Consider the following 126,363-nt stretch of genomic DNA (forward strand, 5'->3'; position numbering starts at 1 on the left):
ACTGAACCAGCTGGGTTTTAAAGGATGGAATGTGGGTCTCCCCCTTTTAACACCAAGAAATAAATAATAAATCTACACAGAAAATAGTCCAGTCAGTCAAAACACTGTTAACCGTGATTAGTGTTGCTGAATGGGATCGGTTACACGGGGATCTATTGGTCTTTTCCATGTTCTGATGAGCTACTGCTCAAGAACTACATCAAGAAAATAAAGAGAACTGGAAATGAGAAGATGAGCGTTTCATTAGTAGAAGGTCCCAGGGCACACTCAGAACAGCACGGAATCATGCCAGCATTGGGAATGCCAAGACTTGACAAGTACCTAGCATAGAACAGCAAATATTAGCAAATTGGGTAAAGACAAAGAAGCCTGATTTCATAGCTTGGCTCCCTTAATGCCTCAGGAGCAGTAGATAGAACCTCAGACACCAAACCACAGACACCAACAGTGCACTGTACAGCAGAGATCATTCACTTCATCACTGCAAGAACTGGGACATCACATAGAGGGCCACATTTGGGGAGGAAAGACGGGTGATGCAAACAGAAGGGGGATTTTATGCTGCTAGTCCCCTTGGTGCTGTGCAATGCCCAGTCAAGACAATGGAAGGACTCTCATGGACTTCAGTGGGCTTTGGAAGGATCACGTGTTCAGCTTTCCCTTCCAAGGGGCAGGGGGTGGGGGGAGAAATATCATAGAACAAAAAGAGAAGACAACACACACACACACACACACACAGAGTAAATACAGTGCAGAGCTGTGCAAACCCTGACACATGCACAAAACTTGCATGCAGGTTGTACCCGCACACAGCCGGCCAATTCTGCCCTTGCACATACCCTTGCACCTCCCGTTCATTGGATGCATCTAATGTGCATGAAGTGGATGTGTGCCCTGTGCTTGGATCACTGCAAGGGATAGGAGAACCTTCCAGGCACAAGCAGGGCCAAAGGAAAAGTTTCTAACCAAAGGCATGCTTGTCTGGCACATCCTCTCCTTGGATTTGCTCATGTCATTACTTTATTTCAGCAAGGAAAATATCCCTTCCTTTCTCCCACATGGGTTTGATCCAAAGCCCATTGTCGTCGGTGGGAGTCTCTCCAGGGACTGCAGCAGGCTTTGAATGAGGCCTCCCAATTTGTGCCCTGCACCCAAGTGACCATCCGGCCTATTCCTGATTTGCTGAGTGTCTAGTTTTTGTCAAGAACAATCATGTTTTTCCAGCTTTTTACAGATTCCTCCACTATAGTAAATCCCAAGCCTGCCTCTTCTCAGTCTAGTCTAGGAACAGCAACACTTAGCACTTGTAGGCAGTACTTTCTAAACAGAAGCTAATTCAGTCTCAACATCCTGTGAGGTAGGAGAAATGATCTATTTTACCAATGGAAAAGGGGAGGCAGCAAGTTTAAGTGACCTGACCAAGATCACCAAGGGAGGGAAGTGTCAGAGCTGAGATTACAGTTGTTAAATTCCTGGTTCTTGGGCCAATGCTCAGACCACCCCTTGCCTCCCAAACTGTCCGAAGCAACGGTGGGATGTCTAGCACTTTTCAGGGAAGGTGACCACACACAAACAGGGACACACAAAACACTGGCTTTGTGTGACAGTGGTTTTCTTTAATTGTACCTTCATCAATGGGCATTTTCCAGTGTTTGTAGGATCCAGGAATGAAGAGTGTGACAGGGCCAAATTTGTGTGGGAACAAATTTCTTCTCTGAAGAAATTAAAGACCCACTGATATTAGTCTCCAGAAAAGGCTGTGATACAGTTGTGCCTTTAAATGATAGTCTCAGGACTCCCTGCTTCCCTTCCAGAATTGTAACTCTAGAGCAGCCACAGGCTGACTCCAAACAAACTGAACTGTCTAGAGGAAGCAGTGTCTCTCCAGAGGCTTGTGCTCCAGATCAGAAGCATACAGACTCTTGGACAGCTTGTCAGAGAATGGAGCACATGGGTGTGGGGGGAGAGGACTCCAAGTATCCCCAGCCTGCTTCGCACACCCTCGTTCAAAATATTTGCTCCAGATACCAAGGGCAGCAGCACTTCTGCCGTCCCTCAGGCACAACTGCACACACAAGGTACAGGACATTTTGTTGCAGTCCCTGATTCTTAGGAAACAAATGGGCTTGCCTCAACGAGCTTAGTGCATGGCACATACAGTAGGGTAGGAGGGAGTGAAGTCCTGTTTCCATGGAAACGGGAGTCTGCTCCCGTTCCTGAGAGAAATCAATTCTACTCTGAACCAGAACGCATTTTGTGCCTGGCTTAGTAAATTCTTCTGTGGCCAGGTGCCGGTTTGACAGCTCTGGAGGATGGAGTCCCTTGTTTACCCACAGCATTCCTCAAAGGCAGCTTTGGAGCTCATTTTTTACTGTCACCTTAGTGGAGGCCAAGCCTGCAGGGTGGAAAGCTCACGGAGCCCAGGGTATCATTCCAGGTGTCACGTTAGTCACCTTCTCCTGAGGCTCAACATGGTCCCCAAAAGCCATGAAAATGGGAGACGGGCGGGCCCCCTTCCACACCAAAGTATGAGTCAGGGAGAATCAAGCTGTAGGAGGGAGAAAAGTGAATCCAAACACACACACAGCTCCTTTCTGTGATGAGGTGGATTCCGACAGTGGACTCCAGGCTCAGTCAGGGATGAGCGTAGGTAACAGTCAATCATAGCACAGATTACACAATCCACGTAAGGTAGCAATACACTGAATAGAAATCCAGACCCTCTTGCTCGTGGGCAAGACCACCTATCAGTGACCCCCAAAATATTCATAGTAGATTATGGCGTAAGAGTAACTCGAGGAAAAAGGTCTTTCGCTGCACACAAACCTACATTGATAGCATAGTTCACCCCATGCTAAAGTTGTACAGGAAAACATTCCCTTCTCTTGTGCCAGCCTGCTTCCCGCACACACGTGCAAGGGGAAGACAGATTATCCTTTGAGGGGTCCATTTGGTGAAAGCCTTTGTACCTGCCCTTGTTGCTTCCTGTCATGCTCCGGTCCCTAGGATCAATCAGCACCAAAGCAGAGCTTCCTAGAGGTGTCCCCCTCATGTGGAAGTTGTGCTCCCTGAAACAGCATTGGGCCTCCACTCCGTTCCTGTTTGTCTGCAGAGCTCGTGTCAGTAGGGTAACTGGGTACTGTACTGTCTGATGGAAGATAAAGGGCCTGCCCTGCACCTACAGAAACCAAAGGCAAAACATCCAGGAGCAGGAAAGAACACAGGGCATCTGACCCTCAAGCCTGGACCAGTCAACACAAGCTTTGCCTCTCCCCAGTGTTGGCAGGATCAAACCCTGGGGTGCTATAGCAAAGGCTTCTTCACAGTCAGGTCTTTTTAGTCCTTTCTATACACCTCCGCCCCCATGTCTGGTACCTGAAGTATAGCCAGTCCTCCTCCTCCCTGTGCTGAGTCTCTTCTGCAGATCCCCTCTTGTTTCCGCTCCCCTGTGCCACGTTACATACTTCCTCCTCATTCTCTCTGCCAACCCCCATCAGGTCCCTTCCACACAATCCCCCCACTTTACTTCTCTCTCCCAGCGCCCTTGTATTCACTACTCCCCTCTTTTCATCAGAAGCTTTCATGGACTCCCTCAACTTCTATGGGCCTCACTTTCAGAGAGGCTGAATAGGGCTGGTCAAAAGTTGTTTGTTTTTTTTTGATGGAAAAAACACACACAACACAACCCACCCAAACCACAAAAACAAAGTTTTTCACTAAGTGTCCATAGAAAATTTAATCATTTTGTAAAAAATAAAATAAATGCCCTCCAATCTAACTATTTCATCCAAAGAAGAAAACATTTCAGTTCGGGTATGCTGCCATGGTGCCTCATGGAGCTGTAGTTTGATTTCCTCATGTCCCCCTTCTCCCCGGCGAGTCTGGCTCTTCAGCCATACTACATCTCCCATGATATACCCTGGTCCAGGGCTCCTATGATGCACCCAAATCTCCTCACCTTGAGGAGAGATGCAGTGTGACCAAGACGCCTAGTCTCTACAGGACAATGGGAGCACCAGGCACTCAAACTAGGACTCCCATGAGGCACCATGGCAACATTTACAAACCAAAATATTTTGGTTTTTCCCCTAAAAAGGTCTAAATTTTCCATGGGCAAAAAGCCCATTCTAACCAGCTCTAGTGCTGAACCTTCAACCTTGGGCGAAGTTAATGGGAATGGCAGGTACCAAGTGCCACTGATCATCAGAACCCTTCTGTAGCCACTCCCCATCCCCTACTCTCCAAAAAAACCCTTTTCTACCACCACCAGACTCAAGCCCCATGACTGCCCCCCTCTCCAATTTTCTCTGTGCCTCTTCCAGTTCCTGCTCACATGCCATGTACGATGGCCTCAGTTTGTTATTAACCAGCACTCATGGGGCTGCTGTAAAAACCAATCAAGCCAACGGCTCCCTGTTTGGTGAGTGCACAACAACAAAACACAAGTTTAACGTGTCACACGCCTCACAAAGTCCATTGGGGACAACAGCACGCACATCCTACAGAAGCCCATAGACAGCCTTAGGTTCCCAAAAGCATCAGCACTATTTGCAGGCTGGGCAACAGTTTGCTCTGCTCTCCCTGAATGTTGCAGGAATGCAAGAGATTTCACACGCTGTACATCTGATTGGTTAGGAATGGACGAGACTAAGGACAAGTAAACATCAGGCTAGAGTGGAACATCCCAGCTGGTTTCATTACGGTGACTTAGAGAACCTATTGCAAACAACCCGTACATCCAGAAGGAGCAGTGGTTACATATTGCAGATTTCTTTTTAAAATATTATTTCTGCCTTGTGCATGTTAATTGCAAAGTAAAGGCCAGATCCTCAGCTGATGTAAATTAGCATGGCTCCATTCTGGCTATCACATTACCATTCTTGCATCCGGCCAGGTTTCCCCAAGACACATTAATCCATATTATTTAATTGGGCCCGAAGGTGCTGTCCATTCCATATCTGAAGAACAGTCAACCCTTCTTATAATACCCATAAGCTGCATTCTGTAGTACCTTCCAGCTGATGATCTCAAGAGACAAATGCAAATGGATTAAGCCTTGCCATTTCTGCGAGGTAGGCAAGCAGGATTTTCCCCATCTCACTGAGGCACTGAGTTAGCAGCAGAGCCAGGTGGATTCCAGAATTCCCATCTCGCATTCGTGTGATCTAACCACTACACCACACTCACTCCCTTCCCTTAGGGTCAGTTACAAACAACCTCACCTGATTCTATCGTCTAGTCTAAAAAGTCGATTGACAAAGGAGGCTGTAATCTGTGGTCAAGATGCCTTTGCTCAGGGCACATCATGCAGATGAACTGTATACAAGGAAGCTACAATGACTGTTGCAGTGGCCACAGTTGATGGAAACTGAAGCATTCAGCCACTGTAATGCTGTGACCTCTGCTTTGTTTTTCCACTTGACGTGGGATTCTGGCCTTCAATGATTCACTGAACTGCAAGGATCTTACACAGCCTGGCATTAAGGGCCTGTCTACATTGAGCAGATTTGGTAAGTGGTTTCAAGTTGGCACAGCTAAATTGGTTTTAAAACCCAATCAGAGCAACAGCCTTGACCACTTGGCCTTCCAACTGGGTCAGGCTGCCTTAACTGCTTCAATCTAGAGCTATGCAATAGTTCTCAGCTATTTCAGAAAAAAAAAAAAAGTCTAGCCGAACTGGTTAGACAATTTCTCCAGTGTAGACAGGCCTTGTGGGGTGAGCCACAGGCACAGCTGGATGGCAAAGGCAGCCTGACAGACTCCTAGTGCTGCATGCTCCACAAAAGGTCACTGTGGTGGAACGAAGGAGCAGTAGACCCAGACTACAGATCTTGGCTCATAGAGGTTTTTGGAGCCAATGGCCTCACGTTTGTCTTTGGATTTTGTAATTGTGTCCTGATGGGCCAAACCCCGTGGCCTCTACTGCGAGGCTTCGGGCAGACACTGGGACATCCATGGGTCCCTGTTCCAACAAAGCACCCGAAGCAGAGTATCGTGTGGCGAGAGATTCCGCATGCATACACAGCTAGGTAATCAGCAACTAGCGCTCCCAAAAGCTATTTGGAAAAGCCACAGGCACCCTCGATCATGGGCCACAACAAAGCAGTTAAAGGGAGCAGAAATCCATGTCAAAGCACCACCTCAAAACTTAAGTTCTTGCTGATCACTAGAACTGGTCCACACATCATGCTTTTCATCTTCCCCTACCATGGAGACTCTTTTCCTGCTGACTACAGGAACACCAAATGGTTCTGGTCAGTGTCAGATCTCCTAGGAGCATCGCAATTACCAGTCAGCTTAGCCTGCAGGATGCTCCTCACAGCTCTGTCCAGGTAAGTCTGCATTTTGAGAGACTAAATTATTTCTGTGTCTGTGTTTTTTCCACCATCTCTTAGCTACTCAGACCTCTGCAAGGGAAATACTCAAAATTTCTAGGTCTAAACACTGGCTTTTGTTGATGGGGTCCCAAGCCAAAGTCTTGGCTGTCAGGATCCCAGCCAGGTCTATGAGTTATAAACTTAGGACCAACATTTCCAAAAGTAGCCTGATTTTAGGTGCCTACTTTGAGATGTCATTAGCCAGATTTTCAGAGGCACCAAACACTACTCACTTCAATTAGAATTTGGGGTGCTCAGCTCTTCCAAAAGCCTCAGGCCCAAAGCACCTGAGATTGGGCACAGCCAAAATCAGAGGCCACTTCTGAAAATTTTAGCCTTCCTGTTTCTGAGATGGAAAGAAACAAAACTAAAGAGGACTCATGGTGCACCCCAAACAAACCTGCAGGTGCAGATCATATCAGAAAGGGACAACAGCAGGCATATCCTACAAAAGCAACAGGCTGGGCATTCTATGCACACACACAGGCATATTCTACAGAAACACCAGTATCCGAGGTTTAAAACACCCTTGGAATCTTCAAGAGGTTGTTCCAGGGAATCCATTTGTAGGTCTAATTATCACAGACACTGACCTCCCTCTTGCAACAGGTAATCCTTTTCGGAGCATTCAGCTTCAACACAGTAGTGTGCTTCTGTTTGAGTCCCTGAGCCAGCCAGTGTTGCAATCTCAAATCAAGTTCCCAAACAGAACAGCAGTCGCTGGCAGAATCATCAGGAAATAAAATCAAGGGATTGTGGGAAATAGATCTCTTTCCCATACAGAAAAAAAACACATCAGCATTTCTGCATTCCAGGCCTCCACTGCTGGAGTGACCGGAGATAATCTCCAGGGAAACAGGAAAGTGACACACTTTTAACATACAGCATTAAATACATTTTAAAGAGTCTTCCCCCCCCTGTACCAGTCTCAGGCCCTGCCCCAAGCCACTCCATCCCCAACAGGCAGAACACACTGCTGAAAGCTGGAGCGCTCGCACACTGGTACAATGATGGTGCCAGACACATGCTTTGCTGGGTTCATGAAGCTGTGAAAAGGGGATTTGGGTATCAACCCAATGTTCCCAGCTTCCAGAGGGTTTGGGCATGTTCTGAAAACCCCGTGAGATATGGGCCTGCAAGCTCGCTGCCCCACCGCTGGGTCACAGGGTGGTACTCAATCTGCCACTGGAATCAAGACACAGGACTCACCTCAAACTCTCTTTACCCTGATCCTGCTCTCCTCCTTTAGGAAAAGCTCTGCAGAGATGTGAGCTGCACTCATGCCTGCTAATAATCCAGGCTCAGGCCCTTAACTGGGGTGGGTTCTGCACTTGGACTTGGCAAGGTGACCACAGGGTGTTAGCTAGTCATTGAGTACTGCAGTTCCCCAATGGCCCTAGCAACACCACCTGCAGGGAAGTGCTGGCCCTGTTGGTAATGCCCAGCATGAAGGGGGTGGGACAGGGTGTACAGAACTAACAGGGAGTCACACTTCTGTTAAATGGAAACATCTACAGTTTGGTCTTTAGAGCTGCACTAAGGCCTTGTCCACACGGGGATATTAACCTCTGGTGCCAAACCCTAGCATACACACAATCTACACCAGTGCAGCTGATTCCACTTTAATCAATGGGCTACAGCTGCCGATACGAATGCTGATGGCTCCCCTCCATGGCTGGAATGATCAGAACAAAAGGAGGCACCTGCTAGCTTTCGTGGGTGGCGCCAGGCAGCCCTGCCAGGAAGGGACAGGGCTTAGCCCTGGAGGGAGGGAGGGGGAGAGGGGTTATTAAATGCTAATGTAAGAGTTTCTGACTTGATGGGTTGCAGGGCCACCAGCTCGAGTCGGTTACTGCAGCAACGCCAGGGCCCCCCTCTTTGAAATTCCAGATCTCAGGCAGATGCAATTGCTCCTGACTTCAGAATTTTACAGGTCAGTCCTTAAGTCTCTTGGCACTAAAGAGGACTCTTCACTGGGCTGGAGCAGCGCGAGTTCGTCAGCACCAAGAACTTCAGCTCACAAAGGCCCCGCGCTAACACACCACATAGGGCTCACTGTGTGCAATCTTTCTGCTGAAATTTAAAAATAAAAGCTGGGGGGGAGATGGGAGAAAGGGAGAGATATTTTCTATGGATCTTTGTCTGAGGCCATAAAGCAGCATTTTCCAGGCCCTTTTCTGTGCCCAATAACCATGGCAACAACATTGCTTGTCCACATCACAGTGTGAAACCAAATAGGACCAAAGCGGACAGCTGGGAGCACAGATATCCATAGTAAGAGCAGCATATTATAGGGGGAGAGGCTGCTTCAAACCTGTATTTGCCACTGAACTCTTCATTTCATTCTGACACACTTACTGGCAATGTATTTTTACCCCCAAATTGTAAGTCTCATACACAATAATATATTGGCTGGGAGGGGGGAGGGGCGTTTACCATTTGAACATTAAAATTTTGCCAAGAAATGCAAAGACCAAAGTAAGCTGCAAAGGACTGTTCAAAAATCAGGCTAGTGTTCCTTCTGGATTCTTTATGAGGTATAGAGAAGGCCTGTTTCTAAAGAGGAGGAGGTGGTCACTTGCTCTTTCCCTTTTAAATATCAGGCATGTCAGCTCTTGGGTTTCCCGGGTCTTGCTGGATAACGCCTGGGAGGCTCGTGGGATGTTTAGTCTAGTCATACCATAACGGATGGGGTTAAACAAAACCTTCCTTCCTCCAAAATGTAAGTTAGTCCTTAACATTAAATAGGTGTTAACACAAAGAAAAACGTTTGAAGTAGTGACTAGAAATCCTTTCCCTATCAACTGTTCAACTTTCAATCTCGTGGGGCATCACCATTTCATTAGCTCTCCGACCATCACTCTTCCAGCCTAGGTGAGGATCTGAACCATACATGCAAAATCCAAGCAGAAAACAAAAAAAAAAATCCTTAAAAAAGCTGTACACCTTTCAGGCCTTCATAATACATCATAAAGCAGGAGAAGAGTCACCCTACGGAAAAAAAAAAAACCCAAACTTTTCTTTAAGGGCAACTCAGAAAAAATCCAGAGTGACACAAGCATCATAGTACTGATCACAAAAGATTGTTATGAGTGTCTCTGGATTAAGTTTAGAAGTGTGAGCAACAACAGTGATGTAGTGGTGGGAGTCTGCTATAGACCACCGGACCAGGGGGATGAGGTGGATGGGGCTTTCTTCCGGCAACTCGCAGAAGCTACTAGATCGCATGCCCTGGTTCTCATGGGTGACTTTAATTTTCCTGATATCTGCTGGGAGAGCAATACAGTGGTGCATAGACAATCCAGGAAGTTTTTGGAAAGCGTAGGGGACAATTTCCTGGTGCAAGTGCTAGAGGAGCCAACTGGGGGGGGGGGGGGGGGGGCTTTTCTTGACCTGCTGCTCACAAACCGGGAAGAATTAGTGGGGGAAGCAAAAGTGGATGGGAATCTGGGAGGCAGTGACCATGAGTTGGTTGAGTTCAGGATCCTGACACAGGGAAGAAAGGTAAGCAGCAGGATACGGACCCTGGACTTCAGGAAAGCAGACTTCGACTCCCTCAGGGAACGGATGGGTAGGATCCCCTGGGGGACTAACATGAAGGGGAAAGAAATCCAGGAGAGCTGGCTGTATTTCAAGGAATCCCTGTTGAGGTTACAGGGACAAACCATCCCGATGAGTCGAAAGAATAGTAAATATGGCAGGCGACCAGCTTGGCTTAACGGCGAAATCCTAGCGGATCTTAAACATAAAAAAGAAGCTTACAAGAAGTGGAAGGTTGGACATATGACCAGGGAAGAGTATAAAAATATTGCTCGGGCATGTAGGAATGAAATCGGGAGGGCCAAATCGCACCTGGAGCTGCAGCTAGCAAGAGATGTCAAGAGTAACAAGAAGGGTTTCTTCAGGTATGTTGGCAACAAGAAGAAAGCCAGGGAAAGTGTGGGCCCCTTACTGAATGAGAGAGGCAACCTAGTGACAGAGGATGTGGAAAAAGCTAATGTACTCAATGCTTTTTTTGCCTCTGTCTTCACTAACAAGGTCAGCTCCCAGACTGCTGCGCTGGGCATCACAACATGGGGAGTAGATGGCCAGCCCTCTGTGGAGAAAGAGGTGGTTAGGGACTATTTAGAAAAGCTGGACGTGCACAAGTCCATGGGGCCGGACGAGTTGCATCCGAGAGTGCTAAAGGAATTGGCGGCCGTGATTGCAGAGCCATTGGCCATTATCTTTGAAAACTTGTGGCGAACAGGGGAAGTCCCAGATGACTGCAAAAAGGCTAATGTAGTGCCAATCTTTAAAAAAGGGAAGGAGGAGGATCCTGGGAACTACAGGCCAGTCAGCCTCACCTCAGTCCCCGGAAAAATCATGGAGCAGGTCCTAAAGGAATCAATCCTGAAGCACTTACATGAGAGGAAAGTGATCAGGAACAGTCAGCATGGATTCACCAAGGGAAGGTCATGCCTGACTAATCTAATCGCCTTCTATGATGAGATTACTGGTTCTGTGGATGAAGGGAAAGCAGTGGATGTATCGTTTCTTGACTTTAGCAAAGCTTTTGACACGGTCTCCCACAGTATTCTTGTCAGCAAGTTAAAGAAGTATGGGCTGGATGAATGCACTATAAGGTGGGTAGAAAGTTGGCTAGATTGTCGGGCTCAACAGGTAGTGATCAATGGCTCCATGTCTAGTTGGCAGCCGGTGTCAAGTGGAGTGCCCCAGGGGTCAGTCCTGGGGCCGGTTTTGTTCAATATCTTCATAAATGATCTGGAGGATGGTGTGGATTGCACTCTCAGCAAATTTGCGGATGATACTAAACTGGGAGGAGTGGTAGATACGCTGGAGGGCAGGGATAGGATACAGAGGGACCTAGACAAATTGGAGGATTGGGCCAAAAGAAATCTGATGAGGTTCAACAAGGATAAGTGCAGGGTCCTGCACTTAGGACGGAAGAACCCAATGCACAGCTACAGACTAGGGACCGAATGGCTAGGCAGCAGTTCTGCGGAAAAGGACCTAGGGGTGACAGTGGACAAGAAGCGGGATATGAGTCAGCAGTGTGCCCTTGTTGCCAAGGCCAATGGCATTTTGGGATGTATAAGTAGGGGCATAGCGAGCAGATCGAGGGACGTGATCGTTCCCCTCTATTCGACATTGGTGAGGCCTCATCTGGAGTACTGTGTCAAGTTTTGGGCCCCGCACTACAAGAAGGATGTGGATAAACTGGAGAGAGTCCAGCGAAGGGCAACAAAAATGATTAGGGGTCTGGAACACATGACTTATGAGGAGAGGCTGGGGAACTGGGATTGTTTAGTCTGCAGAAGAGAAGAATGAAGGGGGATTTGATAGCTGCTTTCAACTACCTGAGAGGTGGTTCCAGAGAGGATGGTTCTAGACTATTCTCAGTGGTAGAAGAGGACAGGACAAGGAGTAAATGGTCTCAAGTTGCAGTGGGGGAGGTTTAGGTTGGATATTAGGAAAAACTTTTTCACTAAGAGGGTGGTGAAACACTGGAATGTGTTACCTAGGGAGGTGGTAGAATCTCCTTCCTTAGAAGTTTTTAAGGTCAGGCTTGACAAAGCCCTGGCTGGGATGATTTAATTGGGGATTGGTCCTGCTTTGAGCAGGGGGTTGGACTAGATGACCTCCTGAGGTCCCTTCCAACCCTGATATTCTATGATTCTATGATCGAGAGATCGTCTATGCAGAGTCCCATCTGTGTAGGATAAAGTCATTTTTTATGTTTCACATAGGCAAAAGTGAGAACTTAGCTGTGTAACAACCTCCTCTACATTAAAAGTGCATGATCAGGACAACTGGCCTCCAATTTAGGTTTTACAAAGAAAAAGTTTTACAAAACCTAAATAAAAAGGGTTGAAATACACAGATTTCAAGTGGAAACTGTTTTTTTAAAGTTATTCTTCAACTGTTGTGTTGGAAACAAACATCACCATGATGTTAGTGATGGGGAAGCAGAAAGTGAAGCTGACTATAAACAAAAAGTGAAACCAGTTTAGTGTACATGTTGAAATGGAATGATGTGCAATAATAAAGCACACCAGATTTTCAGTTCTTTCTCTTGTGACAATTCAAAGTGAGATTGTGAAGACAGATAAAGAAAAGGTTTGGGTTTTTTAAAAACATTAGTGTCCCTTTAACTGAATTCATACGTGTCTAGGGTTGCCATCCTGTTATCCAGTCAATGACTACCTCCCCAAAGTGAGCAGGAAGACTGGCTATCGTCCTCAATCCCACAACTGGACGCCCATAGGCAGGCTTTTCTGCTGGCGCGGATCCGATTGGAGTCATACTGCCTCTCTGTATGTACTTCAGAGAAAACATCATAACAAAACCACACCTGGCCTTTGAGAGGTAAGTCGTATGGAATTAGGTCCCTGTGGAAATAAAACAGATGCCCTGGCCTCATTTCTTTTCCACATCCCAGTTTTGGTCTGGATAAAGAAGTTGGCAACCCAATCCCCAAGTAAAATGAGCCAGATACTCAGTTGGTGCAAACTATCATAGACCCACTGATTTCAATAGAGCTCACGGACTTCAAAGGATCTACAACCATTTACACCAGCTGAGGATGTGGCCTATCCTGATCTTTAACCAAAAAGCCTGACTCTGAGACCTCTTTTTAAGTGACCCTTTGCGAGTGCAAACACCCACAGGAAAGGAGAGAAACACATCTTAGAGACGGGTCCAAAGACACACACAACCAGTACTCTGGGTAGAGCAACTGTTTGACACGTCAGAGCTGGGCTGATTTAAGGAATGTAATTGGATTTGTTTTTCCTGCATAAATAAAAAGTTGATCCCATGTCGTTAAATTCTCCCCTCTCCCGCCTGTAGCTCATAGCTAAACACAGATGCACCTGAAGACATTCACACGTGATCACACGGACATACTCTTACAGAGCAGACACGTTGCAAGGACGTGCAGTGTACATCTCCCCCCACACAGGCCCCACAGCCCCTATTTAGCAAGGAAGTCCCTTTGATTAAAAAAAAATAAACCCTTTCTCCTCCTCTGATCTCCAAGAAGTTCATCCAAGTCCAGCTGATTTTAGGGGGGTTTCAGGACAAGTCCTTACAAAGAAACTTTTTGATTCTGGCATCTACCTGCCTCCTCTATTGACAATATGGTCCCCCTTTAGAAGTTGTGCTGGGGCCTTGTCTTCCCAGAAGCTTGGCACACCAGAAGAGGGACTGGGGAAACAGAGTTTGGTTCTTTTGCGCCTTTCTTGACTACCTGGTAATTCAGAGGCTGTGGGCGGTTTCTTCCCCTCCCATTGCTGGGAGAAGGTCCGAGGTCTGCGAGCCCAGTCTGTGCTAACCAGTGTCTTTAAGAATGACAATTAAAAATAATAGATATGCATAATTAAGTATTGTCCTGGAGGGCCGGATAAGATGGGGACATATCAAGAGGTGGAAGGGACTTATTGTTTGGAGACGACCTTCACCCTCAAGGTTGCTGCTTTAACCCTTTGTGCTGTTGCTCTGACACCATTGACGACGACAACCAACGCTGGATGAATTCTGACCAGCAGCGAGTGCGTGCAAAGGTTAATCCCGGCGCTTCGGAAGCATGTCGAGGAAGAACTCCGCGATGCCTATGAAATAGACGACTTGCGCGATGCCGAAGAGCGGGGCGATGACCAAGGCTCTGCAGTACGCCCCCTTCAGGAAGGCCAGGGGCCCTTCCTTCTGCCAGATTTTCCTACAGAGGCACAGAGACACCGGTGAGATTCCGCATACGTTGACCCCACCCACTGCCCATCATAGTGTCACTTGTGCTAACGCAAATATTTCCCAAAGTAATTTATTGTCCGTCACCAGAATCAGGATGCTCAGAGTCTAACTGATCGCCATATGTGGGGTTGGGAAGGAATTTCCCCCGGGTCAGATTGGCACAGACCTTGGGGGTTTTTTTGCCTTCCTCTGCAGCATGGGTCACTTGCAGGTTTAAACTAGTGTAAGTGGTGAATTCTCTGTAACTTGAAGTCTTTAAATCAGGATTTGATGGCTGCAGTAACTCAGCCAGAGGTTTTAAGTCTATTACAGGAGTGGGTGGGTAAGGTTCTGTAGCCTGCAATGTGCAGGAGGTCCTATAAGGCAGGATCACAGAGGAAGTGGGAGCTGCTGCAGATCTCAGCCTTAGCTATCTTAGGGTTTTATAGTGCTGCCCACCCTAGGATTTGGGCACTTTGTCATGTTAAAACCAACAGCAATAGCAATACCCCTAGTCAACTCCACAGAGTCTCTGGTTCTGCTCTCTTTTCGGCTTGGGGCTGGGTATTTGTTTTCAAGGTTATTGCTTTTTGGGGAAAGGGGTAGTTGGGGTTTTCTGGTAGAAGGGGACACCTGCCCTATTAACCTCCCCCAAGGACAGGATAAAACCCTTTTAGCCATTCAGATAAAACAATTTAAAAAGAAGCCCTTGGTGCTGCAACTCCCTCCCATTGCCAAGAAGCAGGCAACGGAAGATGCCTAGAACAGAGGCATTGCAACCTGATCGTCTGGTAACCACTGAGGGCACCTTTTACCTGGTGCAGTCTAGGATTCCTGAGTATGTGTCCTCATTCACTCCCCTTTTCAAGGACTGCAGCCTTGTCTTGATTACTGAGGACAGAGAGAAGGAGAAAAGAAGCTTTAAGAACCCTATTCATATTGGCCATGGGCTGCCTCTGGTTCTTTCCCCCCGAAACTTCTGCCGGGTGCTTTACACACTGCTGCATAGCTCTTTAGTAGGCAAGAGTGATCATTTAGGGCCTAGCAAAGCCAAGATGAGATTACTGGGATTATGATCACAGATGAGATTAATCAGAGTATCAGAAAACAAGGGAAAACCTTAACTGTTCCTTTACAAATGGATTTAAAAATCCCCACACAAAACACAAAGAGAACACGATTTTCCAAACTGACTCTGATTTAGGGGGGTCCAGACCTCTTAAGGAGCCTGATTTTCCAAGGCCCAGCACTTTCTGAAAGTCAGCCCTGCCTGCAGTTGGGCCCCCAAAAAAACGGAGACACCAAAAAATCACTAGTCACTCTTAAAAATCTTGGTAATATACGATTACGGGAGGGAAAACAACTTCCTATTGTTTCTCACAGGTTAGCCCTGCAGACAGAGGCGAGACCAAACGGTGTTATTGGAAGGCATACACAGTCTAAGACAATAAGGTAATGGCTTCCCAGGAGCTCACACTGGATGTACAAAAGCCTGAATACACATAAGGCACGTGCTGAGCACACACACACACACCCACACACACACACACAATGGTTTCTACACAGAAACATGTCCATCACAAAGACGTGATAATGGCCACTTCTGGTCCTCCACACCGAGAGTGCCCCCTCCATCTGGTTTAACTAACACACACCACTGACAGTGGGGACTCCCATGAGCAGGGGTTGAAGTAAAGGGAAAGCTCAGCTCCTCCTCAGCTGGAAGCAGTGGGCAAGCTCTCTCTCCTGAGCTAGGGGGGAGCTCTGACCTCAGAGATCTCCCTCTTATACACTTGAGGGCATCCTGTGCCAAAAAATTTAAAATTCTGCACACAGTATTTTAAAATTCTGCAAACTTTGTCAATACATAAATGCAGAGGCTCCGGCTTGGCAGTGGGGAGCACAGGTCACTGGATACACGAAAGTGAGAGATCACCCTGCAGCCTCCCAACCCTCCACCCCTGGGACATGGACTCAGTGGTGAGGCTGCACCCAACCCTGACACAGCAGAAGGCCTGGGCCTGCCCCAGAAACACCCTAGGGCCCTGCCCCTCTGCACCAAGTGTGGGGTAGGCAGGCTCAACCAGGAAGGATCCAAATGTGGAGGGGCTCAGTGTGGGGGGGGATGCAGGTAGGGGGTGAGAGGATTCTGTGTGGGACAATCTGGGTGCAGGCAGCTCAGTGGGGGCGGGTCTAGGTGTGTGTGGGAGATCTAGATGCACGGAGGCTCGTTGCGGGGGTTCCAGGGGCAATGGGACTATGCAGGGGCTTCCAGGTGAAAGCGGTTGGGGCTCAGCAGAGAGGTCTGGGTGCTGGGGGAGTGGGCTTGGTGGGGGTCTGGACATGGGGACTCAGGGTGGTGCAGGGGGTGGGGCTCATTAGGGTGGGGGTTTGAGTGCAGGGAGCTCAGTGGGGGGAGGTCTGGGTGCAGGGGGTCTTGGTGCAGGGGGGCTCCAGATGCAGGGGTTGAGGTTCAGTGGGGTGGTGTTCGGGTATGGAGGGCGAGGGGGGGTCTGGGTGTACAGGGTGAGGCTTGGCAGGGGTGTCTGGGTATGGGAGGTCCCGATGCATGGGGATTGGGCAGATGGTAGAGCAGCTCCCCGTACAGTGACCTCTCCCCCTGCAGCTGAGCAGCGATGGGGACAGGAAGCAGGGGAGGATGCAGAGCTTCCTGCAGCTGGGGAAAGTTTCTGGGGGTGGGTCTGACACAGCCCCAGCCACTCCTTGCAGGGGAAGAGGAAGTCCCATCTTCTCCCGCCTCCAACCCAGCCCGGACTAGCAGTTGATCCTGGCTCAGGGTAGGAGCCACTGGTTAGGGTGTTCCCAGCCGTGCAGTGATTTACCTCTCCGCCAGCTGCTCCAGGTGCCTGAAACAATGTACGGGTGCAGCTAGGGAGTGGTGCATGACTGCTCTTGCAGCTTCCCTGTCCGAAAATCATTTTTCTGCGGGGAAGCAAAGAAATCTGCAGGGGGCATGAATTCTGCACACACGCAGTGGCACAGAATTCCCCCAGGAGTACTCTTATGCCTCTTTCCAGGCTGGTGATGTAAGGATTCTTCCAAATCTGGCTGGGGAGTTCATGGGGCTGTGAGCCTTTCTTCTACAGGACTCTCTCTCTCTCCTTGATAGTTCCTTCAGATCACCAGAGGGACATGGAGCCTCCAGTTCTCCCACCTCTCTGTGGGGAGCAAAGGGAGATCCTGCCACTTCCCCTCTCCTAGACAGAATGGCCCTGTCAGTGCTCTCTCTTCTCCTGGTACTACACAGAGGGGTGCATGGGTGAGGTTGGGGCATAAGGGATGTCCCCCTAACACACAAGCCATCTCCTTCCCCCACTCCCACCAGTGCTTGTCTGATTCCAGGGCCGCTTGGGGACATGAACTCTTTGAGTCCTTTGCCCTGTTCCCCATGCCACATCTCATCATACAAGGGGGCACAGGGCCACTTCAACGTTTGACACCAATGTCATTGCAACACAGCCACCATAAGTGGTAAGTTCCTCCTCCTCCTCACTCGATCCATTGCAACCACTGTCCACGAGGGGCCGGGAGCTCCACGATTGGGTGTCCGTGAAACTCCTTGTTGCCACCCTCAGGCTGACAGTGCCTGATCCCACTCAGGACTCACCATCACACGGATTGACAGCCACTGCTGCCGTGCTCCCCGCCAGGCACCCGGATAGGAAGGACACGTAGAATGGGGCCTTGACATCAGGGCTCTTCTGGCCCAGCTTGTTCAGGTTCGCAAACAACGGGAAGTAAACAATGGAAAACGGGACGTCTCTGTAATGGGGGGGGGGTAGGGAGAAGAGAGATCAGCACAGCTGCACCCCCCAGACCAAGCAGCCAGTCACAGCAGGAAGGGCTGGGAGATTCACAGGTCAAGAACGGTGTCAGGCCAGGCCTCTTTCCCAGCTACTGGAATGACGTGCAAGGAGGTTTGAGAAAGACATTCCCTCTGCAGCTTCTATATCCCACAGACAAGAGTCAGGAGGCAGATCCTCAGCAGATATAATTCGGCACAGCTCTGCCGGAGCCAAGGGAGCTTCACCTATTTACTCCAGCTGAGGATCTGGCCCAGGATGTCCAGAGTTCTAATTTTTTTAAAAGAGTTAAAGTCCCTCCTCCTGCCCGGTCAGTCCCATTGGGTGTTACTACCAATAATTAATTAGTGAGTCAGTCACTTGAGAAGATAAGAGCTTATGTCAAAGCCACTCTCTTCACTGGCTTCCTATGGATCAAATCAAGCTCAAGGTCTTGGTCCTTATCTTCAAGGCACTCCATGGACTAGACCCAGGATAGCCAAAGATCACCTAAGGCTCCAGAGGGAAGACTTGGCACAATGGAACTCTCTATAATAAGGGTAAAGCTCGTCTGCATGGGAGACGGAACTTTCCCAGGGGCTGATCCGAGACTGTGGCACAAACTCCCCTAGGCACTAAGGGCCATCACAAGGCTCACAACCTTCCACTCCAAGGGCAAGGTGCATTTCTTATGACCTGCCTTCTCTAACATGACTACAGAGAAAAATGTGTATTAACAAAGCAAAACGAAAAGTCACCCTACCGAAATGAGACACTCCACTGCTCACATTTTCCCAAGGGCAGAGCATGAGAGAACCACCAACATGTGACAGATATCAGTCACATCTCTTCATGCACGACTACAGTGATCAGTGTGGTATAAGAACCTATGTAGACTAGAAGGAACGCAGACTACCAAGAATTCTCATTCTCTCTCTCTGCCCAACACAAGAGCACTAGGGGCCTTATTCTCCACTCATGTACTCCATTTCTTCCCCAGGGGAACTCCAGTATCACACTGATCTATGGGAGAGGAGAATTGGGTGCTTGATACACATGTTTTTTGTTAGTGACCCAGACGATAATAGAATTGTCCAGTTAATAGCCCCAAATGCAATAGTAGCACCATTGCAAGGAGCAGGGTTTGGGAGGATTACTTCAGTCTTTTATAGATGAAGGTGCTCAGAGTTTCCGCGAGCACAGCCCTACCTTAGCAGCGTGGCCCCAAGGCCCTTGTAAAGCCCCATGATGCCTTTGCTCCGAAGCAGTTCCCTGGTGATTTGCGTCGCCGTGGTCCGTGTCTCCACTACCGACTCTGCTGCCCCAGCGCTGGTGGTGGTGGAGAGCTGGGCTTGTGCTGCCATTAACTTCTTCTGGGCCGCTGCATGGGAGTGACAGAGTGTTATTTATAAACCTGTGCTATGAAGGGGGAGGGATAGCTCAGTGGTTTGAACATTGGCCTGCTAAACCCAGGGTTGTGAGTTCAATCCTTGAGGGGGCCACTTAGGGATCTCGGGCAAAAATAAGGGACGGTACTTGGTCCTGCTGTGAAGGCAGGGGACTGGACTCGATGACCTTTCAAGGTCCCTTCCAGCTCTATGAGATAGGTATATCTCCATATTAAAAAACACAACTTTCAATTATCACATGGCTCCAGTGCCAAGGCTACACAGGAACTTGGACGTTTCAGAAAGGAAGAGGTCTGTGGTGTAAACTGGATACTGGTGAGAGGGAAGGACTAACAGCACTGGCTAAAGCCAGCCATGCATCCTGCAAGCTCCCTCCCCTCCAGAACTGCAGCACCCCTTCCTCAGTCCTGGGCTCAAGCCCAGCTCTGCCACCACACCTCAGTCCTCATCTGTAACACTGCCCCTGCAGTTCCACTCCTGGGTCTCTCCTGAGCAGACACGGTCAGTCATGCAAGGCTTGTGTGGTGTGGAGAACTGACAATTATAGACTAGGCTGAGTACAAGAGATCAATGCAACAGGGACTTTAAACCCTATTGGGATACAGGTCTTCAGAGGGGAAAGGCCACCAAAGCACCCAAAAAATAAGAAGGGCTCATTCCTAATATCTTCCCTTAAACAACCACTTTAAAATAAAACTGAAGAGAACCCCGAAATAAAGTACCCTAGATCTACGCACTATGCTACCTATCTCCCATTACCTTTCAAACCCAAGTGTACTTCTGCCGTTTGGTCAGTAGATGGAGCACATATCAATCCCTCAGCCCACACACATACAGAACAAGGTTTGCATTAAAATTGGCAAGGGAAGGTTCTTGGGGAGAAAAAAGGAAAAGAGAAACTCTCTGGGCTCATGGGGTGTTTGGGTTATGAGGTTCCAAAATTAGGATGTGACATTACTATGTGTAATCATAATGGTACCTCCACAGAGGAAAGTCCCTGGATGTGCAGTTGTTATGTACACATCACACTGGGCATACGGTCTCCGAGGGACGCTGGGTATGACAATTTAGCCAGTTTGCAGAATGGAACCCTACAGAGAACATGGATGCCAAGCTGGAAGAATCCTGATCTAAGCTGGCTGCAGCCTGGAGCCAGAAATACTTCCTGATGGGCAAATGCGTGGGGGCCACTGTGGGTTAGCTGAGTAGCACCATTACCTGATGGGCATTGTTTAGGCGATTTTAGGACCTAAGCACCATCCGTGGCAGGACTCCAGAAGAGATTTAGGTTTTAGCAACACTTCTCTCCTTTCTGTTGTTTTAAGTAATTATCTTATAATTCTATTTAAATTATTTCTATGAAGACACTAGTGCCAGCACATGGTGGACAGCTGGTGCATAACTGACAGCTCTGTCCACGCGTCTCACGTGGGCTCCAACAGGACTTCTCCGTAGTCTTAACTCCCTTCCCCGTCCCCAGCGCTGCCCATGAATCTCGGAACTGACACACCACACTGTTTTGTGCTCATGATCCCCTTTCCCTTCCTGCAGCTCTGCCAATTCGCCCCAGTCCTGACCTGCAACACCACCTGCTACCCCAGTCCTGGGTTCCTACACAGTTCTGCCTATGAACCTTGACCTTTACCTGCAGCACCCTTTGCTATTCTAGCCCTAGGCCTCTCCTGAGCAAAGAACACCAATGGTGGCAAATGGTACAATGCTTCTCTACTAGAGAGCAAGCGGAGATCAAATTCCATGCCCTGGCCACACGTGCCTTTGTTTGTCCCTTTCTGTGAGTGGATTACGCGTGCTCCAACCCTGAACCAGAGCTCTCCTTTCACTCTCACAAGGGAGAGTCTTCAGTTTCCTCTCAACCTCGTGAGTCAGAGACTCCACTCTGAGATCAGAGAGGAAACCAGTACCCAGAGAGGCAAGGAGGATACGGGACAATGGTACAAAGAGTCCCACAGAAAGAGCAGGACTGAAACGGTCCCTCCCTCCCCCTGAGAGCAGCAATGCCCCACACGGGGAGCTTCCTTCTCTATTCAGAAGAAGCTGATTGAAGCTTGTTCTCATTCCCTCACAAGAAAAACAGATGAGCTGCAGGACGGGGCTTCTGCAGGCAACAAGCCACTTGTGACGGGCTAGGGGAGGAGGGGATAATGGGGTGAGACGCAGAGGGGAAAGTGTCAGAGGACAAGCACAAGGGGACGTTAAACCCTTCTCCTGTGGCATTAACGGAGGAGTTTTAATAATTCATAAGCTGAATGTGATCATCTCTTCAGCATGCACAGCAGCCCGCCTAGCCCCTCCCATGACTTAAGCACAGGTAGTGAAAATTGCTTCCTCGTGCCACTAGAGGAGGCTCTAAGAGGCCTGAAGGGAAGAGCATGAGGAAAGCTCTGTTACAGCTTAAGACCCCTCTGCAGAAGGGAGCAGTGACCTCTACGCTCATTCCCTCCCCTTCTCTCACAATCTCTCTCCCCACCCCTGCTGAATCCCCTCAAGAGGTATCCTCCACTGCCCGCCTGTTGTACAAGGAAAGAAGAGATGTGCAAGGTACCAATTCGGCCTGCATCCTGCAGCTGGATTTTGAGCATCTCCATGGGAGTGGTGACAATCACCTGGCAGGTGCCTGCCCCGCAGCCGGCCAGCATCTCCCTCAGCAGTGTCAGCTTCTTCCTGCCCAGCAAAAGAGAGATTCAGTCAGAAGATCTGGCTCAGAGTAACGTGCCCCTGGAACAACACAGACAGCTTGGTTCCCTCTAAGAGACGCCAGCTCTCAGTGCAAGGCTCCATCCCCATGGTGATGGAATTACAGGACGGGGCCACAGCACTGATGCACAGGTACCACCGGCTGGGACTCAAAGTGGAGGTTGTCTTAACTGGGCACAATGAGCCAGCTGGTGTCATAAAGGCTGGGTGTTTTGGTCCAACATAATCTGCTCTGGAGCAGGGGAGCTGACAGCTCCCCCACACACTGAGCTCCCAAGTCAGTCACAGGTATCAGAAATTGCCACAGGGCCATTAGCCTTTAACGGCCTGCAGCTGCAGATGTCAGCAACCAGCAACATGTTCTCCTTCACCTCTTCCAAAAAGCCAGAACCCCACAAAATAACAGAGTCAAGACTTCAAAAAGGAACTGCTGAGTTGGGGTGTTCAATTTAAGACATCTTACTGAGGCCTAATTTGCAGAAAGTGATGAGCACCTGCCCTTTGAGAATCAGGTCCCCTTAAAGCACCAAAGATGGGTACCCAAGATCATGGTCAAAAAAGTTGTATCAGAAAATCAGCCAGAGGTTTTTTGTTGACTGCCATAGCCAGGCACCCTCTCTTAGGGCTCGTCTACTCTAAAAGATTAGGTTGGTTTAACTACTTCGCTCAGGGGTGAGAGCAGCATTGTCAAGCTGACCTGCATTGTCAAGCTGACCTAAGTCCCCATGTAGACAGCACTAGGTCAATGGAAGAATTCTTCCGTCGACCTGGCTACCCACTTTTCAGGCAGCTGGATCACCTACTCCGACGGGAGACTCCATCCCGTCAGCACAGGTAGCATCTACACTGAAGTGCTATAGTCGCACAGCTGTGCTGTTATAGTGTTGTAAGGTGTTGTCTACACTTAAAAAAGACTCAGTGTCAAGGTGTTATCCCAAATTTGTCCTACCTTAAAAAAAGAAAGTTATATAATAATCTGATAACAAGAGACTTCTGTATCCTAAATATTTACTACAAAAATCTACCATGATGAAAAATAAACAGCCAAAACACTATTTTTTTTAATAGGAGCTACTCTAAAGCAATGTTTTTGCTCTTCCTGATGGCTCTGTAGCAATATTCCAAGGTGGTACCGATACCACTGATGATACAGACACAAAGTCAATTTGGGTTAGCAAGACGTACTGCTGCATTTATATAAATACAATCCCATTCGCTTGTTCACAAAATCATAACAATATCCCACTGCATTGACCCAAACACTTGAACAGCCATTGTGTTTTGGGCCAATACTGTGTTTTGAGGGTTAACTCCAGCTCTCTACAAAAGAGGGAAGAGGGCCCTGAATGGTTTCCAAGTAGAATAAGAACAAACACATCAGTAAGTGATGGGAGGGGGGTAGAATCAGGTTTATTTTAAAGCCTCTAAGAGAGTCTTACAAGCAATAAGATGTATGAATGTTGTGTGACATTCTCAGGGCACCCAGAGTTGAGAGTCACCTTGTTACCCCTCCCATCAGCAAGAGGGAGCCCTTTTTTGGGGCAGTAACCTGGCCTGCCAGCCCCTCAGTCACTCAAGCTCTCTCCTCTGGGCTATGCCAGCCCTTATTTCACCTTGCAAATTAACAAGAGGTGCACCCCAACCCCCAAGTCCCTTTGAATTGTTCCCTTGTGATATCCCCACCCCTGACACTGGCTACATGCATAAATACCAGACCCTGTGCACCCAAAGGTGCAGTGTACCCCAGTTTAACCTTAAACACTCCTCCTGCAAACCAGCCAGCACTTTTGAGCATTTATAATAAAACAAAATAAGGTTTATTTATGAATAAAAATTTAAATAGAAAGAAGAGTGTGCTGGAAACAAGTAGTTAAAATTAAAAAAAAAAAAGTCAAAAAATGAACCGGGATCTACACTTATCAATTGTTACCTTTCCTAGCTAATAACGTAGATTTCCTCCCGAAGTTCAGTCTATTGCAGAGCTGGCTGGTTTCTCAAGAACCAACAGCCAAAAGTTCATGAAAGCACCCCCCCATCCCGGCCAGGGATTTTCTTCAGTGAATGGATACAAAGTGCCTTATCCTACATTGTGTTACACTGAAAACAGACTGGTTTCTATTCACAGGCAGGGTGAACCCTGCTTGCTACAGTTTCTTTTCTACCTTTCCATGGTTTCAAGTGTTTGTCACAGTTTCTGATGGTTTTCCATTGACTGTGGCAAGGGTAGACAACAGAACCTTGCGTTACCCGGTTGGCTGATTAGGGAGGGGTGACAACTCTCTTTTGCTTGATTGGGTCATCACCGAGACACATGACCTCCTGGTGACTGATCTCTGCTCCAAGTCCAGACAGCGTACTTTCAATATTCCCAATATACATTATCCCTTAAACATTATCCACTCATACATCTCGCAACGATTAGGAGTCTTGAGATACCTTACATGCTACTCTTTATGGATAAAAATAGCCCATGAGACGTGTTTGGTGTAGAGAGTTTGTCAGGTCTTCAGTTACAGCTGTTTGCAAAGAACAGGGGAACCTTTGCCAACAGGTCTCTGTATCACATATTGAACTTAATGGGCCAGACCCTCAGACAGTGCAAACTCAGCACAACTCTGCTGGTTTAAGTAGAGTGATGCTGGATTTACACTAACAAATAATGGTTTGAAAGCATCCTTCAAGCCCAGACTATAAATGAGCTCCTGGAAGCGTCACACTGTTTCCACACCATCACCTCAAACACAATACAGTGCACTTAGCAGTGGCTCTTAGATCCAGTGAGTTGTCAGCATCTCCTGCCACAGAGAAGAATCAGGTGGCATGAGAAATATCCTCACTCCCCTCTCCTCAGCAACATTCAAACAACCATTCAGCAAAACGATTAGGGGACTGGAACACATGAGTTATGAGGAGAGACTGAGGGAGCTGGGATTGTTTAGCCTGCAGAAGAGAAGAATGAGGGGGGATTTGATAGCTGCTTTCAACTACCTGAAAGGGGGTTCCAAAGAGGATGGCTCTAGACTGTTCTCAATGGTAGCAGATGACAGAACGAGGAGTAATGGTCTCAAGTTGCAGTGGGGGAGGTTTAGATTGGATATTAGGAAAAACTTTTTCACTAAGAGGGTGGTGAAACACTGGAATGCGTTACCTAGGGAGGTGGTAGAATCTCCTTCCTTAGAGGTTTTTAAGGTCAGGCTTGACAAAGCCCTGGCTGGGATGATTTAACTGGGAATTGGTTCTGTTTTGAGCAGGGGGTTGGACTAGATGACCTTCTGGGGTCCCTTCCAACCCTGATATTCTATGATTCTATGATTCTCCCCCAGCCCTTTAAAGCTCCCTCAAGGCTAAATTCACCTATCCAGTGATGTGACAGGATTGCTAGTCAGGCTGCTGCCTGCAGCTAATCCCCCATAGCCTTCATGTCAGCTGTTCAGATTTCTCTACCTCACATCTGCTCTGGGGGAGGATGTCAGTGGAGGGGATTATGGGCATAAAGCCACAGTGAGGATTATCAATGACTAAAGATAGATTTCTCCCTCGAGAACGAAGGAAGGAATTTCTCACTGAGTTTCCTTCTCAAAGCCCCCTGGGCACGGGATGTTCAATGAATCGCTGAACTATTAGACAGCCACCTACAGAGAGTCTGGGTCCACATGGACCTTTTCTCCCCTTCATTGAGGTGTTTTAAGAGACTCAGTGAGGAAGAAGTAGTCGTCTGCATCTGAAGAAGTGGTTTTTACCCACAAAAGCTTATGCCCAAATAAATCTGTTAGTCTTTAAGGTGCCATGGACTCCTTTTTGTTTCAGTGAGGAAGTGGGTATTTTTCTAGGGCAGTTGACCCTCACCACTGGATTGAGGGCTCTGAATACTTGGGAGAGTTATTCAGCAAGCCTCTGATTGTACAACAGCCCAAGAAGCAAGGTCCTCACTCCTTTTAGTCACTCAGGAGCCAGGCAGGGTTGTGTGCAATTGAAGGTGAACGTCAAATAAACACTCAATGTTCTATCAGCATCATCAGGACAAATAGATTTCACCCACTACCCCCTGGACACTAGGCAAAGGGCCAGCACCTCCACTGTTATATGTCAGTATGACTCCACTGACTTCTATGGCACTATGCTGACACACACCAGCTGAGGAGCTGTGCATACACCATTTTTAAAAAGGTACCAGATCCTGTGTGTGTCTATGCATCGCCCTAGGTGCCTAAATACGACAGTAAACAGTGAATTGTGGACCAGATCCTCAGCTGGTTTAAACTGGCATAGAGCAACTGAGTTCAAAAGGAGTCTCACTTAATTTACCCCCGTGGCAGTCTGACCCTATCAACGCAGAGACCATTTACCATTCCTGCATCCAGTGTAAAATAGAACACCTTCTGGCAAGCATGCGTCAGGGCTCAGTACTGTGGCTGTGGAAGCCATCCTTTTGGATTTCCTATCATATGTCATAAAAGCTGCAACCTTAAGGCACCGTGTTCCATCCTCAAAGACCGCTGAACGGTGGTCTTCAAACCACCCCCATGCACACGTGCCAGCCTGAGACAAAGAATGAGGATTTTCAACCTGAGTCAGTGATCTTTTGAGAAGGCTGTAAGCAATTGGAATGGCAAAGCAGAGCACGGGGGAGTGCACCCAGATCTCAACTCCTGGCAGCACCAGCTCATGCATTGTGTGGGTAAGCAAGAAATACCCCAAATAGTATCTGAATTGGCACCCTGTTGTGTAGCATCGGTGGGCAGAGGGTTAAACAGCGGTCATGTTCTAGCCCAGCGCTGACAGTACTTCCGTGATGGGAGAAAAGATGGATGTGAGAGAGACAGCCCCGTCACCCCCAAGAAATAGTCACCTCTGGGGTGGAACACAACAGCTGTTTAACCGCACATATCAATACTACACAAACATACAGGGCTGATCCAAAGGCCATTGGAGTCAATGGGCGTCTTACCATGGGCTTTGGATCAGACTTCTAATACATTTGAACCTTTTGGGAAGAGTGCAAGACATTATAAAATAAAGAGGAATCAGGGTCAAACTTGGGATCTGATGGAAAAAAAAATATTTCCATCAGGAGCCGGCAGAAGGGTTGGGTTGCCTGCCATTTAGCAGCATTAGTCCCCAGCATGCTCTGCGAACTAATAAGTCTCACATTTCTGTTCACCGAGCAAGACAATCCTGTGTACACAGGGCAAGAAAGAGGAAAAAATACCCATTTCCCTGCAGAATTCACTTCTGTCAGCAAAGAAGCAATTAACGCAATTGTGCTGAGCTTGCTAGGAACCAAAATCACTGAATCTGCAGCTTTCCAGGCCTATTCCAGAACAGCAAACAAAGCGAAGGTCAAGATAAGAAAAAATATATCTCAGAGGGAAATCAATGATGATAATGTGCCTTGGAGAGGAGCAGTCAGCAACCCAGACGGCCGGACACTGGGATATTCTGTAAGCAAACCACATCTTTTGTAACAAACCGAGACAGTTTTCAACCCACTGAGGCCAAAATACTGGGCAGAGCCTAAATATGAGAAACCCTACATGACTGCCACCGCCCACCACAGCTGTACAGCACACTGAGTTTAGGAGACAAGGGATGTAGCCCTGTGGGGCAGCTTAAAGGCTGCTCTCAGTGCAAATGCTTGTAGAGGCTGAGATTCAAGGCTAAGATTTCCAGAAGTGACTGCTGAGTGTGAGTGCCCGGCATGAGACACCTTAAAGGGGCCCAATTCTCAGACAGTGCTAAGCACCCAAGCTCTGAAAAATCCGTTCTCTTTAAAACAGGCCTCAAGTTGGGCACCCACAAATAAAACATTTTAAATGCATGTTGATGTCAAGGGTTCTTATGTACATGTTTGAGCGCTTTCCTCAATGGGGCCCTAGCAACTCCTCTCCTGTTTACATATTGCACAAACACAGCTGCTATCTTATCGACTGGTGTATGTACCTGGGCCTCCCACTGTGGGAAAGAGCATGCAGAAACTTCCAGCTTCAGGGAGGTGCAGGAAAAACGCCCGTCTCCATTCTCTGTAGACTGGAAACCCCCTATTCTCCCTTTCCTGCCTTCTCCTAGTCTGAGGGGCCTCAGAAAGGACAGATCTGTAAGAGGAGCAGAGTGAGAACTCCCATGTGGCTCCTCTGTCTACATAGTTCTTGGAGCTCCAGAGAACTTCCTAGCTGAAACACCAAAATCACAGGATGATGTCAGCTCTAATGATGGGGATGAGGCACAAATCTGAAGAGACACAGAACTCCTGTCAAGGTTTTTTTGCATCTGTGACACACACAGCAAGCCCCAAGCAGAACAAAACCGGGTCGGCTGCAACCTGGAGGATATTACAGCATCCTCCTGGCTGGGTTCCACTTCAAAGAGATCTTACAAGCATGAGGCCTGCTGCACCCGGCTGCTCATGGTGGACTCCCTGGCTGGACACAGCAAGGGGTAAAAAGAAGCTTTTCTTCTGTAAAGTCAAAACACAGAAACAAAAGCACAGGGGGAAATGCAGCAATACTGGTCTCACTGCCAAGTGGGGATGGGCACAGCTAGATTTTAATGTCACGTCCCTCTATTAAAACCCACACTTGAATTATAGCAGAGGAAATATAAAATACATAATCGGTCTATTCAGAGTTTCATAAGACACTCATGGGGGGGGGGGGGGGAGGAGGAGAAGAGGAATGTACCAGCAGTAACCAATCCCCAATCATGAGACATCCCCAGCCCTTAAAGTGCCCCCAGGATTTCGAGTACAGTCTCAGTCAGCCTTCTGTGACTGTCTGACTGGGACATGCACAGTTATGCCTAGTGGTCAGAGCAGGAGGCAGCCAGGAAGGAACCAGAGCCCCGGGTCAGTCCAAGCCAGAAATCAGAAGGTGGAGCTGAGGGTCAGAGCTGGGTTACTTGCAGTGTGGCAAGGCAAGGCTGGGAACACCAAGTCGCAGGACCTATCACAGACATCGGCAAATACCCGGTGCAGCCACTATACTGTTGCTAAGTTTAAGAGCCCATCTGTTGCCCCTTTTACCAATTAGGTGTAGCTAATCAGGTGGTCTATTACAGGCCTCCTGTGCTCACTAGGTTGCCTGGAGACTGGCTCTGCAGCAAACCCTGACTCCTGACACAGCCCACATCTTTGAAGCAATTAATTTTTGCTGGTCGCTCAAGGCAGGTTCATGGTAAGACTGCACTTTTCTGTGGAAAATAACGATAGCTGCATGCTCTGTGGATTGCACAGTCACTCAAGGATAGTTTGTTTGCGGTCATATAGCATCTGCAACAATACATCTCTCTCTCTCACACACACGCAGAACTTTATTTATGTGTGTGCGCAGGCTTTTTATCAGACAAGCAACGCTGACTCATGCAAATCCTAAGCATACTTCCAGCTGGGCAGCCACTGGCAGATCGACAGTTAAGACATTCAAATTCAAACTGCCAGAGAAGATCTTTGCAGCTTCTCTTTTTTCAGACTGCGGGAGCTGCAATCACGTCACTAGGCTGGGCACCAGCCAAAGCCAGTATGTATTTTAAGAGCACTGTATCTGCATGTACAGAACTACTAACTGTTCCAGCAAATATGACCTGTTCCGCTCATGCAAGGACCTCCAGGGCCATGTTCCTGCACCACGTAAAACTCAACTTCAGACAACAGGCCCTTGGACTAAAATAAACCACCCTAAACAAATGCCTTTGCAGAGCTCTCGTGCTACTTACCATCCTTGTAATCACACGCGCAGGAGTGGAAGCGCATTCACCTGCCGTGCAGCCATGCCTTTCTCCAAGACAGCAGTGTGTTATTCATGTCTAGGTCTTGGACCAAGAGCTTGCCCAAGGCGCTGCTGATCGACAGCCCTGGAGTTCTTGCTTTAGTCACAGACCAGGTGCCACAGGCTTAGCCACGTTACAGGGCAGGGTGGATGCAGCTCATGCTGGCACGGTCACTAAGGTCCCTTACTCTGTGATTAAGCAGAGTAGTTTGGTCTGCTGGGTTGCCAGCCCTGCCCTACAAGCCTGGCTTGCAGGGAAGAGGGCAGAGGAGAGGGCATTTGCCCCCACAAAGGAAAAGAGCTGCCTTGATGGAAAAATTCACCACAGCGAGCAGTTTGAGGAAAGGGATCAAACACAAGGTGAATGAGGGAGGAATTGTAGGGGGCATACGCTTGGCTTCATGAATGGGACAAAATGGCCCCCTTCAGTCATCTTATAGTTAACCACACGTGGCGTCTGCCATAGCTCGGAGAAGGTCCAGTGAACTGTAAGGCAGCAGCAGGGGAAGAGCACTACATGGGGCAAACTCTCTTTATAGGTTACGCTCTCTGCATCCCAAGGCACTTAAGAGTTACAGGGAGAAAAGGATGCAGACAGAATGGCTATGCAGCAGCTTCTAATGGCCCTTATGCTACCCAGGAGACATTACTGCCCATTCAGCCACCTCCCACTTTCCAGACATAACACAAAGACCTTCCAGACCTCACTCCATTTTAAAATCCGATCTAAATCCGAGCACCTACCGCAGACATGGGGTAGTCCGTATTCAGTAAGGGACAGCCTAGAGAGCCCCCTTTCTGGAGAGGAGAGGAGAGGAGAGGAGAGGAGAGGAGAGATGTTCCCATCCCTCTGAGGACACGGGTAAACTACCCACCACCACTACCACATCTGGGCATGAGCTCACACTTCCTGCTTTCGAACCAGGACTCTCCCCGCAGAGTGCTCCAGCTGACCGGAAACACACTGTTCCAGAGCAGACGCCTCACTGCATTTCTTCTCTGGCCTTGACTCTCACTCCCCAGCACCAGCCAGCATCTACCCGCTGCTGCAGGGCAGGGCATGCGGCAGGCTGAGCGAGCACCTGCCTTTCCCTCTCCCTCTTGCAGGGGGATCCAAGGACAGCGCTGCAGGAAAACACCTCCCTTAATCCACAAAGTCAGTGAGAAAGGAAAAACACCATTCAAACCCTACCGAGCTTCAAAGCTCACCCAGGGCTGGGCAGTGAGAGAATCAAGCAGGGACCATTCACGTTTCTCATGCAGACAGGACCAGCTCTGGCTCCCCAAGAGCCTATTCATGCTCTAGGCTGTCACCTTGGCTGGGGATCAGAGTTGGTTGTGAAGGAGCTTTGCCAGCAGCAAAGACCGCACATGGTGCTTTCCCCCAGCACTGCAAGGGAAACAGGAAGAGACAGGGGAGGGAGGGGCAACGTGCACCCACTCAGCACGACAGCTCGGCCTTCGTGTTCGGTGGTCTGGGACCTTTTATTTGAATGCAACAGATTAGGCCTGAGTGGCAGCTTCCGTACTTTATTGATTCCTAGAGGCATCTAATTGGGCGCATCGCCCAGTACAGCCTGAGAGTCCCCTGGTGCGATCCATTACTGCAGTGCCTTCCATGACACTGGGTCAAGGCAGCTACTCATCACTTTAGTGGGGTGTGTGTGTGTGTTATATCTGCAATATTTCACAATGAAGATGAAGAGGGGCTGGTAGCACTGGCTATTGCCAGGCACACAGTGGGACCCTCCCAACTCCCCATCGTGCTCTAACACAGTAGAGTCTTAAGTTAGATCCCTGCTGGCTATCCTAGTCCTGGGCCTCTCTCAAGCAGAGCCTGCCAAATCACCCCCCAAGTGCCTGGTGTTTTAGTGATGGGGGTAAATGCAAGGCAATTCGTAGCTGAGACCATATGCAACTGGATTCTCATGCCACCTAGACCAGTACCCAACCAAGCTATCCAGAGCTAGGGGAGTAACTGCACCAGCTATTTCACAGACTCCAAGACTGTTTGGGTTGGAATAGAAAGGTTGCAGCTAACTGCAGAAATGGAGCTTTCCTAAATTAATGCAGTGCCCGTCCCTGCCACAGCATGCATACAGGAACAGCACGAGGAACATGGAGAGGCCTATTAATCCTAACCACAACAACCCCACACACTCACACTCAGCCCCAGCACTGCCCACCTCCTCCCTTATGCAAGGGAACCAGGAGCCTAAGAGAAATCAAAACTGGAAGTCCATTCCCAAAGCTCCTACTACACTGTTGTACTTGACTCCAAATGTAAGCCATGCTAACCAGCCTGTGTACTGCCTGGGGCTGCCTGTCACAAAAAGCCAGACAGTCTTGGGGTGTGTGAAAGATTCAAGGTACAGTCCTTTCCTCTTCTATTCAAAGCTCTAGAGGCTTCATGGGTAGGATCCAGCCTTCCTAATGCTGAAAGAGTCAGCACTAAACATTGATCTGCCAGGATGCTAGCTACATTGAAATGTAGGCTTGCCAGAGGATGCTATTTCTCTGCCGGTCTCAACTGATCACTCTCTGGATCACCTGGTTGAAAAGATACTCCAAGGGTAAATGACTGGCAGCTCCAGGCCATTCTCCCCTCCTTTCAACGTGATCCTTCCAAAGCCTGTGGTTAGCCTCTGGTCCTCAGATAACCTAATGTTAATAGCAAGTTAACAATCTGCAACATCTTGTGCTGTGCAACATCTGGGCTCAGAACCAATGCAATCACAGCTCTGTCTCCACTCCAAGCTTCAGACTTAGCTACTTGGAACAAGGACAGATTAAGGACATATCCTCTCCCTGTTTGTACATAGCACAGAATAGCTACAGCTACTGAAAAAGAAACTTAAAATCTAAGGAAAAAACCCATGATGAGTAATTACAGGACTATTGTCGGTGAATCATATGGATCCTCAAGTATGAACATTAACTTGTGATTTAATGACCCCAGAACAACCAAAAAGTCACATACATAAAAGATATAATGGACCAGACCCTCAGCGGGGGTAAATCAGCATGGCTCCATTGACATCAATGAGCTACCCTGATTACACTGTCTGAGAATCTGGCCTGGTACATTATGTGGAGCTGATAAATCAAAGAATTGGTAATCGGATACAGAGCTTTTCAGCTGTAGGTCTCTAGTGCAAATCCAACTCAGGTAGCTAGTGCTCAAGAGCTGTACCCTATACATGACAATTATTTATTGGCTCGTGTGAAACAGGTATCTAATTCCTAGGGGACAAGCCTCCACACCACAGAAGTCCCTACCACAGACTGCTCTCTTATCAGCAGGGTCAGAGAGGTCAAGGACTGAATGGGCCACAGACCCTGAACTGTCCCCTGGGCTGGAGCAGAGATATCTTGGCAAAACGAGCAGTAGCTATTCAATGGATACAGGACTTCAGACTTCATGGCTATCAACCTGGCACCTTTCCCTGGCACTGAATTCACATGAACAAACATTAAATTAAGCCTGTTTTATTGACTTATGACCTTTACATGCAGGTGAAGTAGCAAATACCAATATTGGAGAATCAAAATTCACTCCCACTCCCAGCTGCCAAATATCTTCAAAGAAATCAAACCCCGCAAGATTGCAAAGCCACGAGCTGGTGCTAAGCTTGGGGCCTTCGACCATCCAGAACTCGATTCACCACCCACTCAGAATATAGTCATTGCAAAGGTGGGAGGGGCAGAGGAGCGTCCAATAAGGGGTTGAGAAGGAGGGACCATCCCAGCGGTTACGTGGCCAGTTGCTGAGGCTATGTTCCTGTGCAGACGCTTTCTGTGGAAATTCTGGCTACAGGAACCCTGGCTGAGATTTGGAACTATTTCTGGGAGCTTCAATAAAACCCTCCAGGGAGGGGCCTTTTGCTTTCAGTTCTGTACACAGCGCACACAGAATGCTAGTGCTGGCTGAACCGGTTCAAAGATGAATCCCATTCAGAACAGCAGGTTGCCCAACTGGGCTTCCCCAGTTATTCAGAGCAGACCAGTCCCAGTGAGCCCACATCCTAGCACAAATCCCATTCCAGCACTGCCAGTGGTGCAAGCCACCCACTCACCCATCTTTGGAGAGATGATAGCGGAAGAAGTCATTGGCCGCTAGCTTGATGGCCTTTTCTGGTGTCACTAGAGTCAGGTTCACCGCAGCCCCTGGGAAAGAAACAAAGGAAAGGAACACTGTAGCAGCAGGAAAGACTTGTTATCTGCACACATTCAGGAGCGCAGTGGGTAAGCTTTAGTGGAGTTTAAGTCAAAACCGGGCTAGGAACAAGACGGGAAAAGGTTTCAAAAGTGCCCAAGGGATTTAGACACACAAATGCCACGGAAAGTCAACGTTGGGCTCTTTTGAAAACCTCCCCTGAAGCGTCCCATTTCCACTTTAAACAAGCTTTTTATAATTTCCATGGCATTGGTGCAGCCCACAAATTCAAATCCCACTGAAGTCAAAGGAAAGACTCCCACTGATTCCAGCAGGCTTTGGATCAGGCCCCCAAGGAGGAAGTACACATTTTATGAGCCCTGCAGGCATCCTGTTAATGCTGTTTCCCAGCTGGGAAGCATCAAGCCCCCCAGAACAAGACTGTCACACTTAATTTGCCTGCAAGTCAGGTAACATATATAGGCCAGAGGCTGTGAAAGGCTCAGGGCCTGATCCAAAGCCCATTGAAGTCAATAGGAGTCTCTCCGGAGACTTCAGTGGCTTTAGATCAGGCCCTTGGCTAGGCAATTGTACTTCTATTTCCTTGTCCTCAGCGTCATCCTTCCAGCAGCCTCCCACTGGCTGCTTTGCATAGTGCTTCACTCTTTGTCTGTAAGGCATCACATCAGAGCCCCTGGACCAGTCCCAACCGGAGCAAGGAGACTGCCTCCCTCTGCGCTGGTATGTAAACAGCGCTTCACACCCACCGTACTTTTAAGTACTCTATTGTTGAGAGCAACAAATGGCAAATCCCTATATTGTGGCTGCCACAATGAATGGCCTGCCCTGCTCTGTCCTCAGACCGACAGCTATGGAGACCATTAAAATGAGTGAAATACAGGGGCACCCTAACTGTATTTAAGGGAAAGGGAAAACAAAACAATTGCTGCTCCCTGGCTCTGAGCAAAAAGTTGTAATGTTTGGTTCATTGCTTCAGAGCGTTGAGCCTCCTAGAGACCTGTGTGTCAGAAGGGACCTCCAAGGGTCATGTTGTCCATTCCCATCCTGCACCAGGGCAGGATCGATCCCTAAGCCACCCTCAAGAGAGGGCACCCAGTTTAGGCCATCAAGCTCTCTGGCATTCACAATACTTGGGAAACGTCTCTTTCATTCACAAGGCACTTTACGCAACAAAGCCCTACCGCATGGCTGTGAAAAAGTGTTATCCCCATTTTAGGGATGGGGCGCCCAGGCAGAGAAAGGTTAAGGCCTATATTTTCAAAAGGCTCCACGGATCTCACATGCCCAACCTGACATAACTCCTGATTTTCATAGGGAATGAGCACCCAGAAATTCATCCAGAGTCCAGGAGAGCTGTAGGTGCTCAGCACCTCTAAAAATTTGGCCTCACATTTCTCAGGATGGGCACCCAAAATCTGCAGGCACTTTTGGAAAATGGAAGCCCTAAAGGACTTGCCCAAGGTCACAGAGTGAACCAGTGTCAGAGCTGGGACCAGAACACTGGAATCCCTAGCTCCACGTCCTGTGGTCTGACAACACCTCTCCCCACACTGTGGAAAATCATCCTTGTAAGCAAAGAGAGCCTCCACTGGTCCCTGTCAGATAGGATAGGCCTACACGGCTCTCTCCAGCTACCACGAGTCTATGTTGGCTGGCAAAATCTCAAACACCTTCCTGGTATGAGACAGACAGATCAATCTCTTCAATTCACCTCATCAATGAGCAACCATCAGATGGCAGTAACTTCCACGAGCATTACATCCAGGAGATCCTTTGCTGAGTCACACACTATCTTACTGGGACTCTTGCAACCTCCTTGCAAGGCCAGATATTGGTTCGGTTTCAAAAGGTTTCCTAAAATGTTCCTTCTCCAGGGGCCTGAGTGTGAGATCAATAATCGTAGACTCGACCCTCTGGTGCCACACACCTGACCCCTACCACTGACGCACAAAAGTTTTCTCTTGGATTTCCCTACTGCCACTCCCCAGAGTAAATAGCCAGCACGTTCACAAGGCCCCATTCTCAGATGTGTGCGCCTAAGGTAAATTCCTATTCGAGTGCCCAAATACAAGAGCTGGATAATTAACCAAGTTAAACACACACACACACGCTGAGTGTTCAGGGGAGATTCTTGCAGCAGAGAAATACACCTCCTCATCCCCCACCCTATGTCACTAAATAACGTTACCTAGGTAAAAGTAAGAAAACCAAATATCCACCTCCCAATTTAATATCTATGCAGATGCTTCGGGGGGGAAAAGCTAATGACACCAGAAGGTGGGAAATGGGAGAGCGCTGACAAACATGGAAGCCCTCAAACTAATGAGGAAGCTTTCAGAGCAATATTATCTCCCAATCTCAAATCAATTGGAAGAAAACCCCCACTACATGTAAAAATTAATAGACCTAGGGTTTCTGCTAAACCTTTGACATTTTCAGCAAGCTGCTTAAGAGAGTATAGATAATCCTTGTCCTCGGTAATCCACAAGAGCTTCCAAATCACCACAGGAGGAAGAAATGGAGGACTGCAGCAATCTCTACAGTACTCAAATGTGCCATCCCCCCAAAAAAAATATTTTGCACATCCCAAATACACAGATGGTTTTTTCTAACCCAAGTTCACTTGTAGGAGCTATGGACTATAAATAAAGCCACAGGATCTCTAAGCTCAGATATAACTATGCCTGCACTGCATAGTAAACCAGGGTTTGTGTGACCTGTGCTTGCAAACCCATTCTTTCCAAGCTCACCTTTGAGCATCCACACCTCATACCCATGCCAGCACGTCCATGCAGGGGTACACAGACAAGCACACAGGCAAGCCACTCTAGGGATTAGTTCATGGTGTACTGTGGAAAAACTTGACAGCAGAGGATTGGGAGGCAGGATAAACTGCTACCATAAAACAAAAAGGTTTTAAAAGAGGTGGGAAATCCCATAAACTTCAACATGCAAACAAGAGTAACTGCCCAACCCTTTCGTAGCCCTAATAAATCTTTTATGTGGGCCTTCCGTTTACAAAATCCTCCAGGCCTTGTTATAAAATATATTTCATCATAAAATGCTGTGTCCCAGCAGCAACCTGCAAAGTGCTCCAGAGGTTGAATTGCCATTTATTTATTTATTTTAAATAATCACTGATCCAGGATCAAGGCTTAGAAATATACTGGTCCTGAAAAATGTCTGTATTAGTCCTAAGAGTATCTAGCCCTCTCAGGTCATTAGGCACAATCGTACAAAGCAGTGGTTTCCAGAGCTAGAAAAGAGAGACAGTGGCTATTAAAATCAAATCCCAAGGGAAGCGACGCATAAGAAAGCATGATGGTAATCGGAACGATGGGTATTTCAGTCTGAGCTCTCATGATTTGCCAGAGTTAAAAATTAATACTGTAAACCACTGAACAGCTGAGATTCCCACAACGGCCTTAATGCCCACATGACCGTGACTCGGTAGTTACATACCTCAAGTTTTATGACCAGAAAGAAACAGAACTGAGCAAGAGGTATGTAAATCCAGCTCAGCTTTCACGCCAGCAGTGTTATTTGGGTAGGCATGTTATACTGGAGTGGCCTTGCTTTGGATTCATATTTTGGGAAGTCAGAACATGGAACATCTGGAGACCTTCCAACAAGGAAAATTAAGGGTAAAAAATAAACTCAAACCAGCCTGGTACTGCAGAACCAATACATTAAGTGCAGCTGGGTGATCCAGTGAGGTCAGAAGAGAGTGGAGTGCTGCCATACAGGCACACCTCTGCTGCATTCTCCTTGGGAAGGGAGAGGGCAGGAGGCAGGCAATATAAAAATAGCCACCAAGAATATAAATAGCATACGTTAAGGCAAAATTTTTTGGCCATGACCTCAGCAGCCCAGAATAGTTCTGGCAGGTATCGTGTGAACCAGGGGACACCGCAGAGGGTATTCTTAGCAGAAGTCCCAGAAGGCTGTCCGGTTTGTGTGCGGAGGACTGAAGCACTATTGTCATGCTGCAGTCTGGAGACAGCTTGGCACAGCGACAGCATCATGCTCAAAAGCCAAAGTGACTCAGGAACAGAGCAGGCTGGGAGGCGCAGCTTCGCTCTGTTAGTCCCTTGGCATCCACGGGCTAATCGGACTGGCTGCCAGGAATTCTACTGGGACCCAAAGAAGGCCATGTGTTAGAGTGCATGTGAGCAAGTGGAATCCTACCTTCCTTTTTGTTACAGTGAAGGACACGTGTAACAAACCAAATCAGTAGGCTTGGATCAGGCCATCGGACCCCTTTAGAAAACGTTGGGTTCTCCTTGTAACAGGTTACACAGTTACTCTTCTGGGTCAGAGAAGTGCACAGAGCACATCTGTCCTGGGATAGATCACATGGAAAGTGCTCTGCTAATAAAGGCTCCTCTTACCTCTCTAGCTGTCTTCGGTACTTTTATGCCCCCACCCCCATACATCACAATCTTCAGTGCACTTACCCTCCCAACACCTCGGCGTGGTAGAGTGCAGTGCTCTTACCCCTGTATTACAGATGGGGAACGGAAGCACAGAGACATGTAGGGTATGTCTACATCACAGCAGCACAGCTGTGACATGACAGCTGTGTCACTGTAGTGTAGATGCTTCTTGTTAGAGTGACCAGATAGCAACTGTGAAAAAACGGGACAGGGGGTAAGGGGTAATAGGCACCTAGTTCCCAAAAATGCGACTGTCCCTTTAAAAACAGGACATCTGGTCACCCTACTTCTTGCAGAAGCAGTTTTTCCATCACTGTAGTTAATCCACCCGTCTGAGAGGCAGTAGCTGGGAGAAGAATTCTTCCATTGAGCCAGCTGCGTCTACACCAGGGGACATGTCAACCTGCGTCGCACAGGGTGTGAAGTTTTTCACAGCCCTGAACGATGTAGCTAGGTTGATCTATGTTTTAGGTGTAGACCAGGCCCCGGTACTTGCCCAAAGTCACCAAGGAAACAACCGCCGCAGGAACGCAGCCCAGACGCTGCCGTCATGAGATTTGTCCTGTTGGTAGAGCTGGATTGACGCATTGTTTAAGTCAGCAAAGCCACCTGTCAGAGCTCCTGGTCATCCTGCAGCTCCTGTTTTTTCTACTACATAGGACCCTGCCTCTCAGCCAGGGACTGAGAGGTACCAGCAGTAAACACCATGCTTTTGAGCACAGCTGGATGTGGCAGGCTGGACGATTTAGGGATTGGTAAAGAGAGGACATGGAGCCTTTCGCCCCTAGATCACTGGCTCAGATATAACTCAGATTGGTAGTAACAGAAGTCCAACTACTGTGCTGGCTGCTCCTACACATGCAGGAGGGGGTTAGTAGGGCATTTGGGGTTTGGAACAAGGGACTAGATTGCTCTAAGATGGTGCAGGGGAATGTAAAGCTATTGGACACTCCTTGCCCTCTTTCAGTTGTTTCCACTAAGGTTGAATTCATCCCTTAACAGAGGTAGCAATGAGCTCCCAGCTGCGCTGACCATGCGTCATCCATGGCCACATTGCTCCCATGCAAACCCGAAACAGAGGGGGAAAGCTGCAGCCACTTAGCAACCCCTCTGCCTCCCCACTTCCACCCAGTGAACCCTCTGCCACTGGGGGCCTAGAGCATGGCTATCAGTGGCCAAAACCAGACTAGACTCTAGGGAAAGTTTGGGCCGGTATGTTTCTGCATGGGTTTGATAGGATTACGATGACTTCTGCATGTTTTTACATCTGACAAAAAATACACAATTTTGATAGAGCTGGATCCAGTTAGCTCTGACACCACCCCACTTGCTGCAATGTCTTTATCAAGGATAAAAAGCACCCTAGAAATTCAGCCCTTGAAGATGTGAATGTCATTCGCTTTGGAATATTTCTGTAAGATCAAAGTTGCTAAGGTTCTGTTATGTTAACGGCCTCACTGTCTAGGCACTGCTCCCAAAGCCACCACCGCAATCAGCCAATCCGTAACCAGAATCCACCCTGCCGCCCCCTTTTCCTCCCATTAACAACCTGGGCCAGAGAAGGCTGCTCTCAGCAGCCAAACCACTGTTCCCATTATATCAAACTACAGTATTCCTGTTTCCCTGGTAACCTAACAAAGAACTGGCAAGATACAGCATGCCCGGGGAGCCACAAATCGAAGATCTCTGGAGTCCCACTAAAAAAAGGGAGCGAGGATTCATTTAATCAAGTAATCTGAGAACCTGTTCTTTATCTGTACCAGTGAATAGGTACTATGAGGATTGCAAATATTTCTGAGGTATTTATATAGCACCATATACTTGCAGCTAGATACCACAGTTACAGAGTTTAAGGCCACCAGGTCATCTAGTCCAGTGACTGGTGACCCCTTTCACATAGAAAGCCTCTGAGTGTGACCCCCCCCTTATAAATTAAAAACACTTTATATATTTAACACCATTATAAATGCTGGAGGCAAAGCAGGATTTGGGGTGGAGGCTGACAGCTCGCGACCCCCCATGTAAGAACGTTGTGACCCCCTGAGGGGTCCTGACCTCCAATTTGAGAGCCCCCAATCTGAGCTCCTGCACATCACAGGCCACCAACACCACCCAGGACTTGTACATGAAACCCCACAGCCAGAATTAAAGCGAAGTGTTATCGCGCACAGGAGACTAAGCTATTATGTGCCACAGGCGGAGAACGGAAGGGACCGAGGATCAAAAGAAGAAACGATTGGGATATACTCGCTTCCTTTGTAAAATGCTCTGAGACCTATTGATGGAAAGCATTACAATAGAGCTAGGTATTATTTGTATGGATAATGAGACTAGCCAGGAGTTAGAACAGCAAATATAACAAAACAAAGGCTTAGGAAGGAATATAAACCTGTTTCTGGACACAAACTAACCTCTCAATTTATCGGCGTTAAGAGGAATTTTCCCTCCGGACATATTACCCCATAACTCCCTGCACCTTCCCAGGGCCGTCCTTACCCATACGCAAAGTACACAGCTGCGTAGGGCACCAGGAAATTTGGGGCACCAAATTTGCTGGTGCCCTGCACAGCTGTGTGTTGCTTGAGCCCCTGCTCCAGCTCTTCCCCAGGGCCCGCCCCTGCTCTGCCCCAGCCCTGCCTCTTCCCACCCCAGCCCTGCCCCCACAGCCCCCACTCCACCCCAGCCATGCCCCCACTCCCCTGAGGACTCCAGCAGGGGTTGGGCCTGCACTCACCGGCGGTAAGTGGAGCAACCCGGCCCCAGCCTGCTCCGCTCCACCGGCGGGTGCTGGGGGCGATTCCCCCCTCCCCCCAAGCCTGGGAGCCAGGGGAGCAGAGCAGGCTGGGGCCGGGTCACTCCACTTCCCGCAGGAAGTGGCCAGCCCCCTTCCCCCTGTCGGCCTGGGGCCAGCCCCCAACCCCGCAGAGGCCGGGGGGCTGCGTAGGGCACCAAAATAGCTAGGGACGGCCCTGCACCTTCCTCTGAAGGATCTGGCACTGGCCACAAACACAGACAGGGTACTGGACTGGGTGAAGCATGGGGTCTAGCCAGCCTGGCAATACCTGTGTTTCTGTATATTGAGCCCTCGGTTTTCAGGTGAGATTTTTCAAGGTTTTTCAACCAGTTCAGGACACCCCTAATACCTCACTCCATAAAGAGAGGCAAGTGGCTTTGGTTTTATTTCACCTGCGGTCTCAACAGCCTTTTCAGGCCAGGATGGAGGAGTCAGATGCTGCACTTCTGCCCTGCCTCCAGCCCTTACCTCTGTACATGCCGAAGTAACCTTCCGACCGGATTGTCTTAATAAGGCAGTCAGACCTGCAAACAAGAGACAGAGATAAAACCTCAGGAGTGCAAAGGTGGAGAGGGAAGAATCTAATCAAGCGATTTTCATTTACAGTTTGTCAGCCGAAGTCCAGGAAGAGGTGGAAACAGCGTTAGCCACTGACACCATCGTTGTGAGAGCTCAGGAGTACAGCTGTCCTTGGCACAGAGGGGCTCTGAAATACCGGCTCACCCCATGCACAGAGAACAAACTTGCTTTCCACATTCTCCAAAAGGGAAGAATGTTAATTGGAGGAGCTGCTCGTTAACCAGATGGGAGCCCCAAAACAATAGCACAACATGTTTCAGTGATCAGCCCTGATCAAGGAAGGGAAATAAAGAGCTGGGTTTGAAACTGAAGTTTTGCACAGCCACCCTAACCTGCCTTGTCATTTTAAGGAACTCAGGATGTTGGGGGCTGTTTTAAACTAGTGGAAAATTACTGCATTGGGCCCAATCCAATGCCTAATAAAGTCAATGGAAAGAATCCCATGGTCTACAGTGGACTTTGGATCAGACCCATATGCACTTATTTATACCAGACCCAGGCTTTGTAAGCAAAAACTGCATAACTCGGTCATATCTTGTTTCCCCAATAACACAAGATCCACACACACACTGTGACCTGAACCCAAAAAGCCTCCCGGGCTCCCTGTTAAGAACAATGCAACATCTCCTGCTGCCTCTGAAAATCAATGGCTATTTGGTCACTGACTTCAGCAGGAGCAGAGCCAGACCCCAAACTTCCACTGGGTGGATCTCTGGGATCTGAAAAGGGTCACCTTCTGCGCTCTCTCGAAAGAACTTGGAAAACCATAAACCGACTAACACTCACTATCCCTCTGTGCGACAAGCCAGTATTAACAAGGGACAATACTATCCCATCCACAGCTTCATGACCCCTTCCCAGTAAGTCAGACTGGCAAGGATACCCAAAGCATTAGACAGTGGCAGGTGTAAACGTGGTACTGGTGAGTTTAAATGTCACTCTGTTTATTTCAAGGCTGAACAAATAAGTCACCTGCGTGCGTTCAGAGCCCCACTGTGCTAGGCGCTGCACGCACACACAACAGGCAGCCTCTGTCACAAAGAGCTTGTCATGAGAATAGATGAAGCGAAGGAGATATTGTTATCCTTATTTTACTGCTGGGAAACCGAGGCCGGGAGAGATTAAACGGCAATTTCACAAGGGCAGTCTGTAGGAGAGCAGAGAATTGAACCCAACTCGAGTCACAGGCCAACGTCTTGACCATAACCCCGGCCTCCCTTACAGCCCTGGTGCAAAAGAATGCACTGCTGCTAGGGGTGCAAAAATTAATATAACTCAAGACACACAAATAAAAATGCTCCCAGCAGGGACCTTACCTGTGGGGTTTCAGCCTGGGCTAGTTAATTTTTAATGTTTTATTTATTTATTTATTTTAAATACAGCTTCTTTTGATGGCTGATTTTAGGAGAGTTAAACTCCTAGAAATGCTGATGTCACCATAAATGTGGGGGGGGGGGGGCGCAGGGTGAGGGAAAGTTGAGATCCCACCCAGCCAGTACTTACATGCTGGTGTACATCCGCTGGCCATTTTGCTGGTTCTGCAGGCGAGTTTTCGCCAAGTCAATGGGAAATACACAAGTGACTCCAATCAGCCCAGCTATCCCTCCATTGATCAGCTTGGCAGGCAAACTGCAAGGGAAAAAAAAAAACAAAAACACACAGATGCATTGGCAACAAGATATAAAAAGGGAAAGAGGAATAAAGAACCACGACCTTCAACAGGAGTGCTATGAGCTGAAATAAACCAAGCTTCCCACAAGCAAATAATCATAATATATTGCGCTTGGTGCTTTCCACCTAACACACAAAGTGATCTGCTGGGGTATAATTTGTCTCATTTTACAGATGGGGAATCTGAGGCACAGAATCCAAGCTCAAACAGAGAATCAAGAGTGCCCAGGTCCCACGCGCAAGGCACATTGCAATGCTCTAGCCACTAAAAAAGAATGAGGGGGATGGTTTAAGGCATTTTCAGCAGTCTTATTGTGACCACTACCTGCAGTACAGTACTGGGATCCTTCCAACTCCACAGGGGAAGGCTGGCCTTGTGGTTGAGGCCCAGAGTGAGATTCTGAAGAGCTAGATTCAATACTCTGCTCTGCCACAGACTCCTTATAGAACCTTGGGCAAGTCATTTAATCTCTCTGTTCCTCAGTTCCCCATCTGTCAGCTAGGAAGGATGATCATCCCCACTTCCTACTCTTTATCCCTCGCTGTCTGTTTAGACTGACTCGCACTCGCCCCACGTGTGTGTATGTGCAGCTCCTAGAACAATGAGGTCCTGATCTCTGCGAAGGCCTCTACATGTTATTGTCATACAAATAATAAACATTGTACACAGCTGCTGTCTGACGCTGCCCCCCTTGTGTGACCTCTTGTCGTAGACTGGGGGAAACCTAGTCATGAAATCTAGAACCCACCAGCAGATGGGAGGAGGTAGGAATAGAATCTGTGCCTTCAAAAAAATCAGTTCTCACCCCCACCCTTTCCTCTTTGCCTTCTCATCACTTCCGTCCTCCAGCCCAGAGCAGAGCTCCCATCCAGGTTTGGTTCTTGTTGCTCCTGACCAGCCAGCAGGTGGCACTGCTGAGCGATATAACACTCCCCACTGAGCTGTGGCTTCAGGTGGTTTGGGATTCATTCAGAAACCCGAAAGGGGCTGAGTGAGGTAAAGCCTTTGCCAGATAAGCAGAAACATGCCCCACTTTTCCAGACAGATGCCACAAAATAAAGCCATGGGCCCAGATTTGGGGAAATCCACCCGCTTTTGGCCCAGGATTCAGTGAAATGTTTGCCCAGGCCCAACAATAGAAACACTGGCAGTGAACGTTACACCAGTTAAGGGTGCAAGGCTTTCTCTAGTCACTCAAGAGCCAATGGCCTGTCAGACCAATGGGGACAGTGTAGACTGACCTTGTTTAAAGGGCCAGATGTCTCACTAACCATCGGGATTAGACATTAATGTTTTACAGCAGCAGAGGAAAGCTGGCGTCAGACACGCACCTAACTAGCGGTTCATGACACGTAGGCCGCTAACTTCATGTGGGGAAGACCAGCGCAGAGGAGCTTCGCTGGCAGGCTGGCCCTACACACTTTCAGAACCAGTAAGACATTTCAGACACGGCTCCTGGACCTGCGGTCAGAGAAGACACTGTGCGTGCACGTGTGTGAGGCATTTGATCCCGGATATATCAGTGGCACAACGGGGAGCGGGACCCCACAGACAGAGGCGAAGCTGAGTGCACATGGATACGGAGGGGTGAGATTACACGTAGCAAAGAAAAACAGAGACAAAAGCAGGCTGTATTGTGCAGGGGGTCTCACAGTTGAGCTTTTTCATCTCTAAGCAGCTCTCCCTGGTACCTACATGCACCTCAGTGTTAAAGCCGATCTACCACCCTGCTTAGCGAGAGTCCAGCACTCTTTCAATTACTTGGACCATAAGACATTTAAAAAGTCGATCAATCACTGGTGTCAGAGACAGGGGATGCCTATTAGATCCTCCAAGTGCATTCCGTCCAGCGAAGGGCAAGATACAGACCCTTGAGCAGAGGATATATCCGCTATTAAACTGATGACTAATAAGCACTCCTCATCACAGCTAAACAGCCCGAGAAACAACTGATCCCATGTGGCTCCCTCAGAGGCCTCTCCATTCTGAAGAATAATGGACACTGTACACAGGATGCCAGCAGGCAGGGCCATCAGTGGTGCACTGCTCTGAACTGAGGAAGTGGCAGAGATAAGTTGCTGGAGTGGAGTGAAGCAAGGGAAGCAGAAAGGCCTATTAACTCCTCAGCTGCTCAGAGGCATTCCCAAGAGCTCAATAATGGATGGCGGCTGCTCGACAGCAGAGACCAGGCTTCAGAAGCTGTCCGGCTACAGATATTCTGGAAGGTCTGCCTCTCTGCTACAGGCCTGATGGAAGCCCTCTGAGATTAAGAAGGCTCAGGGCATGAAAGACAGAGAGAGTATGTGTGTTGGGGGAGCCTCATGGAGCAGAATATAGAAGGAAATAACCTTGGCTTTCTATAGATGCACAGTGACATGACTATAGCTTTTGCAAAGCAAAAATCCCAGGGAGGGATTCCAGGGCTGGAAAGGTGCACACGGCAGGAGAGGTGTTCCAGTAGGAAGAGTCAGACTCCTATATAAAATCCTAAGGCTGTGGTGAGGGGAAAAAATAAGAGTTAGATGCCCTCTAGGGCCTGCCTCCTCTACCTTTCACCCCATAGATCAGACGGGCGAACCCGAGCTATTTCTTGGCACCTTTTGTAAGGGACAACACAGTGCCATTCTGGAAGGGCACTCAATGTCGCCGAGCAGAGCTGCTGTCTTGGGGCCAGATTTTCAGCTGAACCTCAGCCCCCATTATGCGCTTACATGTACTCTCCTGTACATGTACTATAAATCAGAGGTGCAAACAGAAAATCAATAGTTTGGCATTTTAACTCTCCCATTTGCAAGATGTTCAGCTTCCTTTGTGACTCTGCATCTACAATGTCCAACAGGTGCACCAAAAAAAGCATCCGCAAAGCAGAGGCCCCTTTAAAAGCTCTAGTTTCCTGAGGAAGAGACCCTGTTTCCAATAGCTATATTGGCATCTTCTCAACACTAGTTCTCAGGGTCCTCACACAGGACTCTTCCAGTAGGACCCACCCTGAGGGATGAGGCTAGAGAAAAAGATAGTACCTTAGACAGGTCACCATTACAGGGCATAGCATTAGTGAAGAAAGGCCAAGACACCAGCGAAAGGAAAAAGGGGGAACATTTAAAGCCAGGTGAACTGAGCTCAGCTGATGCAAAGGACATTATTGCCTGGATCTGCTGTTCATGCAGCTAATGCAGGATGGGAGCCTGACACCTAGATGCGATTTCAAAGCATCTGCTGGTAAATCACAGTCCCGAGGAGAGTCAGGATTGGGGCTGCCCCAGTTCATCTCTGGAGTAACTCTGGTACTCTGCTGCAATAAGGAGAAATTATCACTAAGAAACCACCAAGTGGGAGTGAGGAACCCAACCCCATAGCTAGCACAGTACAGGGTAGAATATTGGGCACAAGGCATGACAAGTTCATTCATTTCAGTGCGGATCCCAGCACCACCACACAAACATAAAAGAGGACAAACTAGAAGGCCTGGCATGCTGACACACACAGAGAGCGTCAGGCCATGCGCAATTTGCAAGCGACAACTGTGGAAAGCTTCTCCCCACCCCTGTTATTTGAGGGCAGGAAAGCATTGCTCAAGATACCTATTCAGTTATTCTGGTTCCTCCGGAGTCATCACCTAGAAGAGGAGAACATGCACACAGACTCGCATGGTCAAAATAGTTCAAAACAGAACGAGATAAGTTCATGGAGGATAGGTCCATCAATGACTATTAGCCAGGATGAGCTGGGATGGTGTCCCTAGCCTCTGTTTGCCAGACGCTGGGAATGGGCGACAGGGGATGGATCACTTGATGATTACCTACTCTGTGCATTCCCTCGGGGGGCACCTGGCATTGGCCACTGTTGGAAGACAGGATACTGGGCTAGATGGACCTCTGGTCTGACCCAGTGTGGCCGCCCTTATGTTCAATAATAATTCTCTAGCACCTCCCAGATGAGTCCCTCAAAGCACTTTACACGCACAAATGGATCTAGTTTCACAGCACCCATGTGAGGGAAGTAGTATCCTCCAATTTAAAGATGGGGAAACTGAGGCACAGAGAAGCAGGATGACTTGTGGTTAAGGCAGTGGAACTAAGGTGATCTAGGTTCAATTTCAGGCTCCGCCATGGATTTTCCTTTGTGAACTTGAGCAAGTCACTCAAGTCTCTTTGACTTAGTTCCCTGTCTGTAAAATAGCGGTACTACTACTTATTTCCTCCCACCCTTTGTCTGTCCTGTCTACTTAGGCTGTACTCTCTTCTGGGCAGGCACCACATCTTGCCGTGTGTATGCACAGCCCCTACGGCCTTCGGGAACTCTAAGTGCTACTGTAATATACACAGAGATTAAATACTTGCACAAGTTTATACAACAAGTGGATCACAGAGGTGGGAACAGACCCATCACCCCCTACGGATTAAAATACTGGACCGGGATATGGGAGAGCTGGGAGAAGTTCCTCATCGTTCTGTACTCCATGTGCACTGCCAGGGACAGAGCGGTGGGCAAAGAAGGCATGCTGTGGGGGCAGCATGCAGAGGAGTACTCCACTCTGTCCAGCGTCCTGCACAGCCACCTCCAGCCTTTTCAGCTGGAGCCACGGCTGAAGTCTGCAGCTCCTGCCATATGTGATTCACTCCACTGGGGCTATCAGACACGTACAGCCATGTGGCCTAGCAGAGATGAATCTGGGCTTGCAATTCAGACTAAGGAAAGAATACATACAAACACCATAGAGCTCCTGAGATCAGTTAATGGACAAAAGACACTGCTCAGGGATTAAACACACAATGACGTTTTCTTGCTGCTGGCTGCTCTGCCTGGGGCCCTTTTCCATCAGCTGTCTCTGCCTTGCAGAAAAAATAGTCCAATCCCGACAAGTCGCAATAAGGGCAGCCCTTTTCCTCGCCCACCGTCAACACAACCAAGTCAAGAGAACACCATTATCTGACCCAGGTTAGCCTCCCCCTCTCTTCACAGGTGCTCTTGGGAGACAATGCATTGGGGAGGTCAGGTGTTAGTGAAGTTCTGGAGCCAGACAGCAGTCACCTTTCGTCAGGAAAAACTTTGTGAACAGCAAGTGTAAACCCCGCCCACACTAACAGAAAGCTACGCCCACCCTTGGGACCATGCTGGTCCAGCCCTCATGGTTCCTGGAAAGCCAATAGCATGATCCACAACAATCAGAAGCATATTCCAGATTTACTTTCCTAAAGGACACAAATATAGCTCCGGGACAAGCCAGGAGCAAGGTTTGCAAGCTGCCTGCTGTGTCCTCAAATCATCTAGTTGTTTTAAACCTGGTAGCATCAGTGCTTGGATACCAAGGTGCCTACAATTAGATGGACAGACTAGGCTTTAGGAAGAGGGAACTAGGTCGCTGCTGTGTATAGTTCAAAAATAGAAAGTGCCAGATCCTCAGCTGGTGCCCGTCGGCACAGCTCCTTTGACATCAGTGTATTGAAGTCAAAGAATGACCCCGATTTAAACCAGCTGTGGAGCTGGCCTTCGAAAGGAGAGGGGAGGTAAAGAGGAGGAATGAATTGGGGGCTGAGGGGTGGACAGATAAAACAAGAAGTGGGGAGTGTAGGGCAGGATGAAAGGAAAAAAGACAATAGAAGGAGGATACAAGAAAGGAGAAAAGAAGGAGAGAGGGGAGTTGTGACACCAAGCACCCCTGTATTCACACGTTACAAACTGCTGTGATAATCTTCGTACAAAATATGCGTTGTGAGGTATCACTTGAAAACTAACAACTTGCTGACCATATAATATTGAGTGATGTATGTACATGATGTGTATTAAGAGAGTTATGAATATATGCTGCAATAATGACTGACGTGTGTAAACCAGGTATGGCAGAGGGAACAAAGGAATGTGTATTTACCTCAATTGCCACATAAGCAGTAAACAGGACCATCAAGACAGCAGGAGGAGAAGATGGTAGGAAACAGAAGAATTTGCATTTGAGTTAATAAGTGGGGGGAAGAAAGAGCATGGAACTTCCTTTACCACCAGACAGCTTGAATAAACTGTACTTTGGAGAGGTAACCTTCAGAAGAATCCATTCCAAAGGATTACTGGTCTATAAAGACAGGGGGGCTGAACCTCAAGTGATATGCAACTGAATCAACTGATTATACTTTTATACTAGGGTAATATTGTATGCCTTTATATACAGTAATATTGTATGGTCCCAATGTGTCTGTTTATACTAGGGTAATATTGTATGCCTTTATATACAGTAATATTGTATGGTCCCAATGTGTCTGTTCTGATAGTGAATGACAGACACATTGGTGAATAATAGCACTGTGAAAAGTATGTACTACATAGTGTGCTACATCAGGAAACAAGGATACCTAACGAGGAAGTGAGCTGTAGCTCACGAAAGCTTATGCTCTAATAAATTGGTTAGTCTCTAAGGTGCCACAAGTCCTCCTTTTCTTTTTGCGAATACAGACTAACACGGCTGTTACTCTGAAACCTGTTTTAGAGACTGTATCCAAACAAAGGAAGAAGCAGGTTCTCTCCTAGGCAGGAGGGATCACCCCAGCTATTATCTGTCTGCTATGTAAATCAAGCATGGTGGAATCAAAACAATGGAAGCTCTATTTACATAACGGGGGGGGGGGGAGAAGGCCACAGGAAGGGAAGAACAGCATGAGGTCAGCCTGCCTCTTGAAACAAAGTCACAGAACTCTGGCAGATAGAAGCAGAGAGACGGAAGCCATCTTTGGCTTCCATCACTAGACAGACACAAGGAAGCAGAGCTCCGACACGCTGAGAAAGATGGGTCCTTCAGCCAAGGCCGTGTTCAAGTCTTTGGAAAATGAATGAAGGTAGACACCATCTTGAACAAAGCCTGTATCTTGCTAGATTACGTTTTCGATGTGTTTTCACTTTTATGTGCATGTAACCATTTCTAACTTTATTCCTTTTACTTGGCATCACTTCATCTATGTTTTGTTGTAAATACATTTGTTTTTATTTTTACGATCAACCAGCTCAGTGCTGTGTTTAAAGGGAATGGTGTATTTACCCCAGTTAAACTAATACGCTGTGATGTGCTTGTGTCTTCAGAGGAACAAATGAACCTTATTATTTCTCTGAACGGTCCAGGAGAGGATCGGGCATTACAGAGCACACAGTTTGGGGAAAATCTGGGACTAATGAGGTTGTTGGGGTCACCCGACAAGCAGTAATTTTAGATTGCATTAACAGAGGCATAGTATGCAAGTCAAGGGACGTGATGGTACTTCTCTACTCGGCGCTGGTTAGGCCTCAGCTGGAGTACAGTGTCCAATTTTGGTCACCAATGTATAGAAAGGATGTAGAGCAGAGGTGGGCAAACGACAGCCCACGGCCCCTTCCCCACTGTCCCCCCTCCCCCACAGCCTCAGGGCGCCACGCCGCCGGCGCAATGCTCTGGGCGGCCGGGCAGCTCAGTGGCAGAGCCACGGTCTGATCCGGTGCTCTGGGTGGCGCGGCTGTAATGCCGCCAGCCACCGGTGCGCCAGACAGCATGGTAAGGGGGCAGGGAGGGTTGTATAGAGGGCAGGGGAGTTGGGGGGTGGTGGGAAGTGGGCGGGGTTGTGGATAGGGGTGGTCAGAGGGCGGGGTTGTGGATAGGGGTGGTCAGAGGGCGGGGAACAGGGGGGTTGGATGGGGCATCGGGGGGGCAGTCGGAGGACAGGGAGAAGGGGTGGTTGGATAGGGCAGGGGTTCCAGGGGGCAAGTGAGGAATGAGAGGGAGGTTGGATGGGGTGGCAGGGGGCAGTCAGGGATGAGGGGTCCGGGGTGGTCATGGGACAGGGAGTAGGGGGCAGTGGATGGGGTAGGAGTCCCAGGGGGGGGCGTCAGGGGATGGGGGTTGGATGGGGCAGGAGTCCCACGGGGCGAGAAGCAGCGAGGGACAAGAAGCAGTGGCAGGGTGGGGGTCGGATAGGAGGTGGAGGCCGGGCCATGCCTGGCTGTTGGCGGAGACACAGCCTCCCCTAACCGGCCCTCCATACAATTTTAGAAACCTGATGTGGCCCTCAGGCCAAAAAAGTTTGTCCGCCCCAATGTAGAGAAACTGGAAAAGATCCAGAGGTAAGCGACAAAGATGATCAAAGGGATGGAAGACAAGCTGTATGAGCAAAGGCGGAAGGAACTGAATATGTTTAGTTTGGAAAAAGAAATTGGGAGAGTGGGGGAATATGACAGCAGTCTTCAGATACTTGAAAGGCTGCCACACACACAAAAAAAAAGACGGAGAAAAGTTGTTCTCTCTTGCCGCAGAGGGCAGGACAAGAGGCAGTGGATTCAAACTGCAGCATAGCAGATTTAGATTAAATCTCAGGGAAGACTTCCTACCTGTAAGAACAGTAGGGCAATGGAACAGATGCCGCAGGAGGTTGTGGAAGCCCCTTCACTGGTGGTTTTCAAATGGAGGCTGGAGAGCCATCTGTCTTGGATGGTTTAGACACAACAAATCCTGCAGCTTGGTGGGAGATTACACTAGATGACCCTTGAGGCCCCTTGTAACTCTATGATTCTATGAACCAAGGCTGGTGGAAGCCAGAGTGGGACCATGGGGCTGTAGACAGGCTGCTGGGGTTAGAGCTGCTGAACCAGGGACATCTAGCACACAGTTACTCAGGGCGTGACCTGCATGCCTGTAGGCTTGTTGAGAGCATCCCAGCTTGGGAGCTACAGCAGCAAAGCATTGTAAGGCACCCAGGGTTGCAAGGAAAGTGGTGACACAGCCCCTCACTGGTCTGGATTACACCCTGAACCCCATCATAGAAGTGGGGAAAGAATCACAGATTTTAAAGGCCGTAAGGGATCATCGGATCATCCTGTCTAACCTCTTGTACAGCAGGTGAGATTCTCTGGCCCACAGTTACTCCTAACAAAAGGAACAGCAAAACTTTTTACCTGATCTGTTTATCAGCCATTTAATTCAGACGTGATCCTGTTCAAAATCAATTTGCTCCTCCTGAACGCTCCTCCTGAATGTCGCTTTTCTTTTTTTTCCTCCCCTCAGTCACTGCCTCTCTGTCCTGGCGAGTGGTTCTCCTGAGAAGGGTGAGAAAGAAACACCAAGGAGACAAGATTGAGAACAGGACTTTACATTCTCCACAAAGCCCAAACCTTTGTAGGCAGAGTACACAGGCTCCCTCCCCGACCCCGTTCAGGGACTGCCCAGTCTGTACTTGGAGCATAGCCAATGCCTCACACACAGAGAACGACACGTCTGACGACAGAGACTGAGCGAGTGCCTGCATCCATGCCCCTAACCCTGACTCTGGGGAAGTCACTGACCCCGATCCCAGAGACTCCTGTGAACAGTTCCCAGATACGGATTATTCAGAGAGGAAAGAGGGTTAGTCATATTGTCTCACTCTTATTTTTAAAAGAGGCAAATTTTCCAATGACTTTCCCTCTGCCATGCACAGAAGGAACAGTCAAGAAGCTGCAAGGCTGTGAAATCATCACACCCACCCACCACATGGTCTCTAGCTGGCTGCCAAGAGCATCGCGCTTCAGCATATGAGGAAGGATGGCAGCCAGACACTGCAAGCGCCTTGCAGGGCTTAAAGGGACAGCAGCCTGTTTTGAAGCTGTCTGCTCTTGGGAGCAGGTGAAGGGGGCTGAGTGGGGGGGGGATGTCAGACTTCCACACCATCTGGTCTCACAGGGAGGAGCCTGTTCTCTCGATTACGCTGCCCCACAGAGTTACCAGGGAGCTGCTGGAACCCAGCCCATGAAGGAACTCAACCCCAGAAAGGTGGATATTTTGAATATTCAAGAATTAGATTCCTTTAATATTTCTCATTTCTTGCCACCTACTCCTCATCCCTGAAAGCAGCTGGTCCCCAGCTCCCATCTGGTAATGCAGTGCTGGCTCATTGGCAGCTTCCTTTTCAGTTACTTGGGGAGTAGCAACCCATAGGCTGGAAACAAACTCTTTGTCCTCTGTCTTAGCAATGAAATGTGCCACTGGCTTACCCATCAGAGTCCTTTCCACACCCACCCCTTCATAGTCTGTAAGGAGACCTTAAAGCAGTGGTTCTCAGCCAGGGGTACATGTACCCCCAGGGGTATGCAGAGGTCTTCCGGGGGCACATCAACTCATCTAGATATTTGCCTAGTTTTGCAACTGGCTACATAAAAAGCACTACTGAAGTCAATGCAAACTGAAATTTCATTCAAACAATGACTTGTTTATACTGCTCTATATTCTATACACTGAAATGTAAGTACAATATTTATATTCCCATTGATTTATTTTATAATTATGGGGTCAAAATGAGAGAGTCAGCAATTTTTCAGTAATAGAGTGCTGACATGTTTGTATTTGTGTGTCTGATTTTGTAAGCAAGTAGATTTTAAGTGAGCTGAAATTGGGGGTATGCAAGACAAATCAGACTCCTGTACAGTAGTCTGGAAAGGTTGAGAGCCACTGCTTTAAAGGCTAACACTGCATTTTCATTGCCGGGTACAATTTCATGACTAGTGTTTGCGACAATGAGGAATTCACAGAGCTGCAAGCAGCCAGCAACAGTGCACGCAGGCACTTCATAAGATTACACACACACACACACCCCGCTCTGCTAGCACACTTCAGTCTTGACCTGCAATCCCCACTTTCTTCCCGATAGTTCAGCTGGGGGTCCTTCTCGGGCAGAGACTTCTAACTTCAATGACAGGCATGGTGGTATCTGCACAGCCATCCCCCACGATTAGGCTGAGCCTTCAAATCCATTTGCACTTGAGATCCAGGACTCATCTGAAGCCATCAGAGGCCAGTGCACTAAACCCACTGGGGAATGGAGCTCTTTCTAATGTACTCAGCTCTGACTTCATTCACCTGCATGTCTTCTGGGGTTTCTTTTCAGGCAGCCAGTCTCTTCTTCAAAATTAGTGAATGACAAGTGAGAATATACTAAAATCCCTATAAACTAAGGCCTTGACTACACACAAAACATGTAGCATTTAATTAAAATGGTTGCAATCTCCTTTGGAGACTCATTTTCATTTAGCTTAAACCACTTCTCAGACACTTTAAGCTAAACAGACGCAAATCACTCAAACTAAATAAAGTAAGAGTGTATACACACAAAGGGGTTTGCACCAGATTAGCTTCATACCTTTTGTTAAACTGATACACCTCCATGTAAGCAAACCCTAAACCATGAAAACTCATCGGTAGCAACTACAATAAATAGGGTGTTCCCTTTTATGGATAGAAGAGGTCTGGCCAATTCCACACACAGTCCTCATGCAGCTCTGGTGCCATTACAGCGGCATTAGGTTCACAAGATGCTTTTCAAAATAGGGCTTTTGCGCATAATACATGGTCCCACCTCTGCTGCGTACTAGTCAGCTGCTGCCCTCCACCCCAGAGGCAGCTGCATTTCAGATATGTGACACAATATGTACAATAGTTCAACACACAAAACACTGTAATGTTAAATATTTACATTTTAATCGGTCAAGAGGAAAAATGGATGCTCAGGAGACAGCTGACCATGTAACTTCTTGATCTCCCACAACAGTGGGGATGGTACAAGAGCAAAGATGGTTTTATAGCTAAGGCACTAGACTAGGAATCAGAAAACCTGGGTTCAGGGGGGTGTGGGTGTGGCCAACCTGCAAAGCAGCCACAATTGCAAATTTAAACTCCACCAGTGCACTTTGCTATATTCCCCAGAATCCCATCATTCATTTTAAAGTATGAAACAGTTCTATGCCCCTTGGTTGGGAAGATCCGAGCGCTACGCCAGATTCCAGTTCCTCTATCAGCAGGAATGCTAACTAGCTCATCCAGGCTGGGAAAAAGAGCCACAGGGAGAGGACACCATCCCTGGAAAATTCCACAGGAGGTTAAAACACTCAAAAGGGAAACAGAGGAATAAAACTGAGAACTATGAAAAATCTGTGTAAAGCACAGGACTCTTCATAACCAACAATGCAAAACAATCAAGTGAAGCTTCTGAAGCAGAGCAAGTGCCCAGACAGACTCCTGGGGCATATTTCAGGGATCCAGGCTCCTGGATTCAGTCTCACCTTCACAGTCAGGACTCATCTACACTTGGAACACTACAGTGCCACCGTAGTGTTTCAGTGTAGACACTACTGACACGGACGGGAGGGCTTCTTCCATCGGTGAAGGTAATCCATCTCCCCGAGAGGCGGGAGCTAGTCAACAGAAGAATGTCGATGGATGCTGCCTAGCACTGTCTACACAGGGACTTACGTCAGCTTAACTACGTTGCTCAGGGGTATGGATTTTTCATGCACCTGAGCGATGTTGCTTGGTCAAGATAACTTTCTGGTATAGACCAGCCCCAAATCCCTGCCCTGCAGCTGGATTGTGTCAAGGAAAGATGGTGCCAAGGAAAGTTTCCCTGAAAACCACCACATGGCCACTCCAAAATGCTACGGGCCAGCCATGTGAGTCACACCACTGCTGAGACCACTTTCCTGCAGCCCAGGTAACAAAGGGGTTCTGCAAAGAACTGGATGTAAGCAGGGATAGGAAACTGGAAAATCCAAGAACTCCCTACCTGTAACACCAGAGAAAGAGTGAGGGAGATCATCTCTCTTGCCCCTAAAATGGGAGAGAGGAGTGTACCATTCAGCAAGCAGAGGTGTTTTCTATGGGGTCCTTCCTTTAAGCAGGACTAGCCAATGAGCCCTAAAAAGCGGCAATTCCTAAACCTTACAAGCCTTGCCTTATTAGGTAGGAAGAACTGCAGAGGGGATGAATTATGGGGTATTAATTTTCACCTAGTGTGTTGTTAATGCAGCCAGGAATGGATTAATGCTCCATTATTCATGCACCAGGATCTCCCTTTTATATTTATTAACATGATCAAGCAGATTAGTCTTAGCACGACACGCACATCCTTCATTGTTTGAGGAAGCTCTAGCCGGACAATCCTAAGGAAGGGCAGTACATTAATGGCACACTCATTAAGGGCACATATGCTGCATTACAGCCAATGCTACAGATTATAGACAATCACTCTGTTTCATCTGCCTATTTATAAATACCTGTACATGGTTAACATGATAATCCACATAAACTGGGCCCAGTACTAGTCTACAATCTTTTCCAAACCAGAACCATCTCAGGACGGCAGCCCCATCTCACCAGACCCCCTTTCGAGCCAGCCAGCCCCATTTAGCAATCTGGGAAGGGCAAGTCTTCATGATAACCCACGTTCAGGTGCTAGGACATGGGTATACACTTCTGGAGTGCTAGGGTCCCTAGTGAATGCTTCTGCAGCTCATTCCGTTCCCACAACTTCCCAACAGCCCTGAGCCACCCTGGTTCGTTAACCACTGGTGTAGCTACATCAGGGCAAACTCCCAGCATATACCTGGTTTATACAGTGCATTGGTGTAAATCATGCCTACATCAGGGATTTGCCCCGGTGTGAAGCTGCACCTTAGGCTGAAGTCCTAGCATAGCCTAGGGTCACATTCCAAAGATCAAATTGTCCCTTCCCCCATCTTCTCTCTCTCTCTCTCTCTCTCACACACACACGTTCTGCAGTCATTCCCACCAATTCCAGTCATACCTGCGAGGGATCACAACTGTCCAGTGCACTGTCCTCCTTCCCTCCCAAGGAAGCACCCCATTGCTTAATGCCAAGAACAGAACTCTGACCCAAGGTACGGAGATCCCCAGCATCCTGTGATGGTTGCGTTGGATCGGATCACCGCTCTGCATTACAGCTACAAACGGCTCCCTTTGCATTGCTTAGCGAGAGAGGGAGTTACACACCAAACCAGACTCCGACCTCCCTCTGCTGTCCACACCTCAAACCCCATTCAGGGGACCTCTCTAGCAAGTCTGTACCTCACCTTTAACCTACCTTTCCAACCCCTAGCTCCCCAAAACAGCCCCACAGAGATGGAACCACCACACCTGGCTACATCAGGTAGCATCACAACACAAACCTAGTCAGTTTCAAATGCCACCGTGGCCTTCCATGCAGTCTGCCAGGAGACAATATTCACAGAAGATAAGTTAATAATTCCTCTCACACAATCTCTCTGCCACCACATGCACTGATCTCTGATGTCCTGTCCACAACCGAGTTCCCCTTGCATCAAAATTTACCCTTTCAAGTCGGCAAGCAGTCTTCTTCAGGGACTGCCACCTTAGTACTTCTGATCCCTTTGGTGCAAGCGTATCCCTGTGCACCTGGCTAGTTATTAACCTTGTTTCCCTTCACCTTATCACAAGAAGGAAAGTGCTTTATCACTGAACCACAGTCCACTCTGTGTGTACGCATGTGCGTGTGCGCAAATGCTCTTTGTTCAAACAGACCACTGTGTGGAGAGAGGCAAGGGGGAGGAACAGGCATGGGGGAGTTTGCTGGGACCCTCCGGTACTTCCAATGACCTTAGTAGGTGATCAGAGACACTTGAGGCTTGTGTAGCGCATGTCCCATTCAAAGCAAACCATAGCCGGCTGATTCTCACCACAGCCCTCCAGAGACAGGTTAATAAGTAGTTGTCGTCCCCATGGGTGAAGTGAAGTGGCAGGGCTTGAGTGGCACACACAAGGCAGCAGAGGAAGTGTCAGCATGGAGTTAGCACTCACGAGTTCCTAACCCTCAGTCCCATGTTCCTGCCATCAGGCCACGCCCCTCTACTCCATCTAGAACACTAACCAGGCCTGGATTTAGGTGACACACAACTATATCAACTTTAGAGCTGGGGGCTCCCAAACCTGTTACAGTCAGAGAGAGGGAAGTGCTTCAGTTGCAAACTTTCAGGTCTCCTTCGGACCCATCTGCTCACTTCCCTCCAGGGTCGGTAGATTTGCCAAGTTTGGCAACCCCCTTTCGAAGCATAGGGCCCAGATCAGCTGATCTGCCTGAACCTGCCAGCGCTGCTGAAGTGACAGTGCGTTAATGTCCAGGTGTACTGTGGAGAGCCCCAGAACCCTGATGGGTCACCACTTGGCATCATCTGACACACCTTTATGCTGTGAGGATGACAGTCATTCTCTGAATGACCTGGGTGAGATGCCTATTTGGTGTTGCAGAATAGATCAGCAAAACCTGCACTGGTCACCAAGGTCTCTTCTGCAGAGCCTGCACCTGGCCCCCCCCAAACATGCGACTAACCCACAGGCCAGTTTTTAAACCAAGGAAGCTCTCCTGCACACCCGTTCCCAGCTCAAGAGGATTCCAACCAGAGCCCAATCTTCAGAAACTCTCCCACCAACATAGTATTGTTCACACTGGTCCTTAAATCAGCATAAGTTATGTAGCACGAGGAGGGGGGCTAATTCACACCCATGGGTGACATAACTTATGTTGACTTAAGCTGTAGGGTAACCATAGCCACACGCTTTGTCTGCACTACCAAGATTTGTCACCAAAAACTGCTTTTTTGTGACAAAACAATGAGAGCATACACAGTGCAAGGCAACGTCAATTTTGTCAGGAAAAATGCCTGGTTTCGGCGACAAAAACGTTCCACCCCAGGAGAGGCTTTTTTCTTTTCCCCTCCCTTTGTCGACAAAGAGCCAGTGTAGACGCTGCTGTTTGTTTTGTCAACAGAACCAGCTTCTGCCAGTATCCCACAATGCCTGCCCTGATCGCTCTGCTCAGTGTTTTGATCTCTGCTGCCTAGCAGGCACACGCCCCTCCCCTTTCAAAGCTGCGGGAAGTATCTGACAGCTGAGGGTACTGCTCCGGTTTGGGGAGCAAAGAGCTTTGAGCAGGGGGTTGGACTAGATGACCTCCTGAGGTCCCTTCCAACCCTGATATTCTATGATTATTCTATGATTGGAATGCTCCTGTTCTGCCCTGCACTAGGAACACAGAGATAGGCAGATTGCTGTCATGGGGGGTGGGGGGGGCAGGGGGGGGGAAGACTGCTGTGCAGCTTTGACATTCCTCAGCACCGAGAGCTCATGGAGCTACCCAAGATACGCCGCAATCAGCTCGGCCTTCCCACAACATACCCACAGTGCATTGCTCACGCAGTCAATGATGGTGCCCACAATGTGGACGTGATCGGTCGACAGAGGGAGCAAGCGTGAACACCCTTTGGCGATTTTTGTTTTGTCAACTTTTGGGTGTCGACATAAGTTTTGCTGACAAAACTTGGTAGCATAGACAAAGCCTTAGCCTTTGGGCCACTTGAGTGGAGATGGTCAATCTTGTTGCTTTATTTGAAAATGTTTTGTGATGTGGAAAGACTGGGACTAGGGGGAGACCAGACTCATTTTCCCTGGCTACTCAAGACAAGTTTTCCAGCTAGTTCTTGGGAGGGGATTAGCCCACTGAGCACACTCAGCTGGTGTGTCTCTTTGATCGGCAATGACACCTGTTAATTGGTACAGTACAATCGGACACTAACCTGAATGTCAGGTGGAAAGGGCTAGCAATCAGATAGCTGAACCAATCCAAACCAGGTCTGGATCACTGGAATTGTAGCTTATGAACAGAGACAAACCCACCTCCCAAGAAGGAGAGGACAATACCGAGACGCAACGTTCAGACTCAGAGAGTGACTGTGGGGACGAGGAGATGGAAACTGGCACAGGAACAGTCAGGGAGCATAGGGATCGGCCACGAGATGGGAAGATTTTACACACAACAGCACTGTGGCCTGGGCCTGCAGGATGCAATGGCTCATGAGAAGCGAGGTGCACAGCTTTGGGGATTCTTGCTTTGCTGATGCTTCTGCTATGGTTAAAGAGAGGCCTTCAGTCTCCAGGACTACTGGGCCAGCACCTCTAATTAGCACTACATTAGATCAGACACACCCACTTTCCCACACACCCTTTTCACACCATTTATCCAAGCAATGATGTCCTCCAGGGTACTGGGTTAATCTACACAATTCCTGGGGGCTGGAGGCATTTGACCCTCCACTTGATGCCTCTCAATCCATCCTAAACCTGCAGTAAGGGATGTGGTTATGGTATCCTATTACACTGTATCCATCTGTGTATTTCAAAGTGAAGTCCTTTCCAATAATGCCGAGCCGCAGACACCCTGCCAAGCTTCACTAAATAGTAAGGCGACCACACAGTTGCTGCGATGACATTTTGGGAATGTAAATGAACTGAAAACGTTTCCAGAGAGAAGCTTTCTATCCTCTCACTGTATAATAGACCACTGGTGCTGAGAAATCTCTCCTGGGGGCTCCTGGTGAATCAGGCACTGCTCTCTCGTGATACTTTAAAAAGAAAAAAGGAAATGACCTCATCTGTATTTCCCTCCTGAGTGCCATCTGCCTTTCAGACTGTAGGCTCTGTGCAGCAGAGAATGTCTGAGTCGCACACAGCGCTGGGCACCTCATGGGGCTTAGATAATAAAATACCGATGCCCCCTGAACCGCTTGATGGCATTGTCCCCTTGCATTACAGAGTCGCACCTCTCCACAGCACAAACACCAAATGCTGCATTTACAAAAAATACTTTTGGGGTTGCAGATGTGAACTCATCACACGTCATCAGAAGCACAAAGGTTATGGGCGGGACATCTCTGTACAGACTTTGTCTTTAAGGAGTAGAAAGCAGGGAATGAATCTCTCTCTCTCTCCTCCTCCCCCCCCCCCCCTCCCTTGCTCTGAGGCAGTTACAGACCAAAGTCCCTGAAGGTAGCAGGGAGGGGGAAGGTGTCAGGCAAAGCAGCTTTCTGATTGGCTGCTGGGCAAGAGGGGGCAGCGGAGCCACTGGAAGGCCTCTGCCCACCGGAGCTGCTGCTTAAGCAGCAACCCACAGCAGGCTCCCTACCACTCCTACCACATCCTGCCCACAGGCCAGGCCTGCAGCATCTGGGTAGCTCAGCTCTCTCCCTCATCTCCTTTACAAGGCTTTTCTCCTCCCTGTTTTTCAAATGGGTGATCCCCTTAGGCTGTCCAACAGGGGAGGGCTGCCCTTCAGTCCCAAGCCAGAAATGTCGGGGCAGATTTGCTGTCAAAATTCTAGATTGGAGACTTGCAAAACAGCAAGTCACAGTTTGCCCAGATCTCCTGCCGCCACCTCCCTTAAACAGACTTGTTATCTCAGGGTCCCTAAACCTGTTCCAGGCAATGTTACAACCAAAAAGTCCCAGGGGACCCACCCTTCCCATCTGGCCATAAAGAAGAAGAAGGAAAAAAAAAGTGTGGTCTTGTCCTCCCAGGGGTGGGAGAGAGGGTCACAACCCCCCCGGGCTGAGAACCTGCATGTTCTAAAGGCATTCAGTTCTGCAGACTCAACACAGTTCGTGCTTCACGGACATGCCAAGATGTCTGAGCACGTAAAACCAGTGGCTGGAGCACATGACTGGCAACTGGAATGGCTGAAGTGTAATCCCAGCTCTGCCACAGACTCACTGTGACATCTGGGCAAGTCCCTTCACCTCCCTGCCCCAGATTTTAAAGATGGAGTTGTGATTTGCTGAGCACCCCCAAAAGAGCAGGCCCCCTTTAAGGCATCTCAAGTTGGGCCTTAAATTGAGGCACCCCAAAAATTACTAGTCATTTTTGAAAATCCTGGTCTCTGTGCCTCTGTTTCCCCATCTGTAAAATGGGAATAAGGCAGCTTTCCTCATAGGGGTGCTGAGAGGCTTAATATATGCTCTTATAATGCACTGAGACCCCCGGAATGAAATGTGGTAGGCAGATAATGAAGACAGAATCATTTCTCCTGTGAGTGACACTCAACTGGTTAATAAACTGATGATTTCACCTACCAGGTCCTTTACCCTGCCCAGAACCTGTGAGAGAGAAAGGGTCATGATAGTGCCCAGTGTCAGCAATGTGATACATGTGACCATGGGGTTACAGAGCCAGTAGGACATCTCACGTGTGTCTCTTCTTGCAAAATCCTCAGTCACGTTGTGATGCAAGGTCAGAGCTGTAACATCATCAGAAGCTGAAGCACCACATTTGTTTTAAAACAACATTAAAGCAAGTAGGAACAGTAAGGAAAGTCCTCTGGATTGCAAAATCTAATACATATTACTTTTCCATTTCTTTGCAACCATGGTGATTTTAAAAATATACATATATTTAATTCACTATCATTGCCAAGAGATGAAGTTTGTTAAAAAGGTAGCCAAAAAGTTTATATAGGTCCTACATTATTTTGTGCCTGATGATCCAGCAGAGGGAGCAGAAGTTAAACTAACCAACCCCATTCCCAGTGTCGTCCCAGTATGTGAGCCAGGAGCTAAATAAAAGAAAACCATTGTGGCTTGAGATTTACGAGAAGCTTGGACGGAAAGGGGACTGGTGAATAGAGAAACTGAAGTTTGCTAAATGGAAAACAAAGCTGGTAAGAAAAGGCATTTCTTTTTCAATATTCTGAGAAGGTCTGACAGGCCATGGAGAGTAAAACCCAAAATGAACAGACACAGACACACCAACTGACTGGGGCCCTTTTACTAGCTACTTTAGGAAGGGTTTGGCATAGATGTAGAATGAGAAGCTTAGACCATTTATTCAGATTCTTGTGGGTCACAAAAGATAGGCAAGGGGCTACTGGCAGGGGTATACGAAAAGCCGGGGAATGAGAGCCAGAAAAAATGTCCTGAGTGCTTTAATACAATCAAGATATAAAAGTCATTAAAAACCCAAGAAGCCTGGTATAAAGAGAGGGTCTCCCTCCAGCTCATTACTTACAGTAGGAACATGCTGAAGCGAGCCCTGCCACCCAGCTGAGATCTCCAGGAGTCAAAGGCCCCATTCATTCCCCATGAGTGACAAAATAAGGATCCTGGCTCAGAGCCGGATGCTGTACTCCAAAAACAGGGCTTCAAAGGCCCCGTCAAGAAGACTAAACTTCACTTCTGGCAGGCATCCCTGCATTATCTCATCAGGAACAGTGCCCAATGCCCTCAGAAGGGCTTCTCAGGGCCAAGTGCTCTCCAGTAAGCTTCCATAGAGAGGCACCAGCCTTTCACCTCTGTAGTCTTGGGTTTAACTACAAATGGTCATGAGCGTCAGACCCCATCTTAGGCCCTACTGGCACACAACTGGCAGCCTTGACTCAGGAGAGTATTAAGGTTAGACTAGCAGTGTGTGCTATTGGTCAGGGTTGGGGTGCATTGGTGGAGGGGAGCAGGCTGGGAGTGCTTTAGATCAGGGTTGGGGTGCTTTGGCAGAGTTGGTGGAGGGGCCCAGGGCAGAGGATTGTGCAGGTCAGGGTTGAGGGGCATAAGCAGAACTGGGATAGCTAGGAGCACTGCAGAGAGAGTTGTACAAAGGAAGCTCACACACTGGCCATCGGCCAAAGCCAGGCCATCTCACAAGCACGAACATTTGCCCACAATGATGTCTGGTATAAGGTTTCTTTTTAAAACTATTTTCCTTCTTTTAAAAAAAAAAAAAGAAATCTTTTGACCCTTACGTTATCCCATTTGGCAGATGCTGAACAACAGCACCAAATGCCAGACACAGTCTCTGCTACCGCTACAAATATTCAGGGCTACAAATCAGGCAGCAAGAGCTCGGACACGCAGCTACTGCTGCAGCACTGCACCAAAAGAAAGGAACGAGGGATCGATACTTTCTGTTAACCTCACCCACATCTCTGCCACCCATCTTTCCCTGCCCTGCCCCAAACCTGGTATTTTCCCTCCACCCCCACAAGCAGATATTCTCCAATAGGGTCAACACCATAGGCAATGCCATCTCTCACTCACCACACCACCCAATGAGATTTCCACTGCAGTGGAAGAGGACAATGTTCCCCTGTGTGACCCAACTGAACACACTTCTACTTCCCTTTGGGGGCAAAAGGGGTGGGTCTCCATTTTTTCTGCCCCACCCCACCTTGTACTACTAAATGCTGGTGAGCCAACTCCTCCACTAAATTGCCCATCCTCTTGGCTACTTTGACAACTCAGGCCTGGTCTACGCTAAAAAGTTGGGTCGATCCAGCTCCATCGCTCAGGGGTGTGGAAAATCCACATTCCTGAGCAACGTAGTTAAGCCAGCCTGGATCCTGGTGTAGACAGTGGTAGGTCAAGGGAAGAACCTCTCAGAGAGGTGGGTTTGCTACCGGGATGGAAGAACCCCTTTCGTCGCTGTGGTAAGCGTTTACACTACAGCAGCACAGCTGTAGTGCGGCAGCTGGAACTTTTCTAGTGTAGATATAGCCTTACTGTGGGCCCAATAAGGCCATGATCTCATGTAAATAGAGATAGAAGGAGACATTAGATCTAGTGCTAGTCCATTCCCCTGCCAGCACAAGATTCAACTCTTTATTTCAAAGTTTTTATAAGCAAACACTCTCTCTCTATTTTTATCCCCTATGGTCTGTGTTCTGCAGGAGGACTAAATGATCAGGTTGGTTCCTTCTGGCTTTAAAGTCTATTAACATATATTGAAGGTGATATCGGAAATATCTTGAGAATTAGTTATTCAGCAAATTCCCACTAAAGCTTCTTTCATCTCTTGCACATATTGGTATTTCACCAACATCATGAGCTCTGTGTTTTTCTCTCTCTCCCCCACACACACCCACCCACACTCACTTCAAAACTTGATGACCCTGAGTCACCACCTAGATATCTGGCAGGAACAATTGGTGTGCACTGCTGCCAAGGAGTAAAGAGGATATTGTTATTAGGTAATAGGATCCGCTTAACCTGACTACTAAGACACACAAATTCTTGTGTGCTTTACTGACCTAAGAATTATTATGAATTATATTCAAACAATTCCAGTGTGCCCTAGGGAAAAGGGCAGCACAAACCCAGTTGTGAGTGGTATCGAGGAACAGCACAAGAGGAAAACAATATTGTCTAGACTAGGATTTAAAGGTCTGATATTAGATCAAGTTACTTAGTGCACTCTAGTTAACACTTTCCAAAACTCTAGACAAGACAAAGCAATTATATATTAACAGCACCTGCTAAACTGGTTGAGTTAACTTGGTAACTCTTACATCTTTTAATCCTAGTCTAGACAATGCCTATATGAACTAGCGCTGTTTAAGTAAAGCCTAGGGGCACCCTATCCCTGAAATCCCACCCTGGATGTCTACCCCAGAGCTATCTGAAAGGCAATGGGACTTGTGCTCCTAAATAATTTGGACACTTTTGAAAATCCCATCCCAGGGGGGAGAAGCAGTAGCTTAGATGCATTTTTTTCTTTTTTTAATCACCACCACCACCAATTTGGGAGCCGGTCCTAATCTTCAATCAGCGTAACAGAGTGTGTGGATGTTCAGAATTATGCTAATTGCTTGCACTTCTCTAATGTGCTCCAATGAGAGAGCTCAAAGCAGTTTATCATCTACTTTAGGGTTTTATACTGCTGCAATATCGACGCACTGGCCATATATAATCAATAGCAACAGCCGAGTCCCTTGTGCACTGAATGGGGACTCTGGCTCTTCTCCCTTTTTGGCATAAAAAACTCTGCATGGGGTACAGGGTTTTTTTTGGGGGGTGAGGGGCGGGGGGATCATTTCATTGGCAGCTTACGGATAGAAGGGAGTCAAAACAGTTTCAAATCACTAATAAATTAATCCAGATACTCTTCCCTCAACTCCCCCGCCACGGCACACACAGACTCAATGTTTCATGTGCGCTCAAGTCCGAGAAGTGCCACAGACGCATCAACTTTCACCTTCAAACTGCATAAAGGAGAGGGGAAGGGAAGCACCGAGAGGCCTGCCAATGTTATCAGATGGGGAAGGGAGAGGGATCTAGGGGGCATTGGGAGACATACAGCAATGGTGACTGCATGAGGAGAGAATTTAAAAGAGCACCCATTGGACATCATCACCATAACAAGCTGCATTACTGCTTCCGGTGGGCCTCAGAGTCCTGCATCGAGCAGCCAGCTGCCCATCACCTGTCTGAGTCTCAGGGATTCGATGCCATACAACAGCAAGGGGGCTGATGCAGACACAGAGGGCAACAGACCTTGATCAATGATCCCGATCCCTTATACCAGGGGTGGGCAATAATTTTTGCGGGGGGGGGGAGCACTCCATGAATTTTGGTAAGTTATCATGGGCGGCACATTTCTACTATATTAATGGAGGGGGTCTGGGAGGGAGTTTGGGTGAAGGAGGGGGTTCTGACCTGGGGCAGTGGGGGTGGGGTGCGGTGTGGGAGGTGCAGGTTCTGGCCCGGAGGCGCTTACCACAGGTGGCTCCCAGCCGGCAATGCAGCAGGGCGCTCAGGCAGGCTGCCTGCATGCCGTGGCCCCACGCCGCTCCCGGAAGCGGCCGGCTGCTGGCACTGTGGCACGTCTCTGTGCGCCCCTTGGGGGGAGGGGGACAGCGGGTCTCCGTGCGCTGCCCATGCCCGCAAGCACCGCCCCTACTGTTCCTATGGGCCGGTTTCCGGCCCATGGGAGCTGTGAGGACGGTGCTGGGGGCGGAGCCGCCTCCCCCTCATGGTGCCAGCAGCCGGCCGCTTCCAGGAGCAGCATGGGGCCATGGCATGCAGGCAGCCTGCCTGAGCGCCCCGCTGTGCCGCGGGACTTTTAGCAGCCTGGAGATTGTGAGGGGGCAGCCAAAGAGCCTGGCAGGCAGGACAGAAATGTTAGACAGGCTGGATCCAGCCTGTATTTTGCCCACCCCTGCCTTATACTGAACCCTACTGTTTAATGGGGATCTCTAACCTCAGTTCACATTCCACATGGGAATGGTATATGTAGGAGTGGGGTGGAAAAAGGGGATTAGCCTCCTAGATTTGAAAAACAAATCAGGATTTCCTGAGCACAGGCCTGGCTCCCCCTCTCCCCTGGCAGGAAAAGCAGGCAATCCCATCAGCCTTTCTTCTCTCTAACACAGAGGTAACCAGATCCCTGAATTCTACCATCACTAGAGAGAAAAGCATTTCTGTCAGCTCTGCTCACACCATGGCTATATTCATCGAGTGCTGTCACCTCCCCCTGGTGTGTGTAATGGTGAGGAGGGAGGAAGAGCAGAGGAGGTTGGTCACATTTCTTCCCACCTCCAAGGAAATGCATACACAGAGCACTTCCTAAAGCATGCCCTCATATGGTCCCTAGGGGCCTGGGAGACTGAATGGAGTGAGAGAGCCCCTCCACACACACACTTTGTTCCTCTGCCACAAGCACCTGGTTGTGCACAGAACTGATGCTTCACAGGCCTGAAAAACGGTTGCACCAGCTCTTGAGAAGGAAGAGAGCAGAGGAATCAAAGCATTTTAAACAAAAAAAAAAGAAAAAAAAAAAAAGTGCTGACATTCACCCTCCCATAAAATACCACAGAATCATAGGACTGGAAGGGACCTCGAGAGCTCATCTAGTCCAGTCCCCTGCACTCATGGTGGGACTAAGTATTATCTAGAGACCTTGACAGTTCCAAGGCTGTGAATGGGCACTCGTATGACGCAATACACTCATGAACACAGGCAGTTCCAGTATGGACTCCACATGACCGTCCCTGGAAAGCTAGAAAGGGGACGCGTGACCATGCGCTTACAGGGCAACAACCTTTATGTTTATGGCCTGCCTTGCAAAATCCTAACATTGCCGTGTGAGGCCACAGCTGCATCCCGTGATCCACACCCCTGAGCAACGTAGTCAAGCCAACGACCTCCGGTGTAGACAGCACTAGGGGGACAGAAGAATTCCTCTCTCCCATCGGGAGAGCCTCCCCCATCGCTCTAGCGAGCATCTACACTGAAGTACCACAGCGCTGCTGCTGTGCCACCGTAGCACTTCAAGTGTAGACGAGCCCTTAGTTTTAAAGCAGTTCAGATCTGGTAGGGAGACGTCCTCGGACCTTAAATACTTACATGGGGTACTCTTTGTTTAAAAATCACCATTGTTTGCCAAGAAATACAGTGGAGTCACATCTTACGTGGGGGTTAGGTTCTAAAGTCACCACGTAAGGCGAAAATCGCCTACAGTCAAAAAGAGAGAGACACGGAAGAATGAAAGAATAAAAAAGGGAGAAAGACGACTTCAACGTCATTATGCGCAAACCGGAGTGCCTCAGGGTGGCCTGGAACATTGTCTACAATCAGCAACACTTTAAAGTCAAGTCCTTTCTCTTCGAGGTACCGGAATGAAACACTTGTGGAACTAGTGCAGAAATAATGCTGCCATCACCCGAGCCTTTTTATTGGATTGTCAGAACACAGGCAGGGGATTTTTGTTCTTGTCTTTTAGGGCACGGGGATTTGCAGCCCTGTAGAGCAAGCCTGGCTTTATTAAATGCCCAGCTGCATTGCCACAAAACACAGTCATAGTCACATAGTCTTTAGCTGCTTTAAAGCCAGGGGCTTGTCTTTCTGATTTTGAAGGGTAAGTGCGGTTGGGCATTTTTTTCCCCAGAAGAGCCCAGTCTCCTCAGCATTAAAAACTTGTTCCGGAAGATAGCCCTTTCCTTCTATGATTTTCTTTAATTGTTCGGAGTAGGCTTTTGCTGCCTCTTCATTGGCAGATGCAGCTTCACCAGTAGTCTGCACGTTTTTGAGGTTGAAGCGGTTCCTAAAACCATTAAGCCAACCTTGTCTGGCTTTGAATTCCTTCTCATCAGAACACTGTCCCGCTTCGGCGGGAGGTTTGAACAGCGTGTAGAGGCTAAGAGCCTTTTCTCGCAACGTGTTGCCATCAATAGGCACACGTTTACGGTTCATGTCTTCCAGCCATAAGTTTAATGCCTTTTCAGACTTCACTAAAGTCTTATCATGCACCTGGCTTGTCACTTTAGCAGTTATTGGAGCACTTGATGCCACGGCTTGACGAATTTCTCTCTCGAACCTTGATGGCACGGATGCTAGATTCGTTGCGGCCATGTTTACACGCCACGTTGGAGACCGACATACAGTTTGCATTCTCAATAAGTCCAACGCAGCCAGTTTTTCCTCCGGCATTGGAACAGATCTCTGTTTCTTCGGTAGAGCACCAGATGAAGTAGTTGGCTTGCGTTTAACGGCCATGTTGTATGAAAAATACGTATCTTTAAACACTAGAATCACACTCAGCGCGGCGAGATGCGGTGGGCAGCGATCGATCCAGCGGGGGTCAATTTATCGCGTTTAGTCTAGATGCAATAAATTGACCCCCGAGCGCTCTCCCATCAACTCCTGCACAGTACTCCACCGCCGTGAGTCACTGTTATTTTTCTTTTTTGCCAACCGCGTATAGTTGAATTTGCGTAAGTTAAATGCACGTATGATGCGACTCCATTGTATGAAAGAAAAATAGCCATTGTTTATATAGGGCAGAGGTGGGCAAACTACGGCCCATGGGACCGTCCTCCCTGGCCCCTAAGCTCCGGCCGGGGAAACTAGCCCCTGGCCCCTACCCCACAGCCTGAGCGCACTGCGCCACCAGCCCTCTGGCCCGCCACTCTTGCTGGGCGGCACAGCAGCATGGCTGGCTCCAGCATGGCAAGGGGGAGGGGAGCAGGGAGTCCTGGGATGGCAGTCAGGGGACAGGGGGCAGTTAGGGGACGGGGAACAGGGGCGGTTGGGGGCAGGCATGTGGATAGGGGTCGGGGCAGTCAGGGGACAGGGAGCAGCAGGGGTTGGATAGGGGTGGGAAGGCCTGGGAGCGGGTGGGATGGATGGATCAGGGATTCTGAGGCGGACAGTCAAGGATGGGAAGTGGGAGGGGGAAGATAGGGGGCAGGGGCCAGGCTGTTTGGGGAGGCACAGCCTTCCCTACCTGGCCCTCCATACAGTTTTGCAACCCCGATGTGGCCCTCAGGCCAATTAGTTTGCCCACCCCTGATATACGGCCTACAACAGTTTGCATTCTGCTCCTGCAGAAGGCGCATCAAAAGTCACCTGTCTGTGACCTTGCCATACAACACTTGGAAGCAAATGGCGTCCCCCTAGATCTATAGGGTGTCTTCTCCAGAGAGGGAGGTGTGGGGAAAGAGACTCTATTAAAATAACTGCCCTTTTGAGTTATATGCGACTAGGTTTATATACTAACCCAACAGCCACCACACTGAAACCCTCTGGGCGAACAAAGTCTTCCCATCACATTTAAACAGTGCAGCCCTTTGAGGTCCAGTGTTCAGAGGGAGCTTGCACACTGTAATTAAAGGCTTGTCTACATGGGTGGTTATACTGGTTTAAGTTAAGCCATTATAGTTATACTGGTATAACTTCCCATGTAGACACTTGCTCTGGCAGAAGAGGGCTTTTTTTTTTTTTTCCTGGTTTAGCTTATGTCTCTTTGGAAGCCATTTATGCTAAACTGGAAAAAGCCACTTTTATTCTGGAATAGGAGCGACAACCTGTGGAGTTGTACCGTCGTAATGACAGAGGTGTAACTACACCAGCATAAAGCTCCCCGGGGGGACAATTCCTAAGAGGGAAAACACTACACACATGGGGCGGGCGGAGGAGCAAAAGCAGTGCAATCTCCTACCTCATCTCATGAGGAAGAAAGAAACAGCCTTCCCCAAGACTTCCCTCATTCCTTCCAACAAAGAGAGACAGAAGCGGGACAGGGGAAGGGTGTGTGTCCTTTTCACAACCTGCTCTCCTCCCCTGGAACAGCCTAAGGAAGCAGCCTTAGTTTGCATAATCTGCTTTCCAAAGGGCCTGTTCTAAGGCCCACTGAAGTCAATACAAAATACCCCCGAATGAGCCAGACGGAGGCCTGGTCTATATTAGGAAACTGCATTGGTGTAATAACGTCGCTCAGCGGTGTGAAAAATCCACACTCCTGAGCAATGCAATTAAACCGACCTAACCCCCAGGGCAGAGTGCTAGGAGAATTCTCCCATTGGCCCAGCCTACCACCCCGTGGCGAGGTGGAGAACCTTCGCCGACGACAGAACCCCTCTCGGCAGCATCCTCACTTAAGTACTGGAGCAGCATCACTGCAGCATTTGAAGTGCAGACGAGCCCCGAGGCAGGAAGGCCTTTCAAACCTAGCACCTGCTTTCCTCCTCTAGAAAAGAGAGAGGTTTTCTTCTGGTGGGGGGCGGGGGGGGGGAGGGTCTCATTATGAACTAAATATAAAAAGAAACCTGAAGGAAAAGTATTCGATGCAACTAAGGACAAATTTTTTACTAATTTTTTTCATTTTAGAGGAAGTACTTGCAGTAAGCAGCATGAGAACAGCCATATAGAAAGTAGTGCTGTCTGCCACAGGATACAAATAACTCCAGATGAAGATGTAACACTAATTCTGGTATCATGGAGCAGAGCTTGCACTCCATAAAAGGACTGCTAAATCGAAATCCAGAGTCAGAGCCCATTGGGCCTGCATTTCCCACTGCAGGGTGCAGCAGAGAAGGACAGCTGCCTCCAACAGTCCTCCTAGAAAAGCAGCAAACACATGATTAGCCTGCAGAACTCTCTGCCACAAGAGGTCATTGAAGCCAAGAGCTCAGCAGCATTCAGAGAAGAACTGGACATTTATATGGATTACAATGGCATCCGGAGTTACACCAGTAAGGGTTAAGGAAACTCAGCCAAGAGTTTCGAAAGGGTATAAACCCTCAGGCATCAGCCTCTAGCAATTGGATGTTGGGAGGGAACTCACAGAGAGCAGGTTATCTAATAACTGTGAACTGCATCTTTCTCTAAAACAGCTGGCGCTCCCCACTGATGGGGAGGAATACTGGACTAGATAGGACACCGGTTTGATCCAATATGGCAATCTCAATGTTCCTCACCTCTCAGAAGGTTCCACAGCTGCTCTAGCCTTCAACAGAAAAATACAACTGCAGGGGTGGGGATATAGGATGGCACAGGAATCTACTGAGTCTGCCAAGCCCTTTGTTTCATGGGTACAGGAGCGTACCTGCTCTTCTCCAACATCACAAATCACATGGTTCTCTTCCCATCTCCACCATTAGTTGACGCTGCCTAGGAACGCAACAAAATGGCTCCTAGCTAAGTGCATATCAAACAGCGATGCGCTGGTACTTCCTCCCTAAAGAGGTTAGCGGTTACTCAGGGGAAGCCTATGGATACTATCTCTATGCCAACCGTTGGTATTTCCAAGGCAACTACAACGGCACAAATCCGATTACCCCAGAGAATCCAGAGTCAAAGCGATTCATTGAGTTCTCTCTCTCACACACATCAAGTGCTGTGAAATAGCAGTCTCTCTGGTGGTCTTTAAAAGCAGACAAACTGTTTAGCTCTTTCCAGTATACGATAAAAGCTACAGACAAACAAAACGCACAGTCCTGGATACAGGATCTTTTCTTGCTTTAAGCACACTTCCTATATTGAGTGAAAGTAGATATGGGACACATTTTACACATCAATAATCAGATGTGACAATTATTGTCTGTGAAATTACACATGTACTGGCCAATGCCCCCTATCCCCAGGTACATCCAGAGTAATTTGTCTATGACATGATTGCTGATCCTCAATAAATAGGTTCTGTATAATAATACATACATTTACACACACCACTGAGTATCTTCAAGGGTTTTTACAAAATTATCCCCTTGTTCAAAGCTTGCACAAGAACCTGCTCTCTCAATTCCTAGCCCTGTGCTGCAGCCTCTAGACCAGGGTTTCACAACCTTTTTGATACCAGCGACCAGCTTGCTGCCTTCCTAAACTGTATCAGGGAAATCTCAGGAACCGGCACTGGTCCAGTCATTGAGAAACACTGCTCTAGACCACCCGGCCTAGTTTTTAAATAGCATACAATAACCACCCTATTAAATCTGATATTTGCTCTCATAAGACAATTGTGTTAACAACAGAGTAAGGATGGTCTCACAGTTAAGGAAATAGACTGAGCACTCTGCCACAGACTTCCTGACCATGGGCAAATCACTTAGCTCCTGTGCTTCAGTTCCCCATCTGGAAAATGGGCATATCGATACTCCCTTTTTCCCCACAATGTCTATTTACATGGCAAGCTCTTCAGGGATTGTCTCTTACTATGTGCTTGTACAGCACCTGACGCAATGGGGCCCTGATCTCAGCCGGGAGTTCTAGGCACTACTGTCACACAAAGCTGTTAAAACTTTAACAAAATTGTTATGACTTTCCAGCAGATCCAAATGTACAACACCGTTACATGTGGGTTAAACGATCCTTTGGGATCGGCAAATCCACATGTAGGAGGTATCACATCTGTACTGGGCTGATGGATGAACGTATTGTGACACCCAGGAGCATGGGTGCACATATGCCTGTCTGAGAGGGTGTGTGCAAATTTTCAAAGTGTCACCAGGTCTGCCCCAGACTATGGATTACCATGATCTGCCTGGAAAGAGCAGCTCAAGAATGCCTTTGCACCACTGCTGATACTGAGTAAGCATGCCCATCCCTTCAATGCTATACAAGTCCAAGAGGGGGACTATAAACACCCCATGCCACGTCCTTCACATAGCAAAGGGAGCTCCAGCAGTGAGCAGAGCTTGGCTCATGGATACGCTCACATACCAGGCTTTGCAGTCACTGTGCCATCTTTTCTTTCAGAGCCAAATTCAGATCATCTGTTGAAATATTTCTGCAAATCACTTCTTCCTTTGGGAAGAGCTGGAGGCTGGTTGTGGTTATTTATCTACAGCACTCAGTCACTGTAGGATCTGAGCCCTTTCCATTGCATTCTTAATTATATGCAAAGAACAGGAAGGAGAGTGGTCAGTGCATCCCCATCCCCAGGTTTTTGCAAAAAACTTACACTGAAAGACAAAAGCTGCTTGGGTCAAGCAAACTTCCGACGGCAAACTGAGTGATAAGACTGTTCCCATAGATTATCCAGCCAACGAGGGTCAGGTCAATGCACGGTAATTTTGCACGAGCACAAATTGATTTAAAATGCTCCCATAAACAACAGCCAGGTCCAGTGAATGAGACAGGTTAACAAGAAAGCTGGCTGCATATGCACACAGGCTGAGAGCTTTTTCACCAGTCAGCTGAAAAGGAAGCTTATGGGCAACATGTGGGATGGTTACACTGTTGCTGTAGTTGTGTTGGTCCGGACAGGGGAGTTAATATCTTTTATTGGACCAACTTCTGTTGGTGGAAGGGACAAGATCTCGAGCTTCATGGAGCATCTGAGGAAGAGGTCTGTGAACCTTGAAAGCTTGTCCCTTCCACCAACAGAAGCTGGTCCAATAAAAAGTCATTACCTCACATACCTGGTCTCTAAAATGCAGGATGGCAGGTTTGTTTTGGAGGAGCAATATAAAACCGAAAAGGGAAGTGAAATGCCCAAAAAGGGAGATTACCTTAGGTGTGTTGCATTAAAGTGTGCTTACCTGGCCCACATTACTATAGTATCTAAGCACCTCAACATCTTTAATGCATTAGCCTCAGAATATACCTGTAAGGCAGGGCCACACGGTTATCCCCATTTTACAGATGGGGACCTGAGATACTGGAAGACCAAGATCTGCAAAAGGTATTTAGGCATCCACCTCCCACTGACATCAATGGGAGTTAGGCACCTCAAGTGATTTGCCCAAGGTCACACAGGGAGTCTGTGGCAGAGCAAAGAATTGAACCAAGTCCTATCCTCACTCCTGCCCTCAACTGGCCATCCTTCATCCTACTGGACTATCCTTCCTCTTTGTCAGACATTGAGACAAAAATACTTTTCTTAAGCTTTCTCATGGCTGGGGTAGGAAGGATGGTGTTACTGGACAGCGTACTGGACCTCAGGAGACCCGGATTCAATTCCCAATCAAAGACGCCCTGTGCAACTCTGACCAAGTTGTTTCATTTACGCTGTCTCAGCTCCCTATTTGTAAAAATGGGGTGTTGTGAGGAGAAAAATCTATTAATAATTGTGAGGGGCACAAATATTCCAGCAGAGGGCCATATAAACACTTAGATGAATTGCAACATTGATACCAATGCTGGAAACTCTAGTTCAACAAGGTGCTGTCATGTACGCCTGTTCCCACCAATGTATCATTTAGCTCTGCTCTGAGGAAGGTCAGAGGACACTGTTCAAAACCACAGGTGTCCTGTTTGCACTAACACTGATCCCATGCCATATGTTTGGGGCCATATTGCATTAAGTTTATGTAACACTGTGAGCTGGGGATTCTCTGCAGCTCCAGAGGGGAGGGGAACCAGAACTCCTGAGGTAACCAAAAACAGTGGGAGGTGATTATGGCGAATCAGTCAGGCTGTAAATACCTTCAGAGAGGTACCTCTCTTCGGAGTGGTTCGCATATATTGGTTCAAACTGGGCTGTCAGAGACCAACAGAGAAAGAAAGGGCTTTTAGCATAAAAAGTCGGCCTTTAAACTAACTCAGAGCCTTCTTTCTGATCCAGGAAATGGACAGGCCCTTCTATCCAAGGGCTGTGGGGGCAGCCATTAGAGCAGGGCTGGAAAGACTTTGGCCTGTTGGGGCCCCATAGAACTGATGGGTGGCTCCTGGTAGGTTTAAATCAGTTGGTTGTTTTCTCTGGAATGCCTTTACCTTAAGCATAAAGATGTTTGCATAGAAAGCGCTGTGTGGTAATTGGAACTGCGGACAACACACCATTCATAGCCCTCAGAGAGAAAGCAGGGCACAGTTACTGGCTGTTAGGCAGACTGGCTTGCTTCGGATATCACCGTGCAGCCTTAAAACCTCCACGCAGAAGAGAGTGGGATGAGATCCCTACTCAGAGACAGGTGATGACTGGAGATCTGACGAGGCACTTCTGGAGTGGAGGGGTAGAGTGGAGTGGAGTGGCGGGGCAAGTCACTTAACCTCTCTGAGCCTTAGTTCCATGCAATGGGGATAACAGACCTCACAGAGGCGCTGGGCGGATAAATACATTGCGAGGAGATGAGATGCGACAGTAATGGAGGCCATAGAAGTATCTAAGATGGAAAACGATGGCATTACAGCAGCACAGTTGCGCCTGCTCCTTCTACCCCATTCCTAGTGTACTTCAGTGACCATCCTGTGCAGCGTGCCAGACTTCCTCTGCTTCTGGTTCACTTCCTCTGCTGGAAGAGTGCCGTTTCCCCAATTCGGTACATATAAGTTTCCCAGTGTAGATTGTGTACTTGAAAGGCTCAGAGAACACAGTAGTGAAATACACAAGACTTTTTTCAAATTAGCTGCTACTTTATACACTGGGAAAAAAGACACCATCATATGGGTAAGGGGCTGGATTTTTCTTTGCCCTGGCACAAGGGCACTAACCGTCTTGCCAGTGTCTTTCACAGCACAGTAGTGTTTGAACCCATAGCCAGGAATTTTACCATGATTAGCATATCTCATGAGACACCAAGCCACCCCAGTGCATGTTTCTTAGACAGAGCACATTTCTCCAGGTGGCTCCCCTTTGTCATTAGCTTGGTTCCACTGGCCAGTAGACAAGTGAAAAGAGCTCGATTAACAACAGAGGAGTCTGAAATCCCTTGTCCCACAGAGTAAGTATGCGACAGACAGCAGCGATGTTTTTGCCAGGCCCTGCACATACCACCCGTTCTAGGGGAAGGAGGGCTGCTCAGGCTCCATTCCCCCTTCCAATCATTGCCCGCTCTATAAGAGTGCTCACAAGGGCCAGTGGCTATTGGCATGCTAGTGGGCTGGTGTGCCCCCGCTGCGCAGTAAACAACTCCTGTTGTTAATGCCCTGAGCCAGATTGAAACCAGACACCTCAAAGTGAAAGGCTTCTTGGGGGCCTGATCACATACATCTTTGCACTGACATCAGTGAGCCTCTGAGCAGGTTCTGTCTCCCCCTCCCAGCAGCCTTGGTAAACAAAACACCACACCAAGGCCCCAGTTACACTGATACAGTAGCCATGTGTGACTGCGCTGTTGAGACATGGTCTTTATTGAACCATGTTGTAGATACTGTTTGGCCTAAAGACCAATCACCAAAACTTAGAACTATGCTTTAAATAAAAAAAAATTTAAAAAAAAAAGGGGGGGGGGGTTTGGCTCCAAAACAATTTCTAGCATGGCTTTGCCCAGTTCACATAAGTTGGACCAAACCATGGGTCCTACCATGCCACCAGATATTGGCACAACTATACAGCCCCATGTTACGGCCTGGCTCACCGGGAGCCCCTTTTTGAACCCAAAGAGGAAGGATGAACCTGTGGGTACGGCACTGGACTAGTGCACAGGAGCTTTGAGTTCAATTCCCAGCTCTCTAGAACATATTTCCTATGCGACCTTGGGCAAGTCACTTAATATGTTGGTGCGTCACTTTCCCTCCCCCATCTGCAAAATGAGAGATGTACACTCTCCCACCTCTCCGTGCTGGGGGAGGAAGAGCTCACTGAACAGTTCACTTTCCCTTCATCACAATGGTAGAAGGGATCAGCTGTTTAAACAGATTGAATTACTCTCAAGATCCTATATTCTCCATCTGCCAACATCAGGTTTTCCACCCCCCTTTCCATGCTACTTTATAGCCAAAGCAGGACTTGTCTGGGAGCTGGAACTAGAAGTAACAGTTTCATGTTCATGGTGCCTCAGAGACAGTTAATAAATCTTTCTGGAAGGGGAACAACAAAAACGCAGCTAAAGTGGCCTCGCCCAACTGGAAGAGCAGAGACCGTATTGTCACTGCATGCAGTGAGTGCAGGCATCTTGTATGAAACATCAGAGGGAGAAGAACGTGGCAGCAGCAAGAGGTGGCCTCTTTATCCCAGGGTGGGGATACAGAGAGAGCGAGCGAGTCCAGGGCTTGAAAAATCCACCTGCTACCAGGTACAAGTAGGAAACTTCCTCAGGTGATCCTACATTAGCAACTGCTGCAAGATTAAAGTCTATGAGCTTTAAGGTCAGAAGCGACCATTATGATTGTCTAGTCTGACCTCCTGCACAACGCAGGCTACAGAATCTCATGCACCCACTCCTGCAATAAACCTCTTACCTCTGTCTGAGCTATTGAAGTCCTCAAATCATGGTTTAAAGACTTCAAGGTGCAGAGAATCCTCCAGCAAGTGACCCGTGCCCCACGCTGCAGAGGAAGGCGAAAAACCCCCAGGGCCTCTGCCAATCTGCCCTGGAGGAAAATTCCTTCCCGACCCCAAATTTGGCGATCAGCTAAACCCTGAGCATGTGAGCAAGACTCACCAGCCAGACACCCAGGAAAGAATTCTCTGTAGTAACTCAGATCCCACCCCATCTAACATCCCATCACAGGCCACTGGGCCTATTTACCACAAAGGGTCAAAGATCAATTAATTGCCAAAATCATGTTATTCCATCATATGATCTCCTCCATAAACTTATCGAGCTTAATCTTGAAGCCAGATAGGTCTTTTGTCCCCACTGCCTCCCTTGGAAGGCTGTTCCAGAACTTCACTCCTCTGATGGTTAGAAACCTTCATCTAATTTCAAGTCTAAACTTCCTGATGGCCAGTTTATATCCATTTGTTCTTGTGTCTACATTGGTACTGATCTTAAATAATTCCTCTCCCTCCATGGTATTTATCCCTGTGATAGATTTATAGAGAGCAATCATATCTCCCCTCAGCCTTCTTTTGGTGAGGCTAAACAAGCCAAGCTCCTCGTGTCTCCTTTCATAAGACAGGTTTTCCATTCCTTGGATCATCGTAGTAGCCCTTCTCTGTACCTGTTCCAGTTTGAATTCATCCTTCTTAAACATGGGAGACCAGAACTGCACACAGTATTCCAGATGAGGTCTCACCAGTGCCTTGTATAACGGTACTAACACCTCCTTATCTCTCCTAGAAATACCTCACCTGACTGCATTAGCTTTTTTCACGGCCATATCACATTGGCGGCTCATAGTAATCCTGTGGTCAACCAGTACTCCGAGGTCCTTCTCCTTCTCTGTTACTTCCAGGTGATGTGTCCCCAGTTTATAACTAAAAGTTCTTGTTATTAATCCCTAAATGCATGACCTTGCACTTCTCGCTATTAAATTTCATCCTATTACTATTACTCCAGTTTACAAGGTCATCCAGATCTTCCTGTATGATATCCCAGTCCTTCTCTGAATTGGCAATACCTCCCAGCTTTGTGTCATCCGCAAACTTTATTAGCACACTCCCACTTTTTGTGCTGAGGTCAGTAATAAAAAGATTCAATAAAATTGGTCCCAAAACCGACCCCTGAGGAACTCCACTCGTAACCTCCCTCTAGCCTGACAGTTCACCTTTCAGTATGACCCGCTGTAGTCTCCCCTTTAACCAGATTCTTATCCACCTTTCAATTTTCATATTGATCCCCATCTTTTCCAATTTAGTTAATAATTCCCCATGTGGAACCGTATCAAATGCCGTACTGAAATCCAGGTAAATTAGATCCACTGCGTTTCTTTTGTCTAAAAAATCAGTTACCTTCTCAAAGGAGATCAGGTTGGTTTGGCATGATCGACCTTTTGTAAAACTATGTTGCATTTTGTCCCATTTACCACTGACCTCAATGTCCTTTACTTTCTCCGTCAAAATTTTTTCAAAGACCTTGCATACTACAGATGTCAAACTAACAGGCCTGTAGTTACCAGATCACTTTTTCGCCCCCCCTTTCTTAAAAATAGGAACTATGTTAGCAATTCTCCAGTTATACGGTACAACCCCTGAATTTACAGATTCATTAAAAATTCTTACTAATGGACTTGCAATTTCATGTGCCAGTTCCTTTAATATTCTTGGATGAAGATTATCTGGGCCCCACAATTTGGTCCCAGTTTCGCTTCTACCTCAGATGTGGTACTATCTACCTCCATATCCTCATTCCCATTTGTCATGCTGCCATTATCCCTAAGATTCTCATTAGCCTCATTAAAGACTGAGGCAAAGTATTTGTTTAGATATTGGGCTATGCCTAGATTATCCTTAACCTCCACTCCATCCAAAGTGTTTAGTGTTTAAACGGCCATTTTCTTCTCCCTTATGCAGTGCGGGGGGCAGCTGCTCTCCTCCAACAGCAGCCAGATAACATGGAGCAAGGGCTTAAATTAACTGGGCTCCTCCTTTTCAGGCAGGGAACAGTCTTGCTGTTAAGCCAGTGGAACCGGGATTTTGGAAATCTGAGTTCGATTCCTGGCTCAGACACAAACTTCCTTTATGACCTTGGGCAAGTTTCTGCGCGCCTGGGTTCCCCGTCTGTAAAACGGGGGGGATAATCCTTTATTTCTCCCACCCTCTGTCTATATTATCTATTTAGACTGTACACTCTTTGGAGCAGAGAAATTGTCTCTTACTAAGTATATGTACAGTCCCTTGCACAATGAGGCTCAGGTCTTGGCTGAGGCCCCCCGGTGCTACTGCAATGCAAAGAGTAATAATGCCCAGAGCACATCGAAACACAGTCCAGCACTCTAGCCTCTGCCCAGCAAAGCACAGACTCTGATGGGACGTAAGCACGTGCTTTAGTGTTTTATTGAATTTGGATCACTAACAAGAATCTCAACAGCTGGAGGGGAAGAGGGATGGGCTTCCCAGCAGGGCATTTCCCCTGAACCTGTTTGATACCAACCCCTCTTTTCTTTCCTATAGGCTTCTGGCTAGAAAGCACATAGTAAATCGTTCACGCCTAGGAAGGGGGAGAGTCAGGCCAGGAAACCATGATACCCCGCAGGCGAACAGACAGCACTGGCAGAATGTTGGCACAGGAAGGCCTGAAAGCGTGTGGTCATCCAGCTGCATTATAGGGACTACAGCACCGAGCAGTGGAAAACAAGGGCAGGAGCTAATTACAATATAAAAGGGTTTTAATGAAACAAACATCAAATCGCATTGCTGCCCCCGCAAAGAGACCGCATTGGACTGCTCTAATCTGAGACCTCAATAGCCCCGGTTAAAAAAAAAAAAAAAAATCATTCAAATCTCCTCTGACACGAAGTCAAAGAATAAACATGCACTCCAGCGTGCACATCCCTTCTCAAGCAATAATCCCAGCAGAAGCAGCTGTCGTATGAAAAAGTAAGTAAGTATTTCAAGAGTTGATATTTGCAGATGTGTAAAGGGAAGTTGCCCAAAGGAAACCAAGCCACTGACAGTGAGAGCTTTAAAAAAAAAAAAATCAGAATCAGTGTTGTTTGATTTTGAGTGATCTTGCAAAGTTAAAGCCGCAGCACACAGCTACCTGGCAAAGCCAAGCAATTCAGTTTTATCTCTGCCTTTAAATAACCTGAACAAAGGTCTGCCTCCATGCTGGTGAGCGATGAGAGACCCGGGCAGAGCAAAGCTACATATTCGCAGTTAGGTTTTCTGGGTTTGTGCAAAGCAGTGTTATTTATGAAGTGCTACCATGTTATTTTTATTAGCATGCAGTGCAGGTATAAGATCCCAGCCTAGTTGAGGACTGGGAGTAGTGGGTGAGGCCCACCTAAACAATGGAAGGCCCACCCCGTTGGATGACAGAGGTGCCATACAGAACCCAGCCTTGCAGACTGCAGTCCTCTGGTTTACCCACAGACCAATTACAAGCAGCAACACTGCAAGGGAATGCACCCTGCCTGCCAAAAATGCCTCAGCTCTGACCTGGTATCCCTCCTGCACAAGAGAAAGGAGATCTGTCTCCTGGCCCATTCAGTCCCTCACCTCTGTTGAGGTGGCCTATAAGAGAGCCAGCTAAGGCCATGATGCTTTGAACAAGGTGAAGTGGAGTAAGACTAGCAAACTCATTTAACATCTGACACCCACAGCAACTCTTGATCACGAATGACCTGGCCTAAATTTGAACTCATGACACAGAGATGGAAGTCTGCAGCTTGTTACCAGACCCCTGAGGCATCAACTCCACCATGCATACATATTTTTTCAGACTGTAGCAGGAATAGCTACGGGCTTCCATTCACGATAACTAGGAACTGTGCATGCAAGTCCTAACCACCCGCCATGAAACATTCAGCCCACCCTGCTGTCATGGCAGCGACTGAGAACCTGAACTCTGAGCATCTCAGCAATAAACTGGGACAGACTGCGACCGGACAGAGTGAGGCACTCCACGCAACCTAGGGGGCAGGGGAAAAGAACACCCACAACACACAAAGGACGTTCACATCAGCTGAAGATTGGCCTCGCACTGAAGGAGAGGCCAGGGAATGAGCTTTCAGAGCTACAGGCACCACTGAAACAAGAGGAGCTTGAATTATTCCATTACTTAATGTCCCCAGGAAACCAGTAGGGCTCACTAATTATTGATGGCCTCTTTAAAGCCTTGCAGAGAGTGATGTGGAATCAGATAAGCTTGCGCTCTCACACACCCTGCCTCATTCTTCCTCCAGTTAAATACTTTGTTCGTTATTATAGTCTTACTTTCTGATACCCATGGAAATTCACAGCTAGGTTGGATGCTGACAGCAGTGGTGGATCTCACTCCAATTCCCTTCCTTGAGGCTTATGACTTCTGTAGGGTACAGCCATACAACAAGACCTGATCACAAGAAAATTCCACCCTGCAGAAGGCAGAGTTTGGGAGGAGACAAGTTTAGGCCTGGTCTACACTGGGTATTTACCCAGACTACAACCAGCAGTGTAGCTACACCAGTTCGGACAGGCAAAGATGCTATTTGCACCAATTGGTCTTACCCCAGAAAGGCCAGAGAGAGTCCTTGAAAGTTATTTACATTTAAAACAAAAAACAAAAAAACCACACACCCCACAGTAAGCCATACGGACACACAACGTGCTACATATTAAGCACACAACACGAAGTAACAGGGGAAAATATGCTGCCATACATAGGCTGAATTTTGCAGCTCATTTAGCTTTCCAGGTAAATACCTTGGTACCATCCATTTCAAGATTTGTATAAGGTCAACATCACCTTGGTATCGGAGCATCTGCACCACACCTGAGAAAACACATGCTGTGCGTATGTGAGCAGCTAAGTTAGCCTGACAGTTAATTGCCCCATTCTCTGAAGCACACCTAAGAAAAGTGGCCTGCTGCAGCTTAGTATAATACATGGGTCCTGCTATTTATCAATATTAATGCAGTTATAAGAGAACTGAAAAGTGTTACATGCATACACAGCATCTTATATATATATAGTTATAGACGGAAAAGCATCGGACATATAATATGCTATTCCTCAATAATTAAAGTCTGCCATTATGGATACATACAAGGAGGTAGAATTAAGCTTCCATAGGCAATTGTAACGTTAGGCACCCAAAACTGGAAGTGCCTGATCATGAAATTAATATTCTTTGCATACTGTTTGGATTTCTATTCGTATTTTAATATAGATTAATGGTTCTCACACTATGGCTCAGTTCCTCAGTGGTGCAAACAGGAGTTGCTCCACTGACTTCCCAGAATCATGCCTATTTACACCAGCTGAGATCTTCTTCCCAGACTATGGAACACCAGTGGTGGGCAGAGCCATTTCCAGGGGGAAGTTTTTAAGAAAGTCAAATGGGAGCGGGGCTAGGTCCTTGAGAGGCTGTGTCTGTCTCTGATGAAATGGTCCAGAGAAAGAGAAATAATGGAGATGATTCTGAACAGACTGTTATGTTCTACCGTAACATGTATACCACAGATTAAGTGCGCTCACTAGAGAGTTTGGCCAGCCCTGAGCATTCCAAACCACAGCTTGTTACATATTATCTCCACAGCCTGTGACAACCTCACAAAATAATTTGAATTTCTCTCTTCACAAACCTAGGCCTCTGACTTTACACGCAATGCTAATGACCTTTTATGCCATTCTGGCAGCACACATGAGGGACCTTAGAGTGGGTGCTAACAGCCCACTGAAAATACACCCTGTGCAGAGGGCCTCCCTGGCCATTGAGGAGTTAGTGGAAGGGTTCTGCACTAGCCCTGTTCGTAGACACCCCTCGCCCCCGACACAGGCAGGAGATGAGAAATATGCTGGAGGTGTGGCCTGGACACATTGTGCTCTGGATAATCTGTTTCTCAGACTAGAGTGTATGCAGGAGTAGCCCTGTGGCTGCTCCAATTTACACCAGCAGTCAGGCAGGTCCCCGCATGGCCCCAAAATTCAGCGTCAACTGAAAAGGAGGCCATAGGTCTAGTTATATTTAACCCTATTACTACACCTTGGCAGGTCTTGCATCTTATAAATCATAGTCCCTGCTGCAGATACCGAGCTGAAGGAATTTCTGCAGGAACCACTGTATTCCCTTCCCATGGAGCCAGTATAAGAGTGGAAAGCAAGGGAATGCACTAAAAGTTTGTGATAGAAAGGGGGGGTGAGGAACAATCATGGTTAACATTCTTTCCCTCTGCCATGCCTGAGGCGCTCTAAAGAGAGATGAATGGAGTGATGCCCAGACAATAGCAGTTGGGTAATGTGGTTTGGGGAGCTGTCTGAAGCAGACAGGGTGGAGAGGTGCTGAAGTGGAGCCTCTTGAGTCTGGTCGTTCCCAAGGTGATCCAGTGAGTGATGCCCACTTGAGCCAGAGGGCCCAGAAAAGGAAGCACTGTTTAGCTAAAGTGAGAGCCAGCCTGGCAGGGTTCCTCAGAAATCCTCACCACCAGGTTGCTCAGGTGAGCACAGTGGATATGGCCAGATCTTCCCTTTGCCAAGACAGTTGGAGCCACCTCCCCCTCTCATCACAGCTGCCTCACCAAAGTGTGCCACTTTTCCACAGCTGCCATCCACTTGGTAATTACCCCAGAAGAGAGAGAGATTGTGTGTCTTCAGCTAGCCCTAGGGAATGAAGTCTGGGTTGGGCTCTCAGCACAGTGAAGATTCATCCGAGTCTGCAAGATGGCCACCATCTGGGACAACACAGGTATTGAATCGGGAAGTTCCAAAGACTCAGGCCTTGGGCTTCACAGCTTGAGCTGAAGAGCCAGATTCTCAGGCTTGCACAGTGTCATGTCCTGTGGCTGGGCAAGGATGAGGGGGGGAATACATAACATCCCTGTGTAACACCTGGATGCACCCTCCCAAGGGTGCGTGATCGATTGGTCACTCCCTCTCTGTGGGACCTCTCCAGTTCCTTGGGGTTATTTGGTTGCAGTGAAGAGATGATCACTTGATACTCCTGAGATTTTAATAATTATCTATTTTAAATTCTTTGTGCAGCCAGAACACACACTCCAGCAAAAATTACTCTCCTGCTGGTAATAGCTCACCTTACCTGATCACTCTCGTTACAGTGTGTATGGTAACACCCATTGTTTCATGTTCTCTGTGTAAATAAAATCTCCCCACTGTATTTTCCACTACATGCATCCACTGAAGTGAGCTGTAGCTCACAAAAGCTTATGCTCAAATAAATGTCTTAGTTTCTCAGGTGCCACAAGTCCTCCTTTTCTTTTTTTGGATACAGACTAACACGGCTGCTACTCTGAAACACTCCAGCAAGACTACTCCATGTAGTATAAGCACTGTGCCCCATCCTAAGCACTACCCCCGGGAGTAAGTGTTAACACCCTGCATCACTTATTTTTAGGTGTCAACTCTCATCTTGCACTCCACTCCAGCTCTGCACAATGTTTCCCCTCTCTGCTTTCTCTTCTGCTGCCCCACCTCCAGAAGCCTCCCCCTCTGCTTGGCCTCCCTCTGAAGTATTTCACAATACTCAGCATGACAGATGTTATGCAAGAGTTATTGTACATGCATGTGAAATATGAGGCTTGTACCCTAGTGCACTAGAGATCAGTGAAGTTCTCCTTAGAAAGAAAAGGAGTACTTGTGGCACCTTAGAGACGAACGAATTTACGAAAGCTTATGCTCAAATAAATTGGTTAGTCTCTAAGGTGCCACAAGTACTCCTTTTCTTTTTGCGAATACAGACTAACATGGCTGCTACTCTGAAACCTTTCGTTCTCCTTAGAGATGGGCCTGAACCAAAGCCCCAGACCCAAACAGCTCCCAAACTTTGAGGACGTATAAAATCCAAACATTTACCTCAAGCCCCTCTCTAGCTATGACAATGCCAAGGTATCATTGCATAGATAGAAATCTAGAACACGGGATCAGACAAAACACAAGACCTGGGACCTATTTCCATGCTCACAAGCTTCCAGGCCTTTGTGCTGACTAGGAAATCATGCAAATGTTACCCATTGCCAATACCCAGATGAATGGGAAGGGCAGTAAGGGAAGCGAATGGACCTGACACATTATCAGTCATTTATATTGATTGGTTAACTGAACACTGTACATGTCCCTCATGCGATGGTGACAGGAAATCTGACTAGGTCTCTAATGTCTTCATAGGATATTAACAAGGTTGCTAGATCTAAAAATTGACCACTGATTTTACTGGAAAATGCTCCCATACTGTAGTTCTTCTAAAGTCTGGATTTGATCCATATTTTACCTCCCCCTGCAAATAATGCAACCCTTGTGATTCTCCACATAAGCGGCCTTACTCCAAGTCTCACTGTAAAACAAACTGGCCCACACATATGGTGATAAGAGATACTATGACTTACTGGGTTGGATTTTAATACAAATAAAATAATGCACAGCTGAAATCCTGAAGGTAAGAACCTCAGTGCGGGGCACCTGTCAAGGAAGGTAAATCCCGATTAAAGACTTGTACTTACTTTCTGGGGCATAGGTTAGAATAACTCTTTTTGTTAGGAGTCTGCTATGGCCTTGCTTTCAAGGCTACCCAGCTGAGCTAGCTCAGTAAGCAGTAAGCCGAGAGAAAGCACCTAATGTCAGAATCCTCTCATATAAGATTCTGAGGTATCCATTATTTACCGCTTTATTTTGATGACCCATTGAATGCCCACTTGCAGACAGCTTTAAATAAAGCGATCCACAGAGAGCAACATTGATCAGAATCATTGCAGCTGCAGCCTGAAATAGCAGCAACCGCCATGCTGCTGTGTGTATTACAGTCGCGGCTAGATTGATGCAGTAGTGGCTCAGAGACTGATGCAACTTTGTGCAAGGAGCTGCACAAACACACGCACTGTAGTAGGAGACAGCCCCTCCCCCAAATATCTTACAAGCTAAATGGGCAAGGCAGAGAATGGACAGGAGGAGAAACAGAGAGTGAACCAACTCTCCCAAGGACACACAGCAGGTCAGTAGCAGAGAACAGAACCCAAGTATCCTGAGTCCCAGACCAGGGTTTCTATCCACTGGGGAATTTAAACAAATAAAAAAAGATAAACCAAGTAAATGCACCCTGCACTCTACCCTGAGGTCTGCTAGACTCCAGCAGACTGTCAGGGCGTATGAATTAAAAAGGTTAGAAACCTTGATTGAGAAAGGCTGGGTGCTTTGGAAAGTTCAGTTTATATAACTACACACACACAGCCACAGTCTTAATGTAGTAGAAGTCAGCACTTTGCAGGAGTTGGAGTACAGCAACGGACGCAAGCACACCTGGATTCTTTTCCTAGCTGCGTCATTGACTTCCAATACAACCTTGAGCAAGTTACACAGGAAAGCAGAAACACAGATGGGCTATCTGTAAACAGGGTATAATAAAACTGACCTATCTCAAAGGGGTGTTGGTCAGGCTTAATTAACTTAAGCTTGTGAAGTGCTTTGAGATCCTCAGATGAAGAGCTCTAGAGAAATGCAAAACATCTTTACAGCTACAGGGCTCACCAGAGAAAAATGTGGACACACGTCCTGAGTCTCTGCTCACTTACACTGGAGTACAGGAGGAGTAACTCCATTAAAGTCAATCGGGTGACATCAGCGTGAAGGAGAGTAGAATCAGGCCCACAGTTCATCAACTAATTTTGTTACGGTTGGTTTCAGTTCACGGCTGAAGTCATACTAAGGGTGTCCAGGGACCTGTGTGTCATCCACAAGGCCTGCTTTTTGCTCTACATTCCCCAGAGACTGTATGCAAACTGGCAGGAGTGAACATGGTGGCAGTCCATAGAGTCAGGCTGGCGTGAGACCTCGGTTTGAAAGCGGAGGGACAGATTCCCAGTTTATGGGGCTGTAAGAGTGAAGCAGCATGAGAAAGTACCATACTTGAGAGCAAGGGCAGCAGAGAATCATACACTGATGCTGGGACAATTAAAGGGGCTGCAAGGAGTCTTAGGAGCCTATCCGGGCTGGCTCAGGTCAAGGTTTCTCACAGAGAAGAAGAAAGCCTGCTGAGACAGATGGGCAGGAAGCATCGCACAGGCACAGCTTTACAAGAACATCCACCTTCTGCACTTAATGCATTTTTCCATCAGTCCAGAGAGAGAGACTTAAAAACATTAATTAAGCTTCATCACCACACAGCTGAGATAGATCAGACCACAAATTAATCATTCCCAGCTCACTGAGGGGGGACCTGAGGCCCAGGGCAGTGGAGGGGACTCACCCAAGGTCACAAAGCAAGTCAGTGTCACATCCAGGAGCAGAAACCCAGAGTCTTACCTCACAGTCCCTGCCATAACCACTGGGTCCCTTCCAGACACCCTGTAAGGGAGTGCAAAACTTCAAAACTACATCTCTAAACAGGAACAAAGCAACAAATCAGGTCTTGGAATATGCAACGCTCAACTCACTGGTTTCCTCTTATCTGTTGCGGGTGGGGGGAGGGGAAGTAGCTTTGGGAAAGAAACAGCAATATGAATTTGCCCAACTTTCCAGGACGGCATGGCTGAGCCACACGGACCGAAGGGTGTCCTAGGGACGCCGCCTCCTCACTGGAAACGCTGCTGCCCTGGAGCAGACAGGTAGAGCTGCAGTGCAAGGTAAAGCAAGAAACGTTTACAAAAAAGGGGGCATGATGCAACAAATTGGGGGGGGGGGAACACAAAAAGGGAGGGTACCTCGAGTGCATCTAGAATGATTATGCCCCCACCTCGTAGTAGTAGGGGAGTGCATTGCAGCCAATTGCATGTCAGCCCACGGTTTCTCTCTGCATTACAGAGGGAGAAAGGACACACACACACAGCGGCAGCCTCATCCCTGCCCGGCTGCAGGCCAATGCACAGCGCCGGGGCACTCGCCAACCCTAGTGCATTTGCCCAGCGCGGGGCGCGGCGATCCCCGCCTCCCAGGAGGAGGCAGACGCCGGGTCCCAGGGCGGGCGAAGGGGCGGCTGGAAAGGGGACGGGCAAGAGCCTCCCCCACCCCGACCCCGACCCCAAGCGGCATCCCTGGGGAGGCGGCAGCGCCGCGGGGGAGAGGCGCCCAGGGGCACTTACCGGGCTCCCCGCGAGCCGCTGCTCCGCCTCTGCCTGGGATGGGGAAGCAGCCGCAGCCTCCCTCTCGCTGGCTTTCCCTTTAACTGGCGCAAAGCAGGAGGGCTGCACGATGCCTTTCCCAGCCCCACACGGCAGCTCGCCTCTGCCGCCTTTGGCCGCTTTGCAGAGCTACAACCTCCCTCTGTTCCAGGCCCCCGCAGGAGGCTTCACGTGCCATCGTCCACGTCAGTAGAAAGTCTCCATGACTAACACAGGACCCCCCCCCCCCATGGGTGCATTGCTGCTTCACGAGCACGGGACTGCTAACGCCACCCGCAGGCGCAGGGATGTGGTTACAGCCCCCTCGCTCCCAGGCCCAGGGTTCTTGCTCAGCAGGAGCTGCCTTTCGGGGAAAAGGGGAAAACCAACCTCCTTTCCTGCCATCCCTTTGACAGAAGTGTTCATTGCAAAAGGCAGGGTATTGAGTAACAAACAAACAAGGCTCCTGCACGGCCCAGCAGACTGCGATCAAGCGATGGAGTCCGAATTTCAGAGGGGCAGAGCACCCATCCCTGGGGCTGGGTCAATCCTGGATTTTTCGGTTCGCTGGCCATTGTAAAAAGACAGGGAGAGGAAAGGTGTGTGTCCGGCCCAACGAAACACTGTGTTTCCATTTTGGCCGTTTTCGATGTTTTTGATTTATTTTAAAATAGAAATTAGATTTCAAAACAACAGGTCATTTCGAGGACAGCAACAACAACAAACCATTTTGCTTCAAAAAAAAAAAAAGGCCACGTGAAACAATGTGGCACTCTCCACACAAATTTGCAAAACATTTGGGGGATCACCAAAGCGGCATTTTTTCCCCCAAAATATCACTCAGCTCTACTTGCAGGCACTTAGTACTTGCACTGACTGTCCATGCGGATAAACACAGCCCCTGCAGGGCGGGCACAGCAATGGGGTAAGGGCATACAGTGGGGAGCATAGGCCACTGGCTCCATGGAAATGAAGGGGGGGTGTCACCCTGCAGACCTCCCCCCACCAGCGTACAGACTCGGCAGAAAGGCTGCACCCAACCCTGACACAGCACAAGGGCCGGGTCTGCCCTAGAAACACCCTTCCCCTCGGTGCCAGATGTAGGTCTATAGCGAGCAAGAGGGACAGAGCCCAGCCCCGGCCCCCCAAAGTGGCGATCCCAGCTGCTCCTAATATCTTAACAGACACGCCTGCTTGGGACCACTGCTGGAGATGGTGTGCGCCTCTCACAGCTTCTCTTTGCTTCTCCTCAGAATCTGTCCTTCTGCGGGGAAACAAAAAAACCCTGCAGGGGACATGAATTCTGCATGTGCCCCGTGACACAGAATTCCCCCTTGGAGGATCACTGCCTACAATTTCAGGACATTACCTGCCCCTCTCGGAGTTCACTGTATGCTCCTAGGAGGGAATCATAAAAGCGGAAGGCTGGAAAGGACCTAGAGAAGTCAAGTCCCGCCCCCTGCACTGAGGCAGGGCTCTAATAACCCATCAGGACACAAAACCACCATGTCCCAACAAAACATCAGGCGAGCGTGAGACAGGAAGACCTATCCTGCTGTTGCAACACCCAGTCCCGAGCCGCTCCTCACTGTCAAGGCTCTTCCACGGTTCTCCCACCCAAGCCCTGCCCCTGGACAGCGCCGGAGAGAATGGGGTCAGAGGGATCCACCCCCACAGTCGGGACACTAGGGGGTCTCCGGGCTATTGCAGCAGAGCACGGCCAGGCTGCATCTTTGGGGCAAAAAGAAAAGGAGGACTTGTGGCACCTTAGAGACTAACCAATTTATTTGAGCATGAGCTTTCGTGAGCTACAGCTCACTTCATCGGATGCATCCCGTGGAAACTGCAGCAGACTTTGGGACAGTGACGAGAAACAGTAACTAGCCTCTCAGCAGCCACAGGGCGGTCCTCTTGCAAACACAGCGCCGAGACCGAACCCGTGCGTGCACACCCACACCGAGCAAACCCCCGGCAGGCAAGCGGGCCTTCCTTTTTTGTTCAGCAGAAGCCGCCCAGGGAGGTGACAGAGGGGCCCCGGGGACAGGAAGGCGGGCTGGGCTCTCTCTCTCGTTTGAAGCAACTCTTCCTGCTCACTCATTCTGTGCTTTCCTACTGACAACAGCGCGGGGGGCGGGTTCGCCCGCGGAGCGATCCGGATTTAAGTTACACGAGAGCACGTGTCAAGCTCTGCCCGGATTCAGACTCCCCACCAACGCGGGGTTGAGTCATATCCCTGCAGCCGTTTGGGCAGCATCCAAAAGGCTGGATACCTGCCGCTGCATTCTCCCTGGATGAGTCACGTTCGCGCACTCCGGCCAGAAAGCAGCCTTTCCGGCTGCAAAAGTGGGTGGTGCCCAGATTAGCATAGGCTGGGCGCGAGTGACTCACAAATCCGCTAAACTCTGCCTTTCTCTCATCAGCAGCGCCTGTGGGACGAGCTACTCCGCAGCCAAGGCTGCCTATGTACAGGCACCTCACTCAAAACAGGTGTTTTAGCTGAACCCACGTTGGGAGTAGCTCCTGACTCCAGTTAATAAATACTTTCCCAGCAGCTGGTCAGAGATCCGTTGTTTTCAGGTAAAACACTGAGAATATTATTGCAGAGAGGGGTTGAAGGATGAAATGAACTGATCTGCTGCAAATCAACGCATTGCTTTCAGTGCGGCCTCTTGTACAGACCCAGATTTCCTGGATACATTGTCTAATTTAATCAACCAATGTCTCTTGTACCAATCAGCATGATTTCTTAGCACCATCCAAGCAGGAGCTGGGCCAGCCTGAAGGGAAGAATGGGCTTGTGATTAAAGCACTGAATAGGACCCAGGTGACAGGTCCAATTTCTGACTTTGCTGCTGACTGCTGGTGTGACCTCAGGCACATCCTCAAAGGTATTTGGTGCCTAATACTATAGAAATCAATAGGAGTTAGGTGTCTAAATGCTTTCAGGAATCTGGCTTTTAGTCTTTCTGTTTCCTGTCTGTAAAATGGCCTCCATCTCTCCTTTCTATTTAGGTGGTGAGCTCTTTGGTCCAGGACTGTCTCTCATGATATGCATGTGTAACACCTGGCATCATGGGGCTCTGGCCACAGTCCAGAACTCTGACTGCTACTGTAGTACGACTAATAAGGCCCTGGCCATCTTCTCTGCAGATCCTTCATTGAGGTCTTATTGCACAGGCCTTTTCCAGAGGCAGATCTCTAAGGGAGAAGGAAAAACTCACCAGCCAATGTGCCACTGACTCTATTGAGGGAAAGCTTTGCCAAGAGATGTTTTTTGCAACTCAGGGCCCAATCCAAATGCCATGCAGGTCTTGAATGGGATTGGGATCCAGACCTAAAAGTGGCAAGACATGAAGTCAACCTGATATCCTGCAGTAGGGAGTTCCACAGGTTGGCATCCTGTCCTGCAAAAGCTTTCCCCCAGCTCCTGGAAGCTTCCCCCTGGCTAGGCACAGTGTCCCAGTCAATCCTGGTACTGTTGGTTTGAGGCGGGGAGTCTAGTTCTGTGAACTGTTCAGGTATAGAGACTAGAAAAAGTTTAGTGGCAGGGTCCTGAACAGCACCAGTTTATTCTGAGTAAAAAGCAATAAATCCTATCCTGACTGATGGGACTTAGTCACCATGTCAATAAGGAAGAGGGCATCTAGGGAGTCTTCCTCCTTTCCCCATGGGCAAACCTGGGGTGAATTTAGCTTTATACCTCAGTATAAAGGATCTGGATCTCCCCCTCCTGGAATTCCTCTGGGTATCACAGGGCTGATATAACAGCCTTTTGCTTCTCCCCGCCTTGTATTCTTGGTATTAAGGCGTGCTGGGATTAGCCAGACTGCTCTGACCTCCAGCTGTTCTGGGCTGCTGGATGGTCCTTTGGGGCCATTGCAGCCCAGGCATGCATTAGAGCAGCTCCTGGGGCTGATTTGGCCCTGGTAGCCCCAGAATTACAAAGATGCAAACATAGCACAAAGCTGTCTTCTCCTCCAAGGCCACATGCACCGCCAGCCTGGGCTGTGCCTCCTGAGAAATGCAGCTCAGAATCAGGGCCTACAACTGTGAACTGAAGCACTGATCTCCTACTTGTTGGTACAGACCATGTTCTCACAGTTTAAGCTTTCATGGGTTAGAACCAGACAAACATGGCTACCATTCTAAAACCTCATACCCTACAGTAGGAGAAGTCTAGCCTGGAGCCACAGCACTCACAGTCTGTCTCTATTTCAGATCTCTCGCTGTTTTCCAAGGACACTTCATATTTAACCTAGACTCTTTAGGACAGGGGTGGGCAAACTTTTTGGCTCAAGGGCCACATCTGAGTGGGGAAATTGTATGTGGGGCCATGAATGTTGAGCTGGGGCAGGAGCGTAGGAGGGGGCATGGTGTGCAGGAAGGGGCTCAGGGCAAGGGGTTGGGGTGCAGGAGCAGGGCAGGCAGTTGGGGTGCAGGAGGGGTGCAGGGTGTGGCAGGGGCTCAGGGTAGGGGGCTGGTGTTTGGGGTGCAGGCTGTGGCCCAGCATCACTTACCTTGAGCAGCTCCAGGGTGGCAGCAGCATGCAGTGGGGCTAAGGCAGGCTCTCTGCCTGCTGTGGCCACGTGCTGCTCCCAGAAGTGGCCAGCATGTCCACAGTGGCTTCTGGGGGTGGGGTGGGATAGGCGGCTCTGCCACGTGCTGCCCTCACCTGTGGGCACCACCCCCAAAGCTCCCATTGGCTGCAGTTCCCCATTCCCGGCCAATGGGAGCTGTGGGGGGCAGTGCCTACACGCGAGGGCAGCACACCGAGCCCTCTGCCCCCCTCCCCCAGGGGCTGCAGGGACATGGTGCTGGCTGCTTCTGGGAGTGGCACGGGGCCAGGGCAGGCAAGGAGCCTGCTTTAGCCCTGCTGCGCCCCGGGGCTGGTAAGCCCATGGGCTGGATCCGGCCCGTGGGCCGTAGTTTGCCTTCCCTTGCTTTAGGAGTTCCTTCTGCAGCTCAGACTTGGCTCCATTTAGCCCACCCACCTCTTAATACCTGCCCTGAAAATTTAGTCATGCTTTTGCCGGACCCCCAGATCAGTGTTACAAATGTCAACTACTATCCAATAAATCTAATTTCAATCCCTAGTAAAATTACAGGTTTGTTTCTCCTAATATTTGTTCTGTTAACACCTGTAGAATAACGAAACCATCCTTATGGCAAAATTCAGAACCTCTGGTCGATCCCTGAAAACCTTCTTGCCTACTGAACCAATGTGCCTATGTCACACATTGCTCAAAGGCTCCCTGGGTTAGATTTTGCTGTCAGTTCCACTGGTGTAAACCGGGAGTGATGCCAGTGGGACCACTTCAGATTTGCACTGGTGTCACGGACATTGGAATCTGCCTCTTGGTCTGTAGAAGTCAGAAGCGACTTTTGTTTTCTTCTGTCGGTTAACCGGTGATACACTGGGATGACTGGCCCCAGGGGTTAATTTGTAATGAAAGAGGTGCCGGGGCTCAAGCAATTTTTTAAAATTCATAACTGATGCAGGTTTCAGAGTAGCAGCCGTGTTAGTCTGTATTCACAAAAAGAAAAGGAGCACTTGTGGCACCTTGGAGACTAACCAATTTATTTGAGCATGAGCTTTCGTGAGCTACAGCTCACCTCATCGGATGCATTCAGTGCCACTAGTACTCCTTTTCTTATAACTGATGCAGCAAGCCCAGAGGTGCCTGGCTATGAACTGCCAAGCCTAGAGGTGCTGAGGCTCAGCTGTGGCACAAATTAAGCACTAAGTGGCAGATCAGGTGGTTCTCTTACCAAGAAGGTAGATTTACTTTTTGCAACTCTCCTGAATACCAGTTTCTTTAATGAAGCCAGAGATGGTGGTAAGTATTGTTTAGCAAGTGAAGTTTTCTGTTGATTTTTCCTATTTTTAATTGGAACAGATGGAGTTTGATTTTCTCACACTCATTATGTGTTGAGAATAACAACTCTTAGATCAGTGCTGAGGAGGTGGAAAGGGGTCACCAAACAGCACTGCAAATGCTCTTGCTGTCTGGACTTGGCTATGTAGAAATGCAGCTTGGAACGCAGAGAAAAGACAATGGGTACATGAGGTATTGATTAGACACCCCCCCGCCGTCATGTGATGGACCTTCAGCTGGTGAGCAATACGCAGCATGCGCTTCAGAAGCACAAATCGCTTCAGAGGCACAAAGGATGCCAGACAAATTGGGTTGCTTTTTCAAACAGAATTGCAAAGGCTCACTGCACCAAATGCCTTACTGAGACCCAAGCTATATTCCATCCCCTGCATGCCTGGTTCTCTGCAGTCAGTGCAACTCCATGGACAGTGGATTTACTCCTGATTTACACCCGTGGAAGTGAGAGCAAAAATCAGTCTGTCTCTGTCTCAAAGCCTTACCTCCACAATTAATTCTGCTGGCACCGTCACGTGGATTGAAAACTGAGCGAATGCAGTTAGAGCTATAAACAGCAATGTGTCAAAGGAGCTGCAGCAAGCCTAGATGTCAGGTCCTGTTTTATTTACCATCTTCGCTAAGAGGGAGTGAAACGGCATGTTAATAACATTCAGAGTTGTTGCTGAATTTTATGGTGATGTGAACAGAGGACAGAGAAATAGTACACAGGGACTCAGGTTTGAACCCACACCCACTGAAGTCATTCTAGATTCTTCCCATTAATGTCCCTGGGCTCTCACTGGGCCCCCAGTCAGAGTCAGAAATGGGGACACAAACTAAGAAACTAACAGAGCTGCTCAAAAACCGGGAACATTTTTGTGAGAAATGTATCCCTTCTTTTTTATTGAAAAATGTTGAATTTTGAAAAATTTCCACCAGCCCTAGAAAATAAGCCTCGGTGTGGGAGAACACGAGCGAACGTATCAGCAGGAAAATAGCTGCAAGGCTAAAGAGGCAACAGGCAGTGGGGACCTGAGGTGGGCACATAACGGACTGCAAATATCTGACATGGTGACATACAAGGAAGAGAAAAGGAGTCCTTGTGGCACCTGAGAGACTAAACATTTATTTGAGCATAAGCTTTCGTGAGCTACAGCTCTAGCATAAAAGGCGTATGGGCAGAAGTGATGGGAGGCGGTTAAAAAAAAAGGAAAACACAGGTCAGGCAGAGCATGAGAAAATATAGTGGAAAGATTGTCATGCATAGGCAGAGGCTCACTCTCGAGTAGGGGTTGGCAACCTATGGCACGCATGCCAAACACGGCACGCGAGCCAATTTTTAATGGCACGCTGCTGCCTGCCAGACCTGGGCAGACAGCAGCGTGCCACTAAAAATCTGGCCCAGCCCGCTTTTTTCTGCCTCCCACCCACCGCTCTCTCCTTGCAGGGCAGGCAAGCTTCCCCCTCCACCCACCTCTTCCCCCAGCGGGCTGGGTTCCTGCCCCTCCTTCTCTCCCTCCCTGCAGCTGATCAGCTGACGGCCCTTGCTACAGATGGGGAGAGGTAAAAGCAGAGCCGCAGTGCGCTCTCTGCTCTGGGGACTTTAGGGAAGGGGGTGAAATTGGCATATCCCCTCCAGCCCCCTCCCGTGAGCCGCTCAGGGCAGGGGGCTGGGAGCACTCCCGTGAGCCGCTCAGGGCAAACCCCCAGCCTTCTTCCCTGACCCCTCCTCACACACACCCCCAGCCTTCGACCCATGCACCCTCCCCACAACCCGTGCCCTGACCCTGGCACCCTCCACGCATACCCAGCCCCTCCACACCCCATGCCCTGACTCTTGCAGCCCCCACTCCCACCCTGAGCACCAAACACCCCCATTCCCACCTGCACCCCTCGCACCAAATAGGAGCTGCCCAGGTAAGCACTCCACACCAAAACCTCCTGCCCCAACCCTGAGCCCCCTCCCTCATTCTAGCTCCTGGCCAGACCCTGCACCCCAATCCCCAGCCTGCTCCTTCACCCCCAGCCCTGTGCTCAGCACACTCCCACCCTCATCTCAGTGCAGAGAGAGGAAGAGAATGGCTAGAACCAGGGAGAAGGTAGGTACCTACTCTATGTGGACAGGGCCAGGACTCCAGACCGGCAGCAGGCTGAGCGGGGCTGGCAGCTGGGACCCTGGCTGGCAGGAGCCGGCGAACGGAACCCCAGACGGACAGCGGGCTGAGCCACTCAGCCCACTGCCAGTCTGGGGTCCCAGCCACCAGCCCCGCTCAGCCCACTGCCGGCCCGGGGTTCTGGCTGCTGGTCCCTTGCCAGCCGGGGTCCTGGCCGCAGGCCCCGCTCAGCCTGCTGTCGGCCTAGGTGAACGGAACTCCCGGCCGGCAGTGGGCTGAGCAGGTCGGTGGCGTGAGATCAGCATTTTAATTTAATTTTAAATGAAGCTTCTTAAACATTTTGAAAACCTTGTTTATGTATGACAATAGTTTAGTTATATAATATATCGAGACTTAGAGAGAGACCTTTAAAAAACGTTAAAATGTATTATTGGCACGTGAAACCTTAAATTAAAGTGAATAAATGAAAACTCGGCACACCACTTCTGAAAGGTTGCCGACCCCTGGTCTAGAGCAGGGGTAGTCAATAGGTGGACCGCGGGTCTGGACTACCAGACACTTTTGAACAGACTGTAAAATCTTTTTAATTGACTTATCATGACTGTTATTTTCTCTGGAGTCTGGATCTTAACTATACCTTGACCAAGAAATCTGGACCTTGACAAAAAATAATTGACTAGCCCTGCTCTAAGGCTGGATGGCCTTCTGGTTAAGGCCCAGGGCTAGGACTCAGGAGATCTGGGTTTAAGTCTTACTCTGCCCCAGCCTCTCTCTGGGACTTCACCTGAATTTCTGTGTCTCAGTTCCCCACCTGCAAAATGGAGATATCGCTTCTGTGCCCTTTTTGTCGGGAAGAGTTTTGGGGCAGTCTGTCTCACTCCATGTATATAATGTGCTTAGTGTAATAGTGACCCAGTCTTGGTTGGTGCCGCTAGGTGTTAATGTAATCACAACACTATTCTTAATGCTCCTAGGACCTGGTGTTTAAAAACCAATGACTTATGGTTTTTTCCAATCTCTGATTTGTCTGTTGCAATAGTGAGTGGGTACTGGGACTCACCCCAGTCCCAGTACTCCCAAGCTATGTTTAGTGTTGCTTTCACGAGACAGCCCTGTTCCAGAGCAAACTGAAGTCATATCACAATACAGTGTAGTATGACAAAGTGGAAGAGAGACTTCTATGGCCCAAAGATGCTGATGCAGGGCACAGGGCAAATGGTCACCGCCTGTCAGTCTTCCTCAATTTCCAGCTCTGTAAACTGCAGCTAATATCCGATTTTACAAGGGGGTTGTGAAGTTTACTTAATGTTAATCCCCTGAAGGGGCATCTGCAGGGATTATCCCCCAACGCCTGGATCTAAAACTTCTACTGCTTGAGCTAAAGGAGGAACTCCATTCGTTTGGTGAGGGTAGCAGCCTCACCAATCACTTACATAGTCCTGCCCCTAGAGAGAGACAGAGATCCACACTGAAAACTGGGAATTACACTCACATACGTAAAGCACTTTGAGATCTTTCTTAAGGTGCATTGCACCTTTAAATGCCATAAATCGATTTGGCCAAGTGGACTCAGCCTAGGGATGAATTGTGCTCAGCGTACATACTGCCCTGCGGACATTACTTTTTCTGGCAATTGCCATCCTGGAGACCACACGTACTTTTGTCTAGCAAGGAAGGGGTTAAAACGGTTATGAGTTAAAGTGCTCTCTCCACACTGCAGTCATTGTACTTCTTTTTTTGGCTCCGCTACATAAAAAGTCAGCCCTGTTCAAGCTGGGTCTGAAACTTGAATGTAGCAAGCGTCCCACTTCCTCTGACAGCTGCAAAGAAAAGAAACGGAGGAAAGAGGATGCATATTCAGCCAACCCCAAAGCTGTTGCCAAGGTTCCCTTTCTAAGCGAATGTGAATTCTTTCTTCTGACAGCCGAGAGAGAAATTTTAAACCCTTCTGTACATAGGGGAGCTTAAAGATCAGTAGCAACTTGAAATGGATTTGATTTTTTTTTTAAAGGTGTCACTGTGTTTAAGATCATTGCCCTGGAGTTCTTTCCATATGTGTCCACAGGCATTGAATTAGGCCCTAAAAGTTTCATGAGAACATTGTCAAGGCACCTAAGGAAAAAAAAGAGATGGACTCAATGGATTACTTAAACATTTCCCCCTCAATAGCTCATGCTTGTAACTTAAAAACTAGAGGTATATTAAATATTCTGATGTTCAGCTTTCTGCAATTCTTCTCTGTAAGCTCCCCGAGTGCATGCTTTCTCTCAATAGCAGTACCCCTACCCCTAGATGTCAGCCAAACTGAAGGGCAGGTAACTTTCAGGAGAAAGGATGATGTAGATAAGGAACTGGATGGGGACTCCGGTGATATGGGTTTGATTCCTCGCTCTGGCACAGACCGTGTGTGCATGATCTTGGGCAAGTCACTTCATCTTCCTGTGCCCAGCACTAAAAGGGGGATAGTAGGCCCTCCTTTCTCTCTCCTGGTGGCTATTTAGACTGCAGCGTCTTTGGGACAGGAACTAGGTCTCTTACTATGGCTACATGCAGCACACAGCACAATGGGACCTCCGGGGCTGCTGTAATACAAACAACCCCAGGTGGCAAGACCCCTGGAAAGGGAAACCCATCTTAAAGCCTAACTTTTCCATAGCTTAAATGTCAAAGAGCAAATATGTTCAAATAAACTAATTCACCCAGCCTCTGGATTGATCTTTATTTGTAATAGGGGTAGCACCATGTTAGGAGTTATTTAAGGACATCTCCTACCTACTGGAGTAGTGCAATTTCGGGAAAAACAATCAATTTCATTACCTACTGTTAAACCTACTGGATAGGTCCAGGCAGTCCAGTTAAATGTGATTTGTACAGGGGGAAACCATGTGTCTCAGACTCACAAAAAATATAAAGGCATGAAGAAGCTCACATTATTTCCCCCCCCCATTACAAATTCAAGTCTTCTCCCCACTTTTTCCTGGAAGACTCTATGGATGGCTGGAGAACCAAGGCTGTAACAACATCTCAGGTACTGACAAAATGAATGCCGATTAATTGAGAAAAGAAAGGAGCTTTATTGAGACTGTTCAGAAGTCATCGTTTTTCAATTTCATATTTTTACAACTCACTCAATTTTTAGTACGTTTTAGGAGACCAGGGAAATTCCAGAAGACTGGAAGAGTCCTAATGTCATGCCAAGATTCAAAAAGGGCAAGGGTAAAAGGCCCCTTAGCTTGACATCAGTCTCAGGTAAAATAATGGAAAACATGATGAGGAATTCAGCTGACAGGGATTAAAGGATAAGAATAGAATTACTGCCCTCAGCATGGGTTTTAAGGAAAAGGTCAGACAAACCTACTTCATTTTTGAGGTTACAAGTTTGGTGGGTTGAGGTAATTGCGTAGATGTTACAGACTTAGACTTTTGGAAGGCATTTGATTAAAAAAAATTAGCATGATACATGATCAATAAAGCACATGTTAAATGGATTAAAACCTGGCTAACTGACAGATCTCAAAAAGTACCTGTCAGTGGGGAATCATTATTGAAAGCGGGCATTTCTAGTGGGGTTCGACGGAGATTGGTTCTAAGCCCACCCCTATCCAACATTTTCCTCAATGATCTGGAAGTAAATATAAAAGCACCGCTGATAATGCGTGTTGAGGGTACAAAGATTGGTAAATGACGATGAGATGGGGGGAGGGGTCATGCAGCATGAGCTGGATTGTTTGGTAACCTAGGCCCATTCAAACAAACTGGTTTAATAAAGCCAAACACACAGTTATATGTCTAGGAACAAGGAATGCCAGCCATGCGTACAGAATGGAGGACTGGATCCTGGGAAAGATGGACTCTGATAAGGATTTAGGAGTCATAGCGGATAAGCAGCTCAGCATGAGCACCCAGAGCACCACTGGCAAAAAGCACTAATGTGAGCTGTGGATATATAGAAAAGGGGAGTAGGAATAGGGAGGTGATTTTACCTCTGTATACAGCATTGGTGAGATAGATGCTGGAGCACTGCATACAGTTCTGGTGCCCACACTTTAAAAAGGGATGTTGAAAAACTGGGGCGGGTGCAGCGAGAATTCCTTCCCCGAGAGTCCTGAAGAGCTCGGTGCATTTACCTTATCGAAAAGAAGATGGAGAGGCGACGTGATACAGTAGAACAAGTACCCTCACAGGGAGAAAATACCAAGCACTAAAGAACTCTCTTAATCTAGCAGAGAAAAGAGAGAACAAGGAACAATGCCTAGAAGCTGAAACCAGACAAAAATTCACATTAAAAATAAGGCACAATTTTTAAACTGTGATTCAGGTGATTAACCATTGAAACAAACTACCCAGAGAAGTGGTGGATTCTCTGTAATTTGGACGCCTTTCTGGAAGATATGCTTCAGCCAAGCCACCTATGGTGCTTAAGACAGGGGTGATTGGATGAAATTTAATGACCTGTAGCATACCTTAGGGCAAACTAGATGAACAAATGGCCCCTTCTGCTTTTAAACTCTATTAATGAATCATAAGAAGGGCCAATACTGGGTCAGACCAAAGGTCCAGCTAGCCCAGGAACCTGTCTTCTGACAGTGGCCAATGCCAGGTGGCCCAGAGGGAATGAGCAGAACAAGTAATCATCAAGTGATCCATCCGCTGTTGCCCATTCCCAGCTCCTGGCAAACAGAGGTTAGGGACACCATCCCTGTCCATCCTGGCTAATGGCCATTGATGGACCTATCCTCCATGAACTTATCTAGTTCTTTTTTGAATCATTTGTATTAATACCTATTTAATTCAAAAGCCTAACTAGAAAAAAAGCTCTCTGTGAAAGATTGAACAGAAACTCTCTTTCAATTAAGGGATTAGAAACTTCCTCTTTCCAACAAAAACAGGGAAACAAGACTTGATATCCAAGAAATTAGAAAAATAAAATGCAAGAAAAACACTTTCAGGCCTCTTTTATTGATCATAAAGCAGCAAAAAAGGGCATGGACTTTCAATATTCTCCCCTTTGTAGGTGACCTTTAAAACTGAACAAGCAAGATCCTAGTTCACTGTGGATGCCCTATGAACCTGCATGATACCACCACAAAAGTAGCACCCAAGTTGGCCTGTAAAATGGGCAGCTCCCTCTGAAGGAGCAACATGCACACCACAAATACCTAAGTAAACATTTAATATGTAACCATAATCTCCAGGAGTATGTATTGTGGAAGCATCAATAGGTCCAGTTACAGACCAGGGCCCCCGTTGTACTAGGCACTGTATATACATTAGTAAAAAGGCAGCCCTTGCCCCAGAGAACCTACACCTCCAAAGGGATAATGAATATAGAACCACAGAAATGCAGGTCTGGAAGGGACCGCGAGAGGTCATCCAGTCCAGCCCCCTGCGCTGAGGCAGAGCCAAGTAAACATAGACCATCCCTGACACGTGTTTGTCCAAGCTGTTCTTACAAACCTCCAATGGTGGGGATTCCACAACCTCCCTTGGCTGGCTTAATTACTTTTACAGTTAGAAAGTTTTTTTCCTAATATCTAACCTAAATCTCCCTTGCTGCAGCCTAAGCCCATCACTTCTTATCCTACCTTCAATGGACATGGAGAACAACAGAACAACACCAACCATATTTATAGACTCTTATCAGGTCCCCACTCAATCTTCTTTTCTTAGCACTAAACATGCCCTTTTTAAAAACTTTTCTTCATAGGTCAGATTTTCTAAACTTTTTATCATTTTGTGGCTGTCCTCTGGACTCTTTTCAGTTTGTCCACATCTTTACTAGTGTGGTGCCCAGAACTGGACACAGTGCTCCAACTGGGGCCTCACCACTGTAGAGCAGAGAGGGACAATTACCTCTTGTGTCTCCCATACAACACTCCTATTAATACACCCCAGAATGAGATTAGCCTTGTTTGCATCTGCATCATATTGTTGACCCATATTCAATCTGTGATCCACTATAATCCCCCATATCCTTTTCAGCAGTACCACCACCCAGCCAGTTATCCCCCATTTTGTAGTTGTGCATTTGATTTTTCCTTCCTAAGTAGAGTACTTTGCACTTATCGTTATTGAATTTCATCTTGTTCATTTCAGCCCAAACTCTCCAGTTTGTCAAGGCCATTTTGAATTGTGTCTCTAGTATCTGTAGTGACTGCATTGCGTGGGACCCCTGGGTTCCCACCGAAATTTTGACGGGCAGCAAAAGGGTTGATTTTTTCCCTTTTGATATTCTCAAGTATTGCTCCACATGCAGGGAGCTGCCAACAAGGAGTCCAATATGCAGGTTAGAAAGAGAAATAAACAGCGTTCTCCACTGTGCTCTTATCTCCCAGATAAAGAAGTTAAGCAATTTGTTTTACTGAATGCTGATGAATGGAGTTGTCTTGGCTGAGAATTTGGGCTCAAGTGCCCATTCCCAAACCAGGGAGCTGGAAGCAGTGTACTGCCACCTATTGTCAAAAGGGTGTTAGTACATGCATCCATTTGGCTTATTACTTTGAAGAGGGATAGGAGGTCCAGTTAGGCCCAATATGGAGATCACTGAAGTGCAAGCCTTTGGCTTTTGCTGAGTGGAGCAGCAGAGGGAATCCTGCCCTCTTTAGCTGTTGTCATGCACCAGAAAGGAAAGGAACTCATTAGCGATTCACAGGCCACGTTTCCACCACAGCTGCAGTCCAAAACACCTCCCTCTTTCCCAGACGTTGTCTTGTCCCGACTCTACTTGACCCCAAGAGGGAGTCAGCAGGAGAGATGACAGGAGGACTGAAGGAAAACCAGACGTCCTGGCTACTCCTCAGAAGTGATGTAGCAGGTGAGGGGAAGGATGGTTCTGAAAAGGAGATCCAGGCCCTCTAGCCAGGATGGAGTACCATTAAACCACAGCTGGAGGTGGCTCCCAGAAGGGGAAGGAACAGAGAGAAATTCCTTTTGGGAGAGAACAACCTGTGAGTTCCACTGTGGTTAGTGCAAGAGAGGATTTTCAAAGGTAGAACGCCCCTTGACTTCAAAAGGAGCAGGGATAGTAAGCACTTTTGAAACACTCCCCCACCCCATCGGTCCTAATCCTAAACCCACAGAGTGAGCCTTTAACTACCCTCTTGTATGGCTCCAAATGAAGCAACACTGAGTGCCAATCTGGAAAGCACACATTAAAGAACTCCATGCACGTCCACATATTTATCCAAAGAGCTTGAAAAGCATTCTGGGTAGAGCTACACAAACAGGCATTCCAAGCCACCCACTTGGCTTTAGGACATCCAGATCCAGATCTCCATCCTTTTCTGGAGCTTGTTTGTGGATCTCTCATTCAAGCAGCTGGTAAGTAATAAGGGAAATTTGCATTCAGTCTGAACACTGTTAATGGCACAGGGAGGTGAGCTTTCTCCACACTGCTGTTAAAACAGGAGTTCCAGAAGCAGAAGTTTAAAGCACCCTCTGAAAGTGAAATAGTGTAACCCGTACCTTTGTGGGGCTAAGCTACACCTGATGCTCCAAGCCAGCCTTGGTCCCAGTGAGCCCAAGAGTGAGACAGAAGGGGTGCCAGTTATTTCAATGCTCTCTTAGTTTGAGCTCCCAAGCCCCTGCTTTAAGAAGCTAATGGATTCATTTGTGACCATCTCCGTCTTCAAGCCATTGCTGATACTCAGCAGCTGTCCATTGCACCATGTACTGTTTAAGCAGCAACGTGCTCATTTCTGTGCTTGGGCTATTATTGTAAGGGATTTTTGGTTAGGAGATACTGTGAATTTGCTTGGCTCAGTGCTCACTGAACAATACGGAGAGGGGGAATAAAGCATGGCTGGGGATCAAAGGCCGTCTTCCCTCTTCCAAACTCCTACATCACTACAGAAGGCTGCACTGGGCATCCAAAAGAGCATCTTCCATGGGGGCTAGAGACATATGAGGCAGGAGGGAGTGGGACTACCACCACCAGTGGTGTTACAAACGGTTTTCACTTTCAGCCCAAATTACAGGGCAACCCAACCTCATCCCAGCACAGAAAATAAAATCTTTTTCTTTTTCTCCAGACTGCAGGCTAGAACCTTGCAGGTAAGTCAAAACCATGGAGACCTAGGTGAAGGGTTGGGATCTGGGGGAAGCATGAGCAGTGATAGCAGGGACAAAGGAGAGGCAAGAGGGAACATAGCAGGGAAATCAAAGCAGTATGTTAGATGTCTGTATACGAATACAAGATGTATGGGGAATAAACAAAGAAAAAATGGTTACTCTAGAAATACTAGTGAATAATCACAATTATGACACAATTGGCATCACAGAGACATGGTGGGAGAATTCATATGACTGGATTATTGGTATAGAAGAGTACAGCTTGTTCAGGAAGGACAGGCTGAGAAAAAAGGGAGGAGGCGTTGCCTTGTATGTCAAAGATCTACACTTGCACTGAGGTTGAGATGGAAATAGGTGATAGTCTTGCTGAAAGTCTCTGGATAAGGACAAAAAGGGTAAAAAACAAGGGTGATGTCATAATAGGGATCTACTCCAGACCACCTAACTGGGAAGGAGAGATGGATGAGGCTTTAAAAAAAAAAAAAAAAAAAAAAAAACCCACACCACAACAATCATCCAAAGCACAGGACTTGGTGGTGAGGGGGGACTTCATCTACCCAGACCTCTTTTGGGAAAATAATACATCAGGGCACAGATTATCCAACAAGTTTGTGGAATGCACTGGAGACCATTTTTTTATTTCAGAAGGTGGAGAAAGCAACTAGGGGAGAGGCTGTTCTAGATTGGATTTTGACAAACAGGCAGGAGCTGGTTGAGGATTTGAAAGTGGAAAGGAGCTTGGGTGGAAGTGATCATGAAATGGTAGAGTTCACAATTCTGAGGAACAGTCGGAGGGGAAAACAGCTCAATAAAGATAATGGATTTCAAGAAGGCAGACTTGAGCAAACTCAGCAAGTTGGTGGGTAGAATCCCATGGGAAGCAAGTCTAAGGAGGAAAACAGTTCGAGAGCATTTGAAAAACTGCCAAGAGACATGAAGGGCACAAGAGCAAACTATCCCACTGTGTAGGAAAGACAGGAAGTGTGGCAAGAGACCATTCCAGCTTAACCAGGAGATCTTTAATGATCTGAAACTCAAAGAAGAGTCCTACAAAAAGTGGAAACTAGGTCAAATGATACAGGATGAATATAAAAAAACCAAACACAAGCATGTAGGGACAAAGTTAGAAAGGCCAAGGCACAGAATAAGATTAAGCTAGCCAGAGACATAAAGGGTAACAAGAAAACATTCTACAAACACATCAGAAACGAGAGAAAGACCAATGACAGGGTAGGCCCATTACTCAATGAGGGAGGAAGAGACAATAACAGAAAATGGAAAAATGGCGGTAGTGCAAAATGCCTTGTTTCCGTTTTTACCAAAAAGGTTAGTAGTGATTGGACATCTGACATAGATCCTACCTCATTTTCACTGGCATTCACTAAGGCTAAAATAGAGAAAGAACAAGTTAAAAATTACTTAGACAAGTTTGATGTCTTCAAGTCCACATGTCCTGATGAAATACATCCTGGAATACTCAAGGAGCTGACTGAGGAGCTACCTGAGCCATGAGCAATTATGGAAATTATGAGCAAATTATGAGCAAAAAACTCATGGAAGATGGAAGAATTCCAGAGGAGTGGGAGAGGGTAAATATAATGCAACCTGGGGAATTACAGATCATAGAATCATAGAATATCAGGGTTGGAAGGGACCCCAGAAGGTCATCTAGTCTAACCCCCTGCTCGAAGCAGGACCAATCCCCAACTAAATCATCCCAGCCAGGGCTTTGTCAAGCCTGACCTTAAAAACCTCTAAGGAAGGAGATTCTACCACCTCCCTAGGTAACGCATTCCAGTGTTTCACCACCCTCTTAGTGAAAAAGTTTTTCCTAATATCCAATCTAAACCTCCCCCACTGCAACTTGAGACCATTACTCCTCGTTCTGTCATCTGCTACCATTGAGAACAGTCTAGAGCCATCCTCTTTGGAACCCCCTTTCAGGTAGTTGAAAGCAGCTATCAAATCCCCCCTCATTCTTCTCTTCTGCAGGCTAAACAATCCCCGCTCCCTCAGCCTCTCCTCATAAGTCATGTGTTCCAGACCCCTAGTCATTTTTGTTGCCCTTCGCTGGACTCTCTCCAATTTATCCACATCCTTCTTGTAGTGTGGGGCCCAAAACTGGACACAGTACTCCAGATGAGGCCTCACCAATGTCGAATAGAGGGGAACGATCACGTCCCTCGATCTGCTCGCTATGCCCCTACTTATACATCCCAAAATGCCATTGGCCTTCTTGGCAACAAGGGCACATTGCTGACTCATATCCAGCTTCTCGTCCACTGTCACCCCTAGGTCCTTTTCCGCAGAACTGCTGCCTAGCCATTCGGTCCCTAGTCTGTAGCTGTGCATTGGGTTCTTCCGTCCTAAGTGCAGGACCCTGCACTTATCCTTATTGAACCTCATCAGATTTCTTTTGGCCCAATCCTCCAATTTGTCTAGGTCCTTCTGTATCCTATCTACCACTCCTCCCAGTTTAGTATCATCCGCAAATTTGCTGAGAGTGCAATCCACACCATCCTCCAGATCATTTATGAAGATATTTAACAAAACCGGCCCCAGGACCGACCCTTGGGGCACTCCACTTGATACCGGCTGCCAACCAGACATGGAGCCATTGATCACTACCCGTTGAGCCCGACAATCTAGCCAGCTTTCTACCCACCTTATAGTGCATTCATCCAGCCCATACTTCCTTAACTTGCTGACAAGAATACTGTCAGTGTAACTTCAGTATCCAGAAAGAAAATGGAGCAAATAATCAAACCACCAATTTGCAAACATCTAGAAGATAATAAAGGTGATCAGTAACAGTCAGCATGAATTTGTCAAGAACAAATCATGTCAAACCAACTTAACAGCTTTCTTTGACAGGGTAACAAGCCTTGTGGATAGCAGGGAAGCAGTAGATGTGATATATCTTGGCTTTAGAGTAAAGCTTTTGATACGGTCTCCCATGACCTTCTCAAACAAACTAGGAAAATATAACCTGGATGGAACTACTATAAAGTGGGTGCATATCTGGTTGGAAAACCATTATCAGTGGTTCATAGTCATGCTGGAAGGGCATAACGAGTGGGGTCCCACAGGGATCAGTCCTGGGCCCAGTTCTGTTTGATATTTTCATAAATGATTTAGATAATGGCATAGAGAGTACACTGATAAAGTTTGCAGATGATACCAAGATGGGAGGGGTTGCAAGTTGCTTTGGAGGATAGGATTAAAATTCAAAATGATCTGGACTAACTGGAGAAATGGTCTGAAGTAATAGGATGAAATTCAATAAGAACAAATACAAAGTACTTTGCTTAGGAAAGAACAATCAGTTGCACACATACAAAATGGGAAACGACTGCCTAGAAAGGAGTACTGTGGAAAGGGATCTGGGGCGATAGTGGCTAACAAGCTACATATGAGTCAACAGTGTAACACTGTTGCAAAAAAAAGCAAACATCTGTCTGGTATGTATCAGGAGTGTAATAAACAAGACACAAGAAGTAATTCTTCCACTGTACTCTGTGCTGATTAGGCCTCAACCGAGTATTGTGTCTAGTTCTCGGTGCCACATTTCAGGAAAGATATAGACAAATTGGAGAAAGTCCAGAGGAGAGCAACAAAAATGATTAAGGGTCTAGAAAACAGAACCTAGGAGGGAAGATTGAAAGAGCTGGGTATGTTTAGTCTGGAGAAGGGAAAACAGAGGAGACATGATAACAGTTTTCAAGTACAGAAAAGACTGTTACAAGGAGGAGAGTGAAAAATTCTTAACCTCTGAGGATAGGACAAGAAGCAATGGGCTTAAATTATAGCAAGGGAGGTTCAGGTTGGACATTAAGAAAAACTTTGCTGTCAGGGTAGTTAAGCACTAGAACAAATTGCCTAGGGAGGTTGTGTAAAGCTCCATCATTGGAGGTTTTAAAGAACAGTTTAGACAAACCTGTCTAGGAATGGTCTAGTTATTACTTAATCCTGCCCCAGTGCAGGGGGCTGGACTAGATGACCTACTGAGGTCTCTTCCAGTCCTACACTTCTATGATTAATGTTCACTAAGGCACCACTGCTTAGAACTGGCTGTAGCCAAACTTCTTCCTTCCCCTGCTCCCATTACACTATATTCATAAATGAATGTAGCAGTGATCGGATTGTCTCTGGCTTCCCCATCACCATAGAAGCGAGGCTATTGGGGGTGCAGAAAAGTACGGTGCTGGTCTATTGGACCTCAGAGAAGAAGGGAGGGCCCTGGAAGTGCTCACCCACAGGAACATCATTGGTCACCCCCTCAGAATAGGGACAGGACAAATGTACAGGAATGGGTGTGGGGGTCAAAGGGACAATACAAGGTAACCACTGGGGTCTCCAAGCACGGAACTCTCACCAAGCCTGGCCTATCTGAGCTCTTGTAAATGGGCAGAGCCCCCAAAGAAAAACAAACAAACCACCTCCCTCTCGACAGAGGGGCAGGGCCATAACACAGAATTCAGCTAAATGCAGGGGACAAAGAGAAACAGAACAGGGATGGGCAGGCAGGTCAAAGGGCTAAGGCAAGGGAATGAGAAGGGGGCCCCGAGCAGAGTATTCAGGATGGGGAAAGGTGCCAGACTGAGGGCCCTAGAAGGCCTGTATTCATCTACAGTAGGGGTGGGCAAACTTTTTGGCCTAAAGGCCACATTGGGGTTCCAAAACTGTGTAGAAGGCCAGGTAGGGAAGGCTCTGCCTCCCCAAACCTTAACCCTATCCACTCCCTCCCACTTCCTGCCCCCCAACTGCACTCCTCAGAACCCCTGACCCATCCAACCCCCCCTACTCCTTGTCCCCTGACCGCCCCCTCTTGGGACCCCTTACCCCTAACCGACCCCCCCCCGGGACCCCATCCCTTATCCAACCCCCCCCACTCCCTGACTGCCCCAACCCCTATCCACAGCCCCGCCCCCTATCCAACCCCCCCCCCCCAAGTCCCTTTCGGAATGCGGCCCTGTGAACATGGGCGAAGGACTCAGGAGGAGCAAGGGCAGCGGTGCAGCTGGAGAGAACCAGCAGTTTCCCCTTCAAAGCGCTGCTTCTGTCCAGCCAGCTGTGCGGCCGCCCGGTGCTCCTCCTGAGTCCCCCGCCCGCATTCGCCATGCTCCCGCCACCCGCACCGCCTGCCTGCTCCCCTGTGGCTGCAGGTGAGCCTCCCTCCCTGCTCTCCCCAGCCCCCGCAGTGCAGCCTCCTCCCGCCCTGGTGGTGCGTCACACTGAGGCTGCGGGGGAGAGGGGAACAGTGGGGGAGGGGCCGGAGGGCGAGCCTCCCTGGCCAGGAGCTCAAGGGCTGGGCAGGACAGTCCCGCGGGCCAGATGTGGCCCGCGGGCCGTAGTTTGCCCACCTCTGATCTACAGCATGTGTAGTGTCAGCCAGCATGACCCTTGACCTCTAGGGGCCAGAGGAGAGTTCAGCAATTGTAACGGTAAGTTTAACGACTGGGATGCCTGTTCTCTCAGAACTGCACCCAGGCCACTAGTGCCTCACACACTGACCCCCCAAAAACAGGCGTCAGGTGGGGATTTCCCCGTCAACAGGGGCTGAATGCAAAGGTACTGCACAGTGCCGAAGGGCTTCATCTCCCCCATCCTTACTTCCAAGGAATACCGCAGTAGTAACACCACCCTTATTCTGAGGCACTTAACGCTCTCTGGGGGAATTGCCTTTCCATAGCCATGCCTTCATGATCCCATTGTTTTCCTCCTCAGCACACACCCTAATTCCAGCAGTTTTTCCCACCAGGCATCAACTAAATGGGGGGGATTTTGTTGTTGAAAGTTTAATGGTAAAAATCATGACAGAAGGAAACACATGTGGAGCCCAGAGAACCCATCCCTGCCTCATCTTTCTGCTTGGTGGGGATTCCCTCTCCCAGAACCTGCAGATCTATCTTTATACTCCTTGCAGTCCTACAATACAACTGCTAAAAGGCCAGCAGAGGCTCCTCAGGGCATAAGCCCAATCTGCTCCTTGGAGAATCTGGCCTGCACGTGGAAAATATCCAACTAACGTGGATTTCCAGAGATGAGGGTGCAATGGAACCTAACTCAGAGTTAGCTGGAGACAAGGCAGTTTGCATAGGAAGGGTTGGTTGGGAGCATATGAGCCTCACTGGAATAGTAACAGACTGCTGGGGGCAAGGAAACAAGCACTGAGAAGCAAGAAGCAGGATGTCATTCCTGCATGCAGAGTTAGGGTATATCTACACTATGAAATTAGGTCGAATTTATAGAAGTCGGTTTTTTTGAAATCGGTTTTATATATTCGAGTGTGTGTGTGTCCCCACAGAAAATGCTCTAAGTGCATTAAGTGCATTAACTCGGCGGAGCGCTTCCACAGTACCGAGGCAAGCGTCGACTTCCGGAGCGTTGCACTGTGGGTAGCTATCCCACAGTTCCTGCAGTCTCCGCTGCCCATTGGAATTCTGGGTTGATATCCCAATGCCTGATGGGGCTAAAACGTTGTCGCGGGTGGTTCTGGGTACATATCGTCAGGCCCCCATTCCCACCCTCCCTCCCTCCCCCCGTGAAAGCAAGGGCAGACAATCATTTCGCGCCTTTTTTCCTGAGTTACCTGTGCAGACGCCATACCACGGCAAGCATGGACCCCGCTCAGGTAACCGTCACCCTATGTCTCCTGGATGCTGGCAGACGCGGTACGGCATTGCTACACAGTAGCAGCAACCCCTTGCCTTGTGGCAGCAGACGGTACAGTACGACTGGTAGCTGTCATCGTCATGTCTGAGGTGCTCCTGGTCGCCTCTGTGAGGTCGATCAGGAGCGCCTGGGCAGACATGGGCGCAGGGACTAAATTTGGAGTGACTTGAGCAGGTCATTCTCTTTAGTCAGTCAGTCCTATTGAACCGTCTTATGGTGAGCGGGCAGGCGATACGGACTGCTAGCAGTCGTACTGTACCATCTTCTGGTGAGCGGGCAGGCGATACGGACTGCTAGCAGTCGTACTGTACCATCTTCTGCCGAGCAGCCATGAGATGTGGATGGCATGCAGTCCTTCTGCACCGTCTGCTGCCAGCCAAAGATGTAAAAGATAGATGGAGTGGAGCAAAACAAGAAATAGACCAGATTTGCTTCCCCCGCTCCCCTGTCTAGGGGACTCATTCTTCTAGATCACACTGCAGTCACTTACAGAGAAGGTGCAGCGAGGTAAATCTAGCCATGTATCAATCAGAGGCCAGGCTAACCTCCTTGTTCCAATAACAACGATAACTTAGGTGTACCATTTCTTATTGGAACCCTCCGTGAAGTCCTGCCTGAAATACTCCTTGATGTAAAGCCACCCCCTTTGTTGATTTTAGCTCCCTGAAGCCAACCCTGTAAGCGCCCCTCCCAGCGTCAGAGCAATGGCAAACAATCGGGCATCTGAGAGTGCTGTCCAGAGCACTCACAATGGAGCACTCTGATGGGGCTAAAACATTGTCGCGGGTGGTTCTGGGTACGTGTCATCAGGCCCCCGTTCCCTCCCTCCCTCCGTGAAAGCAAGGGCAGACAATCGTTTCGCGCCTTTTTTCATGAGTTACCTGTGCAGACACCATACCACGGCAAGCATGGAGCCAGCTCAGGTAACCATCACCCTATGTCTCCTGGGTGCTGGCAGACGCGGTACGGCTTTGCTGCACAGTAGCAGCAACCCATTGCCTTCTGGCAGCAGACGGTGCAATACGACTGGTAGTCGTCCTCGTCGTGTCCGAGGTGCTCCTGGCCACGTCGGCTGGGAGCGCCTGGGCAGACATGGGCGCAGGGACTAAATTTGGAGTGACTTGACCAGGTCATTCTCTTTAGTCCTGCAGTCCTATTGAACCGTCTTATGGTGAGCGGGCAGGCGATACGGACTGCTAGCAGTCGTACTGTACCATCTTCTGCCAGGCAGGCAAGAGATGAGGATTGCTAGCAGTCGTATTGTACCATCTTATGCCAGGCAGGCAAGAGATGAAGATGGCTAGCAGTCGTACTGTACCATCTTCTGCCAAGCAGCCATGAGATGTGGATGGCATGCAGTCCTTCTGCACCGTCTGCTGCCAGCCAAAGATGTAAAGGATAGATGGAGTGGGTCAGAACAAGAAATAGACCAGATTTGTTTTGTACTCATTTTCCTCCTCCCCTGTCTAGATCACACTGCAGTCAGTCACAGAGAAGGCGCAGCGAGGTAAATCTAGCCATGTATCAATCAGAGGCCAGGCTAACCTCCTTGTTCCAATAACAACGATAACTTTGGTGCACCATTTCTTATTGGAACCCTCCGTGCAGTCCTGCCTGAAATACTCCTTGATGTACAGGCACACCCTTTGTTGATTTTAGCTCCCTGAAGCCAACCCTGTAAGCCGTGTCGTCAGTCGCCCCTCCCTCCGTCAGAGCAACGGCAGACAATCGTTCCGCGCCTTTTTTCTGTGCGGACGCCATACCAAGGCAAGCATGGAGGCCGCTGAGCTCATTTTGGCAATTAGGAGCACATCAACCACCACACGCATTATCCAGCAGTATATGCAGCACCAGAACATGGCAACGCGATACCGGGCGAGGAGGCGACGTCAGCGCGGTCCCGTGAGTGATCAGGACATGGACACAGATTTCTCTGAAAGCATGGGCCCTGCCAATGCATGCATCATGGTGCTAATGGGGCAGGTTCATGCTGTGGAACGCCGATTCTGGGCTCGGGAAACAAGCACAGACTGGTGGGACCGCATAGTGTTGCAGGTCTGGGACGATTCCGAGTGGCTGCGAAACTTTCGCATGCGTAAGGGCACTTTCATGGAACTTTGTGACTTGCTTTCCCCTGCCCTGAAGCGCATGAATACCAGGATGAGAGCAGCCCTCACAGTTGAGAAGCGAGTGGCGATAGCCCTGTGGAAGCTTGCAACGCCAGACAGCTACCGGTCAGTTGGGAATCAATTTGGAGTGGGCAAATCTACTGTGGGGACTGCTGTGATGCAAGTAGCCCACGTAATCAAAGATCTGCTGATATCAAGGGTCGTGACCCTGGGAAATGTGCAGGTCATAATGGATGGCTTTGCTGCAATGGGATTCCCTAACTGTGGTGGGGCCATAGATGGAACGCATATCCCTATCTTGGCACCGGAGCACCAAGCCGGCAAGTACATAAACCGCAAGGGGTACTTTTCGATAGTGCTGCAAGCTCTGGTGGATCACAAGGGACGTTTCACCAACATCAACGTGGGACGGCCGGGAAAGGTGCATGATGCTCGCATCTTCAGGAACTCTGGTCTGTTTCAAAAGCTGCAGGAAGGGACTTTATTCCCAGACCAGAAAATAACTGTTGGGGACATTGAAATGCCTATATGTATCCTTGGGGACCCAGCCTACCCCTTAATGCCATGGCTCATGAAGCCGTACACAGGCAGCCTGGACAGTAGTCAGGAGCTGTTCAACTACAGGCTGAGCAAGTGCAGAATGGTGGTAGAATGTGCATTTGGACGTTTAAAGGCGCGCTGGCGCAGTTTACTGACTCGCTTAGACCTCAGCGAAACCAATATTCCCACTGTTATTACTGCTTGCTGTGTGCTCCACAATATCTGTGAGAGTAAGGGGGAGACGTTTATGGCGGGGTGGGAGGTTGAGGCAAATCGCCTAGCTGCTGGTTACGCGCAGCCAGACACCAGGGCGGTTAGAAGAGCACAGGAGGGCGCGGTACGCATCAGAGAAGCTTTGAAAACCAGTTTCATGACTGGCCAGGCTACGCTGTGAAAGTTCTGTTTGTTTCTCCTTGATGAAACCCCCCACCCCTTGGTTCACTCTACTTCCCTGTAAGCTAACCACCCTCCCCTCCTCCCTTTAATCACCGCTTGCAGAGGCAATAAAGTCATTGCTGCTTCACAGTCATGCATTCGTTATTCATTCATCACACAAATAGGGAGATGACTACCAAGGTATCCCAGGAGGGGTGGTGGAGGAGCACTTTAAGCACAGTACTTTAAAAGTTTACAACTTTAAAATTTATTGAATGACAGCCTTCTTTTTTTTGGGCAATCCTCTGTGGTGGAGTGGCTGGTTGGCCGTAGGCCCCCCCACCGCGTTCTTGGGCGTCTGGGTGTGGAGGCTATGGAACTTGGGGAGGAGGGCGGTTGGTTACAGAGGGGCAGCAGTGGCAGTCTGTGCTCCAGCTGCCTTTGCTGCAGCTCAACCATACACTGGAGCATTCTGGTTTGGTCCTGCAGCAGCCTCAGCATTGAATCCTGCCTCCTCTCATCACGCTGCCGCCACATTTGAGCTTCAGCCCTGTCTTCAGCCCGCCACTTACTCTCTTCAGCCCGCCACTTACTCTCTTCAGCCCGCCACCTCTCCTCCCGGTCATTTTGTGCTTTCCTGCACTCTGACATTATTTGCCTCCACGCATTCGTCTGTGCTCTGTCAGTGTGGGAGGACAGCATGAGCTCGGAGAACATTTCATCGCGAGTGCGTTTTTTTTTCTTTCTAAGCTTCACTAGCCTCTGGGAAGGAGAAGATCCTGTGATCATTGAAACACATGCAGCTGGTGGAGAAAAAAAAAGGGACAGCGGTATTTAAAAAGGACACATTTTATAAAACAGTCGCTACACTCTTTCAGGGTAAACCTTGCTGTTAACATTACATACATAGCACATGTGCTTTCGTTACAAGGTCGCATTTTGCCTCCTCCCACCGCGTGACTACCCCCTCAACCCTCCCCCCTCCCCGTGGCTAACAGCGGGGAACATTTCTGTTCAGCCACAGGCAAACAGCACAGCAGGAACGGGCACCTCTGAGTGTCCCTGAAGAAAAGCACTCTATTTCAACCAGGTGACCATGAATTATCTCTCACTCTTCTGAGGATAACACAGAGAGATAAAGAACGGATTTTGGTTGAATGCCAGCAAACATACACTGCAATGCTTTGTTCTACAGTGATTCCCGAGTACGTGTTACTGGCCTGGAGTGGTAAAGTGTCCTACCATGAAGGACGAAATAAGGCTGCCCTCCCCAGAAACCTTTTGCAAAGGCTTTAGGACTACATCTAGGAGAACCGCAAATGCCAGGGCAAAGTAATCCTTTCACATGCTTGCTTTTAAACCATGTATAGCATTTTAAAAGGTACACTCACCAGAGGTCCCTTCTCCACCTGCTGGGTCCAGGAGGCAGCCTTGGGTGGGTTCGGGGGGTACTGGCTCCAGGTCTAGGGTGAGAAACAGTTCCTGGCTGTCGGGAAAACCGGTTTCTCCGCTTGCTTGCTGTGAGCTATCATCTTCGTCCCCAAAACCTGCTTCCGTATTGCCTCCATCTCCATTGAAGGAGTCAAACAACACGGCTGGGGTAGTGGTGGCTGAACCCCCTAAAATGGCATGCAGCTCATCATAGAAGCAGCATGTTTGGGGCTCTGACCCAGAGCGGCTGTTCGCCTCTCTGGTTTTCTGGTAGGCTTGCCTCAGCTCCTTCAGTTTCACGCGGCACTGCTTCGGGTCCCTGTTATGGCCTCTGTCCTTCATGCCCTGGGAGATTTTCACAAAGGTTTTGGCATTTCGAAAACTGGAACGGAGTTCTGATAGCACAGATTCCTCTCCCCAAACAGCGATCAGATCCCGTACCTCCCGTTCGGTCCATGCTGGAGCTCTTTTGCGATTCTGGGACTCCATCATGGTCACCTGTGCTGATGAGCTCTGCATGGTCACCTGCAGCTTGCCACGCTGGCCAAACAGGAAATGAGATTCAAAAGTTTGCGGTTCTTTTCCTGTCTACCTGGCCAGTGCATCTGAGTTGAGAGTGCTGTCCAGAGCGGTCAGAATGGAGCACTCTGGGATAGCTCCCGGAGGCCAATACCATCGAATTGTGTCCACAGTACCCCAAATTCGAGCCGGGAACGTCGATTTAAGCGCTAATCCACTTGTCAGGGGTGGAGTAAGGAAATCGATTTTAAGAGCCCTTTAAGTCGAAATAAAGGGCTTCACTGTGTGGACGGGTGCAGGTTTAAATCGATTTAACGTTGCTAAATTCGACCTAAAGTCCTAGTGTAGACCAGGGCTTAGTATAGTCACTGGCTGAGGGATAGGGATCCAGAGCCTACAGTGGAAGCTTGACAGAATGGAAGTGGCAGAATTATCAGTAATAATGTAGAAAAGGCAAAAAAAAAAAATCCATAAATATTTCTGTTATGGATCCGGGAAAAAACAGATGATAGTCTCATCATGTGATGATGATAACACACTTTCCATTCCACTAGAATTTCTGGAGGATGTTAAACAGCAGCTATTACAGTTAGACATTTATAAATCAATGATTTGGTCTGGATCACTTGCATCCAAGAGTTTTAAAAGAGCTGGCTGAAGAGCTTGCTGGGCTGTTAATGTTGATTTTCAGTAAGTCTTGGAACACTAAGGAAATACCAGAAGAATGGAAGAAAGCTAATGTTCTGTTCTATTCATTTGCTCTAAAGCATCTGGCACTGGGCACTGTCAGAAGAAAGGATACTGGGTTAGATGGAGCATTGTTCTGACCCAGTATGACCAGTTTTATGTTCTTAATGTTTTGCCAATATTTAAAAAGGGTAAATGGGATGACCCAGGTAATTATAGGTCTGCCATTCTGACATCGATCCTGGGCAAGATAATCGAGCGGCTGATAACAGGACTCTATTAATAAATAAAGACTTAAAGGAGGGTAATATAATTAATAATCAACATGGGTTTATGACAGATTGCCAGATTAACCTGATATCTTTTTCTATGGGATTACAAGTTTGGTTGATAAAGATAATAGTGCTAATGTAATATACTTAGATTTCCATAAGGTATTTTACTTGGTACCACAGGACATGTTGATTAAAAAACCCTAGAATATAAAATTAATATGGCACATATTAAATGGATTAAAATCTGGCTAACTGACAGATCTCAAAATGTAATTGTAACAGGGTAATCATCATTGAGATGGTATGTTTCTAGTGGGGTCCCACAGAGATCTGTTCTTGATCTTATTTAACATTTTTACCAATGAGCTGGAAGAAGACAAAATCATCACTGATAAAGTTTGCAGATGACACAAAAATTGGAGGAGTGGTAAATAACGAGGAGGCAGGTCACTAATTCAGAGCAATCCGGATCACTTGATAACCTGAGCACAAGCAAACAACGTGCATTTTGATACAACTAAATGTAAATGCACACATCTAGGAGTAAAGAATGTCAGCCATACTTACACGATGAGGGACTCTATCCTGGGAAGCAGTAACTCTGAAAAACAAATGTGGGGGTCGTGGTGGATAATCAGCTGAACACGAGCTCCCAGTGCGACGCTGTGACCAAAAGGGCTAACATGATCCTGGGATGCATAAATAGGGGAATCTCAAATAGGAGTAAAGCAGTTATTTTACCTCTATATTTGGCACTGGTGTAACCACTGCTGGAATACGGTGTCCTGTTCTGGGGTCCACAATTCAAGAAGGATGTTGATAAGTTGGAGAGGGTTCACAGAAGAGCCGCAAGAAAAGGATTAGAAAATCTGCTTTACAAATGATAGATCTAAGGAGCTCAATCAATTTAGCTTAACAAAGAGAAAATTAAGGGGCGATTTGATTACAGTCTATAAGTAACTACATGGGGAACAAATATTTAATAATGGGCTCTTTTGGCTAGCAGAGAAAGGTGTTGCACAATTCAATGATCGGAACTTGAAGCGAGACAAACTCAGACTAGATACAAGACAAATTTTTAATGGTGAGCATAATTACCCAATGGAACAATTTATCAAGGGTTGTGATGGATTCTTCATCACTGTCCATATTGAATCAGGATTGGATGTTTCTCTAAAAAGACATGCTCTAGGAATTAGTTTGGGGAAGTTCTATGGCTTGCGTTATACAGGAAGCTAGACTAGATGATTGCGATGTTCTCTGCTGGCATTGGAATCTATGAATCTAGCCCCACTACAGTTACCAGCGACAGAGTAGGGGGTTATCCTTAGTGGAACAATGATACCAGAGACATTTTTTGGTGAGTGCATTTAATGCTCCTGGAACTGAAGTTGAGCAGCTCAATCCAGTACCAGGACGGGGCTTGACCCAAAGCCCTGGGGACAGTGAAGGTGGTTTCATGCCACCATTGAATCTGCTAAGCTGGCTGAAGGCCACTTTAGTTTTTGGCAGCCCTCTTAGCATTATTAATGATTTCACCTCAGTGAGGCCTTCCATCCTATATACTCCCATTTCACTGGGCAAAGTTATTGTATGTCTGGTGATAGACAGTCCCATACAATAAAGTAGTTTATCTAGAACGTCACTAGATGGCACTGTTGCTCTAGCAAAATAAAAGCTCTTCAGCAAGTGATATCAGCCTTCAACCAATGCGATGAGGGTTGGGCAACTCTTTGGGAGGGGGGCTGTTTGTTGAGAGCTTTGCTGCCCCCAAAGTGAGATTTTTGGTAAAACTAAAATTTGTGGAAAAATTTCAGTTCTTATGACAAAAATACCCCCCCCCCCCCCATGGGAATTTCTAAATGGAAATTTTTGTTTCAACTTAAAATATTGTTGTGAGTTTTAGAAGATGAACATTTTCCTTTTCTTGTTTCGGGGATTTCCTCCCTTTCTCCCCTTTGTACACCCCATTTTTCTCCACTGGAAAAAGCAGTCGAGAAAGGTCAAAAGTGTGTCAGAAAAGGGGTGAATAAAACTCACCAAAAATCCCAAACCTAAATATTCTGTTTTTACATTTCCTGTGGATAACCATTTTTTCCTACAGGAAAAAGAAGTGGGTTGTTTCACGAGCTCTCAGTGCAGCCTTGATTATACAAACCTTGCTTTTTGGAAGCAGAGCTATGGTCCCCAATTTGAAGCTGCAGACTTCAAAGAGGTGATGCTCAGTAACTGATCAGGGAGGCTCAAAGACCCACATGCTCCTGATGCTCCTCCCAAGCTCAGATGCACCCTAGCAGCACCTCAGACTCTGCTGGTCCCAGTCATGTGAAGGTTGTGGGTGCTGGATAATCACAGCCGTACTATATGCAGTTTGTATATGGAACACTGCACACTTGCGCTGCACTAGTCATCTACAGCAGAGCACTTTACAGAAGGTCAGATCAGGGGTTGGCCACCTTTCAGAAGTGGCGTGCCAAGTCTTCATTTATTCACTGTAATTTAAGGTTGTGTGTGCCAGTAATACATTTTACATTTACAGGGGCCAGCGGACGGAACCCCAGACTGGCAGCGGGCTGAGCGGGGCTGGCGGCCGGGACCCCAGACGGGCGGCCGGGACCCAGGACCCCAAATCGGTGGCACGCTGAGCCGCTCAGCCCACTGCTGGTCTGAGGTTCCGTCCGCCGGCCCCTGCCAGGCAGGGTCCCAGCCGCTGGCCCTGCTCAGCCCACTGCTGGTCCGGGGTTCCATCCATCCAGGCCGGCAGCGGGCTGAGGGGGGCCGGCGGACGGAACCCCAGGCTGGCAGCAGAGTGCCACTGTAAATCAGCTCGCATGCCCCCCTTTGGCATGCGTGCCGTAGGATGCCAACCCCAGGTCAGATGATGCTGACGATCACATGTTAGAGCACAGGAGTTACACGTTCTTTGCCAATACAGAATTATAACAAGCTGGCTGCCGTATTCCCATCAAGAAGGTGGGGAGGGAGTTAAATGAAAAATAGCTTTGATGAAAAATGGTTCAAGGAAAGCTTGTTTTCAAAAATTGACCTCAAATCATACATTTTAATTTTGGTTTGTTTCTAAATAAACCAAATACTTTTTATAGAATTCCCTCCCTTCCCCTCCCCCTCACCCCCAGTTCTCTATCTTTTTTCCCTTTGTCTTCTCCTTTATCAGTGGAAATATAAATTGGGAGGTGGATGGAGATGGGGACCAGAATTTTTCATTTAGATTAGAATTAAAATGATTTTTTTTGTTTGAAAACAAAAAACAAAATAAAAAACAGAAAGTTTTCATTTCATGCAATAGTTTTCCTGGAGAACATCTACTATTCTTTGAGCAGTCTCACTTGTAATGGCTTTTGTCATTTTAAAGGATTAGCTATGCAGTGGTTCTCAAGCTTCTGCATTGGTGACCCCTTTCACACAGCAAGCCTCTGAGTGTGATCCCCTCCTCCTTCTAAATTAAAAACCACATTTTTATATTTATTATAAATGCTGGAAGGAAAGCGAGGTTTGGGGGTGGAGGCTGACCGCTCGTGACCCCCACATAATAACCTCAGGACCTAATGGTCCCCCAATATGGTTCAGTTCTTACAGGGGATATTTTCATTATAGTTAACCCAGGCTATTGCTTGAAGATTACTTCTAACCCCACCTCCCATCCAAACACACACAGCTTCTCACCTGAATTTAGTGGTGCTTTAAAGCTGGAGAGGCTGGCATGTGGGGGAAGGCCTTGGTTCATTAGACCTCAGGTTCTGTTTTCCCTCAAGCTAGCAACCCACCTGCTTTGCAATGAGGATGCAGGCTGTCACTTGAGTGCCAATAATCCTCCAGTGCCCTTTACACGATTCCCGTGTGCCCAATACGACAGACAAAGTCTCCCACAATTCACTGGAAAAGTATCATAGGAACAGCTCAGCTCACTGCAGCACAAAAAACATGGGATGTGACTCCAGAAGTCCTAGCAACACACAGGGGTGACACAAATAACTCAGGTTGTGGGGATGGGAGATGGGAGACAGAATGAACCACACATGACAGACGTTAATCACGGTGGTTAGTGTACAACTGGAAGATGCTCAGATACTTACAGGGAAAAGGTGGTATAAGAACCTAAATAGAATAGATTTAACAACCAGCGTACACAGGAAGGAGTTGGGTTTAAGGTTGTTTCAGCAGGGTTTACTCACCACAACTCAGCCCTGTCTATACTGACTGCTAAGAGGGACTTAGCATCATGCTGGTTACCACAACTCATCAAAATCATGTTCTAACACTACCTAATTTTCCTAGTGAAGACAAACCTATTACAGGGACGGGATTGAATAATACTTAACAGGGTTCCTGAAACATGTGACAGCCTTTGGGCTGTAATGCAGACTAGGAACATAGCCAAAGCATAGCTCACTCACCTCTACAAGACAAAGTCATGTCGTCACCAGATCCCACAATGCAACGGTTTGTCTATAGCACAGACAGGGCCTTAGCATGCCTTCTCCAGAACAGACTTGTGAGATAGACTAGTCTAAGTCTTTACGTGATTAGCTGCTATATATACTGCAGCCCATGCGGAGTTGTTTCACATCATGTACTTACAAGATACAACAAGATTAAAGTTTCTTTTATTACAAATTAGGGCCATGTGCCAAAGTGCAACACTCCAAAGCTGGAGCAAAGAACAGTAACTCCCCAGAACAGACAAAAATGACACATGACATATTACAAAACTAACAGGAAGACGAGGTTACTCATATTGTCCAGTAACTCTGGTTCTTCGAGATGTGTCCCCCAGTAAGTGCTCCACTAGAGGTGTACATACGGCTCTTGAGCCCTTGATCGGAGATTTTCAGTTAGCAGTGTCCATTCGGCCCATGCATGCACCCTTTGCCTCCTTGTGCTGGATACTGAGGCTATACAGGGGTGTGTGAGCGAACTGCCCTTGATTCCTTCTCCACCCAGACATCCCCTAAAGAACAGTCCAAAGCAGAGGGAAAGGGGAGGGGGTGGAGGGTGGGTAGTGGAGCACCCATATAGACAGGTTTCAGAGGAACAGCCGTGTTAGTCTGTATTCGCAAAAAGAAAAGGAGTACTTGTGGCACCTTAGAGACTAACCAATTTATTTGAGCATGAGCTTTCGTGAGCTACAGCTCACTTCATCAGATGTTTACCGTGGAAACTGCAGCAGACTTTATATACACACAGAAATCATGAAACAATACCTCCTCCCACCCCACTGTCCTGCTGGTAATAGCTTATCTAAAGTGATCAACAGGTGGGCCATTTCCAGCACAAATCCAGGTTTTCTCACCCTCCACCCCCCCACACAAATTCACTCTCCTGCTGGTGCTAGCCCATCCAAAGTGACAACTCTTTACATAATCAAGTCGGGCTATTTCCTGCATAGATGAAGGTTTTCTCACATCCCCCCCACCCCCATACACACACAAACTCACTCTCCTGCTGGTAATAGCTCATCTAAACTGACCATTCTCCAGGTTTAAATCCAAGTTAAACCAGAACATCTGGGGGGGGGGGGGGGGGGGGTAGGAAAAAACAAGAGGAAACAGGCTACCTTGCATAATGACTTAGCCACTCCCAGTCTCTATTTAAGCCTAAATTAATAGTATCCAATTTGCAAATGAATTCCAATTCAGCAGTTTCTCGCTGGAGTCTGGATTTGAAGTTTTTTTGTTTTAAGATAGCGACCTTCATGTCTGTGATTGCGTGACCAGAGAGATTGAAGTGTTCTCCGACTGGTTTATGAATGTTATAATTCTTGACATCTGATTTGTGTCCATTTATTCTTTTACGTAGAGACTGTCCAGTTTGACCAATGTACATGGCAGAGGGGCATTGCTGGCACATGATGGCATAGATCACATTGGTGGATGTGCAGGTGAACGAGCCTCTGATAGTGTGGCTGATGTTATTAGGCCCTGTGATGGTGTCCCCTGAATAGATATGTGGGCACAATTGGCAACGGGCTTTCCGTTGCCAATTGTGCCCACATATCTATTCAGGGGACACCATCACAGGGCCTAATAACATCAGCCACACTATCAGAGGCTCGTTCACCTGCACATCCACCAATGTGATCTATGCCATCATGTGCCAGCAATGCCCCTCTGCCATGTACATTGGTCAAACTGGACAGTCTCTACGTAAAAGAATAAATGGACACAAATCAGATGTCAAGAATTATAACATTCATAAACCAGTCGGAGAACACTTCAATCTCTCTGGTCACGCAATCACAGACATGAAGGTCGCTATCTTAAAACAAAAAAACTTCAAATCCAGACTCCAGCGAGAAACTGCTGAATTGGAATTCATTTGCAAATTGGATACTATTAATTTAGGCTTAAATAGAGACTGGGAGTGGCTAAGTCATTATGCAAGGTAGCCTGTTTCCTCTTGTTTTTTCCTACCCCCCCCCCCCCCAGATGTTCTGGTTTAACTTGGATTTAAACCTGGAGAATGGTCAGTTTAGATGAGCTATTACCAGCAGGAGAGTGAGTTTGTGTGTGTATGGGGGTGGGGGGGATGTGAGAAAACCTTCATCTATGCAGGAAATAGCCCGACTTGATTATGTAAAGAGTTGTCACTTTGGATGGGCTAGCACCAGCAGGAGAGTGAATTTGTGTGGGGGGGTGGAGGGTGAGAAAACCTGGATTTGTGCTGGAAATGGCCCACCTGTTGATCACTTTAGATAAGCTATTACCAGCAGGACAGTGGGGTGGGAGGAGGTATTGTTTCATGATTTCTGTGTGTATATAAAGTCTGCTGCAGTTTCCACGGTAAACATCTGATGAAGTGAGCTGTAGCTCACGAAAGCTCATGCTCAAATAAATTGGTTAGTCTCTAAGGTGCCACAAGTACTCCTTTTCTTTTCACCCATATAGAGACACACATCTCAAAGAACCACAGTTACTGCACAAAGTGAGTGAGCTCTTCTTTGAGGAGTGTCCTTATGGGTGCTCCACTCCAGGTGACTTCCATCTGGCGAGACAGCTTGGAGGAGGAGTTTCAGAACAGAGTGCAGAACTGAAGATAGTACTGCAAAACCGAGTCCCGCGCTCGTTCTAGAACATAAGAACAGCCATACTGGGTCAGACTCATGGTCCATCTAGCCCAGTATCCTGTCTTCTCACAGTGGCCAATGCCAGGTGCTTCAGAGGGAATGAACAGAACAGGGCAATTATCCAGTGATCCAGCCCCCGTCATCCACTCCCAGCCTCTGGCAATCAGAGGCTAGGGATGCCCCAGAGCATGGGGTTGCATCCCTGACCATCTTGGCTAATAACCATTGATGGACCTATCCTCCGGGAATGGATCTAGTTCTTTTTTGAACCCCATTATAGTTAGGCCTTCACAACATCCCCTGACAACAAGTTCCACAGGTTGATGGGGTCGAATGAAGAAATACTTCCTTTTGTTTGTTTTAAACCTGCTCCCTATTAATTTCTTTGGGTGACCAGTGGTTCTTGCATATGTGAAGGGACAAAGAACACTTCCTTGTTCACTTTCTCCACACCAGTCATGATTTTATAGACCTCTATCATACCCCCCCTTCGTCTCCCCTTTTCTAAGCTGAAAAGTCCCAGTCTTTTTAATCTCTCCTCATATGGAAGCTGTTCCATCCCCCCCATCATTTTGGTTGCCCTTCTCTGCACCTTTTCCAATTCCAATATATCATTTTTGAGATGGGGCGACCAGAACTGCACGCAGTATTCAAGGTGTGGGTGAACCACGTGTTCGCTTTTTTGACTGCTGCTGCACATTGAGCAGATGTTTTCGGAGAACTATCCACAATGACCCCAAGATCTCTTTGAGTGGTAACAGCGAAATTAGACCCCATCACTTTGTAGAAGGAGTTGGGATTATGTTTTCCAGTGTTCATTACTTGGCAGATGAAATTAGATGTCGATAAATGCAAGGTTATTGCCCGGTCACCCAGTTTTGTGAGATCCCTTTGTAACTCGTTGCAGGCTGCTTTAGACTTAACTATCTTGAGTAATTTTGTATTGTCGGCAAAATTTGCCACCTCACTGCTTGCCACTTTTCCCAGATCATTTATGAATATGTTGAATAGCACTGGTCCTAGTACAGATTCCTGGGGGTTGTATGCAAGGTTGGTTCCACCACCCTTGATAATGAGCTCAATGTTCCCTATGCCTTTCAGAAAATGGGAATATGTTAGAACTCTGAACAGAAATAGAGGAAGTCAACTGGAAGACTCCTTCATCCTCCTCCATCTCATCCAGAGGAGGAGCACCTGCACAAAATGGAGGGGAGTCTTGCGGTGCTAGAGGATGGCAGCCCAGAGATCAGGG

At 48.1% G+C, this 126,363-nt stretch overlaps 1 protein-coding gene across 2 annotated transcripts; it reads right to left on the reverse strand.

The window, feature by feature from the left end:
* Nucleotides 1-13,139: 13,139 nt before the first annotated feature.
* SLC25A22 (solute carrier family 25 member 22) lies at nt 13,140-89,460 on the reverse strand. Of its 2 annotated transcripts, XM_073347155.1 has the most exons (11): nt 89,322-89,460; nt 88,546-88,587; nt 52,358-52,498; nt 43,285-43,410; nt 41,671-41,726; nt 33,872-33,962; nt 21,884-22,002; nt 19,121-19,292; nt 17,737-17,891; nt 14,924-14,999; nt 13,140-14,097 (listed from the first exon to the last, which is right to left on the reverse strand). In XM_073347155.1, the coding sequence occupies exons 3-11, from the start codon at nt 52,375-52,377 to the stop codon at nt 13,944-13,946; spliced, it is 969 nt and encodes a 322-aa protein (XP_073203256.1). In that variant the 5' UTR covers nt 52,378-52,498; nt 88,546-88,587; nt 89,322-89,460; the 3' UTR covers nt 13,140-13,943. The 2 variants fall into 2 exon arrangements, with proteins under 2 accessions (XP_073203256.1, XP_073203255.1); XM_073347154.1 differs by lacking the exon at nt 88,546-88,587.
* Between the last annotated feature and the right edge of the window lie 36,903 nt (nt 89,461-126,363).

Source organism: Lepidochelys kempii, chromosome 6 (genome assembly GCF_965140265.1).
Source record: "Lepidochelys kempii isolate rLepKem1 chromosome 6, rLepKem1.hap2, whole genome shotgun sequence".
In the NCBI taxonomy this organism is placed as follows: domain Eukaryota; kingdom Metazoa; phylum Chordata; order Testudines; family Cheloniidae; genus Lepidochelys; species Lepidochelys kempii.

Coding starts and splice junctions, on each gene's coding strand:
- SLC25A22 (XM_073347154.1), bottom strand. CDS start 52,377: ATGGCTGATAAACAGATCAG. Junction 43,411..52,357: donor ATGGCTGATAAACAGATCAG/GTAAAAAGTTTT, acceptor TTTCCCTTGCAG/TTTGCCTGCCAAGCTGATCA. Junction 14,098..14,923: donor GGAATCCTAGACTGCACCAG/GTAAAAGGTGCC, acceptor GTGCCTCTGTAG/GAAAATCTGGCAGAAGGAAG.